Raw genomic sequence first — 144179 nt, 5'->3', positions numbered from 1 at the left:
CTATTTGACTTGGTTAGCTGTTAGAACATGAAAAAGGGATTTATCTTCATATCCACTACTTTCTGGTTAAACCTGAACAGCCCCAAGCACAATGCACTAAATATATTGCCAGGACACCTTATTTTTAATTTAAGTTTTATTCTTTGTGTTCTGCACTTTATTTGGGGCTAGAAATTCCATTAGTAGTATTCTGTTATGGAATACCATCAAATCTAAACTAAAATGGAATATAGGTACGTTTACTTTCCCATTCCTTAGCTAGAGTCAGATAGTTCATCTCGTCAGGCACATTCCAGCCATGGTACAGTATCTGAAAATTACATTTTCCCACTTATGCCATTTTGCAAACCACCTAGATTGGCCATTCCTTTGACCACCCTGTGCATTTGAATATATTATCTGTGGTAATTCTCTGTTCATTTTCTTGTATATCACGGAGCAGTGAAAAAACCTAGTGTATTTGTTGAGCCACATTTTCACTCTCCTTACTTGCCAGCAGATTTGACACAAGTTGCATAGACAGGCTTTAAAACATACCATTAATTAACCTTGAGTACTTACTGATACTTGAAAATCAATTTTTGTTCAGGTAATCATACCTACATAGTTAGCTCCTCATCTGAATTTTGCCCAGAGATATCCACAACCATGAGGGTACTGATCTTCTGTTATACAGTGTTGAAAACTATCACTAGCTTTTCAATAAAAAGCACCACACTGAAGTCCATTAAACCTGATACTCTCTCCCTCTCTACTAATTTAACTCTGCATCTCATCTCCACAGTGCTCCAATCCCTGCCCCATGCCTTCACTTTCTCTTTGCCCGTTACTCAGCACTAACTCATCACTCACAATTTTAACAATATACAAACTACGAAAACCTAAGGCTCCAGATTACCAAATGGGGTACTTTGGAAAAGAATATTTTAATGAAAACAGAATCTTATCTTGTGTGGACTGCCCCTGAGTCTAAACATTTCAATTTTAGTTAGTTACCCAGGGAAGAGATATGCAGACCACTCCTCTGAATCTTTTTCTAGAATGTGTCTTAAAGCAACAGGTTCTTGTAGTATTTATATCTTAGCATGCATGCCATGATGTGTATTCTTTCTGATCCGCCTTTCCCTGTGTAATTCTTGTGAAAGAATGCTAAGTAGACTCAAATCCTCTAAACTCAACCATCCACCATCTTTACTTGCTCAACCATCCACCATCTTTACTTACACCATCTTACTGCTTAGTAGCAGGACACTGTAGGAATTGGATTTTTGCCCTTATTCCTTTTCACCACTCTATCTGCCTGGCACTGGCAAATTATTAATACTCAGTGAATATTCTTGCCTCTCCCATGTGCTGATCATTTGGCACAAATAAAGAAGATGGAGAAGGTGAGTACCCATGTTAAAATGGGTCCTCTTCCACTAGATCTCTCAGAGAAAGTTCCTTACACCACTACGCCAATGAATTTTCTTAGAGCTGCCTCCATCATAAATACTCTGATTAAAATGTAAATTCAGCCAACCTATCAGCTTCCCATTAAGAGGACTCTTTAAAAACACCATTAATCAGCTGAGAGATATGTAGTGAAACACCACTTATCAATTGTAACTGCTTATGACAGTTAACAAAGCTTTATATTTGCCCCAAACATGCGCTGATCTATCAATTATGCCAGAGTTCACTCTCACGCTAATTGTACATTTTTTTCTCTAATGCATTTTTGCTGTTATCTCATAGGCTAACGAAAGCCGGGAAATCAATAAATATAAATTATACATGCAAAGAAGGACTGCTGTGAACATAAAGTTTCTAATTAATTGCACTTGATTAATTTATATCCTTTAATTATCTTGCTAAGCCACAAACAACATAAATATCTTTGCAATCTGGTTATTGCTATGTCAGTCATAAAAAAGCAGACACAGTAAATCTATGAAATCAGCAAACTGCATTGCCAGAAAACATAGTATGGCATAGTACATAAATATAACAAGACACCCTATGAATAATTTTAGTGTGACAAATTACCACTAAATATGCTGTATGGTTATTTGACTAAGGTTATAATGATGTTATAACTTTAAATGTAGCATATGGAGTAAGCAAAAATGTGGTGTTAACCAGTAGAATTATAGAGGCTGCTAGAGATATAAATGTATTTTAAAAATACTTCCATTTGTACTGCAAAGTTAACATTGCTATGATTAGGTGTGGCCAAGGAGCAAGTTATTTAACAGTATTCTAAATCAGAGTATCTGTTTTACTGTCTCTTTGCACTTACAGATACGATCTCAAAGCAATTTGTTTCTAGAATGATTTGAAAGTCAGAAATGAACACAATAATCAGAACATACTAATGATTCCCAACTTTCCACTGAGTTAAACCAGTGCTACGCTGTTGTCCTCAACTAAGAAGAAACTGGTTCGTCCTGACATTCTTCCATTGTGTTTTACATGTGAAGTGTTTTTTTATTCTTTCAAATTTTATCTGCCTTTGCTAAACCAACCATCTGTCACTGATCTGAAATCTAATCCGATCAGTCCACCAGGCTTGCTCTTTGTCCTAAACAGCATATTATTGAATATCTATATCTACAACTTTCATAAATGTGTAAAAAGAAACTATCCGTCTATGGAGAGACTCAGACAGAGACCATCTGTCAGTGACTAAAGCTATTCTTTAAAAAAGAAAACATTCATCTGGGATTTGCCCTTTACAGAGTAAACCCACTTAACCTCCCAATAAGATTAACTGTTATTTGTTTCCATTAAATAAAAATGACCATGCTAATATGCATTTAATAGTTCTAACAATGAAAGAAATGTGAACTATTACCGTTTAAAATTCTTTGCAAAATCATACTTTTTTAATTTAATGGCAGGTGTTTTTATTATTGATGAGGTAAGATATATTTTTCTCTTGCAGATCTTATTTCCTTAAAGCTGAGACTACAAGGTTGAAGATTTCATCAGGGTAAATATTGAAAAGTAAAAGACAGCAGGCTCTTGAGTCTGGCATGCAGAGAGCAGAGGAATGACTATATAAACTAAGCCTGACTAATGCAATAAAAAAACAATACCTTAGCTGCATTCTGATGATATTCACCTGTGCCCTCAAACATCCATGCATTTATGCAAAGAGTTATTTACTAGGCTGATTAAACAAGGTTGCCTTCACGGCAATGCCTGTAGCAGAGTTAATGCAATGTAATGGAGATTGTGCTCCCCTCTGACGCAGACATTCAGAGAAGTACATCACTGACTCTCTCAGGCCTGACAAAACATACAGAACTACAGTGCATGATTACCTCTTCTGCCATGGAAGATCACATAAGGAGTGGGCTTGGAGCAAAGGAAAACCCCACAAGCGCCCCTCACTGTATTGACTGCAGGTCATTCCAACTGGATAGGCAAGGGGCAAAGTTTCTTGTGAAATCTCCCGCTCTTGGCCCTGCCTGGAACCTCCCTGCTCCCATATGCAGATTCCTGAACCTTCAGAGCACCCTGAAGGGGAACAGAGTGGATGAGACCATAGATGAAACATTCTCTCCTCCCTTTGTGCAGGCATGGGGAGATCCATGCACAGATGGTTACCCTCTGCAGGCAATAATCCAAAACCCACTGGAATCAGTAGGAATATTTTCACTGACTTCAATGAGTGAGACTACCTGTTCCATGGGCATTAAAACTTCTTCAAAGTATATCCAACTTCAATGCATGCATTTTGCCAACAGTTAGAGTTTCCGCTTCCCTTACTGCACCATTAAGCATATGAAAATCACTTCTGGATGAAAATAAATAAATAAATATATGGGGTTTGTTTTGTTTTAGATAAATAGTACTAGATTTGAATACACTATTCATATTTTTCCTTTTGCTCTACATATATACATGTGAGTAACAGTTATACAGACGGACTTATGAGAAATTATTAAAGATTTAATTTTAGACCTATAGTTCTGGACTCAAATTCCACCTGTCTTGGAGATAAGCGGTGTCTTTTTTTGAAATACGAACTGCTGTTATTCACTGGAATTCACCTCACTGTGCAGGAAATCCTGGTTGCATCAGATGGAAGTTTAAAGGCTCAGTGGGTCAGAATTTGAGCTGGTGTGAATTTCAATAACTCCAATGCCTTCAGTGGAATTATTTCCATTTATACCAGTTGAGAATCTCACTCCTGAAATATAACAGGATCCAGAAAATAGCAGCTTGACTGATAGAGAAACAGTTTTTCCTCAAACATGAGATTTAAGAAAGGTCAAAGAGAGAAGATACAAATATCTAAACCTTGTCCTCTTATTCTACAATTATGCTTCAGTTAAATGTATTATTTTGAAGATCAAGCAATGAAGGAGAAACAAATTTTCTCACAATTGTACATATATTATGCAGTAAGGAAGTAGTCATTACCTATTTGTTCAGAGTTATTCCTCAAACTCGACGAGACCCCATCATCTGTGAGCATTTATGCATGCTGTAACTCACCACAACCCTTCACAATTCAAAAAGCCTTTTCTTTCTATTAACCCTTATACAGCTGCCAGCATATAATTTTCCAGACACTGAAAGCAAGGAGTTGACAATATGTTTGTAAAGTGTTACATTCCCATTCTTCCTGTCCTCCAACCTCAGGAAACAGGCCCACAGACTGATGCTGCTCAGTCAAGTATCCCAGCATTGATGTGTTGCCTGTAGAGGCAAGGCTGGAGTTTGTATTTCATTCATTTTTACAATATAGTGTATGAGAAGCTGGAGAAATGGAGAGAAGCATGAATTGACATTGGTCAAGATGATGATTTACTAACGATGCAACTAGCTCCTCTCTCTCCTTATTTATGATACAAAATCACCAATGAACAGGAAGACAACTATGGCACATGATATTCATGGATCTATACCTTTTTTTTTCCCTGACTGGAAATTGGTAAGAAAACACTTTCATTCAGTTGAAAAAATACCTATTCATCCAACAAAAAGGAAGTATGTAACTTCCACTGGAGTTCACTGGATTTGTCACTTCAGATATAAAGCACCTAGATAGAAGCAGAGTAGCAAGGTTTGACTGCAATTACCTTATCTTTCCTATTTTTAGTGACAGGACCAGATTATTTTAAGTGCATTTTATAGAAAACCCTTCTTTACTGAAATATAAAGACTGTAATAAAGACAATACAATGTTTTGAAACTGTTTTAAATCCTTCACTCAGCTTTGCCTCTACAGATTTAACATGTAGGGGTTCTAATCTTACTGCTACTAATTAGAGCTTTAGTGTAATTGTGCCAACAGGGTGCTTGGCATAATAATTACTATTGAGAGATTCTAGGGGAGCTGTAACATGCCCACATAATACAGATATGTCTAGTATTACAGAGCAGTCACCTTTGTATGTTGACTCTTAAGTTGGATTTTAACCAAGTAAGGGATTATTTTGCGTTTATTATAAAGCTCAAAAGGCATAAAGATATGTATGATTTAGGTATTCATTTTTTTCCTCTGATTCTTTTGAATATTAATTAGCAGGAAGACTAGAAGACAATGAATACAGCACTTTTTACTACACATTTCATAATTTGGTCTAGCCTAGTATGGGGATAATGCACATAAATGCTTAATTTGACAGGTCACATTATATACTTTTCTCACTATAATGTTCTCAGTCACAAAATTTACCATAATATATAATAAACAGGACTAAAAAGTAGGGATGGATACTTTAAATAGTTGCATTGGAAAGTGCCTGTGTTGCATTTCCATTACTGTGTTACTGGTGTCCAAATATATCCTTACACATCTATTTGAATAGACACATTTAAGGTAAATGCAGAGATCTGAAGTCAAATATAAAAAATTACTTTTACTTAAAAATGCTCAGAGGTTGTTGAAAAGAGACATTTTGCTTCCCTGATCATTCAATAGGTTTTCCTTAGATTATTGGCTCAGTCCCAAAATACAATGATTTCCAGATTTAACCCTTTATAATTGTGAAAACCCAACATTTGCCTACAGCAATTTTTTTCAACTCTATAAACCTCAGATTTGGCTCTATAATCATAACTAACCAAAAGTGTTTCTTAATTATGAGGATTCAATTAAGGTGGTACTTCAAAAGCAAGTCACTTTTTTTTTTTATTCAAGGTACAACCTGCTTATTTTGGTATCCAAGAGCCCGGTTTAGGGAGTAACATGTAAGAGGGTGTAATAAACTATTTTAGGCACGCTGGAGCGATTTTTTTTCAATCGTTATACACACTTTCAAAAAAAGTAGCATGTAAATGGCATGTAGCCTGAACCAGAACTCCATTTAGAAGAGACAGGCTTGTTTTTACTGCCCCTTAGTGCTCCAATTTTAAAGTGACAGGAAACCAATTTCTGATTACAAATCAATGGGTTAGAAGTCACCTTCAGACAGCAGTAAATTTAGTTGTTGATATTAGATCGTAAAGGAGGATATTAGAAAAGCTCTGGTGTTACCATTTTTATATATCTACTTTGCAAAAGTAAAGCAAAATAAGATGAAATAATGTTGCTGCAAAGTCTCTGGGTTTCCTCTCTGTGCAGTCATTCACCTTTTCCAGGACCATTTCTCTTAATGCAACTAAAGTGTGAACTGCATCATTCGTTTGTACATCATCAGAATAATAAAAATGCCATTTATAGCCATAATTATATACATATGGTGTGCGAGTTAAATGTCCCAGGCAAGTATTCAGTAAAAACTTCCTGAGCTAAGTGTTTTTCTCCTTATCTATACAGTGCATTTCTTTGGTAACATAATGGAAACAAAAACTATGTATGTTCCTGTCATGTAAGATACCTTTTGATGAAGCCTCTTTTTTCTTTAAGCTTTTAAGATAATCTTAGAGAAATCATCAAACTATAAAAAGAAATCAATAAAACAGAAAAGGTTCCCATCATCCCTAAAAAATCCATAACTTTTGCATTTTAATAGAGACACTACAAGACTATACCAGTCATTTTCTTTCTGATGTGTTCCTTTGATTTCACTCTTATCTCACAGGACTCTTGACTTTCCTGAGAAAGGGATTATTGAATTGTATGTCTCTCTCAGATGCTCTTGATCATTCAAGTAGTCTGTACTTAAGAATGCTACAGAGTCTGCTCAGCTGCTGGCTCCTTAGGAACTCATCAGGGACTGTCATCTTAATATTAATTGGGTTTTGTACAGGAATCTGAGTCTCACAATGAGAGGGTTTCAAGAGAGAAGATTATGCCCAAAGCCAGATATAAAGACAAACATATTTAGCACAACAATTATGATAATTGCAGAAACACTCTGTTGAGAAATAAGTAAATCTGATTACGGGCACTTCTACATGATCAAATATTAATCTGATGTCTTCACTCTAACCTGGTTTGAACATAAGAGGCTTCTTATGGTTTTATGTATTAACAGATTTGTAGAAGCTGAACTCATAGTACCTAATAATATAGTACATCCAAGTCACTACAGTAAAAGGCTCTTTAAATAATGTAATCCACTTAAATTAAAAATAGACACAGATTGAATCATAAAGTTTAAATTAAAATTAAAACAGTCAATCAATACAACTTTTTATATAAAGCCCAGAATGAACGATTTTAGTACTTTTTTCATTCACAGCACAATAATTTGATATATTTCTTCCTGCTTAATAAAGGCTTAATCTTTTCGAAACAAATCATCATAACTAATATTATCCAGACAGTGACTTAAAACTTTCCAGACATACTTAATACCCACACAAATAGATTAGGGAGTGAAATATGTAAACTTTAGGCTAAGTATGAGAATTAATGTTTAAAAATATGTACAGTAGTCACTTCTATATTTAAATCATTTAATTAAACCTGGTCTTTACCATCACTACAACTCAGATTTTTCCATTATTGAATTCACAGGCCAACCTTGTGTAATTGAGTCATGTTACTGAAGTGTAACCTCAGCATGTGCTAAGAAAGCTGAAATACAGATAGGATATTAAAACATCAGCAACAGCAATTGTTCTATTGGTAAAATATATAACTATCAGAAAATACTAATCTTATTATCCAAGATGATCTTGTTGTAATATAGTTTATTAAACAGGTTTTTAGACTACTTTTAAAATTCTGGCACAGCATATACTTCACGAAGTAAAATATTATGCATATATCAGACCTATATACAACAAATATCTGCATCTATGCATACATTTTTGCTGATATTCTGTAAGTATATTTGGGCCTGCATGTTCAGTCTGAAAGTATGCCTATTGTAATTCTTATATAACCATTTGGAAACACATAACAGAAACATATCTATATGTGGCCAAAGTCTATGATAATGAAGTCAAAGATAATGAAAGCTCATTATCAGACACCTGCAATTTATTTTAGTAATGTACTAATTTATATACATATACACACACACACGTATACATACACACACAAACCAGATTTTTTGTAATGCTCAAATCAAAGAGAATTTTCTAACCTTCCATCAGCATTTTCTTTATGTATCTTTATTTATTCAGAAGAATTAACCACATATAGACCTTGTGGAAGGTAAATCTTGCCAGCATGGCTTATCTCCCATAGTAATTAGGCTTGTGTTTCTGCTTTATTAACTCTGATACAACAGTGCCCTGCCCTCTGTCACCAGGGGTACTAATAGATGATAATCACTACGATTTGGAAACCATACAAATTAAATGATGAAGTGAGAGGAAGTGAAGTAAAGCAATGAGTTCTAGGACAAGTAGGTTAGTCATTTAAATACTCATTTTCAGAATGTTAAATAGGAACTTTACATTTAAATGTAAAAAATCATTTATTACAAGGTTAATAATTTCCAAGAAGATAAATATACACATTAATGTAATATTAACTGTGTAAAGATGTGAGACAATATTTTGTTTGATTATTTTACAGTATTTTACAAGATAAACTTTGTCCTAAAAGAGAAGTTTAAGAAGTAATTTTTTTTCAAAATTTGAATACAGTGCAATACAGCTTAATTCTCTTTAAATACAATTTTACATTTTATTTTTGGAAACATCAAGTGTATTTTTCCTTCTATGGTAAATATTTCAACAGGACTGATGATAACCTCCAGAATTTCTCAACACCTAAATATATTTTTTGATTTGCATTCATACAAACATTATCTGAAGATATAATTTCTATTTCTTAGATAACACTTTTCATCCACTGATCTCATCGATCGACTTTACATAACTCCCCCTTTTTAAAATGTAAGTGTTTTAATTATCAGAAAAATGAACTGAGACTATGGAAGGAAAACAAAGTTACGTGCTTTACTGAAAAACTGCTACCATTATTTTCCCCCATTTGATAATATTCATCAGTAGTTGCAGCTGCTAAAACATCCTTGTGGCAAAGTGATTTCACATGTAGCTTTAAGTTTTGAATGGTTTGATTAAGAAGTGATAAAGCTGCACAGAGATATGCTGACATGTCCAAATAATTGTCTTCCCCATAAGAAGTGAATTAAGGCAGGTACAAAAACTCAAAAGGATAACACTGAAAACTGACACGACATTAAACAATCTTTGCAAATCAATATTTCTATTTTGTATTATTAATACAACACATGTATGAACTCTAATGTAACATCCCACTGTATCATTTTAGTTTGATTCCCACATGGGAATTGAAGATCTCGGAGATCTAAATTACAGAGAGCCATTTTTCTAGCAGATAAGGAAAATGTATTCATACATTGTCCAGAACAGTTGTTTTTAAATCTTCATTTCCTGTTAAGCTAAAGCTTCATGTCAACCCCAGCTTTATCATAAGTAAGGTAGGTGAGTGCTGCTGTGTAAGTAAAATACCTAATTATACCATTCAATATAATTGTTTAGATGAACTAGGTTTGTTCTTCAAAAGTGGACTAAAGATTTATCTCAATGTAAACTTTATTATTCCAAATGTAGAGTTACTTTCTCAAGAATATATTCTGCTATATTATTTCATCCCAATATTTGCAATTTGGAGTTCTCCTAGTTAACTTGGCTACAAAGCATCATGATTATTAACACTTCTAGCTTTGCAAGGGCCTATTTCATGCATTATGAGAATATAAATATCCACAGTGATAATTTATTTTTGAAAGGAAGTACAAGGACCAATGCATTTTTACATTAATACATCTGTTCTAATGTACACATGCACAATGTTATACCACACAATGCATGCTATATCTAATAAAATAGGTTTCATGTTAAAATTAAAATGTAATATGATTTCAAAAATAGATTTCATATCTGAATACTGAAACAAAATTTCAATGGTACAACATTTTTTTTTGCAGAGAAATGGCCATTATTTTGCAAGATGTGCTTCAATGCAGTGCTGCAAAACCTCCTGTACAATTTAAAATTACATCTTACGTTAAAAGCTACATCCACGTTAGTGAATTAGAAAAAGCCTCCTAAAAATGATCATTTCCACCTTTGGAGAGGAAAAGATTTACAAACAAAACACAAATATTGATACTTAGCTAATAATCATCATCCAGCTAGCCTCTCTGTGTTCTGAAGAATTGTATTCCATAGTTAGCATGTTTACATTCATTCAATTCTAGCTGCAGATTATGGCAATTAGATATTTATCCTCCATGGGTCTATTTAATGTACACTGTTTTTATTTATGTTGAACTTGAATCCATTATCAGAAACAAAGCTGCATACATATAACCCTAACCAGTTGCTAGAGATGCATACAGACTACTGCTTGTTTACTTTGGGAAGACTAATCTTATTGCATGCATTAAAAATGTTGTACTTGTCACTGACTAACACAGCAAATTGAAATCTTGGAACAATCTTATTTACAATTCAAGGGCTCCACATTTAATTCTTGCATCGGAATTTTTGCTTAACCCTTTTGTTAAAAAAACTGAGGCACAGGACAATATACAAAAATACCACAAACTAACCTTGAATGCAAAGTCATTTCATTTCTCTAACACAATATTTCACTTAAAGATGTATCTAGATGTTATCAGATTAGTCAATTTACTGTCTTTACCCCTTGGTTAATATACAACTGGATATTTTAACTGTTTTGTGCTATTCTCACAGCTAGGGATGTTAACAGAAAAATTACTCCCTCCTTTGTATTTCTTAAGTATAAGCTTAGCTGCTGTTTTTACTTACAGTTCTCAGCATTTCTTTGTCTTCTAAACCATTTTAGCTCTTAATATGAAAGTTTTATGAGTTATTCTATCAGAAAATTCAAACCTTTACTAAGTGACATGAACAGTTACAGTTGGTTTAAGTGTAGTTGGGTACCCCTTATTCCAAAAGAAAAAGCGATATATGGCATATGTTAACATCTAAAGACTGAAAACATAGCCAGTAAAATAGTCTCCCAGACTCAAGGAAATCACTACTTAATTCAACAAACATTTGTTTCAGCTCAGGCATTGCACTAGAAACTTTTAGCAGCTTTCTGGTTCAATAATACTCTGTTTGATATGTAGACTCATAACATGCGGCACAGCACCATCTGCTGGCTTGAACAATGGCTTTGGAGACTACATAGTCAGGAAACAAAAATCAGTGATTCTCAAATCTATCCAAAATACAAAAGGAAGGCATTCTACTCACCTCAGTTCACCAAGGTTTCTAAGACTCTGCACAGATTCACTATGTAAAAAGAGAGAGAGAGAATTGCAAGGTGTGTGTGAAATGACATTTGAAAAACATGTAATCTCAGATGTAATCTCAGCACAAAGGCCTGATTCCAAGAAATAAAGACAAGTTTCCTTCTTTATGGTCCACAGAAGATCTGCTTTTAAACTCTCTCTCAAACATTACATTCTTGTTCTAGTCTGCATGTACCTTTATGGGTGTGATGGGTTTTTTGGCTCAACCGAGGGTTCAATCAGTAACCAAATATAACAAGTAGTTGTGTCTTAACTTAATCGTCACTGAAAGTAGCATTTCTCAAGTAAAAGGGCAAAGTTATTTTATGTTTCTACTTGTTTCACATAGGCGTAAAAAGAAAAATATATAAAAATTAAACAAAAATGATAAAGAATTCATTTTCATTTTGTCAAGACTTCATACACACAAATGGAGCAAGTAAGCAAGCAATATTTTCAGTAGTACCATTAGAGGGCCATAGTAGCTAAGACAGCCTCAAAAACACCTTCAGAGATGTCTGAATGATTGGTTTTCAGTAGCTGTTTAAATAGAAATCTTAATTCTCTTTATTAGTGCTATTTCAGGAGACGCTGATATCCACTTCCACTTTTAGGTGTTAAAAAGTGTATTGTGTTTGCCGATTCATAACAAAAACCAAATATTTAAAAGGAAAAACTATGCAATTTCTATACCCACACCAACCAAAAAAAAAAAAAAAAAAAAGCACTTTTCTAGTCCCCAAATAGCTGAGCTTTATATATCTGTGTGTGTATGCAGGCAGCAGAAGCAGATTTGTGGTAAAAATTACAGGCCAAATTCTGCAACATCAGTAGGATTGCTTGCATGAATAAGTGCTACTCAATATGACTAAAGCTGCAGAATTGGGTCCTAAGTCTTTGTTCAGTCTTACAGCTGAGTGAACCCGCTCATAGTAGCCGAACTCTATAGACTGGAAACACAAATTCTAGTTACACTTGTCTCTGTAAATTATTTTGTTGACTCAATGCCTGTTTCATGAGGTATGTAGAGGCCTTTCCTGATGCAAGTTCACACTGAAAATGTCACACATTTATTACCCACGGTGGGGTTTTGATTACGATTCCCTTTGTGCCAGCTTGGAGATGCGAAGCAACTGAGGAAGAGTGCAAGGCATTCTGGGAAATATTAGCAAGGTACAGTTGACCAACATTAGCAGAGTTACCTCTTGGGCATAACTGGCAGACTTCTTCCTTAAAATCCTATTGCTGATCTTCCCAGAAAAGCACGTGACTAGGACCTGATCCAGAGCCCACAGAAATAAAGAGAAAACCTCCCACTGACTACAAAAGGAACTGAGCACAGCATTAAGAGGCAGGAGACCTGAGCTGTGCAGTCTCGTACAAATCATTTAGGGCAAACTTTTACTCTCATTTGCGCGCTCACACACACACACACACACACCCCACCACCTCTGAAGTGGCTCCAATGAAATGAATGGTATTACTCCATTTTTATATGGGTATAACTACAAAGAACATAATCTGGCCATTAGCCTCTGTCTCTCTGTTTCCCTATTTGTAAAATTGTGGATCAATCCTTCTTTCCTATCTACCTACCTCACTATGAGGTTTAGCTACCGTCTGTAAAGCTCTACATACCAGAAGCATTACGCATTATCTAGCGTGTACCATATACATATTTATGTAATGAGATGGAGTGATCTTGATTACTGCATGTGTGAATAGGAAAAGAACAAAGCAGGTAGTAAGAAAAATGTCACATAAAGGCATCGATCCTGCACCTCTAATGGGAGTTTTGCCATTGGTGGCAAGATCGTGCCCCAAGATATGCAATAACAAGGAAGGACTTGAGTTTAATATCATCTCTGCTATGTCAATATTTCTACAAAGTTTAATTCGGTGAGATTTAATTCTATTTCAAATTATAGTATATAACTGTCTCTTTCCTTTTAACTTTAGTGACTCTCGGTGGTTGGTACTTATTAAGTATAATTTTATTTGTCACTGTGGTGACATGTAGTTTCCTCAGACAGTATGATGTGGCAAGAAAGTTTGTACGCTACGGTGCATCAGTATGCAGTCAACAGAACTCACTGTTTTACAGAAGAAACAAAAGGTAACCAGAAGTGCTATCTCATGGTAAGGCATATCATTCACAGACACCTCACTGCAATACAGGAGGGGAAATGTGCATTGTCACAGTATCTGTACAGGACCAACGCATGGTGCCACTACAAATGGTTTATTATTTTAACCCCTCTCAAAGATTCTAGAGGGATAACACACAAATTGAAGGAATGATTGAGATTTAATATAGAACAGAACATTGACAGATGTCGTGACAACAACAAGAAGAAATGTCTGACAGTCTATTCCTAACCCCAGGGCCCAGTACTACAAGTTCTGTGCATGCTGAACTCTGATTCTGGAAATTTTTGTTCTGACGTTTTTGCTACAGTATTAGACCAACTCAGTTGTTAAAAATAGACAGAGTTAAAAATTATCAATTTACTGTAAAATACATTTGTCCTGTAAAAACAATGGACTAAATCTTGCAACCTGCCAATTGAAATCAATGGCAGTTGTGGGTGCCCAGCACATCTCAGGGTTAGGCACATTTTCTCCTGTTGGCAGAGATACAATATTAGGGAAGTGACAGATATTACTTCTGGTCGCCTCTGGTCAGTTTTCCATACAACAGCATGTTACCCGAGAAGAGCAACAAGTCACCGTCACTGTTTCAAATAAAATCAGCTAACTGAAGGCAACAGGAGTTTGGCCCTGAGAGAGCTTGAAGGTTCAGACGCTTCAGGTAATTAGGGCTACTGCCTTTCCACTGACTTGCACTTTGGGTCAGACCTTTGCACTGTTAAGTTCTGTGGGGCAGGAACTATACATGTTTGTAAGGTACCATGAATGCTAACAGTGCTCTCTAAACACAAAATAAAACTAAACAAAAAACCAAAAAACAACCCTCTTGACAAGCTATATAGCAAGTTTTGAAAAAGCTTCACTTTCATTAAATACCATTACAGTCAAACCCATGAAGAAATCAGGATTATTTTAAAAAAAACAAAGAATTGTTGCAGGTCTGTATATAAGAAAGAAGATAAACCCATTTATTAGATACTGAACATCATTTGCCGGAAAGAATCAAAATACAAGTATAAGAATTAACTCCACACACTTTAAACCAACCATATATAGAAATGAGCTCTTATGCTTAAAGAAGACATCCTGTAATGAGTTACATCCATTCACAGTTCTTGCTGCAGGTGTCAATCAAGAAAACACACAAATAATTTTTACCTTTCTTAGGGATGAATTTTGAAAAAGCGATATCTGTAAATACAACCACTTATGTGCATAATTGTGGTGTTTGCCTACAACAACAGGTCCACATCATGCAAGTATGCTCTGCATGCAAATCAGATAAAGTTAAGGAGCCAGTACCTAGATTTGCATATAATGTTCAAACGCAGTAATTAATGCAGATTCCAAGGCTGCAGTTGATACCATTAAAAAAAGCACAGTCCAGTGTTACCGGATACAGACAAAGGAAAATATTCAATATATTCTGCTCTTTATGGTGAGCATCACAAAAACACGTCTGCCCTGCGAGAATGAGTAATTAAATAAAAACAAATTTCTCCAAACAATAAGTACAGTTAGTGGAAAAATAGGAAGAGATTTTTATGAAAATTTACCACTTTTTAAATCCAAATTTGAAATTTTGACTATATGTGCCAAAATTGTGAATACTGAAAACTTTCAACAAGCCCTAGTTAAAAATTAATCAGCAGGATGAAGCCTTCAAACCCTCTTTCACTGAGCTTTTTCCCTCTACTCCAAGTGAAAACAGTTACTTTAAGTCTAAGGATGAAGTAACTTCACCAGCCATAAATCCCAAGCAGGCCCATGATAGCTTAAACATCCCTTGGGATGGGATTTTCAAAAGCATTCAGCCTTGGCCTAATTCTGCCCCCACTATATGCAACCCATGTTTAACCATTGGTCCCACCAAAATCAATGGTAAAACTCCCACTGATGTCAGTGGGAAAAAAGCTAGGCCAAGACTGAGCACTCTTGAAATAACCTTACCTTAGACCTTAGTCCATCCTGTGCTTTGCTGCACATTGGGCTACCCACATTTGCCATCCTTCCCTGTCACCTGCCCTTCTCTCCAGATCTACCCATTTCATGTTGAGGTGCTTGATGTCATTCAGAACTGTCCGTTTCCATGTTAGTCACAGTCTTCCTCACTTTCTTCTTGCGTTTTCTGGCTTCCATTCAAGAGCGGTATTTGGTAAGCATTTTTTTCCATTCTCAGCACATATCCCAGCCACTGATGTCCTCTTTTGTAGATTATTTGTGAGATGGTGCCTTGCCCAGTAATTTTTCTGACTTCTTCATTCATCTTCCTATCTCTACATGTTATTTCCCAATATTCTGCTCAGACATTTGTGATGAAATGCATCCAGCTTTTGCGTATCTTTCTTGGTAAGTTGCCATGTCTCACCGATATATGTTGTGATGGCAACAATTGCTTTGTACACATTCAGTTTTGTCTTGAGGGAGATGTTTTTGAGTTGCCAGATGCATTTGCCTTCCTGATTCTTCTTATTTCCTCGGAACTAGTACCATGTTGGTTGATGGTACTTCCAAGATACGTAAAACTGTCCACTTTCTCCAGTTTCTCTTCTTCAATTTTGATTTCTGTCCCCATTAACATGACTTTACATTTCTTTGCATTGTATCTCAAACCTATCTTCTCCATTACTTCTTTTACTTGTTTGTGCATTTTTGTAGTCTGTTGGCATCTTCATTCATAAGAGCAATGTCGTCACCAAAGTCTAGATCAAATAACCTTAAGTTATTCCATTTTAGGCCATATGTATCACTGTTGCATTGTTTTAATCCATGGTTGATGACTAGCATAAACAAAACAAAAAAACCCAAACACTACTTGAAATAACACCCTGAGTTAAATAGGAAAGAGTTTATTAGTATGTGCTTCTTCCTGCCATAGAGCAATATTGGCCCAGAGCTACATTTGTACAGGAACATGATTTTCAGAAGGACAGTCACCCTGCTGCTGAATAGGTTGGCCTACCTCAGAGCCAAGCTCTATGATTTTCGCTATTTACACAGTTTTGTGGACTGCAGCAGGACAGCCAGGCATAATTAATTTAACAGGCTGTTTCCAATTTTGTAATCCCTTATTGTGATGTTTGTAGCTCTTCTGCACCCGTCCATTTCTGAGTAACCTGACAGTCTGTAAGAGTAGCTGCCATTTTGCACCATGGCCTTCATGCAGCCCATTACAGAGGAGACCCACACTATGTCCTCTTCCGGACACTTTACATTCTTTTTTCCCTTCATCATAAAGTAAAATTTTTCAGATTGAAAAAAATGGCTGCTTTTTATGCATGAAAAAATAAATATGCATGAAAATCTAGAGCAGTCATCTCAATTTGGCAGTTTTCTTGCAGAGCACAATACTATGGACCAAATTCTGTACTCTGTAATGCATGCCAATCCTATTGGGATTCACTCAGGTTGCACACTGACAGCAGAGCTTTGTTCAGAAACTTCTAATGCCTTAAATTCTTATTCTACTTTCACAAAATGTATCCAGTTGTTTGAGTGCCATACTTTCAGCATCCCATAATAGTTCAACTTTCCTCCACAAAGGTAACTATGGCTCCAACTCAGCAACTTTATATGAACACTTACCTAATTTTAAACTCGTTAGCAGGCACACTGAAATCAATGCAACTACTCATATGCTTACAGTGAGTTAAGTGCTTAAAAGTACCTTACTCAAACAGGGCCTAAATGAGACTTTTAGAATAGATGTATTACAAGATACAACCATTTGAAGTAGTAGTACCTCAAAGCATTCATTCTCTCCCTCTTTTAGCTTTACCCTAGCATAAGGTCATCTTTGTCAAAACTCTGAAGAAATCCTACACCATAAAAATAAGAGCCATAATGGTTCCATTCATATTACATTGAATCCAAATGATGATGTATGCCCATTGGTTTTCTGAAGGATCATAGGTTATGAAGAGTTTGTCTTTTAAAAACATTTTCCCCTAATATAAATGAGGATTCTGATAGCATATCCAGCAAGAGGCACCGTAGAGTGAGCATAGCATGGCTAGCTTTAAGGAAATTTTTTTAAAATATTCTTGCCTATTTTTAGATTAGCACACAAAATTACTGACTTATTGTGAATAGCTCTTGAATAAATAATGAGTATAATGACCTATGAAAGGCACAAATGTGCTACTGGTTGAGTCAACTTCAAAAGAACAATCTATGAATCTTGTGCTAAATTAATTATCTCATTAACCTTGACCACTTTCATGTGACCTTAATAAGAAGCTAAGAAATAAGACGATAGATATGCAGGTATGTGTTTGAAAGGATTTCCATCTGGGCATACACATTAGGAAACACTGCACACTTAGAGAAATTTGTAAATCTAGTAAGGGAGGAAATTAGGAGACTATGGGAATATAGTGAGTGTGAGAAAATTAGAGACTGCAGCCTCTGTGTTATGGCACAGTTCTAGGTGACAGTTGTAACCTTCACCTCTGTCAGTCTTGTCAAGGAGCATAACAGCAAGTGAAAACAAGGGGGAAGAGGGTTTGTTTTGTCACATACTCTATGGACATAACTACACTAGGAAACGTGTCAAAATCATAGTATAGACAAGGGCATGTTGTAGTCTGAACAAATGTTTCTGGCTCAGGTAAGCCATAGGCTCTCCCAGTTAGGGTTACCATTTAACACACTAACATACAAACTGCCCTGTATATATTAGGGTTTTAACTAACATACTAAACACCTTTTTTCCTAGTGAGGACAAGCAGGCCCAAATCCTCTAGCAAGCGCACTGTTCAAGTAAGAGAGATGTGAGCAGGGGAGGTGAACTGGGCTGCGGCATCACACTACTCCAGAGCCTCTATTGCAGCTGTTGCTGGTTCACGCACACACATGCATGAGGGATGGAGTCCAATGAATCTGCCTCTTTTTGGAAACGCCCCACAGGACAGCTCCCTACATCCTGACCATCATATGCAGAACCTACTGAATTCAGAGCCTTGCAGCATCTTTATTTTGTGCCAGAGGATTTGGCCTTTGGTAGGTAACAGATGAAAAAGGCGTTCAGGGGTTTGTTTTGCTAAAAGCTCCCAGTTCAGACACAGACACAAGTAAATGAGCCAAACCGATTCTACATATACAGAGAGTCTCCTAGATGATGTACAAGTGGCAGTGGAAAAACCTTAAGGGCATATATGGGTCAAATGGTATTATCACACGTCAGCTGCAAACCCCAAAACTCTGGGCATTCGGCTGAAGGGAGAGACAACACAGCAATTCCAATCACATGTATATGCCATCCCCACCCCATCCGCAGGGTTCCATGGTGTGTCACAATAACATTTTTTGCCTCCTGGCATCTCCACAGGGATTAGTTAGTAGGATGTACCATCCTCAGCGCTACGGTATGCTGAACACCACTAACCCAGGAAGGAAATGGGGCTGTTTATTTGCACAAGCTCCCACCACATTCTGTAGCTCAATGGGTCCTGATGCCAAGCTACTGTGGAGCTAATTCACTGCCCCTTCCATGCTACTCAAGACAGGATGTTGTCAAATTTGACATAAATGGGAGCAAGAGTTTTCTGTGCTCCTTACTCATGTATAAGTCAATGTCAGAATGGAGTCCTAATATCAGTGATGTGAAAGTAATTACATGTGGAACTGTCAATTCCTTTTCTGATAGTGAAGCATCCACAATCAGATCCTGACTCTCAAATTCATTCATTATTATTTCTTAAAAATGTATTTCTGCAAATAGTTCTTTGTAGCCTGTTTGCAAGAAATATATTGTATTTGACAGACGAAATTCAAGTTGCTTTGACTGGCTATATCACAGTGACATCGTATGCTTTCACTTCCTGGCTGAGTGTACACAATTGTTAGAATGGGATGAAGACTGGAGAATATATTCTTCTCTGTTTCTCATTTTATTTACTATATGCATTTGACAGCACTTTGTGCATATGCTGTTTTACTAGTTCTCCAAAACAGTCAGTCAGTTCCCCTATTGTTTATGGGGGGTTCTCCCCACAGTAATGGGGAGGAGAATCTTTTTACAAAAATTTGCAAATAATATTGCAAACTAACAGAGTTGACAAGGGGACCTAAGGTAAGGGTAGCCCTGAATTTCCCCTGCGCGTCCCATAATTTCTCCTTCAAAATTATAGTTGCTATTGGTAGATATCTCCTGATCTAGACTCTTATGGAACTAAACTAAATGGCCCATGACCTTCAATTCTCAAGTATGTTATCCTTCACATATAAGCCAGAATTAAAGGGCACCACCTAATTCTCAGTGTATGGAACTCACATTGTTTCAGGTAACTAATCATGAATCAGAAGTAGAACCTGCCATCTGAGGAGCAACCATAATGTATTTACATTCCTCTTTTGGGGGTGAACATTTTAAGGTTCTTTAAGACAGTTTCCAAAATAGTCTCCTTTGTTAATTTGTTTTTAAATTGGCTAGTCTACAAACTCTGAAAGTGGAATTACAAAACACCGATGAACAATTGGTGCTTTAACTTCAAATGTAACATAAATCCTAATTAACAGTAAACTTTCTAAATGAAAGATTGTGTATTTACAGCAGAAATATTCACGGTTTAGTTTAGAATATCCCATAAATTAGAATGCTAAAGGGAGCAAACATTGCTAGGTTTTTATCATCACAGTATCTGAGTACCTTAACAGCATCTATGAATATTTATCATGATACACTATGTATTTCAGGTGAAATTTACAATGACTACTGGAGGTGGATGTTTGGGTTCTGGTTAGATATCTGAATTATCCACACACCTGGAATCTGCATAACTCAGCTAGAAATCTCAAGAAAGGGGTCTTATGGTATTTCCAGTCTTGGCCAGAATATGAAAGTGAAATGATATGTGGAAATGGACACTAACTTTAAAAAAATCTGTTCAAATTTAATTGTAGAAATGGGTAAACATTCTCAAGGAAGTTGGGATTTTTCTTTTCCAAACTGGTCTACTCCCGAGATGACTGTAAGAAGGAAAAACAAAAAACCTCAAACCAACCTGTATGTTGCACAGCCATGTGCTTTTATTTGCTGAAGGCTTAATCGCAAGGCTCAGACAGTAACTATTTTTAAATCCCTCAGTAAATCCATTTTGATTAATGTGAACACTGTACAATACTCCATCTATAGTAGAATAATTACGGTGCATTGAAAACCCAATCACCACTGAGGCAAGTAGTGGGAAATTGTTGACCTCACACAGATCAGTCTAGTCTGCAATTCCGCACATTCATTACTGTGAAAAACAAAGTCATTAAAAGAGTTTAATTCCATGCCTTAAGAAACAAACTAAAAAACAAACAAACCCACCTTCCACTATCTTTTGTCTGTTAAACCTTATTCTTTCATCATTTAATATGTGAAACCCATTAAGTGAATGGACATATCAGTTCAATATAAGGCTTAGTTGAGATTGGCCTGCTGTTCACTATAAGGCTTATATTGAACTGATATGTCCATTCACTTAATGGGTTTCACATATTAAATGATGAAAGAATAAGGTTTAACAAGCAATTAAAGGAAGGTGATTTCCCCTTAAGATAGGGAAGGTTTCCTTAAAACAAAACAAAAAAACCTATGAAAAAACAATTTGCTCTAGGGACTTTGGTCTCAACTTGGGGGAGCTGCCTAGAAACATAAGTGAAGATTAAAAAATGATTTCTCCATGTTCACAAACCTTGTCAGGGTAAAAACTTCAGAGGCTTTTGGAAGTCAAGGTGCTGACAGAGCTATCTAACATCAGCCTTTTAGTCCAAGACTCAGGATGTAGCAAAAACTGCTTCGAAATTCTCAGGACCTTTGTTGGTGCCACCCTGAATGTTGGGTTACACTGCAATTAGACATTGGCAGCTGCCCGTGCCAGCTGATTCTGACTCCAGGGGCACAGGCTAAGAAGCTGTTTAATTTCAGTGTAGACATTTGGGCTCGGAGCCTTCCACCTTGTAGGATGATCCTAGAATCCTGGCCCCAACCCAAGCCTGAACATCTAAATGGTCCCTTCGGCCAGGCCTGAGTCAGCTGGCACAGGCCAGCTGCGGGTTTTTAATTGCAGTGTAGACCTACCCTAAGGGCTTAATCCTACAAGGTGCTGAGCCCTCTGGCCCCGATAACTTAAGCATATACATCACTACATATGTAACTTTAAGCACATTAGTAGTCCCACTGAGTTCAATGGGATGATTAACGTGCTGGAGGTTAAACACATACTTATTGCCTTGCTGGGTCCAGATTCTAATAAGTTTGCTTTCAGCTTGCTCAGATCCCTAATGTCTCTCCTTTCCACTAACATTTGAGACGTCAGGTTTTACTACTGTCACTTGTACCTGCTGAAAGTGAATTTCAAATTCACATTAACTAGTATAAGTGGAAATCAAATTTTCAATTCACACACTCATTTATATCTGCACTGTTTGCACACTCATCCAATCAAGCAAAGAAACAGTGCCTTGTGACAGCAGGCCAATCTCAACTAACCAAAACGGCTTGAATAGCAAATACTGAATATTCACACAGAAGTGTTTGTGTCTAAGCTGCAAAGGTAGAAAAATATGAAAAAGCTTTGAACAGTGAATACATTCGAAGAAATAGCCATCTGCACCAAGATTCTGCTTATGGAATATCTATAAGCAGAACTAGAATTCAAAAGAAAAGGCATCTGCAGTAATTGGCTCTGCTGTAATGTTTTGCTCTTAGATGTTTACATTATTTACCACTTGCATTCACTGTTGATAGTACTCTCATCCCTTGAAAAAAGAGTTATATTACCTCTCTTTCCCTCTCTTCTTTTTGCCTGGTGATACAAAATGCAGACTCAAAAGTATTAGTGCTCATGCTTATATGTTACACACACAGGTCCTCCTCAAGTCAACTCTTGATCTCTCTCTCTCTCACACTCACACAGAGTATGAGATCATGATTAAATGGTCTCATTTCAAAAGTCAAACTCTTCTTTCAGCATTGTTGCTTCCCACCCATGAAGTAGGCTACATTTCCCACTTGTTCAGAATTTTCATGTTTCATTTAGTGTAAAGTGCATTGGGTGTAGGAAAAAATGTTCTTCATAGTTATATTCTGAACTACTGACCACATTCGGGCAATAGTGAACTCACCAGCTCTGAGGGCCTTTTCACCAGAGTTTGGAACTCCACTGAACACTTTGCTAAAGCTCTAATTTTGACATGCTTTTCAAAGGCAGTCACAAGATGAGTATCAAAGAATAAGAGTAATCCACATTGGGAAACCTGTCAGAAAATTGTTGGGAAAATAAAGTGAATCAATAGCATGTCAAGAGACTCAAATGGAAAAATATTGAATATTCATTTTCTTGGTTTCAGAGGGGTAGGGATTTAGTAGAACTGGAGCAGCCTGTGGGATTTTCGGCTTTCTTGGAAACATTCAAATAATTTTTGTGTTGAGCATTGGATTCGTATTTAATTAGTTCCTTTAAACCTGTATTCTGCATCTTTATGCCACTTGTTCATGCATATGCAGCATAGTTAGAGGAGCTAATGTGCAGCATACAACAAGTGAAATAGGATACGTAGTATCATGTACTGGTTTCGGTATAAAGAAAAGGAGGACTTGTGGCACCTTAGAGACTAACCAATTTATTAGAGCATAAGCTTTCGTGAGCTACAGCTCACTTCATCAGATGCATATCGTGGAAACTGCAGCAGGCTTTATATATACACAGAGAATATGAAACAATACCTATTCCCACCCCACTGTCCTGCTGGTAATAGCTTATCTAAAGTGATTTCCAGCACAAATCCAGGTTTTCTCACCCTCCACCCCCCCACACAAATTCACTCTCCTGCTGGTGATAGCCCATCCAAAGTGACAACTCTTTACACAATGTGCATGACAATCAAGCTGGGCTATTTCCTGCATAAATCCAGGTTCTCACATCCCCCCCACCCCCATACACACACAAACTCACTCTCCTGCTGGTAATAGCTCATCCAAACTGACCACTCTTCAAGTTAAAATCCAAGTTAAACCAGAACATCTGGGGGGGGGGGTAGGAAAAAACAAGAGGAAACAGGCTACCTTGCATAATGACTTAGCCACTCCAAGTCTCTATTTAAGCCTAAATTAATAGTATCCAATTTGCAAATGAATTCCAATTCAGCAGTTTCTCGCTGGAGTCTGGATTTGAAGTTTTTTTGTTTTAAGATAGCGACCTTCATGTCTGTGATCGCGTGACCAGAGAGATTGAAGTGTTCTCCGACTGGTTTATGAATGTTATAATTCTTGACATCTGATTTGTGTCCATTTATTCTTTTACGTAGAGACTGTCCAGTTTGACCAATGTACATGGCAGAGGGGCATTGCTGGCACATGATGGCATATATCACATTGGTGGATGTGCAGGTGAACGAGCCTCTGATAGTGTGGCTGATGTTATTAGGCCCTGTGATGGTGTCCCCTGAATAGATATGTGGGCACAGTTGGCAACGGGCAATGCCATCCACAGCCTCAGAAACAACTCTGACATCATAATCAAAAAGGCTGACAAAGGAGGTGCTGTTGTCGTCATGAATAGGTCGGAATATGAACAAGAGGCTGCTCGGCAGCTCTCCAACACGAGTTTCTACAAGCCATTACCCTCTGATCCCACTGAGAGTTACCAAAAGCAACTACAGCATTTGCTCAAGATACTTCCTGAAAAAGCACAAGATCAAATCCGCACAGACACACCCCTGGAACCCCGACCTGGGATATTCTATCTACTACCCAAGATCCATAAACCTGGAAATCCTGGGCGCCCCATCATCTCAGGCATTGGCACCCTGACAGCAGGATTGTCTGGCTATGTAGACTCCCTCCTCAGGCCCTACGCTACCAGCACTCCCAGCTACCTTCGAGACACCACTGACTTCCTGAGGAAACTACAATCCATCGGTGATCTTCCTGATAACACCATCCTGGCCACTATGGATGTAGAAGCCCTCTACACCAACATTCCACACAAAGATGGACTACAAGCCGTCAAGAACACTATCCCCGATAATGTCACGGCTAACCTGGTGGCTGAACTTTGTGACTTTGTCCTTACCCATAACTACTTCACATTTGGGGACAATGTATACCTTCAGATCAGCGGCACTGCTATGGGTACCCGCATGGCCCCACAGTATGCCAACATTTTTATGGCTGATTTAGAACAACGCTTCCTCAGCTCTCGTCCCCTAAAGCCCCTACTCTACTTGCGCTATATTGATGACATCTTCATCATCTGGACCCATGGAAAAGAAGCCCTTGAGGAATTCCACCATGATTTCAACAATTTCCATCCCACCACCAACCTCAGCCTGGTCCAGTCCACACAAGAGATCCACTTCCTGGACACTACAGTGCTAATAAACAATGGTCACATAAACACCACCCTATACCGGAAACCTACTGACCGCTATTCCTACCTGCATGCCTCCAGCTTTCACCCTGACCACACCACACGATCCATCGTCTACAGCCAAGCTCTGCGATACAACCGCATTTGCTCCAACCCCTCAGACAGAGACAAACACCTACAAGATCTCTGTCAAGCATTCTTACAACTACAATACCCACCTGCAGAAGTAAAGAAACAGATTGATAGAGCCAGAAGAGTTCCCAGAAGTTACCTACTACAGGACAGGCCTAACAAAGAAAATAACAGAACGCCACTAGCCGTCACCTTCAGCCCCCAACTAAAACCCCTCCAACGCATTATTAAGGATCTACAACCTATCCTAAAGGATGACCCAACACTCTCACAAATCTTGGGAGACAGGCCAGTCCTTGCCTACAGACAGCCCCGCAACCTGAAGCAAATACTCACCAACAACCACATACCACACAACAGAACCACTAACCCAGGAACTTATCCTTGCAACAAAGCCCGTTGCCAACTGTGCCCACACATCTATTCAGGGGACACCATCACAGAGCCTAATAACATCAGCCACACTATCAGAGGCTCGTTCACCTGCACATCCACCAATGTGATATATGCCATCATGTGCCAGCAATGCCCCTCTGCCATGTACATTGGTCAAACTGGACAGTCTCTACGTAAAAGAATAAATGGACACAAATCAGATGTCAAGAATTATAACATTCATAAACCAGTCGGAGAACACTTCAATCTCTCTGGTCACGCGATCACAGACATGAAGGTCGCTATCTTAAAACAAAAAAACTTCAAATCCAGACTCCAGCGAGAAACTGCTGAATTGGAATTCATTTGCAAATTGGATACTATTAATTTAGGCTTAAATAGAGACTTGGAGTGGCTAAGTCATTATGCAAGGTAGCCTGTTTCCTCTTGTTTTTTCCTACCCCCCCCCCCCAGATGTTCTGGTTTAACTTGGATTTTAACTTGAAGAGTGGTCAGTTTGGATGAGCTATTACCAGCAGGAGAGTGAGTTTGTGTGTGTATGGGGGTGGGGGGGATGTGAGAACCTGGATTTATGCAGGAAATAGCCCAGCTTGATTGTCATGCACATTGTGTAAAGAGTTGTCACTTTGGATGGGCTATCACCAGCAGGAGAGTGAATTTGTGTGGGGGGGTGGAGGGTGAGAAAACCTGGATTTGTGCTGGAAATCACTTTAGATAAGCTATTACCAGCAGGACAGTGGGGTGGGAACAGGTATTGTTTCATATTCTCTGTGTATATATAAAGCCTGCTGCAGTTTCCACGATATGCATCTGAGGAAGTGAGCTGTAGCTCACGAAAGCTTATGCTCTAATAAATTGGTTAGTCTCTAAGGTGCCACAAGTCCTCCTTTTCTTTTTGCGAATACAGACTAACACGGCTGCTACTCTGAAACCTGGTTTCGGTATGTTACCTTGTTGACCAATCTGAAAACTAGCCATTTGTTTGGAAATGCTGCTAAGAAACAGTAAATATCAAGAATTACCTTAGTTAAATTTCAATAATTTCATCAGATTTACAGCAGGTAAGATTTATTTATTTTTTCTAACGTAAGTCACACTCCCAGAAATTTGATATGCTGACACAAGCGACTCCTAATGGAGAAGCACTATGTCTGTGCAGCTTGTGACACAGAAAAAATAAATTTGTAGCCTATTTGTCAAACTGTTTTAAGCATAATCCTACTCAGACCATACTTATGCAATTTAAGAATTTAAACAAACAGAAGCACATTTCTCTGTTCATTTATAGAAAAAAACAAATGTCAGGCCGCCTAGTGCCACAAACGCAATGCAATGCAGCGAAGAAGATATTTTGAAATAGCAGCCCCACAATGTGTCACTCATGAAGCAAGGAAAAAAGGAATCGATTGTCCCTATTGCTTATTTACTTTTGCCTATAACTATATAAATATATTCAGGCTGCCCCAGTAATCCATTCATACAGAGAGGTATGAAATTTCTAAACTGAATTCAAAGCTTTGCCATCCAACTGACCCTTGGACCACCTTCTCTTTACTTTTTTTTTTTCTCTCCAAAAGAATGCTTTAGGAAGTTCAGTGATTGCTTGAAAATGAAAAAAAAGCTCAGTGAACTAGGTTGTAAAAATTCACCCTTTTAGGCCCAAAGTGCAACTGATGGCAAAACAAAGGGAAATATGCACAACAATATTTGTAAACAATTAGAAAAACTTCAGAACATTAGAAATGTCCAATATATAGAGTAAGAATACTGTTACAGCATCATGTAACAGCATAGGCCAAGAATTTCAAAAGTGACGTGATTTTGAATGCCCAACATGAGATTCATTAAACAATATTGCCAAATCCAAGCATTCATATATCATGAGTCAGGCCTCAAAATGAGATTGAGTTAAAAACCATGAGCTTTTAAAAAAAATATATGGGGTTCTTTTTCTCTGTATCCCAAATGCTCAGAAACATTCAGGTCATGTTTTCCATATTTTCTCTGTGTTTATGCAGGTCGCTAATGTACTTTTTTTCAAAATGAAAGCTGAGATTCTCACCAAATCACTTGACTTCAGGAGCTGCGGCTTTAAGAAAAACACCCAATAATATCACGAGGCTTGTGATAAAAATTACAAGAGGAGACAAAACTGCTACATAGGGGGTGGATTCCAAAGTTTGGATGCTCAATCCTTTCCGAGTATCAGCCTCCAGGAAAGGAGTCTCAAGCGGCACACTCCAAAAACAGGGCAGTGAAAAATAACTACTGACTTGTGCAAATCGCAACCATAACCCATGCTGCGTACGCACCAGCATTTTAAGATTTTCTAGCTCTCCAATTAAAAGCTGTCTCTTCGCCTCTCCCTCACGCACAAACAATTATGGAACTATCATGTAACAATTTAAATAGATTAACTACTTTTGATAGCATGGGAAAAATACGACCTCTCTTACTGGGCAGCAAAACTCTCTCACCATTCTTAAGTAACAGCAGAAATAATACAATCTAAAAAAAAAAGTGCAATTTAATTTGGTTTTTAGAACTGTTCCTTCCCTTGCCTGAGAAGATTAGCTTTCAAAGAGATGGTGAAATCACTGATGTACTCTTTTTCAAGTCAAATGAAAGAGATCTGTAAATACCAAACATTTGCTCTTTGGAGCATGAAAAGAAAGAAAGAAAAGATGACCAGGTTCCTAAATGATATTAAGAACAAAGTATTGTCCAGGTAATAGCTTGTTAACACTAGATCCATTTATTTAAAAAAGTTTGTATCTATTACCAATAAATATGCTTCTTACAAATCATAGATTTTCTCCCAGCTCCAGCCCAGCCTCGCACTCGAAAGGTGACTGCATGTTATTAGCACGCTCCTTACAAATATTTTCTCCAGCTTATTATTGGAAAAATAATTTCACAGCCTTTTTGCTCACTTGCATTATTACTGCCCATTCTAATGATGTACCTCTATTTTGGCCAGAGTTCAAGACTGCACTCAAGCTTGAATTCATCGCTACTCAGGAGAGCGCTTAAGGACATGCTTAAATTGAAGCATGTGCTTAAGACGCACTAACTTCCTGAATCAGGGTCTTTATGGGATATGGAACCTCTCTCAAGACAAAGGAATATTTCAAAAGAGAAAAAGGGTCTTTCTTAAACTGTAAGATCATTGGGGAAAGGCCCATCTTTTTGTTCTGTGCTCTTTGAACAGCACCTAGCACAACAGAGTTCTGGTTTCTGATTGATGTTCCTAGGTACTATCACAATTCAAATGAATAACAACAGAACCCACTTCTGAATTGACATCTACTAATTTCTCCCTAAGTCATGCCTTTGGCAGAACCACAGGAAATGAGCTGCAAATATTTATATCTAATTGGAAAGAGCAACCTTTCAGTGAAGGGGTGCCCAGTTCCTGCTGCTTATTCGGAGCACTAGGCTACAAAGCAGGAATGTTTATTCAAACACAACTCATGTATTGCTACTTTGTTGTGACTTTGAATTCCACTATCTGAACAGAGAGTACCCCAGCCAGCTAAAAACACAGATCACAGAGCCAGAGTACAGCTTCTATAGCCAAGGTTACATCCAGATTGCCATTGGAAGACATGTTTTCTACCCTCCTCTAACTTCTGATTGGAAGAATCGTCGTGTGTGAACACATATGTGGTGAAAGAGAAGTTAGGAAAAGGATTTTGGCTGGGAATTTGCAAAACCAAAGATAAAAACACTTTTAAGATTAGCTGGTTTTAAATTTTACAGTATGATTCCTCAGGCAACCTTTTTTCAGTTCAGGAACTCAACATTTCACATAGCCCTCTACACCTCCATGGACAGGGCAGTTTTCACAGAAAGGGCATTGATCTTTGCCATTATGGGCTGGGTCTTCACCTATCACTTAGAGCTTGATTTGCTTCTCTCACTCATCTTAGGTGATTACGTGGAAATTACGTGGAAAGTGGTGCTGTTGACTTCTTTAGGATTTACCAGCAGTTTAAGGGACTAAACTTCAAGGATAAGGGTGGCAGAATCTGGCCTTCAGAGATTAAAATGTCAATCTCCTCACAATTAAAGATTTGATTTCTACGCAATTAGCACTTAAGGCTGACATTTTCAACAGCCAAATTCCAGGCCTGAGATCCAGAACTTCGGGGGGAACTGCGGAGAGCTATGATTGTTGGAAGGACCAGATAGAGGGGAATGCTCTGATCTCTGGCCTGCTAATCTCCGACAGAGGGCTTCTCTCCCGCAGACCTTCATGGAGAGAGAAGAGTGGAATAGGACACCACAGTATCTAGAGAAAGGGAGTGGCTGGGAAGCAGAAGCTCAGAAGCAGGCCTAGCCATGGACTGTTCCTGACTTGGGGGCTGGCATTGCAGACAGGAAAAAAGTACTCACTGGGGATTGGAGCTGAGTAACAAAAGCTGAGACTAATTGAGACACTGGGGATCTGGGCTGTCCAGAGAGCCAATAAAACAATTATATCCGTTTCGGGAAAACTTTGCAAGCCTATCAGAGAAAACCGTACCTGACACCAGTACCGCCAAGCCCAGGCATTCGGCAGCAGCTCCAAAATCAGCCAGTCAATCATGAATCGGCTTAAAAAACCTGAGATTTTAAAAAAATAATAATTGACTACTTTTTTCTGGTTTCTGAATCTTTATTGGGCACTTGGGTCATGTCTTCAAGATTTCCTCTGTAACCATGAAAGTCTATTACTTTCTTTTCTTTTAAAAAAAAAAAAATCCACAGGACTCCAAGAACTAAAGTGTTCAGAAAAACACCATACATCTTAAGATTTAAGACAAAAATCGGGAGAAGTGGCAAAGCTGTGACACTCAAGCCTTTGGAGTGCAGAGATTTTCCACAGAGAACAGCAGGAGTCTAGCATTATATGAAAACAGGGTGCACTGAAACAAAGGAAATTCCCAAACAAAATACTTTGTTTAGTTACAATGCAGTTTGCATCATGCAGCTCAAGAGAACACTTGTGTAAATACCTCAAACATTGAAATCCATAGAAATCACAAGCTCACGTTACACAAACAACTCTCACAACAGAAACATTCTTGATGACCATCAGCCAAACAACCTTAACTGTGCTTCTATAACCTAAAGCTCACAATAAGTACAAAGTGCAAACCCACCTTTTTCATTTGTCACATGGCTTTTTTTCAGAACCTTTGTAAATATGTAGTTATACGAAGGTTACAATAATGGAGCCCATAAAACCAAAGATACTTTAATAATTCAAACTAAGTATCACCTCGTCTCATCTGTCTCATGGTTCTTTATCACGGTGGTTTTCAACGCCTGGGGGTCCACAGGCTATGTCTAAGATTTCCAAAGGGGTCTGCACCTCCATTCGAAATTTTTTTTAAGGGTTCACAAATGAAAAATCATCCATCACTACAGTACAGAAATACATCACTAGCAATCTTTTCACACTCAGCAAAATAATTCCAAATTATCAGTCAAAGTTAGTCTTCACTCATACATAGTAACTTTACAACTGCTCACAAAAAATATACATGACATCGAAAAGGAATTGTTCAGGTCATAATGAATTTTCAGACTTGATAAGGCAGAAAAAAGAATATACCTACATACTCAATTATCCACACATATAAAGGTATAAGACTCAGAGGTCCATTCCACGCCGAGTAAAGTCAAAGGGAAGACTATCACTGACTTCAATGGAAGTGTGAATCAGTCCCTAAAATATTATCACAAGTGCAGGGGTAGACCTGGGTCAAAGAGAATATTTCTATTCAGTGGTCTGTTATGTGAACTGGGGCACAAAGGTCGGTGTCAGAATTGTTCACAGTTTGTGATTTCTAAAATTTTTAATGTTTGCAGGTGGTTGGGGTTTTGTTTGTTTGCATTTAATGGTACATCTCCACATGAACTACACTTACTAACATGAACTGTAATTTAAAGGTTTGTTGTTTTGGAGTTAGCAATAAATGCTGGCCATATAATATATTTTATCATGTTGATCTTTTATAATACTGTACTAAGCTCTTATGCAGTATTTTAAAATATCAAACGGCTGTGCAAGCATTAAATAATTACTCTTCCTAACAGCCCTATGAGGTAGGTAAGAATCATTGTCCCCATTTTCTAAACTATGTGTCCCTATAAAGTGTTTTTAAAAAGACACATCATCTATGGTAGTTTTAGTGTCTTACAGACGGGAAACTGAGGAATGGAGATTGCCTAAATCCAAACATCAAATTAGTCATAGAGACCTGAGATTAGAAATAGGAGTTCCCAATCATCAAATCAGCACAGCAGAGGATAGAACCCAAAGCTCCTTGACCCCCATCCCTATATACAATCCACTAGAGACAGTCTGGTCTCTCGCTGGTTATAAATAAAACCAATGCAGGTGGGATATTTGAAGTTCATTGGCTAATTTTGTTAGAAATGTAAGAAGTGTAGATATCTTCCTTTTTAAGGAGAATGGCAATGAGAACAGAGCAGAATTGGAAGCATTTGCAGTCACCACGCTTCTGAGAGTGCTTTGTGAGAGGCAGGCAGAAACTCTAGCACATTCTTAACATCTCTCAAGCATCTGATCCAACAGTAAAACGAGTGCAACCGCTACAGGATTAAAAAGTGAAGAGAACACAAAATGGGAGACCAGGAAAATCAGCAGACAATGACAACTAATGTTTTAGGAGCCCCCTTCTTACTTTAACTCCTCTCTAGGCTAAAAATCCCTTTTGAAGCAATACATGAAACCATGTGAAATTTACCTATTTTCAGGTTTGAACTCAGAAATGAAAGTAGCCAAGCTATGTGTGAAAAGATTTGGGTGTCAATGAACCCTTTGTCAAAACTCAGTCCAAAAGTTGAGACTGTCTGCCGTCTGACCCACATTTTTAATTTTGCTTTCATTTAAAGAGTTAAACCAACCTTGTAACAGTTTATCGCATGATATATCGTCATATCAGATGAATCCACCTGAATACATACAACATCTTCAGATCTTAACACGGCCTGTTCGTTCGGAGTTCTATCAAACATGCAATGTAAAGCAATCCTTACACCACAGCTACCAAGTTTTGCACGGCTGCCTGTGTGACATTTTATCCAACCGTTCAATTAGATCATTAGCATATTTAAAAATAATGTGCATAAAACCATAAACTTCACCTTAAAAAAGGGTATGTGGATTTAGTGTTGGCTAAGTCATCGACTTATTTGATAGCCCTCGTGAATGAGGCAGAGCAGCAGGGCAACCCACATATACAGCCCCTGCCTTCACACATTCCCACCTGAGTGCAAGGGCAGGGGATATCTAAGAGCAACAGGGCTAAGTCTTAGACAGTGGGCTCTGCGGGTAATTAAGGGTTTGGGGTCATTCCCCCTCCCCTTGCTGTCTCCTTTAGACCCTCCAACCCTCAGTCTCTGTCTCAGGTCCTTCCTTCATCTCTCTTCTTCCGATTCTCCTACTATTTGCAGCTGGGCCACAGGCTCTGCTGATGCACCATATGCAGCAGCAGCAGCCTCCAATGGCTAGCAAGAAGAACTAGAACTCTGTCATGACTCCAGCCCAGCTGCAGGAAGTGTGACGGAGCTGCCAAACACATGAGTGTCATGTGAGATACATGAACCCTGGCAGCCCTGTTATAGGGTACCACACATCATCAGCTGTAACTGGTGGAAAAGTTTGTAACCAAACTATCAGCTTTCACATAGCTCTATCCCGCTTCCAACGCTGAAGAATAAATAGGCATGTATTTAGAGACTGATCCCTGTACAGACTGAGCACTTGAGGCCATTATCCTGCAACCTTTAATCATACATAGTTCCACTGGAATCCAACGGACTACTTCAGCGAGTAAGGTGAGCTCCATTTGGACCACAATGTTATAATTTCCATTCATTTTACATGAAAGGTATCTTTCCAGAGAGGGCAATTGGAAGTTTACCCTCTATTAACTTATACTCTCAGAATATTGAGCCCACCTGCCCACTGACACCTGCTTTTCGCTTCCCATAAAGATCCAGTTTGTCTCCCACAACATATACATTAATATCCAAAGAAGAGAAATCCACAAGTCAATAGCATCTCTTTTGGTAGCATGTCCGCTTAACTAACTAAAGACCTCTCTGTTGCGTTCCTTTTTTGCTTTCTGTCATATTTCACACAAATTTCACACTTTGCTTTATTAAGCAATTTAAAAAGTATTAGCAACAGCAAGTTTTTTGTGCAGAACATGTCACTACAGAAAAATTCACTCCCTTAGCAACCGCAAGCGGGGAAAATATCTCTTAACAGCCTTTGTACAAGCTTGGTTTGTTTGTTTTGATCAATTTGCCAGCAGAAGTAAAATCATGATTATCTGTTTAGCAGCACAAATGAACATATTTGGTGCCAAATACTAGGGTCCTTACTTAGTTTTCACTCCGTCCTGAGTATGTATCTACTGAATACTGATTCTGCCACCTTTGCGAAGCAGTACCTTACCTCACAAAGAATTCTACTGAAAACAATGGGCATCAGTGAGTAAAATACTATTCAGTGTCAGCAAGGGTGGCATGGTCTGGCTCTGAGCATGGACTTCAGAAATTAAGTTCCTCCTTAAAAAACACCAGATTTGTTCTGTCACCTCTACATGTAATCATATATTTTTAGAGAAATAATCTCTCTAAAAGGGAGGGCAAGTCTAGCCGAAGGAGTAGGGGGAGAATGGAAAAAATGGACATTAGGACTACAGTCCTTCTGAACCAACTGGCCGGCTATCTTTATCTCACTCAGCTAAATCCCTAGGGCTCACGGCCCTCTTCTGGAAGTTCAGGGGAGATTTGCATAATTATGTCTCTGCTCTAATGTGGAGGAGGTAACCCAGTCACAAATAAGAGCTAAGTTACGCCTTTATGCTTGATTTTCAGAGGTGCTGATGTAACCCACACACCTTCTGGGTGTGGTGTTCTGTCCCATCTAGTGGCACCGAGACCACTTAGGGAGAGTCTGCTTTACAGCCTTAGCTAACAGCCAGTTGGCTTTTAGCTCTTGCTGTAGAGGCTCATGCACTAAGCTCCAGAGGTCCCCAGTTCCAGAAGAGGTGATAAATCTGCAACAGCCCTTTATAGATCGCAACATACTCTTCCCCCATCATGTCCATTCAGCTCTGCTGCCCTCTGTGTATGGCTCCACCCGTCCTTGCCAGACCCCCATCCACTCGCTTGTGGCTGCAAGCATCAGCAGCCACACAGTCCCCATTCTCTCCCTGCACCCAGAGACACGCTCCATGCAGGTCTAATGCAGCTGGGCAGGATAGGGCCTCACTCTCCTGTGTAGCCACATCAGATTCTGCCACAACCTAGCCTTAAAGACAACCGTTTCCCATTATAAAAGCCCTACCATTTGTCCCCTGCAACTTTAGCATGGAAAACTGGTTTGGCCTGAACACTGTCAGATATAAACAGATAGCAAAAGGGGAAGGAGTCTGCAGAGTATGACAGAAATTTAGCAAATGGTTGGTGAGTTACAAACAGAGCCGGTTCATATTTTTCAGGCAAAAGGTTTTCTAAAGTCAGAAATTTGCATGAATGTATTTGGGCATATACAGATCCAAGGTTTTGATCCAGGCCCAACTCTAACATACATTTGACTTGAAAGTAGAATGAGGATGACAAAAACTTTTTGTAATCTTCTAGAAAAATCGTAATTTTTAAAATGTATCTTAAACAGTAGTTATTCTAAGTTCTGACTGCACTCTGAACAATTAGAAAAGGCAAGTTATTTAAAAGTATGTATTTGCTTCTAATTTGATTCCCATTTAACATTACAATCAGGAATTTACTTTTTAATAAACACATACTTGAGCTGGTAACAGTAAAAGCATCATTCAAATATCATTTCCTGCTCTAAATTTTACCCATATTAATAGACTTAGCAAAGCATCAACCACAAACATGTTGGTGATAGAAATTTCCTAATGCAAGCAGTCTTTATAGATTTCTGCTATTTCAACGCAAGTCTCCAAGGACCATTTGAATCCATATTAATTTCCTTTCTGGCAGTTATGCGGCCGAGTATGAACTGCACTATTTCACTTTTAATCTGTCAGTAATTTAGTAATGTGTAAACTAATTATGCACAGATATTAATGTAATCAGTTTTGGGAGCTATAAAATCAATGTGTTTTTACAGACTGCATTAAGGAGAACTGCGTTATTATAATCATATGTCAATTGCTGATAATGTTATGGAATTAAAAAATGGATGTCACCCACATGTCAATACACATGTATTCACCCAGCCACTCAATGATGCATTCTTAGAACTTCCCAACAAGTACAGCCTGTATGTCTCACTAATATTAAAATTAATTCCTCCAAAAAGAACCAGTCGGCTTCTATTTAAGGCTAACATTTAACTGACACCTCACATTTGCTATATGCAACTAGAAACGAACTGGTTGGTAATAACTTATCTGCAAATCGCCCCCAATAGATAAGTGCATGGAAATACAGGAGTTTGACTGGACGCCACAACTCTTCAACAACAAATTACTCATGAAATGGATCACAGCATCTCACAAACAGCCTTTTAAACTATTCAACATTAGAGTTCCACCCTTTGCGGGAAGTAAATATTGCCATGGACAAAATCAGAGTGGATGAGGGGGTATGCTAACAAAGAAAGGGCCCAGTTTTGTCCTGAGACACCAACCTGCAGCTCACAGTGCAATCATTGGGAATTGCACCCATATAATAGAGGGCAGAACTCTCCCGTAAGTAGGAGCCTCCAAACATCTCTATAATCTCACCTAATTTACATTTCCAGTTATTAAAAATTGATACATTTCTCCTATTTTTTTCCTCCATAGACCCTTCCACAGTCCCAGAGACAAGTTCCCTATAAACCTGCGGCCCCACTGATTTAGCTGAAGCAGCCCTGAGGAACCCCAGGAAATACGCAAGATGACCCAAGACATGCAATTTTCATGGAGGATTTTTTTTTTTATTTTTTAAATAGGCTCTAAAAACGCTCTATTTTTTCAGAACAATATCATCTGGAAAAACAATTAAACCAGCATCATCTTTGCCAAAAAGAGAAGTTAGAACCCACTAAACTATAAGAAACACTGTAAGAGATCCTCTTAAAAGCTAATACATTGCACTGATATCAGAGAATCTAGGAATACCACACAAACCCTAAGTCAGACCACCATGGGTTGTTTATCATCAAGGTAAGCAGTCAGAACTGAATAAGCTGCTGCAGCAGAGGGGCCGCTTTCCCTTTGCATCTGTGCTGAATATAAGCCTGAACATGGTTTTAGAAAGTAGGGTGCTGATGGAAGTGCAGTATTTCGCACGAGATATAAAACCAAGGTCCTGACCACTTACAGTCACTGATGACCCCACAGCACTTTTTATATATTGTTGGGTGTCATGCCCAAATACTGGGTCAGGTAACTCCATCTGTCTAGCTAAACTCCCCCTGCAGAGTCAAATGGATGGGATATTCTTCTTCTTCTTCTTCACTTTTTACCGTACACTGTTAAGTATTACTATGCATTTCTGAACAGCTTCTATATTCCACAACAGATATGGCTGTATTTCAACTATCAGCAAAGCAATTCCCTTATATCCCTTACTTATTACAAAGGGATGTTGCTGTAAGACCTAATCAATTAATGCATGAAAATTAGCTTTAGGATTTTAGATGAAAAAGGTGCCATATATTAGTAATTGCCCGTTTTCATTAGCCTTACAACAGCCCTCTGAGATAAGGAATGAGGCACATAACAGCTGAGAATGGCAGAGCGGGCAATAGAACCCAAACGTCCTGGATGCCAGTCTTGGGCTCTAACCAATAGATCACACTCATTTCTCATATTATCTATGAAAGAATTAGAAATAATATGGGTTTGCAGAAATAACCAGTTTGGTTTATCTCTAGATACTTAAATATAGACTGGTATTTGCCAACACATGGGCTTTAGAGGCTTATAATCCCTCCACCCCATTATTCATTAGTAGTTCATACTTTAACTTATGACATTGCTTAATGGTCACTTTTAGAGAAACAGCATGCAGCAAATTAAACTAGCCTGGAGGCTGGATCTGTTCTTGCAATTAGACCCTGGTTTTGGCACTGTTTTAGGAGAGGAGTTTTAAAATGGACTCCGACCTTATGGAGTGCAACAAATCTGAACTTCGGACATTGACTAGAGCAGCAATAGAACAATGCATTGGCACTGATTTGGGGAGCAGCATTAGCACAGACTCCAAAAAGCCACTCACACATTTACCCACTTTCCCAGATAGGCACATTTGGAATGGGAAGGAAATGGTAGCATACATAACATAAAATTAAGACGAGATGTTTATATACAATGCACAAAGCAAAATCCACACAATTATAGTCTAGTACAGAAGTGGGCAAACTACAGCCTTCAGGACTGTCCTGCTTGGCCCTTGAGCTCCCAGCTGTCCCCTCTCCCCCGCAGCCGCACAGAGAGAGTGGCTGGCTCAGGCGGGGCGGCACAGCTGCCAGTCCTGCTGCTCTGAGCAGCATGGTAAAGGGGCAGAAAGCGGTGGGGGTGGGGGCTGGGTAAGGGGCAGGGAGCGGTTGGATGGGGTGGAGGTTCGGGGGGGGTCAGTCAGGGGATAGGGGGAGTTGTATAGGCATGGGAGTCCCGGGGGGCCTGTCAGGGGGTGCGGGTGTGGATAGGAGTCGGGGTAATCAGGGGACACAGAGGGTTGGATAGGGGGTGCGGTTCCAGGGGGGCAGTTAGGGGACACGGAGCAGGAGGGTTGGATGGGTCAGGAGTTCTGAGGGGGGCAGTCAGGGGCAGGAAGTGGGAGGGGGCGGGGGTCAGGGTGTTTGGGGAGGCACAGCCTCCCTACTTGACCCTCCATACACTTTCACAACCTCCATGTGGCCCTCAGGCCAAAAAGTTTGCCCACCCCAGTCTAGTACTTAGTAGTCCCCAAACTTTAACATTATAAACTCCTATTTTGAATTTAAGTTCAATAAAAATACCTTTCTCTGCGAACTGAACAGATTGAGTGAATTTCCTTGACATCAACAGAATGTCCTTTCTTTTGAGCAAATATACCATACTGCCCTCAGTCCACCTTCTCATCTCCTGCCATCAGCGAGAGTTTGCATGCGAAACAAGGGCAGCATAAGGCCTATAATACAAGAGTAGGAAAGGGAAACCTATAGTAGTCATTATCTTAGGCTCATTATCTTAATGCCTTCCCTTCTGTCCTGGTAGCCTGCTCTTCTACCAAAGATGCTCAAGCATCATAGTCAATACAGGCTGGTGTCTGTGTGTCACTGTGAAAAAAGAATGCTGGAGTACAGGAAGCGAGATGAAAAGAAGGCTACCAAACTCAGAGCTGTGTCCTGCACAATAATAGTAAGTTGTGTTCTGTAAAAAGCACTGTACTCCCTCATTAGCGAGAGCAGGCACAAAACACTGCCTTGCCCTGCACAGGGACACCATCCGACCCTGGGGAAGGCAGCAGGGAACCTCTCCCCTCCCCAAGCAACCCTAGGCAAGAGCCAGACCAAAGGTGAGCGAGAACCTTCATGCATGCTAGGAGGGGATCAAGCAAACTCGCACACCTGGGGCCATCTGATGCAGCTAGGCAGATGGTATGTGTGACCAAGCACGCCCCTCCCATGCGTGTTCACTGGCATGGAGAAGCAGCTGCTGGGGAAGGTTATGCTTCCCCTTTCCATCACAGCAGCCAGGCATCCACTCACGCACAGCCCTAATACATGCTTAGGAGAGGAGAAGCCAGGTGCAGGGCTCTTTCCCACCATTCTGCAGAAATAGACACCTAGGGCTTGTACCTTGCAGGACCGTTGCTCTTCTGCTCTAGACAAGCCAGCAGCACCAGCTTCCCCTTGGAAGACACCATTTTAGAATGGCAGTTCTGGGAGTGCCACTGATTTATAGCCTCGCCCAGCACCACCTACTGGCAGAACTGGACCACTGCAGCCTCCCATTAGGATGAATTTCAGGGCAGACTGCAAATGCTACTGTGTTTTTATTTTTGGTTTCCTCTCCCTTTTTGTCATGCTCACTGGGTGGTTTGTTTTGGCAACCATTGTTCCCTTCCTTAATGTTTGAAACAAAATAAGACAAACCAGCTGTAGAATAAACCATAATGGAGCTATGTAATTGGATCAAGCCAAAGAGCTGGCCTCATTAACATACCTATAAAACTGGTCCACCTCCCAGAGGTCAGGTACAGTAGGTAGAAGCCATGAAAATGTCAGTCAGCTTTTGCCATTAAAGCATTTATTTCCTGATGGGGGGGGGGCGACAATTTTAATCTTGGATACCATTGTGCATGGGTTACTGGTTAGCAAATGCTCACATTTTAATAGCTGCCACTGTGGCTCAGGCTGGGAGTCAGTCTGGGTCTGAGCTTTACAAGGGCCAGCATACCTCGGCATCAATGCAGGTCTTGGTAAGGGATGATTCAGTTCATTTTAAATGGAACTTTCAAATAAAAACATACATATGTTTATTATTAACAACATCCTAGCTGGACAGTCTCTCTTTCTCACACTGTTCTTAGCTTCAACAATCTATATGATTCCACAGTCCATGGTTCCAACTCTACAGCTTAAGTATGACCCTCGGGCAGGTAGAATGGCTTAGGAAACCTCTTCTTGGCCACTTCAGAACTCAGAGGGGAAAAAAGTGGAATTTACCCTTCAGGAAGAGCTGCATTCCACAGATCACCAAACACAGAAACTTTATTCCTCAGTAAAATAGGATTGGTCAACAAGACAACATGCACCGACATAACTGAAACCTAGACACTTCCCAAAAAGAGGAAAGTTGGCAGAACACATCTGCCAAAGGTCCACATAGAGAGGGATGTAACAAAGAAAGAAACTAACTGGAAGGTGCAAGCATGGGTAAATTGAAGATGACGACTCCCTACTTCATCTTAAACATGCCTACCCCTTCTTCTGGCTCCTTATGCCAGTTTAAGCTCCCTTATGCTTACACATCAGTAAATGGATGTAAGGGACCCAGTTTACACCACCTCACATATCACCAATGAGGCTGTCCACCATCTTGAAAGAAAAGAAGAGCTTTCGTATAAACCTCTTTGCGAGCAGTTTGTTTTCACACGTAGTGTTCATCTCCTTGGAAAATGCATAATTAAAAAACTGACATGCTTGAAAAATGCTACTCAGTAACTTATTCCAAGGCAAAAACCCTCTCCTCCACTCCTTGAAAAATCCTGGGATGAAATGAGTGCTGAGGTTAAAACAAACTTCTTTACACCACACTTGCAGTGCTATGCATGGGCAGACCAGCTAATTAGGCAAGGATTGTGTCCCTTTATTTTTATAATTCCACTTTTAGGAGCAGACCATTTGATTGACTATATAAAAGGCATTTTTATAGCCTCAAGTACTAGTGCTCTTTAGGACATAGGGAACATCAGAGCCCATTTAATTTACACAGGAGATGTTAGTACTATTTAATGGCATGTAAACATTTTAAAAGGTAAGCTCAAATAACGGGAGATTTTTTTAATATACTTCGGCAAGAAGGCTCACAAATGGATTTTCATTCTACTTTATTGGACCAATCTCTGTTATTGCATCAGAAGCAAATTGAGTTTTAAAAGGTGTTAAGAGTTTTCAGTATGTTTTGTGACACTGTGCAGAATCAGAAAGTATACATAAAACAACCAAATGTGTGAATTAATTCCAGAACAAGTGTAACAACTAGCCCCACAATCAGATGTAATTATCTGTATTTTGGGGCTATAACAACCATGGACAATATGCATTTCTTTCTTTTCTATGCCTTTTTGACACCATAATTCCATCCAAACATAACCAGAATCCACCCAAAGACACCATATCGGTATTATTATTTATTATTTACATTGTAACAGTTCCTAGAAACCCTGAATGAGATTGGAGCTCTGTTGGGCTAGGTACTAAACATAGGGTCCTACCAAATTCACAGCCATGAAAAATGCATCATGGACCATGAAATCTGTCCCCCCCTGCCCCCCCTTTTAAATCTGTATAGCATAGGGTAAAAGCATACAAAAGACCAGATTTAACAGGGGAGACCAGCTTTTCTCAAACTGGGGGGCCTGACCTAAAAGGGAGTTACAGGAGGGATTGCAAGGTTATTTTACGGGGCGGGGGAGGGCGTGGTATAGCAACCCTTACTTCTGCGCTGCCTGCAGGGCTCGGCTGCCGGAGAGCGGTGGCTGTTGGCAGGGTGCCTGGCTCTGAAGGCAGTGCCCCACCAGCAGCAGAGAAGTAAGGGTGGCGATAATATACCAAACGACCCTTACTTCCGCGCTGCTGCTGGTGGCTGCTCTGCCTTCAGAGCTGGGCTCCTGGCCAACAGCAGCCGCTCGCCAGCCTTCCAACTCCGATGGCAGTGCTGCCGCCAGCAGCCATGGAGAAGTAAGGGGAGCAGTACCGCAACCCCCCTCCCCCCGCAAAAAAAAAAAAAACCTCCTTTTCCGGTCAGGACCTCTACAATTACAACACTGTGAAATTTCAGATTTAAATATCTGAAATCATGAAATTTACTTTTTTAAAAACCCTATGACCCTGAAATTGACCAAAATGGACCGTGAATTTGATAGGGCCCTAACTATATGAACACAATCCCTGCCCTGGAGAGCTTACAAACTAGAAGAGGGAAGTATCGTTACCCCAGTTTTACAGAGGAGGAATTGATGCTTAGAAGATGAAGAGACTTGCCTCAGGTGACCCAAGGAGTCTGTGATACTTAACCTAGATCTCCTGAATCCTAGCCCAGTGCCTTAACTACAAGACTGTCCTTTCCCCTAGAAAGAGTATATGTTAAAGAAGAAATTAGGTGTGAATTTAGTGCATATGCATCTTGGCAGGTCCAGAAACTATATTTTCTCCCCTCCTGATTACGCACTATAGGAGGCAGAGGTCATTAGAGTTCTAGTCTAGTACCTATCCTACCCTAACCCCTCCAGAGAAGGAGAAAAATCTTCATGTCCCTTTGCCTCCACGGAGGGTGAGAAGATGATCCCTAGTTTTTTCAAGGAGGAGGAGAGAGAAGTCCTAGCCCCAGACTCTCCCTCCTACAGAATGGAGAAGATTGCTTGGTAGCCTTTGCAAAAAGTGAAAATTATGGTCATGGCAGCAACATGGCCCCCTTGGTATGTGTGGTGGGGAGCAGAGAGAGTTTCAATAGTTGCCCTATTGTATTGCATGATGAGTGGTCTAATTGACTGTGGGGAAGTATTAAAGAAAGAAAAATGTGACGATCTTGACGCTGACAAAAAGCAAAATAAAATGTTAACACTTATTTGGTTTAACCAACATGCCTAAAAACCTGCTTAAGTGAAAATGCTGTAACTGCAATTGTTGAATATTAAGTTTTTGAGGTGATTAATTGCACTGGAATGTAGTGAATTATCTAGTTTTAGTGATGCCTTGTACCATTTCAAATGAGAATTCTGAGCTAATCTCTATTTCCCTCTCAATGCATTCAGTGAGGATACAAGGTCCCATACATTTCCCAATATACAGTCAGTTTAGATTAACTTTCATCATAAAAATATGGATATTTACTCATCTGAAACATAATTTTAAAGAATAAATATTAGGACAACATTAGGACATTTCAGAATTGCAGGAGTAATCTATTTTTCTTCCTATCGTTTGTTATTAAACATTAATATTAATCTCTTTTGCCCTTGGATTTAATTTTCCACAACAATTCATGGATTGTCTGTTCATTTCCTGCCTCTTCCATTTTTTAAGATTTGCATGTCCTGACAAACTCTCTTTTCAGAGGTCTTAAGGTTGGCAGAGCAGAGCATTTAAAATATCTTTTACTCTGTATTTCCACTGAGCAATTATCACATATAAAACATTATTCAACCAGAAAGTGCTGCATAATTGAAAACTGAATTTCTACTATGTTCTCATAGTGATAAAAAATTGTACAAAGAGACTTAAAATGGCATCTGCTCTCGTCAGATGCACTGTTTGGGTCAATACACAGGTGGGTCTAAATATCTAAGGCAATATCATAGTGCTGAACTGTATTTTCACACAATAAGTGATTTTTTATTAGGAATGAGCAAGTGTTTTATTACTCATTTGCCCACACGTATCTCAATAATATTCTCAGGACCTGCTGTGATCTTTGCTGAAATAGTCTACTGCCATGAGTAATTTTTAAACATGGCCACTATACTGTATTTTATAAAGATAGTGTAAGTAATACCTACTGCTTATATAGCACTCTTCATCCACTGATCTCAAAGCACCTTATAAAGGAATTAAGCATCATTGGTCTGATTTTACAGACAGGAAAACTGAGGCACGGGAACAGTGAATTCCCCAGGGTTATACAGCAAGCCAGTGGCAGAAATGAGAATAGAATCCAGGTCTGCTTGGTTCTAGTCCAGTGCCCTAACTACTAGCCCACACTGCTTCCTGTGTAACATACATAATGTGTAAATATGCATGTTTACATATAGGATGTAAGCATGGGGGGAAAATCCCTTAAAATTACCAATATGCCACACTGCTAAGCATGCTGGTGCTCTTGTTTTGATAATGTCTGTACTGCACAGACACACTGCTAAAGACTTGTAGTGTAAAACACATTTCATTACCAGTAGCTATGAGTGCATATCAGTTTATGGGGATGATTGTGCAGGCTGTGGTGAGTGGTATAAATATTTATGAGAGTGGAAAGGAAAACTCCCTCCTGAAGGTGTTGGAAAGGGGTCTCTGTTTTAAAAAATGTTGAAATCCTTCCTCACCTTTTTTACCTGACTCTAAATCATTGAACAGACTTCCACTGTCTATATACCACATGGGATTTCTACCAGCAGCAAAAATTGAGCTTTTCAGTGTTCCCAAAGCATTCATTAAAAACTAGTTTATGCTAACCTAATGGAAAGAGTCTGATCACCTTTTTTAATATTTAATATTTCAATGATGAGTCATCACTGGCATGATGTGCAGGAAATGTTAACAACAGTTGTAGGTAATTTCATCAAAATTTTCTAATCAGATATCATGCAAAATGTCCATGTAATTTGCCAGAATACCATTCTGTACACTTCGTATCAGATGTGAAAGTAAAAATGAGGATTTCAGTGAAGAGTTTTTCTGCACATCATCTGTTGGCTTGTTCTATATTTTATATTTGTTACTAAGCCAGAAGGTTTGTAATAGTCATTCAACTCTGTCTTAACGCTCTGTGTTAAGTGTGTGTGTACGTATGTGTGTGTGTATGCACACACATATTAAGAAAGGAATTTGTATAATTAAAGGGTGAATCTCATGCAGGGCACCTGGCAGCAAACTCCAAATACAAAAGGCTACGTAGGGAGGAGGGGGTTGACGTATGACATCTCTTGCACTCATTATATAGCATCTGATGATACTCTGTATCCCACTAATAAAGGCAAAATGCCAACAGTATGGGACAAATTCAGAAGTGATACATACAGTGGTATAAATTAAACTCCTTAAACTCCCTGAGACCTACTCACATTGACTCTACCAATAAGTGAGTTGAGTTACAGCTCCTTTCTCTAGGGATGTGTAATTTGCCCTCGCTGAAATATGTATCGGATGAGATTTTCAAAAACAGGATTTAGAAGAACAAACTCTACCGACTTTCAGTAGGACTTGTGCTCCGAAATCAGAGTTTTGAAAATACCACCTTTAAAGTACTACTGCCACTCTTTTTGCAAGGGGTTTCTCTTGGGTGCAGAGCAGACTGGCCTATCTTTAACGCCATACACAGGTGATGTTCTAGCTCAGTATTTTTAAAGTAAACCAATCTTTAAAAACAAAAACAGGGTTTTTTTGAGGGCCAATCCCATGTTCTTGGTAGAAGCAAAACTTTTACTAGCCTTTGATAGTCTGCAAAAAGGGGTCATATCAGATCCTTTATTTGGTTCCATAATGTGCCTCAGATTCTGCAGCACCAGGATAAGAAAAGCATGTACCCAAAGTCAACATTCGTCAAGGTGGGATATTTGTAATTGTGGTTGATTATAACTCATTTACAGAACACAAATTCCTTTTCTTTATGAGTGTAAATACAATGAAGGGCACATAAAAGTTTAGTGAAATGGGCCCTATTAAAAGCAATAGTGACATTCACCATGAGAAATGAATAAAATCATAAAAACACATGGTTTCAGTAAAGCGGTGTGTGGTGGTTCTCTCCGGTGTCTCGGAAGACTTGGTATTGATCTAACTATGAAGCTGTGACAATATAACTGTACTCTATTGACTGCAGCTGCAAGGTCTCCAAATACTATTTATTGAGGCAAGCAGATCAGCGAAGCGAAAGCCCTGCCCCAGTAATAAGTGGTAATTGCTGGGAAGTGAGGCATTGCACTCCCTATTGACCCTCGCATCCTGAAATTTCGATGGATTATATTTAACTCTATTAGGATTGGCCTTATCAAATTACATAAACCACATTTATAGAACCACCAGCCTCCGCTGAGATCATTGATTTTTGATTACACTGATCGTCAGCACACTTCAGAAGCAGCTCTTGTTACTGGCGATATGATATTAGTGTTGATCGGTAGGGGAGAAGTGCAATTTCATAACGATCAGTTAATTAAATGGTACTTAAAATAAAATGTTACCAGTCCTCAAACATCTTGATACAAGAACTCCTATAAATGGCAATGTTTGTGGTTGTCAAATTATATGCCTTATAAATCTGAATGTCCAGAATGTTCTGCAGATAGCGTTCTGAAAGCCCTGAAATATCTCCACTTTAAACTTAGCAAGGCAGATCCTCAACTGGTGTAGATCAGTGAAGCCAATGGAGCTATGCTGATTTACAACAGGTGAGGTCCTGGCCCAGTACCTTTCATTTTTCTGATAAAATATTATAATTCCTGAAGTTTCTTCTGATTAAAATGAACAGATATTCAGTGAACGTGTAAAATAATGTCAGACAATTCTTAAACTGTAACATTAAATATATTAATAGTCACAGTATCCTAATGAACAGTTCTAAAACAAGATTGTGAAATAGAAACAGAGCAGTTTTATCTTCAGAGATGAGAATAGTTGCTCTTGACTATATTCTAATGCTACAAATAGACTAGCATTGGTGGTAACATCTATGGATCCAAGTGTGCTTTTAGGGCGTTAAAGACCATTTGATTTATTACAAAAAGAGTTCATTCCAGTTTATATGTCAGCCTCTGCTATAGAACTGTCCACTATGGAGGTCCAAAAGCCACATATATGTTCAACCAAACTTTACTGAAAGCATCACTGCCTACACATCATCAATAAGAAGTTGCATCAGGGTCACCTCTGTACATAAGGGAAAGGGTCTGAAAGACCAGCTAAAATATATAGGGCCATACTTTGGCTTCTTTTTGCAGCTCAGGGAGAAGCTCTCAGGCAGGGAGAACTAGCTCAAGTAGGAGCTAGCAAGAGACAGTTAAAATAGAAGAGTCCCCAAAATATAACACATGAATGCAAGCAACTGAATAGTATCAAAATGTACAAGTGATTGCATACAAATGATAAAAGTCTAAATGTTAAGATGGGTGAACTAGAGTGCCTGGCGTGAAATGAGGATATTGATATAATAGGCATCTCATACATTTGGTGGAATGAGGATAATCAATGGGACAGGATAATACCAGGGGACAAAATATATAGGAATGACAGAGTAGGTTGCACTGGTGGAGAAGTGGCACTATGTGGAAGAAAGCACAAAGTTAAATAAAGTAAAACTCTTCAAAGAATCAAACTGTACCAGAGAATTTCTATGGATAGAAATTCCAAGCTGAGTAATACGAGTATCGGAATGGGAACATACCAGCCACCAGCTGATCAGGATGGTGACAATGACTATAAAATGCTTAGGGAGATTAAAGAGTCTACAAAGGAAGAAAATGCAGTAGTAATGGGGGAGTTCAACTATTGACTGGGTCTTGTGTCACTTCAGGAAGGGAGGCAGAGATAAAATTTCTAGACATCATTAATGACTGCTTCTTGGAGCAGCTTGTCCAGTCCCCACAAAAGGAGAGGAAACTCTTGATTTAGGTATAAGTGGGCCACAGGATCTGGTCCAGGAAGTGAATACAGCTACTTGGTAATGGCCGCCATAATATAAATTAAATATATCATCATTGTAAGGGGAAAGGGGGGGAAATGTCAAAGAAATTTACCACAGTAGCATTTAAGTCAAGCGTAACAGTATAATGAGGCAGGCCTAGGAAGAATGTGAAGAGCAACTAGCTAAAGACACAAAAATGAACATTTTTTTTTGTTTTTAGTACATCAGTTGTTTTAAGTACATCAAAAGCAGGAAGACTGCCAAAAAATCAATAGGGTCACTGGACAATCAAGGTGCGAAAGGCGTACTCAAGGAAGAAAAGGTTGCCATGGAAAAGCTAAATTAATTCTTTGCACAGGTCTTCATACCTGCTTCAGTTTCCCTCCTTCTGAGTCCTCAGAAAAAGTCAATAAATGGTGCAAATGGTCCCTGTGGGGATCATTTATTGTAGAAGTCCTGGGCACACAAGTCATTACAGAGCATGTCCCATAGTCCAGAATTCTCCCAGCATACGCCAAACAATACATGCAACACTATGTCCCTCACTATGTCCCAGCTCCCCAGTGTAGCCCCCGTGTCAGTTCTATTCTGTCCCTCTGCCCCGCCTTTCCAGCTAGAGTGAAACACTGCTCTTCCCAACAGGAACCCCCAGATCCCCCTGCTGGGACATCACCTTTACCAAGGGAGCATCCCTCACTCCCCTGGCCCTCTCATTCTTCCCTTCGATTCAACTCACCAGCACAGAGACATCAGTGTGTAGGCCCCTGTGATATTCCTCTGGCCTGGGGAAGTCAGCCGGCAAAGCCCTCTTACTGCTCTCCCTGCCTTCAGACTTCTCCCAAGTCCCAAACATACAATCTCCTAGCCAATTCCTCCCTACTTCCAGGGCGTGCCTACAGAGAGCTTTCTGCAGCTTTCCCCAAAGACCTCTCCCAGGCTCCTGACTGACTCTCATCAAGATGGTCTCTGAATCTCCCTGGTCCTTTATAACTCCCAGTTGCTGCCTATTAACTGACCAAATGGGAGCACTGGTCCTGGCACAGGACACTGGATCGACTGCCTTCAGAGCGGCCAGCCACCCCATGATATCTCACATATAAAGGTTGTTTGGGAACCCGGATCACTTGGACTCTCCCAGTTTTGAGGGACAGCCCTGGTTTCCTGGCCAACTAAAGTCAGAGCTTTGATCCAGTTTTACTAACACTCGTGGAGAGGCATCTCGCAAATGGATCACCTATCCCTAGTTCTTCTCTGTGTTCCAGCTCCCATAGGTATAGCTAGGCTCTCTGACAGGGCAATATGCACTGACTTCCTCTGTAAAGCGGTTTCGTCAGGTAACTGAACCATTTACCATACTAAGGATTATGAGCACAGTCTAGGGTGGTTCACTATTCACCCTGTAATTGCAAGGCCAATTAGTAGAGGACGCAGCAAGCTGAGAGTGAAGTGGCACATTCAAATCTAGCTCAGGCATTTATAATAGCAAGTGGAACTTTCTGGGACATCACAGGAGTAGTAGCAAGAGAAATTTAGCCTGACCAAAGCCCTTACCAAAGAAAGGTGGTGAGGTCTTCCAAAGTACAGGGATAGGAAACAAGTAGGGAGCAGTGTGCTACAGGGGTAGCTGGCTGAGAAAGGTAAGCTACCTTCCATGCCCTGTACAGGGAATGTGGAAAAGGGGAGTCAGATTGGGAATCTGCACACATGGAAAAAAAAACACAAAAACCAAAGCCTAAGCATGTTTTAAATATTACCTGCCATCATTCACCATCAGCAGTTAAATCCCCACTGTCTAGGCTCCTCTCCAGAGCATCAGGCAGTGCACTAAAAAAAATATGGGCATCCTTGGTACATGTGTAACCCACCTACCAGTGTGCGTTATGTATCCCCTATGTGCCGGATTCACAGAGGATATGGGTCAGGTACAGCACCTACCTGTAGAATTGTGTGGCTTTGCTCTAGAGATGTCTGTTTCAGTCCCCAGCATGTAGGCCAGAACAGTGGCCATTGCATGTGTTTTATTTTTCTTAGAGTTTGGTCTTCAGTAAGTCAGTCCCTTTATTTCTCATGCTGAACTAGGCCTCCATTTCTCACCCTGTTCAGAAGATGATCGATTTGATTTGATTTTTAAACCTGTTCCTTGTTATGGCCACAGGAATAACCAATGAAAAGGCTGCACAAGGAAAAGTTAATGGAGGACTAAAAAGGTGGTGCTGAGAGAGGCTCACCACTTGTAAGAGTGGTGATTAAAAGTGCTCTCTCAAAAGCTCCTCCATTCATTTCCATTAGAGCTCAATGTGAGGATTAGTTTCCAATACTAATTATTCCAACTTGTAATCTTTCTTCCTTTTTTCTTGGCATCAAATTAATGTGTTTGCGAAAATTACCAACGTGTATTTTCCAGCACTCAGAAATACCCGGTGAGGTGGGTATTTTACTCCCAATTTACAGCTGCAGTTTATAGTTCAGCTGCCTAGTCAATGTTCTTCTTCCAAAATTAAAGATATGTAAGAATAAAGAGAATTAACACAGAAAGGGGCAACTATTCCGAGGTCATATTCAGAGCTCTCGGAAAGATCCTAAATACTCCAGACATTTGAGTGAAATATATTCTAAAAAACTGGGTAGACTTGAACGACACCGCAATAGGGAGAACTTCTCCAATGATCAATAAAGGGTAGGGTCATTGACATGGCAGAACATGGCCATGCTGTTAGAGGAGGGGGACAGGGACCCGACAGATAGGGTCCTGAGCAGGGCTGATTGAAAAATAGGAAACATTTCACAACAAATCATCATAATTTTACCAAAAAAACCCACCCGACAACATTTAGAAAAATTTTCACCAGCTCCATGTCTGAACTTACTGTTCATAAATCAGGCTCCCATGAGGTATTCAAAACTAGCCCATTAGAAATGGGGAAAGGCATTTTTTAAGCCATGCCATTTCTCAGTATGAACACGTCCAAGTGTCAACACCCCACCCTCTTCCAATATGAATGCTAATGGCATGACATGGGCTACGATAAGAAATGTATGTAGCAGGGATAAGCCTGTTTGTCTAATGCATTAAATTTTAATGATGAATTTAACAAACCATTTAGTGATTGTGGTTTCAAAATGTGCAGTGAACAGCTGAGCAAAATGTTCAGAAAGCCATAGCATATAGAATTTCTGTTTGGTGATAAATGCCCCCCATGTGTACCAAATGTAGCTAGCTGACTCTTTAATGCTGTAGTTAAAAAATAGGTTATAAGCAATCAGACTAATGACTACAGTGTTATAACAGTTATCTCTCCTCCTAGATGTAGCTAATAATTAACGCTGAATGTCATACAGCAATATGTCATAGTATGGCCTCTTGATTTTTGTTTCACTCACTCTTGGCATTTCAGAACTATGATGCTCTAGCTCTAAAATGAGGCTGTTAAATTGAGGATCACAAGAACATTCTATATTAGCAAGTGTGTGCATTTGTAATTTATAACCAGAAAGACATTTGATACTGAAAGAAAAGGAGTACTTGTGGCACCTTAGAGACTAACCAATTTATTAGAGCATAAGCTTTCGTAGCTGTAGCTCACGAAAGCTTATGCTCTAATAAATTGGTTAGTCTCTAAGGTGCCACAAGTACTCCTTTTCTTTTTGCGAATACAGACTAACACGGCTGTTACTCTGAAACCTGTCATTTGATACTGAATCTGTCTCTAGAAACCTTGGATACTTTTCAATTGCTATACCCTATCAATCAAAAACTGAAATTAATTATGTGACGAACAGTGACAAATGGAATTATGCAAGACCTGTGTGAACCAAATATTAAATACCATGGAACAAAAGGGATTAATTTTGTCATCAAGGCACTGGCACAAATTTCTGGCATTTGAAGTCTATTTTTTTTTAATAATCTCTCTCTCTGACAGAGAATGACTTCAACAAGAAGTCAAAACTGAGGAAGTGATGACAACTCTTTAGGAACAGAGTGTCTATATGTCATGATATGACATTTTAGTAAACCGTACCTGGTTTGGATTTATGTTGATTCTTGGTTTACAACAGCAGCAGCCCCTATAACCTATTTGCCTTTTCCATTTCAATACTTATTTGTCTGGGCTTTGTCATTTTAATATACATTAGGGTTGGTTGACATGTGGCATACAACTCTCTTACTCAATGCAAATATCTTTCTACAATTGACTGTAATATTCACATTTATTCTACTCACATTACATTGACAGCCCATGTCAATAATGTTTCCTTACTAATACTTGAGAAAGGATTGCCCAACGGTTAGGGTGTTAGCCTAGAACTTAGAGGACTGGGTTCAATTCCCAGGTCCCAGAATTGGCCTTAGGGCTGTTGATGGGCGGTCACCCTGGCTGCCAGCTTCTGGGGGCATCGCATTGCACAGACGTTTGGTTTTGCTCTGCTACTTGGGAGTGAGGTGGGAGCAGCCATGGTGCTGGTTTTCTGTCCAACGCGGCAGAACATCTAGGCTGGCCCTGCCTAACTTAGCAGTACTGACTGGAGTCAGGACCAGGAAAAGGGCTCTGCACAGGCCAACATGTCTCCTTTTTAAACCCAATTTTGGGTCCCTATCTCTGTTGACCTAATGTGCAATTCACATATCAGGGCATCTGGGCTATATATGACCTAGAAGGCTCCACATGACTGCTGGCTAGGGTCCTATGATTTCAGGGTCTCTCTCTGCTGGACCTTTATTGGAGCTTTTATGTCAAGAGCCAGAAAACAGAACACTCATTAAAAGATCAGCAGCTTCCTACTGCTCTTTCTGGGTGGTGAGACCAAGAATTTCCTCATCGAATGTCTCACTGCTAAGCTCGGAGTAGATCTGGGTGTTCTCAAAGACTCCTGCCTGTTGAGTGGGGCTAACCGGTACACTGTTATTCCAGCCTGATGTACAGAGTTTGGCCTCATCTTTCCTGTCTGTGTTTATCTTATGAGCTAGGTTTTGGGATGGTGGGGACCCAACAGAGATGTTATCTGGAGTTATCACATATAATCAGAGTACATGACAGCCCTCTATCAGCAAAGATAACAGAATCATTGCTGCTGTTAGTTTGGAAACAGAAAGCACAGATTATAGTGCCCTGCACAGAGCCGCAAGCGATGGCATCTTGTGCCAACATTGCCAATTCAACAGTGGCTGCTTGACATGCAGCGAGAGTGACTAGTGGGGAATGTGTCTCGAGGGAAAGAGAAGCGGGGGAGGAGGAGGAGAGGGGAAATTTTCTCTTTAAAGAGGCGTGGTTCATAAACAGGAAAAACTTACACTTTTACTTCTCCCCTACACAGCTGCTCTGCTGCTTGATCCTGCTCTGTTTCTTATGTAGATACTTTATCAGGCATAAAGGAAACTGGGGGAATGCTATGCAGTCCAGACTTCTCTGGGTGACAGGGGAACCTACACTATACCATACCATGCCATGCAACTGTTGGACTCAATGTGGATATGTAAGAAGCTACTGACATCATAGATAAGCATCAGCTGTCTCTAGATAAAGCAGCCTGCACAGGAAGAGGGGAATAGCAAATTTGAACATCTTGACTGAACCGACTGCTTAGTCTAATCGGGTGATTTTATTTATATCAGAAATGCTTCTATAGTAAAATATTCCTACCACTTAACAACTACACAAGAGAATGTCTATGTGCAGTAATGTTTTAAAACGCTGCATTTCTTTTTGTAGGATCCTGAATGATGGCATCGGCTATGAAATTCCATTCCAAAAACCAACAATGACAGCTGCAGAAAAGCACACAACATACTGTACGTGTCCTGAGTTGCAGTGGGAACCTCTTAATCTAAACTTATTTGCCCTATTCAAGTGATTCAGCATGTAATTAAAGTCTATCACATAATAAAAATTACCTACAGATCACCATTTGTTACAAGGGTGACTCATCAAGGCTAAGCCTGCTTGATATTCTAGTTGGCAGCAAATGTTCAAGGGCAGAATCCAGATCAATACGAGCACAATTTTTTTCCAGCTTCCCTGTGGTAGGGTATGGTACACTTCAGCACCTTGCTTGTGCCAAGTGCAATGAAAGAAATTGTCATTCAAAATAAGAGCATTTAAAAACTGATGTCTTTAAAAAATGCTGTTTTCTCAACTACCAAATATTCCTTGCTTTTTTCTTTTCTTTCTTTTTTTTTTTTTTTTGGTCCTCCATGTTCAGTAGACCACCGTGGCATGAATTGCCATTAATATGTCATTTCCCTTTCCTGTTATCACAATATAAAGGACCTTAGCTCTGACCTTTCTATCAAAACATCCTTTGTTTGGAATGAAAGCTATTCACTGTTAGACCCTTATCTATAGAGCTTAGCCAGCGGATCAAATCCAAAGAGCAGAATTCGTTTACTTTGTATTAAATGAGCTCAGTTAAGAAGTTTCAATTTTGGCAGAAAGGTGCATTAATCACAAGGAAAAGAACAGATCTCACTTTTCACAGCTTCTGGTTTACTTTCAATACAGTTACACAGTGAGGCTTTTGTTCCTTAAAAGTAGCACTGTATTTAAATACAGTAAATATAACAAAATTACCTTCTTAAAATTACACTACAGTTCCTACAGTACAGGATGTCCATAATGACCTCAGTGTTGCATGACTAACTTTACTGCTTCAAAAAGGTTCTAAATTAGTTTGGACAGATGGGTTTTATCCAGAGGAAATCAATGAGTTTTTGTGAGGCCTGACTTAATTTTTATGCAGCCAGCACTTTGAGATGAAATTAAAATATGTATGAAAAACATATTAAAGTTTCCCTTGGGTTCATAGTTGTTTGTACATTTACAAGGTGTTAAAGAGATGATTTAAAAACTAACTATATAAGGGATCAATGCAAGTAGACTATGATTTATGGCCCTTCATGACATTTTTGACACTTCTGGCTTCATGTCTTATGTGTTTTGAACCACTAATTATCTTTTAATTCATAAGGGTTTGGTGGTATTTTATAAGTGTAATATAATATATAGAGCTGTATCACATGGAAAGTCTTAGGGAAAAAAACACTTTACAAGTTGTGCTGAGTAGGTAACAGTTGTAAATAAAAGATATGCCGAATCAGTTAAAAAACCACTGGAGCACAGTACCCCCCAATGGGGTGTTAGCTGCCTGCCAACTGAGCTGTTGGCAGCTAACTAACTGTTCAATAGATTGGGTTAACATCTGTGCAGGTTTTGATCAGTGCAGTTTGAACGTGGGTTTTTTTTTTTTTTTCCTTTTTAAATAGTGAGCCAGGAAACAAAAAGTCTGGCTCTGCTGGATTAGTCCTGTTTCTCTGCAGTAGTGCAGCTAAATATATTTTTCCAACTTCAGGCTTTAGCTGCCTGCTTGGCTATGATGAACTGGCACTACTGGAAACAGTGTTTCCAGAAGAGGCCAGCAGGACACATCCAGGGAACTGGACACATCCTGGGAGCTGGGGAACAGAACAGCAGCTGTAGCCATGGCAGTTCTCATGCTTTGAGAGAAGAGGACTGTGGAAAAATTCTCAGCATTTGTGAAAACTCCAAAGTTCGCTCCTCAAATTCCCTTCCCCTCCTTCCTTTGTCACAAACACCTAGCAATAGTTCTCAAAGGAACAGTATGATAGCAAAATTGGAAAACATTTCTTCAACAGATCTGCTGACGATGTGTCGAACTTAATTTGGCACAGGTTCGCAGGAGGATTTTTAAAATCTTTTTTTGAAGACCACCGCTCTGGTCAGTGGCAGAAATTCAAACATTCTTCCTTGACCAAATTTGTGGAGAACTAATAATTTCACACTGCTCGGTCAGAGGACTACTGCAATCAGCTTTGTGTGAGTGCAAAGGTCCGTCTCCTCTGGTGCAATTTCATAATTGGGGCTAGAGGGTGGGATTTTCAAAAGTGCCTTCGGGATTGTCTACATAGCAAGTTAGCGCAGAGCAAGCCAGGGAGAGAATCTACAGTGCACTAGTTTGCCAGGCATTAACTTGTCACAAAGACAGCCCAAAGTGACTTTGGAATAGAAGACCCATTGAATTGCCATGGCAGTGGTGCTCCAATATCTATTAGGTGCTTTTAAAATCCGACTTGTAGACAGGAAGGCTCAGATCCTTGCAGATATTTAAGTGCCCATCTCCCTTTGAAATCAATGGGAGTTAGACACCTAAATACCTCTGAGGATGTGGGCTGACATGCTCATTCCTGGTACTGTAATTACCCGGCAGGCTGAAGGTTTGCATTGCTGGTATCTCTTCCAAAAATTGGTTTTGCTTTTAAATATTATCCTCAAGGCACCTAAAAGAGAGGCTGTGATAGGCATATTTTATAAAGTGAAAAATACATACGAACATGAAGTTAACTGAGTCCACAGAACAATACACCACCAGCAGCCTCAGTGCACATTTCCCTAGGTTGCAGCACGACTGTGCCCAGTGGCAGTGGTCCTGCAGGACCATGTCTTGGGATGTGAAGGTGGATCAGTACAGTTCTTTTCTGATTAAACTGGTAACAAGGATATAAATTAGTGCTAAATGAGTTTGTGCTCGTATCCTAGAACTACATGTCCACTAGGAACTGGCCCAGGAGCACCAAATCACTTCAGATAGCAACTTACATGGGTTTGATCTAGGACAAAGCAACCTGGAAATAAGACCCCATCATTATTCTCCAAAGCCAGCCAGGGTGCTCAGATATCACATAAGCCCCTGGTGAGAGATGAGCAGATAAATAGATTAAATCATGGGTTCTCAACCTGGGGGTCATGAACCCTCCTCCCTTTCTTTATGGCCAGATGGGGGCTCCTGAAACTTTTTTTGTTGTAACCTGAGGTCATCTCCCCAGGAAACGTCATCTTAGAGGGGATCAGACCTATGAACCTTCAGCTGAAAAAGGCTTGCTTATTATGACTCTGAGCTAGCCACTTTTTCCTTTTCTATTCCTTTCCAGTCTCCTCTGGGTTGTAATACTGTGGTCTTGTTTTGGTGGTTGGGTTTAGCATATGGTGGCTTGTGGTGTTTGTTGGTGGCATGTGATATCGAGAAGGTCAGCCTAGATGACATAGTGGTCCCTTCTGGCCTTAAAATCCATGAGGATTTTGAGATCATGAGAAGTGGTGATGATGATGATGATGGGGAGGGCTTCTCTGGTTGTGTTTATTACTAAGGTGAGCATAGTGTATCACACAACACAGCCAAGATACCACAGTATGCTCTATATTTTGTGTTCATGGGACTCAAATTTTGTTTGTCCTAGACCTCATAGTTGCTGTACGCTCCCTGCAAAATGTGTGATATCTACAGTAAAAATGAAAAGAAGAACGAAAAACAGGTGTACGTTAAAATTTTCAGAAGTATCTAAATGACTTAGGAGCATAGCTGGGAAAAACATTTTGGACAAAACTTTTGGGGGGGGCCAAAATATGCAGATTTGGGTCAACCAAAACATTTTGTATATTTGTGTCAGATTCACTGAGTTGTTTTAGTTGAAAACAGAAACACACAATTAAAATAATAGAAATGTTTGTTTTGACATTTACTAAATTAAACTCTTACATGACTCACCATCCCGGAGCACCCCATAGCAACAAGACCCAGTGCTGTGGCACTTCTGCCTCCATTTCCTACAACATCATCAGCGGACGCTTCTCAAGAGTCTGAAAACAACATCAAAATGAAAGTTTTCAACCCCAATGGGCTCAGCCTTCACCACCAACACCCAGCTCCTGGGCTCCAATCAGCCCAACCACAAGGTCACTCCTAGTGAGGGCTTCTGGCTGGCCATAGTCCTCAGCCAGTTCACAGCCTGGTTACTTGCTTCAACCCAAACCATCCCATCTATTTGCCTCTCCAGGCAGCCCTCAATTGCTGAGCTTTCCCTCTCTTAAATCCAACACTCAACAGCAGTGGAGGGCTGACTGGAGAGGCAAATAGATGGGATGGTTTGGGTTGAAGCAGGTAACCAGGCTGTGAACTGGCTGAGCAGGGTGGGGATAGAGCTGACTGTCCCTAGGCCTCCTGGCCCTTAATGGCGTGGCTGTCCTGTTACAGAAGCATCTTGATTTTTTAATTTAAAAAATTCATAAAAATATTTCCTTCCATTTTATAATAAAATTAAAAAGCACTTAAAACTTGCAAATGAAACAAATGTTTTATTCAATCTGAAATCCCCACCTCTCACACACCCATTTTCTGGAATGACCATCTAACCAAAAAAAAAAAAATCAGTTATTCATACTGCTCTACTTAGGAGCCTAAATCCTATTGGCTTTCAGTGAGACATTGGCTTCTAGGTGAAGTAAATGCTTTTAAAAATTTTGCCCCTATCTGAATTGTAATTTTGTGTGACAGTTCATTCCAGGTATATTGGTCACACCCGTCCTTTCTTCATTTTCTCACAAGCTGTTGATTCTTCCAGAAGTACTAGATGTAAATTCGTACAGAACACACACAAAAGACAAGAAACTAGAGAGCAGTAGACATTGCATCCCACTTTGAAACACTCAGTCTGATCCCTTCGGTACCCTGAAAAATGCAGGTGGGGTGCCCCTTCTGAAGATATGCACTGAACTTATGCAAAATGAAGTGTTCCCCTCTTCCTCCTGCCCCATAAGTCTCTCTCAGCATTCAGAGACTCGCAATCCAATGCTTTGAATGTGAGCTTTTTTTTATTATAGGAGTCCTGAATTTAAATGTCCCCTAAAATGAGTTTGCTAATCGCATTTTACTCCCATCTAATGGAATTGTGGTAGCTGGCAGCCTCTGGTCAGTGAAAGCCTAGAAGGCAACTTGATTTGATTAAGAAACTGTTGAAAAAAAAAATATGCTGAGGCACTTGTATGACCTCTGCCTTTATTGTCTAGCTGCTGATCTTCCATCCTCATTTTCTTATGCAATAAAGTTAAGATTCACCCCCGGGTAGGGGTGGGGGTAGGGATGGTTTAGGGCCTATACACCACCTATGTCTGATTTTGGACCTATTTTGAGGAAGTGGAAGTTTTGTGATGCACAGGCCTCGAGCAGGCCCTCTGCACAAGGTTGCATTTTATCCTTGATGCACCCAATTAAAAGAAAATGAAAGAATATAAAAATAGCAAGCCCATTGTGAAAGCTAGGATGTCTCCTCTCTGTAAGAGTGCTGTCTCATTTTGCTAATTTGGGGCCTAATTCTGCACCATCAAAGTCATTGGGAGTGGAAGCAGACCCATACAAGTGCTCCCTGGAACTCTGTAGTTTAACATGTATTTATATTTCACTCTCTTTACAGGTTCATGCTGGGTCCATAAGCTCAAGGCAGAGTGACAACAATGGGCAAGAGGAAAAAATGCTCCAATTCCCCAAAATGGAGCGTAGTGAAGACCCTGAGTAACAACCTGCCACAGACTGCCTGCACAGGAGTGAAAGCAATACCCCAATTCTCTCTGCCCGGGTGTGATAAAAATCCAGCCTGCTGGCTCCAGGGCGTGGGCACTGAAGAAGTAACTGAACACAGCGGAAATGAAGAGAACAGGAGTTCTAGTTTCCACAAGTGGCTAGCACAAAGATTCTTAAAAATCAAACAAACAACTTTAAATATCCTTCTCTTTGAGGGGAAAGCATGTCAAACCATTAGGTCAATGGAGTGATATGAATGGGTGAATCTCCATAGGCACTTTCTAATCCTCTTTATGAATAAACTCCTTCATGGAATCAGAGAGCGACTGAACCATCTGGACATGGATTGCACCACAATCTTCAGTTCAGTTTGGCCTCAGTTTACAGGACACGTTGTCAGGTGTTTTGTGGGTGGATGCTTGTTTGTTTTTATATAGTGTATTGGTAAACACTCTCCTGCATTCTCCCTCAATCCCTGCCCAATGCTAATGACTATAGATCTGTGCCAATATCCCCACCCCAACCACTGTCTAATTTATATCTAATATGAATACACACACACACACACACACTCTACATGGATACTAACTGGGAAAAGCCAAAAGTAAAATTACTATTATTTTTATATTCAAAATCTAACCTTCAACATACCATATGCAGCTACACTGGAAAAATCTTACCCCTACAGGGTTTTCTATTAAATAGATGAAATCTGTACAACGTATCAAGAAATCCATACACCCAACATCTTGGCAACAGTTATTTTTAGCAACATATACAGAGAGGAAAGTTCAATCTCTCTAAATGAATAACATACCTGCATGTGTAATTTGGTTACCTTCTAGTAAAATGAATCATACTACTGTTTACTGCCCCCCTCCCCCCGGGGCAAAATTTTTTTTTGAAAGAGTGGATTTGAATGTCTATGCACAATAAGTATAATGTAAGCAACATAAAATGTTAGAAAACATTGCAATTAGATGCTAAATTACTTTACAGTACTTAAATGTATTAATCAAGCTGAGAAATAATTTATGCCAAACTCATTAATCTAAGTCAAATATAAGACATTCCTTAGTTAATGCTCCCAATCCATGAAGCTTACATACAGAAGTCTTTCTTTCTTTCAGAATGTTTATATGCAGATCAAAGGAAAATAGCCACCACTTACTGCTGCCAGTATATTGGCAGTTCCAGTGAAAACATCCTGAAAACAAATTAATAATAAAAAGATTGATTATTAGTAGAGGTGGATGAACCAGTTCATATAGCAAAAACTGACTCAAATCTTTGCTTGGTACTAGAACTGGCTCAAAAAGAGAATCTTTCATAAGGTTCAAAATTGGTTGGTTTTGACAAGCTTTGATAAGTATTCAATCTATAGGATGCTTTTAAGCAGAACTGAGAACACGTAAAGTTTCGTACTAATAAGGGGTTATAAGAAAAAAAATGTGTTCAATACATCTGGTAAATTCCACTCAACCCAAGTTTAATTTGGAATTTTAGGTTTAAAAAGAAAATAAAAACTGAAAGTGAAATTGAGCTGAGATCCCCATATTTTGTACAGTTTTACATCAGAACCCTCAAAACTGAATTTTTCCTCCTTTCAGCATAAAACTATCAATCAACCCAGGTTTACTCAAACATTTAATTAATCTTAAGGTCAATTCCTCAAGGTTAAATGTTATGGTCAAGGGGGGGAAATGGGAATTTTGCCATTGACTTCCATGCAATCAAGCTTTAGTCCTTTGTGAATTATTTAAATGAAAATGGTTAATATAAGCTATTGGAATAATGGACAAATATATTTGTAAATAATTATCCAGTGGAAAAAATGCCAACATTCTCAGTCAGTAATATTTGTAATTAATTGTTCAAGCATCTCTTCGGTCAGAGTTTAAAAATGTTATAAAAAAATCAGGCAAGGTGTGGGATTTTGGCTGGGCATCTGACCAACTTTTTTTATATTCTACTCAGAAGTGGTGGGGTGAAACTCAAAAATTCCAGTGGGGATGATTATCTATATTCCTTTGGTATAGACACTGGGCTGAAATACTTGCATTATTTACAGTTCCTGGTTTTGGTTGGGCCAGACATTCAACAGCATATGGGGGTGGGGGGGTGGCGGCCACGGGCTATACTTTTAACTTTTGTTATTGTTTGTTTTTCACATTTGGGTCTTAATGGCCAGATTTTCTTAGGTATTTAGATACCTAAAGATGCAGATAGGCATGTAGATAGCAGATAGTAAAAGGGGGCATACTTTCAAAGGTATTTAAGTATTGTTGCACTGAGTGTTTCAATGCCTAACTGATTTAGGAGCCTATATCATGTCAAAAGGGTTTTAGGCACTTCGGAGCCTACATCCAGACGCCTCCTAAGTGTCTAAAACCCTTCTGAACATGATATATAGGCACCTAAATCAGTTAGGTGTTGCAAAACTGATCTCTTTTAAATATCTTTAAAAATCTGGCCTAAGTGCCTACTTGCATATTTAGACACCTAAATACCTTGGATAGTCTAACCCTTAATCCTTAGCAAAACCAAGAACTAACGAGGTAAATGAATACTTAAAAATCAACAACAAAATTTAACTAAACTTTTTCACTGGTTAATAAAGATTGCGAGAACATGTTGGTTCTGAGTACAATTGAAATCATTCAGTTGTTTTTTTATTCAATTCCAGATAGTTTGCCCGTCCATAATGCTTATCCAAACCAAATCACCAGACTTTTTTGGTGTTTGTCCTCAAATAGCATGTAATTACATTCACTGTTTGCAGATTCCTCCAATCCTTTGACATAAAGGGGCATATTGAATTTTATCACCAAGTGTAAGATAGTTTTTCAGCATACTTTATAAGTGCTGTATATTTATCTGAATGCCACTATTCTGATACAGGGATAGAGGGTGAAGTACAATAGTCATGAATGAGCAAAAGGGTGAAGGTGAGGGAATAGATGAAGAAAGCACTATCTTGAAGTAACCGAGCCAATAAGCAAATACACATATTTTGAAAAGACATTTCTTTGTCTAGAAAGGGACATGATTAAGATGCTGTCATAAATATAAAGGGAAGGGTAAACCCCTTTGAAATCCCTCCTGGCCAGGGGAAAGCTCCTCTCACCTGTAAAGGGTTAAGAAGCTAAAGGTAACCTCGCTGGCACCTGACCAAAATGACCAATGAGGAGACAAGATACTTTCAAAAGCTGGGAGGAGGGAGAGAAACAAAGGGTCTGTGTCTGTCTGTAGTCGTCTTGGCCAGGGACAGAACAGGAATGGAGTCTTAGAACTTTTAGTAAGTAATCTAGCTAGGTATGTGTTAGATTATGATTTCTTTAAATGGCTGAGAAAAGAATTGTGCTGAATAGAATAACTATTTCTGTCTGTGTATCTTTTTTGTAACTTAAGGTTTTGCCTAGAGGGGTTCTCTATGTTTTTGAATCTAATTACCCTGTAAGATATCTATCATCCTGATTTTACAGGGGGGATTTCTTTATTTCTATTTACTTCTATTTTTTATTAAAAGTCTTCTTGTAAAACACTGAATGCTTTTTCATTGCTCTCAGATCCAAGGGTTTGGGTCTGTGGTCACCTATGCAAATTGGTGAGGCTTTTTATCCAACATTTCCCAGGAAAGGGGGGGTGCAAGTGTTGGGAGGATTGTTCATTGTTCTTAAGATCCAAGGGTCTGGGTCTGTAGTCACCTAGGCAAATTGGTGAGGCTTTTTACAAAACCTTGCACAGTGTTGGGAGGATTGTTCATTGTTCTTAAGATCCAAGGGTCTGGGTCTGTAGTCACCTAGGCAAATTGGTGAGGCTTTTTACCAAACCTTGTCCAGGAAGTGGGGTGCAAGGTTTTGGGAAGTATTTTGGGGGGAAGGACGCGTCCAAACAGCTCTTCCCCAGTAACCAGTATTAGTTTGGTGGTGGTAGCGGCCAGTCCAAGGATAACAGGTGTAATATTTTGTACCTTGGGGAAGTTTTGACCTAAGCTGGTAAAGATAAGCTTAGGAGGTTTTTCATGCAGGTCCCCACATCTGTACCCTAGAGTTCAGAGTGGGGGAGGAACCTTGACAGATGCATATGATAGTTTTTGAGGATAAGCCTATAGTGGGTGTTCTACTTCGAGTAATATATTCTTTCAAATCTCCTTGGAAGAGATCATGGTTTGTTTGCAACCAAAAGACTTGGAAGTGATCAAGGACCCAGTCCAGCTCCTGTTGAAATTAACTGGAGTCTTTCCATTGATATCAATGGGAGCTTGCTTTTGAGCCCTAACTGATTAAATTTTTTGTGACAGTATTATCACATATTGCATTATATTTGTCACAATATACTCTAGGTCACTTATTTAAATATTAAAAGTCACAGTGTATATTTGGGACGGATATATTGCTTCTGGCCAGCGTCACCAACACCTACTCTCTTTGTTTACTCTTTTTTTGTGAGCGTATTCCTAGAAAGTCAGTGCTCATTAGACATTCGCACTATACCCCCATGCCTTAGGTCCTGCCCGAAATATCCCATTGCACAACTAACTGACAGTATATCTACACTAGAAACACTAGTATTGTACTGCTGTAGCACAGACACTACAGTGATGGAATGAGTGCTTCCAACACTGTAGTAAATCCACATCTCCAGGCGGTGGTAAGTAGGTCAACGGAAGAATTCTTCCATCGACCTAGCAGTGTCTACAACAGACTTAGCTCAGCTTAATTACGTTGCGTAGGGTGTGACATTTTTCACAGCCCTGGGCAGCGGGTACCATAGGCTGGGGGTGGCTGTGTCTCCCCAAACACCCAGGCATGGCTCTGCCCACGCTCTGCCCCTAGATCCCCTGCTTCCGCTTTGAGGCCTGGCTCCAGGGGCTGGGGACATGCCACCCTGCCTCCCGGTGATCCGGGGCTGCGGCCAAGCCACCCACCTTCCCGCCCTCCTGGCACGGCCGGCTGGAGGGGTTCTGGGCTCTGGTGGGGGTGCAGAAGGGGCAGGACATTGGACGGAAGAGGTGGGGCTGGGGCTAGCCTCCCCGAGCTGGCAGTTTACATGCCGCCCATGCCTGAGCAATGTAGTTAAGCCAACCTAACTTTGTAGTGTAGACAAGCCCTTAGGTGGAAATTGGCACATTATCAGTGAGATATTATGATGTGGCTTTTCCTTTCTGTATCTCCTGAAGCGAACAACTTCTGACATGGAGGCACCAATCCAATCTCTCTATACGGTCTGCATTTGGACCTATGTCATATGTTGTCACAACTCTCCCCAGAACTGAATTGTGAGGGTGTGGGAACATCCTTCCTGCCTTTTTTTTTTTGGGGGGGGGGTGCATCTCTTAATAGAGAAGGAAATCTGCTTAACTGTACAACAGTATCTGGAGAAGCTTATATTTGCATAGTACCTATCTTTTAAAGGGGGGGAAAAAAAGGATCTGAGGAATTTTACACCTATCAAGCTAACTTTGGTCCAGTATTTTTCCCAGGAACAAATTATTAAACAATCTGTTTGTAAGCACCTAGATGATGATAGCCTTGTGACAAATCCGTATTGGCTATTAGTTAAGAACAAATCATGTCAAACCAACCTAATTTCCTTCTTTAACGAGGTTACTGGCACAGTGGCTGGGGGAAGAGGAAGCAGTAGATGTGACATATCTTGATTTTAATAAGGGTACTGACAGTCCCACATAACATTCTCATAAACATATTAGGGAAATATGGTCTAGATGAAATTACTATAAAGAGGGTGCAAAAGTGGTTGAAAGACTGTACTCGAAGTGCAATTTTCAGTGGTTCACCATCAAACTGGAACAACATATCTAGTGGGGTGCTGCAGGGGTCAGTCCTAGGTCCAGTACTATTCAATATTGTCCAGTTATGCTGAAAGGAGGACAGGAGACACTGGATGTGTTTTAATTAGGCCACAACTTATTCTTAAATGTCTGGAAGTACTCCCTAGATAAAAGTGTACAGTACAGGTAATTCCAAAATGATTTCAGTGCATACCTGGGGGGGAGGGAGGGGCACTATTCTGTCAGCCCCCTTCCTTACCCCTCCTGGTCCCCAGCCAATCCATGACTGGGACCTCACCACCACCCCCATCTCAAATGAGGGTTAAAGTGTGTGTGGGGGGGAGGGGGGTTGGGTGAATATTTGCAGAATTAGGCCCTAAATACAAAAATGATCGATACAATCAATAGAGTAGCCTCTGTGTTATGTATTTTGTTAAGTAAATTCCTTTCCTGGGGAGGCAAGGGAAAAGGACATTACATGGGTGTATCTATGAAAATGGTCAGCAGGGAAATAGCAGTGTTGACTTTTAAACTGACCTCTTTCGGTATCATTTAGCACCTGATCGAGACGAATAGCTCCTTTCAGACTGGTTAGACTGTCACTGGACCAGAAAAATTGCACTGATTTTCACTGGCATGTTTTCAGTGTTATCTTTATATCCATTAGGCTAGGAAAATTAAAAAAAAGTTAAGCTGAGATTCTGGAGCACAATTCTGCAGTAAAGAGTGGATTTATACATGGGGTCTTAAATATAGTTCTGCCATTCAGTTCCACCTGAACACCCCTTTGTGCTACATAACTGAGTGATATATGTATTAGGATGTAAAACTTTTAAGACTTGAATACTGGTAAAATGACCCCTTTATTGGTCAGATTCTCCCAAGACCCAGGCCAAGAAATACCTTTATATTACACAAGTCTGTTAACTGTTTATAGACTATACTCAAAAAGAGGGTACCCAATTATCACCTCTCTGTCTCTTTAGAGATGGCCAGGTGACTTAGTTCCCCTTCCTGCCTATACTCTGAATACCTTAGGGCCTGAGGAAAAGCCCACTGAATCCAATAGGAACCTTTTAATTGACTAATTGGGCATCAAGACCCTGTCATTACACCCAGTCTCCAAATCCCATTAGAAGCATCTTCTGTGAACAGGTGGCTTTCTGCAGCGGTGGGAACAGAAAATCTTGCTGATCTTGTTGCCTTCACTGCTATTGTGACTTGTTAGGGTCAAGAAACCCCAGAGTACATTGGGATAAAAGAATAGGATAAAAGGAGAGACAGAGCTAAAGGAGTTCTGAATATACACTCCTAGCCCTGGTCTTCTGTTGACAACAGGATAATACTATGACTGTTACCAACAGATAAGAGTTCAGTGACCTGCATTTTCTTGAATTGCCCAAATAATGATATTCAGACTCTCCCCCCCACTTCAAACAACACTAATATTCAGCATTCATCTTCTAATTCTCTCATCCCTAGAATGAACTGCAGTTAGAAAGTGGCCAGCACCATTTTCAATGTTCATGATGAATTATGGCCACAGTTTTGAATAGAAATAGAATTTTAAGAAACATTTCTCTGAATTTAACCTTTACTGTTAACTTTTTATAAATGCCTGACCATACTTTACTATCATTCTTTGTGCAAACACCTTCTATGAGCAGGCATTTTACATGAACATTGAGAACAGAATATGTTCAGGGTTTTTTACAGTCCAACCTTACATGGGCCTCTATTTCTGTGCCTACGAATTGTATATGGAATCATTTTTTTTCAATTATTTCTGCTTAAGTAACTGAACTGCTAAGTATCTGATTTACAAGCACAATCAAGGATTTAGATGTCCTACTCATCTAATTTTTGGAAGCAAACTACTACACACAGAAATAGAAGCCATTTTCTGATATTTGGGAAAATCTAAGGCATGAGAATATTGGTTGGTCTTTCATGCACGCTTTCAGTATAAATCCACATAAATAAAATAGTTTAACTTGATTAATCAATTACCACTGAAATTCACTTTCTTTCAAGAACACTAAGGCATGGTTTTTTCAATACTATTGTAAAGCTACAGGCAAAAAGCTGTCTCGTGGGAGGGTAAATATCTTAGGACAAACTTATCCGATCCTGAACTCTTAATGGATCATAATTCAAAGCGATAGCTCTGATTTTTGGCATTATGGGATCTAGTTCAGATTATAAATGGTATACAAATCAATTAATACAGATGGTACCACAGTCCATAACTGCTAGATAAGGGTCATGATTTCTCATTAGCCAATAGACTCCTATGCAGACTACATTATTTCCTGGAACTCAGTACAAGCTATCTATCATAAATGTGATATTTTTACACCACTTAAAAGAAAGGTAAGTGAAAATACATCATTCCTGGCTAACACATCAACCCTTTCACCTTATAAATACATGAAAGGATCCAGCCTAGGATTCAGTGATTCCCTTGGCAGATTTTAAACTTGGATACAGAGCACCTTATATAGTGTAAAAAGAAAAGGAGTACCTGTGGCACCTTAGAGACCAACCAACTTATTTGAGCATAAGCTTTCATGAGCTACAGCTCACTTGCATCCGATGAAGTGAGCTGTAGTTCATGAAAGCTTATGCTCAAATAGATTAGTCTCAAATAGTCTCTAAGGTGCCACAGGTACTCCTTTTCTTTTTGCAAATACAGACTAACACGGCTGCTACTCTGAAACCTGTCATTATACAGTGTGTGTATCACATTTTGGGAGAGAGTAACATCCTCTTATTCACTTGGTAGCACATGAAAGAGTATTGGTGGCCTCTCCAGTTAGCAAAGCTTGAGTGGTTTGTCATATAGCCAGACCCTTTCATTGTAACAGCAGCCTTAGTCAGCTATTCTGTATCATTTCTCCTAGCCTCATCTCTAATCATTCTTCACCACCTCACTTCTCTATCTACTTTCCATGATCCTTTTGGTCTCCTAGGCTTGCACCTTGGAATGTGCAACCACTTTTGCCAGCCGTTCGGATTGTCATCCCATTATTTTCTCATTTTCCAATGTAACGATAAGGGCAGCTACTTTTTGGAACCTATTCTCTTTTTAAAAAAATAAGGGCCATGCACTGCCTTGAGTACTGGCAGTGTATATACAATACACTTAGGGCCACACGTATAGTACTACATTGAAGGGCAGGTTAATAAAAATGAACATTGAGTATGTCCCTAGTTATTCCACATTAAGTCTATGCAATTCCCCAATACTGCTTCTCTAAACTGAATTTTAAATTCACCCACTCTTCTTACTGCTGCATTTGGTTAATCTATGTTAAGACAAACCACTATAAAGGTTATTTGGTGAGAAACTGAAGGATACTAAAAGTTGTAATAATACGTAGGTTCTCCATAGCATGTTATAACTCCTGCACAAGAATGATGAAAAAAGGTTTAGATTCTGTTCTCCTTAACTAGAGGTTAAGCATCATTTACAAATGTTTTAAAGTTAACAATCTTATGAGAAGATTTCAAATACCCTACTTCTCTGGCTATTTTAATGTTCTGTTACAAACAATGACATGAAACATTTAAGGACAGTTGTGACTGTCAAGGGAACCACCATGGGATGCCAAAGGCAGAACGAAAAGAAGGGAAAAAGTGAAATAAAGGAAGGAGAAGGTAGAGCAGTAGAAAGGCGGCAAGGAGGCAGAACAATCACAGCAGACAGAGAGAGAGAGAGAGAGAGAGAGAGAGATACCACAGCAATACATACCCAAACATGTGAGGCTGCAATTCCATCACTGGATCCTGATAACATTAACAAAGCACTTGAACTTCACTCCTGGGGTTTATGCTGTCACCAGAATCCATTGATGGAAATACAGAATTCTGTGTATTATTTGACACAATCAATAAAAAAAAAAATAAGAGCGAGAAAGTGAATTCATTCCATAATACCCCAGGGGTCTATTCTGTCACTGATAAGTGTGCATAGCATCCATTAACAGTGATAGAAGTTACAAGTGTATATCGACAGTAAAAATAGACCTCCACTATGCTTATAGGTTCACAAACTCTATGGAAATATGAGAAAGATATTTTTCTTCCAGCTGAAAGCTCAATTTTATCAGGGTAGATTGCTCCCAAATGACCTTGGTACGGAGTTAAATATTGCTCACTGGTACTATTGAGAAAATATTTACAATGTTTAGTTGGAGGAATGTTTTCCTGTTTAGAAAAAAACATTAAAAATGAATGCTGCAGTGAACTGGTCAGAAGAGAGAGACTGCTGCTTCTATTTAGCTGCTATAGTGTGTTGCTTGCACCGAGGCAGTTAGTGAAATCAACACCAAATGGCAGATACAGAGAGCAGCTTGAAAGAAGCCCTGGGAAAGGATGGCTTTTTTACCTGTACTATTTCTTTAAATTGTGGCACAACAGGGCTCAAGCTAGGCAGGAAGATCATGGTTGTTGTTTTTTTATTTTATTTTATTTTAAATAGATCAGTTATTTTGATTCTGATGGATGTGCAGGTGTTTTGAGAAGTCAGAGGGAAAACTTTTCTTTAAAAAAAAAATGGTCCGTAAGTTGACTATTTGTCAACTAAATATAAGATAGATAATAGTGTGGGGTGATCATGAGGGACATAGTATCTCTGAAGATAGGATTCAGCTAGGAAGGACAATAATTTTAGAATGTCACTTTAAAATACACACTATGAGCATGTTTTAAAGTTATGGTAGGTCACACTTAGGTTTATGCTTTTGTTTGTTTAGTATTTAGTAAAGTAAAAGGAAAGCTTACCCACTAGATAGGTTCTTCCAATCCTGCACAGTTCTTGTTAAAATATTGATATAAATGTTTTGCTGCCCACTCTCCCTCCTCATGCACATGGTACGAACGTCAACATACAGAAGATGTGCAGAGTTATTTCAGCTGCTCTGCATTACCCTACATGCTCTGCTAAGGATATCAACAATTTGGCCAGTGAAGCTGTATAATCAAGAATGGGATGGGGAAAAAAACAAACAAACAAAAAATCAAGGATTTCTAAAGTTATTTTCTCTTAAGCTGTAAAACTCAAATGCCAAAGATAAACAAACTTATTTTGAGTGCATCAAATGGGTTCTTAAATGTGTTTAAAACTGTTCCAAGCTGCAGATGCTTTTCAGCCTGGATTCTGGTGCCCACTTTATAACATACACATTAAAAAGAAGGGTGAATTTAATTTAAAAGTAGGACAGCGTGTTTACATTGGGATTTTTTTTTGGGGGGAAAGAGGGTGACGGCACATGTCATTTGCTGATGTCTGTAGTCTTTTTTTGGACTTTGATTGGATTGATTCTCTTCAAGTTTAATAGGTTTGCCACGATAATCTTTAGCTGGACTGGATATGATTCCCTTCTATTTTTAATATAAATGTAATATTTTTAAATCCATCTCAAAACCAGATTTTGTCTTAAGCAGCTGTGCTTAAATTGTAAAATCTCACCCTTGGGTCTGGTTCCACATCTGGTAACACCCAGCTAGCATTTACAAGTTACTTAGAGTAATTAAAAGAGGTTTGAAATAACCCACAATATTATAGAGAGAATTCACGATTAAAGATCTATTTTGATTTCCAACCAAATTCAGTGAGAATTTTATAAGTAGCTGGGCACTTCAGTTATTTCTAAAGGTGTTGATCAAAATAAGTACATGTTGAGGAAAGTAAAGGAAGGCTTGTAAATGGGTGGAGATTGGGTAACATTAAGCCACCATAATTACTAGTCATCATTATGTCTCCACTTTGATGTCAACTATGTGCTTTCTTTTGTCTCTCAGAGAGAGGAAGAAACTTCAAAAGCTTTAATTTCAAGACAATAAAGGGCTCATATTAATGTATGTGCAGACTTTAACTGCAAATGGAAAAAAAGTTTTAGTCTGATGAGATATAAAGGGAGTTGGGTTAGTGCTAAATATGCTTTATGTGTATTATATATATTATACACATATGCAATATATATTATGTATATATATGTGTGTTATGAAATGATTAATTCTGTCATGTTTCAACATTTCAACTAATAAATATATATATAAAGTCTCTGTATAAAATTTGACACATTTGATACCAAATGGATTTCAAATGTGACAATATATTTAAAACATTTACTATATCAACAATTTTCTGGATGTCCAAAGTACAGAATGTCAAAGCTTATAACAGTATAGTGGGGACTGATTGGGCCATGTTATACAGTCATTGTAGCCATTATCCCTGTTGACTTAAATGTTTTGCACAGGTGTAGCAAAGGGAAGAATTTGGCCTGCTATGATTTATTTTTAATTTAAAAACACATTGGCATAGCAATTTGCTTTTGGAATGAAAGCCCTGTGGCGGAATATGAATATCAGTGCAGAGCTCCAAGCCCCAATCCAAATTGCGGAACTCCAAGGCCCCAATCCAAATCCCTTTGAAATTAATGGGAGTCCTTCCATGGATTTCAACAGCCTTTGGATTTGGCTCTAATGATACTTTAAAGTACAGATTAAAACTATATTGCATTGGTTCTTCGGTCTTTGATGCATACAGGTGCATCCAGAGAGGAAGGAATAGAAAAGGACACAACAAAGAATGCCAGTGAGGGAGATCCATATACCTAGATCCATGTACAGCCCTTGATTCACATCCACATGCAATTCCAGCAGACATCGAGCTGCTGGAGCTGTACACATGGATTAGAAGCAGTATATTGGGCCCTAGATACTGTTCTGACTGGCACACTATAAATAAGAGAGAATTATATGTTACCAACTCTTCAGGGCTGCTCCTGCAAAGTGCCGTGTCCCCACTCACAGAAGGCTGATTGACACCTCATCAGACAATTTGAAAATGTGATATTTAGGATCAAGTCTTTGTAGTATTTTCTCTACTACCATCTCTCTTTATTTTCCATCTTATATAAGAAAAGAAGATCTTTGAGTATTCCTGCTGTGCACCACCACCTGAAGAAACAATCTTTTGTTTGCAATATCAGCACCACTGGTTTCTATGGGGCAGATGAACTCTTAAATTCAGAGATCCTTGTTTCATGTAATTATCCATAATACTGTGAAAGAGGGAAAAGAAATCAAGAGGATGCATGAGAGTGCCAAACCATTTCTGAGCAGAACTCTCTTTCCAGGGTACCCATGTCTAATTCCCGTTCTCAGTGAAACAACATAAGAAGCACAAGATTGCAATTGTAATGTCAGACTTGTGTTGCTTTGTGCCAAAGGGGTTCCATGTGCTGCTCGTTTTGTGGCAAGTTAGTAATTTAGCCAACATTACTAGAAATAAGGAATAGCCTTAACATTAGAGAGATGCCATCTGATAGCAGTCATGAGAGGTCTAGGTACCCAACATGTCCCTACTTCTCCATTAACAGTGTCCGGAACAGCCGTATAACTCACTTTTGAGGAAAATCAGGATAGAACAGCGTACTGCACGCAGTAACAATGGGCAGCACAGTAAACATAGATCTTGGATATAGAGAATGGTAAAAATAAACCATTCAAACTATGCTCAAAAGCCAATAGTTTCAAACGTGAGTACCTAAAGTTAGGTATCCATAGCCACATTAAGGTATCAAGTCAATGGGAGCTGTAGGTTTAGTCAAGTTTTTCATTTAGATTTGTAAATATGGATTGAGGTGCCTAAGTTTGGACAGTTTGAACATTTTGGACTGAATATTCAATTTTTGCCAGTCTAAGAATGAGCTATAAGGAAGACTTTGGAGTGTTATATTACAGGTAGTTATGGGACAATGGAACTAACTTACGATACAAGATATCTGTGAAAATGTAGGGCTAAATCTTAATGTATCTTCTCAGGTGTGATATAGCACTCTGACTTCCAAATCCTCTCTCAGACAAAACACTTATTGAACCCCGTTGTCTGACTGAGGAATGTTGGATCAGGCTTTTTTTTTTTTTTTTTTTTTTTTTTTAAAAAAACTCAAGGGGAGTTCTACCTGAAGGAGGACTGATAGCACCTACAGAATTTGACTCTTAATAGCTGAAGTCTAGTATTCATATTTGGACTACAGATAGGTACCAGGAATTACTCTTTGCCAGTGTTGCAATAATTGTAAAAGATAAGCTATTTTATCATGGGAACAAAATAGATCACAACTTTTTAGAAGCTTTCTAATTGTGGCTTAGTTTGGTGCCAGCTGTTGTTTTAATACTATAAATGGGAGAAAACAACACTGGAATGGACGTTTAATTCTGTCTCTCCAACAGCAAACATTAACCACTGGCCTGCAATTGGACCACCTGCAATGTGTTAATCATTAGAAAGGTCACTGTTACTGAACATTTTAAACTGTGAATAGCTTCAGATTAAATTAGGTGTAAAGAAAGTCATTTCCTTTCAGTGATAAACTAAAACACCTGCACCACAGCTCAAGTTTACCATGAGAGATATAAACTCCCTCTCTGAAGCTATACTATTCATGAAGGCACAAGAGCACAGTTTTGTGAGATAAGATCTTTCTAATCTCAATTATTTTGGTTTTGCCAAGTTCTGTGATTATACACACAATTATTTAGACAGACTGCAGGTTATTTTATGCTTTGTTAGGCACAAATCACAACTTTCATTTGTGCGTGCATTAAATATATTTCTCTCAGGTCTTGTTAATTTTATTTTTTTCTTTTCTTAAGTAAGTTTGCTTACATTGCTTCAACTCCCCTCCATTGTAAGAAACCCAGCACCTTTTACCCAAAGGGATGGTGAGCATATTGCAGATGCTTCTACTACAGATATTTATTGGTCCACTATGAACTTAAAAACTTTTGGCATAACTTCATATTTACTTACTACTACTAGAAACACATTTTTAAGCAGAGACCTGAAATATAACCCATACAAATTCAATGTGTTGGTTCAACATAGTGAGTTATTTTTTAAACCTCCAAGTATTCATAGGCAAAAGGTAAAATGAGTCTCATGATATAACTCAGGGATAAGTGCCTAGTGTATGCATACTCATCTGGCATTTGTATTCAGGGATACCTCATGTGAATTTCATTAGAATAGAATATATATATATATATAACTTCATAATGTACAAATTATATATATGCAAATTATATATAGGACTTCATAACGTACGAACAATTGGAAAAAAATCAGGGTGGTGGTAAGGGGTATTTTAATGGAAGTGGTATTTTCACCTTATCTACAGTATTATGGAAACTACCACGACTGCTAAAATAAATGTAGTTGATGAAGAAAAATATACCAAAAGCTTTTAAAGACGGAATACTGCAAAGCTTGGTGCTAAATAGCAAAGATAAATCTATTCAGAAAATATTTGCCTTGAAGTTCTAGGACTGTGGACCCTAAGCCAGAGAGAGTGGAGCTTTGCCAGTTTACACCAGATGAGGACCTGACTCCTGGCGTTAATTTCTTGTACATTTTGTTTAAACCTGAAGTCAAGCTTGTTTGCGTTTCATACTCAAACCTGTTGTCATCAATCATTTCTCTAAAGACAAATCTCAAAGTCTGCCTCCCAAGTGACTTCTTTCAATAGACTAGAAAGCTGAGTATTGCTGTGCTAACAGAAATGGCTGCATTAATGTGGGAACCACCTAACCCTTTCCCCATGTCATATCACACAGTGTGTTGGGTGTTATGCACAGTTCTCTTTTGCTGAACCAAGCCCAGCATGTAGATAATAAATTGCTGAGACCTGACTTAGTAATACCATCCCTGTTTGTCTCTGGGCAGAGGCTGTCGACATGAATGGCCACACGTTTTCCAGATAATGGCCCAGGAAATATTGCATAGTGCAGCTGCTTTTGGGGAAGGCATGTTTGGAATATATTATACAGCCCAAGAATGAGTATATATGGTAACTGAATACTTTAAAAAAAGAGGAGATCTTGTGGCATCTTAGAGACTAAGACATTTATTTGGGCATAAGCTTTCGTGGGCTAGAACCCACTTCATCAGATGTATGAAATAAAAGATACAGGAGCAGGTATAAATACATGAAAGGATGTGGGTTGCTTTACCAAGTGTTAGGCAACCCACATCCTTTCATGTATTTATACCTGCTCCTGTATCTTTTACTTCATACATCTGATGAAGTGGGTTCTAGCCCACGAAAGCTTATGCCCAAATAAATGTCTTAGTCTCTAAGATGCCACAAGGACACATCTTTTTTTTTTTTTTTTGCTGATACAGACGAACACGGCGACCACTGAAACCTGAATACTTAATCTCATCATATATATTTGTATTTCTATTGTATACTTAACAATTATAAGAAAACTATTTCAATGACCTATTTTTAGAAGCAGACCTAATCTTACAGTCGAAGCAGTTTTGCCTAAGTAAGGACTCCAGAATCATCTGGCCCTTGTATTTTTTAATTAAGATTTGAAGTTACAAATGAAAACAAAATGCAATAGTTAAAACACAAACAAATATTTAGGTACAAGGGGAAAAACATTCCTAAAATGTGAGAACTCCATCAAAGTAAAGTTTGTTAATTAACTGAGTTAACCCACTATTAATAGAGATGAGCTCAAATTCTGAGTCTGACCATCCCCAAATATTGGGAAAATTTGGAACCATAATACAAATTATTTCCCATATATGAATAGTTATGGACATTATGCCGACATTCTAGTAAGCAAAGTAAAACGTGAAGTCACCATTACTCAATTAACACCTTGGAGCTAAAGCTGGATAGTAGTTAAACTAGGGAGAGTCATCGAAAATAAAGTCTGAGATTCACTTCTCAGACACCATTGTCACTCCTTGTTTCAGTAGTAAAACAGGCAACTCAATACATTTGGGAGAGCACGTCTAAAAAATGAACTAGGTTAAATGGGAACAACAACTCTTTGAGAAACATATTTAATGCCACCTACCCTGTTTATTCAGGAGTAAGTTACAATGGCTGTGGCTTCAGTACATTACAGATTCATATTCTTTCTCCCTACATTTATTCTATGATACATTGTTTAGGTTTTCCAGAGCCAAACTGACACACACTGTCTTCCGGGGAAGAAGTCTTCAACCACATGACGACTATTCTGACACACAGTGCATGCAAAGGATAGAATTCCAGAGGATACCTTAATATAGTGGGGTTTCAAATTATAATACATGAACCACCCATAGTTCACAGAATCCAGGGTGTTAAGGATTTTGAAAACCAAACAGTGGAGGGTTTGAAGATTGGGAGCAGGAAGTGAACTATGAAGGAATCTTATTTTGTGAAATAGTCCACAGAATTAAAAGGTTGGAGATCCATTGCTGTAATTGAATCTAGGCTGCCTGCAGAAAATCCACAATGGAGACAGAAAGAAAGATATGCAGAGGTATGCGGTAAACAAACAATTGGAAGTATTGAATACTACTTGGACAGAAACAGTGTCTATTTGGGTCTTGTGCAATGAATCACACTGTCAGTGCTTAATATACACTCAACACAGTAATAACCATGGGAAAGCTATGCTAATGGATGTGGTGGAGCCAACAGAAAAACAATTGAATAGAAGTTGTAGGAGACCTAGGCACAGTCATGTACAACAGAGCACAGCCACTGAGGAGAAAGCTACCAGGTTTCTAGGATCTCTACATAAATACATTTTAAAACAAAGAAAATATTGGGTGAGGAGTGGTTGGGCAAGGGCAGGAAATGAGACAGGGGTTGTATGCTGCACTAGGTATGCCAGTGCAGAGCATGGGGGAAACTGAGAAGTAAAGCGAGAGTCTGAGTCCTTGGTCTGCTTTGCAGAAAGCACAACTATGTACTGCCCCATTCATGGAGCTTGTCAGAAAGGCACAATTGACCACATATTGGCCAATAGCTGTGTATGTTAAAAGGGCAAAGACATACCAGCAGTACACAGGGGTGAACTAGCATCTCTCTTCAATTTAGTAGTTTGTATATTTTATGCTTTTGGAATTTCTCCTTTATCTGTTCAGTATTTCCCATCAGGAAAAAACCTACTAATCCTTTGCATGAAAATAAAACTTCTCTCCATTTAGTTCAGTGTTTTCTTTCTGTTTTGTGGTTCCCAAGTCACTTTTCCACAGTTACTTTAAATATAATTTACAAAATGTAATAATGCCTTCTGTCAATACCTTCTATCAAGATTTTTCCTGACCCTAATTTAGTGCCCCCTGGAGCCCTGTTAAATCTCTTGAATGAGACGAACTCTATACTCTCACATAATGCTTTATTCTGTTTGAAACCACGTTCCATTTTTTTTTATTTATTTATTTTTTTTTACTTATGAGTTCTCTCACTCTCTCCATATTCTGTGTCTGGATATTTTTTTTTCTGCTAAAGAGCTTTTCACGTTTTGGGGCTTTAACATGTAGCAGCCAATCCCAGGCATACACTAGACCACTTCAGCTGGTGTCTGATTTTCGAAAACCAAGCATGTACACAAAGAAAACTTACTTGCACTTACGTACAATAAGCACAACTGTGTAAATGTGTATTTCTAGATACATAACTGGTATATTCTCATGCAATCGGAATGATTGCACATGCAGAGTTTGTAAAATGAGGTCCTTACTGTTAATGTGAATTCAATTTTTTTGCATTGACAGTATGAAACCCAATCTTCATCGGTATTAATCAGTGTAGCTTCATTGACTCTAATGGAACTACAACCATTTATATCCATTATTTTTTGTGATTTCCTTGAGATTCTCTCTCCCGTGTCTCCTGTTATTCTGCTGAGTGAGCTAGGAAGAGCTCCTGGATCGGACAGCTTATAGAGAGTGCTCACCAATCCACTCAACTTTGCTTGAAGGGATGCTCATTCTGCACCTTTGTTTGGGTTAAGTAGTTCCTTACTCCGCATATATCCCCACTGGACTCATGCCATTCAGGGAAAGCCGAGCATTAGGGGCTATGCAGATCTGCAGCACCACAAAGCACTTACGGATGAATCTGCATCAAGGTACATTCCTCCTAGATCTCCCTGGAAGTCAGGGAAAACATGTCCGCTGTTAAAGCCTCGGAGGGGTGTTCCTCATTCCCCATTACTTTATCTCCTCCCTTCCATTCCTGGCCCAGAGGGAAATATGAAGAGTGAGCAGTTCTTGCATTGCCACCTACACACAAAAGACCCAGCTCTCCACCTAATGTAAGTCAACATTCTTCTATCAGCTTCAGTGGAGCTACACTGCTTAATATTAATCGAAAACTTAGTGCAGTCCCTGGGAGGTTGGGGAAGGTTCTCCATACCCTACTCTTCTGCAGGCATTCACTAAGCGTTAGTCACAATCTCACCCCTTCAGATCAACATGGCTACTCATGGAGTAAAGCATTACTTATTGTGAGTAAGCGTGACAGAAACAGGCCCATAGTTGGCAGTAATCAGTACAGAGTATTTTTTCTGGTAAACACCAGTGCCAAGGACTGCTTATCATGACTACACGCTCTTCAAACCATCACCTTAGGACAGTAGCAGAATTAAATATGTACATTTAAAAACCTACCCCCTGTCAATGTGTGTAACAGCTCAATATTTATCTTAATGCTCTATGACCTTTTTAAAAAAAAATATTGGTTGGATTAATCACTCACTAATTCCAGCATAAATCAAGAGCAACTAGAATTAAGACAATGGAGATGCATAAACCAGTTTGTGCACTGGTGAGGAAGCAGAACCACTCTCTCTCTTCTCCTAGAGTGCTAAATCACTGTAAGTATTGTGTGAGGAAGCTAGTTGAAAATATTTAGTAAATATATATTATATATTTAAATAAAAATGCTTGTTCAGAATTACGCTGAATAAAAACTGGCTGCTCAAATGATACTGGAAAATTTTTGTATCATTCAAAATATTCCTGAAATATTTCAAATTGGAAAAACATATTTCTATTTGAACTGTATAGATTATGCGTGAAAACTTTTTAGTTTAGGGGATTTTCATTTTTACCTTCCAATTTATCTCTGAGAAAACCTCCTAAAATTAGGAAACATTTTCATTTCAACAACACTTGAATAGAAAACATTTTGTGTCTGGAATTAATTCAAAATAAAAGTTTTTGCTTTGAATCATGTGTCAAATTCAGGGAATTCTGTGAAAAATTTCAAACAAAACCATTTCTCCTCCTCCCCATTGGAATTGTTTTGTGGGAAAGCGTTACCAGTTTTTAACCACCCTTAGTTGCGAGATCATCAGAGAAGCATGGTCAGGGGACACCAGTCTAATGATAATGGACATTAACATTTTTTCAGTGGCTGAACTCTGAATACACCACAGATCCTTAGTAATAGGATATTTATTTTTCTGGGCTATAAACAGGACACATGGAATGTGAACTACTAACATTGGAACTTCTGTTTAATTAAGACTTTAATGCTAGAGGTATTCAAAACAGATAAGAGACCTGTCACGTATGATTTGGTAATATCAGACCATGAGTTATGCCAACCATATGCCTCCTGAATATTTTCTTCAATATATACTTGGGAATAATAGTTTTAGGCTTCATCCTGCAGTCTCTACCCAAGACAAACATGATCCATTGATGCCAATAGAAATATTGTTTGCAAGATTAGGCCAAAAATCTAATTGAGGAGCAGCCTTAACTAAAAGTTATTTATGACACCAAAAGGACAACTCACCTATGTACAAGATAGCATAGATTAAATCAATAACTCAGAATAAGTTAGCACATGAGAAGTAATATTTTTTCTATATTTGAAAATATTTTATGGAATATTTATACTAAATCACTGCCAGTAGCCTCAATATCAAGGGGTAACTATTAGAAGAAATCACTCAAAGTAAAAGGGGAAAAACAAGCTGAATCCAGACTACAACCTATGGAGCAGACTATTTTTCTGCCATGGAGTAACTACTGTAATAGTAACCGGCCCATGAAGGCCTGGAGAACATTCAAGGCCAGCACCAATGTAAACTTATTTGGTTGTAAGCATGGCCCTTAATCCATCAAAGGAAGAATACAGAGTTCCAGCTTTATAGATTTCTGAAAAAAAAACCACAGTATTCATCACATCTTTGTAAAAATGCTTGTCTATTGCTGTGTTAACTTACGACCTCAAAAGGCAAAGCTCAGCTGCTTGGCAAGGGTAGGGGATGAAATGAGAAAAAAAAAAAAGTTCTTGTGATGGTTTAATTGCGCAACAAAAAACAGTTTTCTAATGGCTGAATTAACATTTGGAAACTGTTATTAATTTTATCTCCTTCAATATTTTTACAGCTGTAATAATTAAGAATTTTGCTTGTATTTTACATTGTAAAAACCCATCAACTCATATAGATCTAGTTCTCTAAAGCTGTAAAATATATGCAAATTAGTTTTAAGTGATTCCAAATGGGGGAGGAGGGGAACGACGACGACTCCTCTTATAGCTAAATCCATGAAATGTATATGCATGAAGTAGTAATGTATATATACAAGCAGAGAGCAAAAATTCTCAGCTTACATTACTGGGAGAGCTTTTTAACCAATAAATATCCAGCATGATTTATGTTATGGAGGAGACATCTTCAAATAGACTTGTTTCAAACTCCCAAATGTAAATAAAAATATATGGCCAGATTTGCCACTAAAAGTGATAGAAATGCAAAGTAATATTATTATTTAAATGAACGTGAATGTTTTGTATGCCCGGTGTCCTCCAACAGTATCCGCTCACAGCCCTTGTGCCTCATGTCAGTGGGACTCTCCATGGGCCCACGAACCATCCTAGTGGATCAGTGGGAATTAGGTGCCTAACCTAGGTAAGCACTTAATCCCTCTAAGCACCTATATGCAGTTTAGCTGCCTAAAGACATCTGTACATCTGGTCCTCTGGGCCTGCTCCTTCAATGGGAATTCCATCAGTCAGTAGGAGTTGATAAAATGGGAGTAAAACATTTTGCTTGGTGGAGACTGCAGCCTGGGGCCCATGATTGTGGCTAGGACGACACTGGGATGACCATAGGACTTCCAGACTTACATCTGACAAAAGACTGCAAGGGATGAGGACTATCAAATTATTGTTTGGTTACTGGTTTTAGTTAAGGTTTGTCAGTGCTCGAGTTGCATGTCTGTGTTGTCTTGTGCCTGGGTCTGGGAACACCCAGCAGGTGCCCGAGGGCATGGGAAAAGTTTTGGCTTCACCCCAAGGGTATTAGGCAGCAGAAAGGATCTGGCTCAGGGGCTGTAATTTGCTACTGGTATGGTCCAGTAACAAAATACAATATGCACTATGCAAGCCTTAACGTTGGTTGTACACTTCACGTAACATAGCAAACTTCTCCAAATACTGCAGGTCCTCAGCTCCTGACAAATAATACTTGTAATAATAATACAATATGTATAATAATACATAGTGCAAGTGCAGAAAGAAACTTAACATTAGACATCAGATTGCATTGCAGTAGGTAAGCAAAAAAAGGACCATGTAATTTTATGCTGCCTATTCAGAAGCACCACACTAGAGACAGTGAGAGGTCTCAATCAACATGCTCTGATACAACCATATCTGGAACTGGTGTGTCCAGATGGCCACTTCCTTATCGAAAGCTGGTGATAAATTGAAGGGTATTCAGAGAAGAGCAACAGGAGATTAAGGGCTCGAGGGAGATTTATGAGAAAAGGTTAAAAGAGCTAAATATAGACTGGGGAAACAATGACTGAGCAGGGGATATGGGGCATGTTAGCAATCTATAAATATCTCAAGCATATAAATACATAAATGGTGAAGAATTATCTAGTTCATGGGATACAACTAGGAGTTGGGGATGAGATTAAGAAAGGGGGGAAATGAATGTTGAATGTCAGTAAAAACCTCTTGACACTGAGATGCATTAAGTTGTCTCTGAGGGAGGTGGTCTCTAGAATAACTGTCCTATTGTTGAGCATGTTCTAAAAATAGATTAGACAAGACTAGTGAATGCATAATGAGAAAAATCCTGTATTTGCATGGAGTGACCTGGATGTTCAAAGAGACCTTTTCATTTTTACCATCTACAATTCCCTTAATATGATTAGAATAGTCCTAGAACTGCTGTACTGCTGATCCAAACCTACAAAGGAGAAAGACTGGAATATTTTATCCTCCTGTATAAAAAGTAGGGGTATATTAATTAATTTTTTGATGGTTGAGGAAACTCCTCTTAATTATCAATATCATGGAAAGCGGAGAATCTTTGGTGACAGATTTTGTGACTGAACAGGTAAATTTTCCAAGTTAATATAGAAAATTTTTGAATTGCAAATTGTGGAAGCTTTTAGAAAAATGTTTAGCCTTTTTAGTACATTCTGCTGAGTTAATCAAGTTGCATACAAGCCATGGAATTACTTCATCCTGCTCTCTAAAAAGATAAACTGATCGCAATTCTTACTCCTGTATTTTATTCATCAACACCATACTGCATTTTCATTTAGGATAACCTAGCCTTATAGAAAAATGTTGCTGTTTTGTAAAATAATGCCTTTTAAATGTTCTTTTTACAGGGGTAAACTATATGTTTTAGGCTTCTATCTCCCAATATTATTATATTTTAAATAAGTGGACTAAAATAACTTAGAAAGCTGTTAGCTTGGATAATTTCAGCCAAAATCCGTAACTTTCCCCTTATATTTTTATTACATAAAAGAATTTTTATCCATTTTTAAAAATACCATTGCCTATTAGGTAAAAGCTCATTCAAGCTGTCAAAACCTTCCACATTTCCCATAAGTTTCTAGCCCTAAAACCACACCCGGTCTGAATTAATAATCATGCAAAAACTTCTTGCATGTGAGTTTTTATTGACTCAAGTCACATAGGAGCACAATGGAAAATTTTCTTAAGTTTTGCATTTTTAATTCAAATGCTTTTGTGAACACAGTCATTTGGTGATAAAAATGAAAGACTATCACTGAAACACATTATCTGAAAGAATTGTGTGCTAACAGGAAATGAGTTAAGCATTATCCACATGTGAGGAGAGGAACTACATAATGAGCTACTCATTTCTTCAACTCCACCACACCAATATCATTATGAATGAAAGTAGTATTTTCCTAATCAAACCTAGGTTATTCAAAATCAATTTGATTGAGCAGTTTAGGACTGATTGTGATTTAGTGGCATGTGTAGTCACAAATTAGATATAGATATAAATAATAGGCAACTAGAACAGCCTGTAAAGAGAAATGACTGAAAATATTTGCCAAACTGTGCTTTTTTTGGGGCCCTATCCAACCCAAAAGAGCTGCTATGGCTGTTGGCCAAGTGAAGCTCTATAAACTTCCTGTGCTGTGAATTCCAAACAGGCATCCGCTTGCCAGCTGAAACCTGCTCTTATGTGGCACAGGCCTATCTGGATGATTCAGGTGCTTTCCTTGGGATATCCGAAGGGAATTCATTGTTGTGGCTACACAACAACAGCCACTTTTTGGAGAAAATGCTTGGAAAGTGGGAAAACAAGCATGAGCTAAAAAAAGTCACAATTTTCTTTAGAAGGCCATGTGTTTTATTTGTGGTTCATGCTGCACGTGGATGAATTTTTTTTTTGGAAAAAAAAAACAACCCAATGTGCATATTTACAGATTGCATTTAAAATGTCCCAGTCTGCCTGGGAAATGTAAGTGGTTGATTTTTATTACTGTATTCTTAAAAAGAGAAAAATCTCTCACAATGTAGGATTGGGAGAGGCTAAAATAGGGAAAGAACAATTTAAAAACTACTTGGACAAATTAGATCTCGTCAAGTCACCAGGGCCTGATGAAATGCATCCCAGAACACTCAAGAAGCTGACTGAGGAGATATCTGAGCCATTAGCGATTTTCGAAAAAAGTCATAGAAGACTGGAAAGATTCCAGAAGACTGGAAAAGGGCAAACATAGTGCCAATCTATAAAAAAGGGTAATAAGGACAACCAGGGAATTACAGACCAGTCATCTTAACTGCTGTATCTGGAAAGATAAGGGAGCAAATAATTAAGCAATCAAGTTGCAAACATCTAGAAGATAAGGTGATGATTTGTCAAAAACTAATCATGTCAAACCAACCTGAAAGCTTTCTTTGACAGGGTAACAAGATTTGTGGATGGGGAGGAAGCAGTAGATGTGGTATATCTTGACTTTAGTAAAGCTTTTAATACGGTCTCGCATGACCTTCTCATAAACAAACTAGGGAAATGCAACCTAGAAGGAGCTACTATGAAAGTGGGTGCAAAACTGGTTGGAAAACCATTCCCAGAGAGTAGTTATCAATGGTTCACAGTCATGATGGAAGGGCATAACAAGTGGGGTCTTGTAGGGATCAGTTCTGCAACTGGTTCTGTTCAATATCTGCATCAGTGATTTAGCTAATGGCATAGAGTGTACAGTTATAAAGTTCGCGGACGATACCAAGCTGGGGGGGGGGGAAGCAGGGCGGATTGCAAGTGCTTTGGAGGATAGCATTAAAATTCAAAATGATCTGGACAAACTGGAGAAATGGTCTGAAGTAACTAGGATTAAATTCAATAAGGACAAATGCAAAGTACTCCATTTAGGAAGGAACAATCAGTTGCACACATACAAAATAGGAAATGACTGCCTAAGAAGGAGTACTGCAGAAAGTGATCTGGGGACCATAGTGGACCACAGGCTAAATAGGAGTCAACGATGCAACACTGTTGCAAAAAAAGCAAACATCATTCTGGGATGTATTAGCAGGAGTGTTGTAAGACAGACATGAGAAGTAATTCTTCCACTCTACTTCACACTGATTAGGCCTCATCTGGATATTGTGTCCAGTTCTGGGCACCACATTTCAGGAAGGATGTGGACAAACTGGGGAGAGTCCAGAGAAGAACAAAAAAAATGATGAAAGGTCTAGAAAACATGATCTGTGAGGGAAGATTGAAAAAATTGGGTTTGTTTAGTCTGGAATAGAGAAGACTGAGAAGGGACATGATAACAGTTGTCAAGTATGTAAAAGGTTGTTACAAGGAAGAGGAAGAAATTTTGTTTTTCTTAACCTCTGAGGACAGTACAAGAAGCAATGGGCTTAAATTGCAGCCATGGAGGTTTAGGTTGGACATCAGGAAAAACTTCCTAACTGTCTGAGTGGTTAAGCCCTGGAATAAATTGCCTATGAAGGTTGTGGAGTCTCTATCATGGGAGATTTTTAAGAGCAGGTTGGATAAACACCTGTCAGGGATGGTCTAGATAATACTTAGTTCTACCATGAGTGCAGGGGACTGGATTAGATGACCTCTCAAGGTCCCTTCCAGTTCTATGAAAAGTAAAAAATAAATTTTAGAGAATGCATTAAAACAGAAACAGCCTGTATTTATTGACTTTAGTTGGTGTTTCCATACACCAATGTTTTTCCTGCTCAAATTCTTTAATGGCGTAACTCCACTGACTTCAGTGGAGTCACACAGCAGATTTATATTTTTTTTTTCCTGGACAAGAGTGTTTCCTGAAAACTTACGATTCTCCTACTATCCTTTTGAATTCAGTTGTTTGTGATCCTGCAAGTAATTTGAAATTAAAGTTAAAATATAGCACCATAAAATGTTCAATAAATACTTTACCACATATGTGCTAATGACTTTGGTTAGAATGTAGTTAATAATTTGTAATACCCTCTGGCCCAGATTTTATTTTCCCACATGGCCCTTGTTTATCTAATATAAGAGAAAGCCTGTAACCCTTCCTCAACCCCCTTAGCTCACTGACTCAATAGGACTGTTTGCATGAGAAAGGACTCCTCATATAAGTAGAGTTTTCAAAAATAATGTACAGTATACATACAATAATGTTGCAGCTGTATTATGGGCCTGATCCTTCACCATTGTGGTCAATGGGATATTTATAATGGACATAAAAAGGTGTCCAATCAGGGCCTATGTATCTGAGATTGAGAATGAGCCATATCAGAAGATAGTAAATATTGCCTATGATTTTTATTGTAAACTATAAGAACTAAATTTGAAATATTTTAAAGAGTTAAATATTGTTGAGGCAATTAATGTTTCCTTGCAAACATATACATCGTTGCTTAACTTCTAAAACTTTTTTTCTTTACGTTAGTTTTACTTTACTCAACTATTGGTATATTATAGTCTTTCAGTATCACAATTACTACAGCTCAATTATGCTCTTGCATATGTCAGGTACACTACAGTCTAATTTAATCTTCATTACACATTGCCATATTGCAATTATACATGCTATCAGAGTGTTAACACATATTTAAACCTGTTATTCCTTTGTCACTGATTTACAAAGAGGTACCTGAAAAGAAGCAGATGTCATAATTACATGCTTATTCAGCTCATTTTATACTAAATCTCAAAGCAAATTGCAAATGAGCTAGGCATGTCCTGAAATTAATGTAGTGATAGTACACTAATGCTGTGATTCATTATGGTTTGTCAATGTGCTGCACTTCTGGAATGTGTGATAAAACTATATTAATACTGCACAGTAATGAGATTAATGAATTTGTACACTGAGAAGAATAATGGTTCTCTTTGTTAGACTATTGAAAAAACAACAAAGGTAATTAAAAAGAATTACTCAAATCCCATTTATATTAAATTAATTTGTCTGGTTTCATTTCTAATAATTGATCACTCTTTGCAAATTATAAAGCACTTCCAGGCCATATGAACTACTACTGTAGGAGTAGCAATCCAGAGTATTATGAACTATCAAGGTGGTCCCTGTGGGTTCATATTAATTAAAGCTTAACTGTTTGGAAAATTGTAGCAATATTTTATGATTCATGTAATTAAACTCTAACGAAATGTTGCAATATGTTGCTAGTTATTTCTGTGCCTGTGATTAATATCTTACCCTTATTTCAAAGGAAGCATAAGAAATGAAATATTCTTAAAACACAGACAATCAAGGAGAAAATGTACTGGTTGTTTTTAGCATTCATAACTAATCACATTAGCATTTCACTGCCTCTACTCCAATCACTAATGGTCAGCATCAGATGATGCAAATCAGATTAATATTTGACACCATCTGGTTTTCAACCTAGGGTTTTTGCACCTGTGTAACTCCACTTATATGAGCTGAGTTCTTCCCGATTTGGACTATTAGATCAGAATCAGACCCTTACCTTCCAGCCTTATGAAATATACTTACAATAAAGGCTGTGCAAAGGCTAGTACAGTGTGTGCAAAGCCATGCTGCTCCTAAAGAAAGGATTCCTGCAACCCAAAATGATGAATGTTGAATTTAAGCATCTTACTGGGTCATATTAGAAGAATGCTTTTGGAAATGGTTTCTCTTGAGGAGGAAGAAACTGGAAGGGTTTTTAGAACACCGTCTCATTACATAATTAATGGAATGAAGGTTTTTTTCCCTTTGCTAGGATTCTTGAAGTGGTGTTGCTTGGTAGTTACCAGAAGTGGTTGGGATTTTTTTATTATTATTTATTTGTTTGTTTATTTTTTTCCAGAATTTTGCTGGAAAATGCCAAATCATCAAATCCGGAATGATTCATGGGAAAGGGCTGGTTTCAACAAACTTCTTATTTCTAAAAAGATTAATAAAAAGTTTTGAAATCATTAAAAACATCCTATTTTGACTTTTTCTAAATGAAAAAAATATAGTTTTTTGGGTCTAACTGGCATGTCATTACAAATTTAAATTAATTTACAATAAAGGCTGAAATCAAAAATTAGACATTTAAAAACACATTGAAACAAAACATTTTGATTTACTTGATCAGATTTATTTTCCGTTCTTCCAGATTTTTTTTTTTTTTTGGCAAACCAAAAAAGTGTGATTTTAACTTTTTATCCTGATTTGGGAGAAGAATATTTTAAAAATCTTGAAAATTCTCAAAGTTTCCCTCTGAGCTTTACTATTCATTAATTCAGACACACTGAGTGTTCTATAATCAGAGTATATTTTCAGTATAAATCTTAACGGATGGTTACCAACCACTAAGTTTTGCTGTATGCTTTTTATTTTGCTAATTATATTTAATAATATTTAGCAAGTATTATTTGTCAGGACCTGCAGGACCTTTGGAGAAGTTTGCTATGCTATGTGAAGTGTACAACCAACATTAAGGCTTGCATAGTGCATAAAGGAAAAAATGTAGGCATCAGATTGCAGAGTCAAATGAAAGCTGCCATCACCAATCAGGCAGTTAAGCATTTACATTCTATAATTTGTGTCCACAGTTAATTGTGTCTGAAAACTTAGATGCTAGTGTTCAGAATAAGGTCAAAGTGGGAACTACACAGGTAATCCTCGATTTTCCAAGCTACATTTCTGTTTCCATATGCAAAATCCATACAGAAACTAAAATTTGATTTTATATAACTCCAGTTTTACAAAACTCTAAGGATAAGGGCAACATTTGTGCCTTGGTCACCCTATATTGGCTCCCTTTTCACTGCCATTTGTGTCTATAGTTTCTCTGTATACAAAATGCATATGGGTTGCATTTACCTGTAACGTTTTTAATACGTGTTGGAGATGTGTTTCCTGTGTTTTTATAATAATACACAGCCTTTTTCTTTGGTGGAAAGGGGTGTGCCCAGTCAGTATCTCCTGTTCTCATACATCGATGTGCACCAGATAGATATATTGGTTTTGTCAAGTAAGTGCCAAATGCAGCAATTTAAGCGGATGATATAAAGCCCATTGAAGTCAGTTTTAATGGATTTCAATGGACTTTGAATCAGGCTCTGATTATGTGGCACAAACCAATCACTGCCAGTAAAGAAAAATTTTTTTGGACAAAAGAGGACAAGCCACCTTCATGTGGCATTCAGTCTATGCTCAAGCAAAAGTAGCACGACTACCCTAACATCTGTGGGTACAATATTAACTTAAAAGATGGACAATATTTTGGCCAGCACAGATATGACTTGCTCAAATGTGTTTGCCAACGCGTAAAATCAAAATGACTGCTTTTGGACTTGAATATTTCTATGTCTAAAGGGATAAGGCCATTCTTAGTCCACCTTTGAATGCTTTACATTAGAAATTAGCTTTTCTATCCATGGGCAGTAGTGCTATAAAAGTGAGTTAGGGGCACCTTTAACCAAGATTTATATTCCCAACAAAGAAAACTGAGGTTTTTGTACATGTATGAATACAAGTTGTGTGACAGGGCGGGGTTCCACTCCCGTCGTGTTCTCTGTCTACACAGACTATTCCGAGATCTTTAGTAGCTGAACACCAGCATGTCATTTACTTACACTGGATCTGTAAAGGTGGTGGAAGGAGCATACACCACAGCATTTACAATATCAGCTCCTCTCCTCAGCCCACTGAGAGATCGTTCTTGGTTCTGGCTGATAGCCTGACTCTGCCCCCAGCACTTCCTTCCTAGACCGCCTTCTAGTCTCTGTATTAGTGTGCTAAACAGTTCTTCAGTCCTCCCAAGACCATTCTAATCTGCTCATTAGACACACTCATCACTACCCCAGGGGGAATTAATTGGTGTTTGAGTGATCAGAGTGCTGGCTCAGCTGTTGGTTCCCAGCACTCTGTTACAGGCCCTGATTCAGAAAAACATTTAAGCACATACTTGTGTCTATTTATATTCAGGGAAGCAATTAAGCATTTGCTTTGTTGAATTGTGTCCATATTTTATACTTGCTAGTGTGTTTTCCCAACCGTGTTATGCTTTTATTCTTGACAGTGAAAGCTCATAGGTACAGTAAACAATTCTAACCTAATCTAGTTATGACAGATTTAATATTAATGGGACTAAGAAGAAAGTCAGTTTCCTGACAAATGATGATAAAGTGAAATCTTTAAGTAGTAATCAGAATCAACATGCCGTATCACACCATCAGTCATTCAAAAACGAGAATCAGAAAGAACCTGCTGAGACAACATCCAACCACAAGCATCATCACATTTATGATTTAATTCCCATTTTAGCCTCAGAGCAGATTAATAACTGCACTAAAAGAAAATGAAATCCTAAGTGTGTTTTCTCTTTAAAGCGTTATGATCTGAGAAGAAAATCCCAATTAAATCCTAAACCAGCTATATGTTTTATACATGTGACACCTGTAGCTTGCACAGCATTTTGAATTGGCCCCATAAGGATTTTCATCATAAAGAAGGACTGACTTCGAAGCAGCTGCCACAAGCTGGATTAACATAGACCTTTCTCTTCTTGCAAAAGTTCTAGTAATGAAGATTTTCCACTACTTTAGCGACTGTACAGCCGTTCTGTCTTTGTAAAATGTAATACTGTGCCAATTAGTTAACAGAGTGGAACCCTGAGACAAAGCTCCTGGCCAGTGTTTTTCCCACTGCCAACACTGCTACTGTGTTTGCTCCCCACTCCACCCCTGAAAAAGTATGCAGCTCATATCTTCCTTCATCTGCCCAAGTTGCCTATTTAAACAGTTGGGGCACTGCAGGAATATTCTGTTTAAGCAGTGTTTAAATTTGTAATGAAAGATACTGGGACTCAAGTAAGTAGATGTTGGGGCTCAAGCAATTTTTTTTAAAACTTTCATAACTGACACGGCAAGCCCAGAGGTGCCAGGACTATAAACTGCCACACCTAGAGGTGCCAGGGCTCAGCCCTGGCAAGCCCTGGCACAAATTAAGCACTTGTGTTTAAAGGATTTAGAAAAGTCACTTTGGAACAAATTCCTTCATCATCGTTCTCAATGCCAGTGTCTAGAGTATTTCAAGCACAGAAATTTTAGCAAAGTCATCCTTTGCTCTAGTTTATTATACCCTAATAAAGTAAACTTTAAAGCAAATATATTGCAACGGAAACTGACAATGGTTGGGAAAGTTAATTAAAGGAAGATTTAGTAATATTATGTTGTTTCAATTCTTCCCTCTTTATATTTCTCCTACAATTGGTTTGATCTTTTATTCCAATCCTATGCTACCTTTTGAGCAGTCTCATTATAAACAGTGTTCCATCATGTAACATTTACAATGGCAAATTCAGGACAACTGCTCCTCTGTCTGCTACATGTCTTAAATAAATGGCTGTTTTTCCTATTTAAATAAAGGGGGGAGGATTAGAATGTTAATTAGAATGTCTGTTTGGACTACTTACTATATTCTCCTTCCAGTTCATTTGGTTGGCCACAAGATTGGGAAAACATTGGCAGTGGATGGGTTAAATACATTATGTTAACGAATGGGTTTCTGTATCCCTGTTACAAGGTTCAACAAGGGAATACAGCTAGATCAAAATCTATGATCTTTTGAAAAAGTCAAATAAAGGTCAGTCACAATAAGCCACCATAATATGTGATAACATCCTAAAAACTCCTCTTTATAAATCACTGTCCTATTGATGACATTAAATTACTTTCTGCCTCTTTAAGCTTAACATGTTTTAGGATCTTATAACATGAAAGTCTTATTAAAGATTCTGCTGAATTATTCAGGGCTAAATCAAGATGTGAAGACACCTTTCTTGAGACAGAAAATTGGCAAAAACACTCCAAGATGCCTTACAGCAAAAAAAAAAAAAAAAAATTCTTGCTGCAGCAGTTGAATTTACCATGAAATTGATGCTATAAAAATTGTTACCTCACATGGTCACATGAGGTCCATGGCCTGCTGTGGCTGTACCATATTTCCTGGTATCAAACAGTTAATTTAATAGAATTATGGAAATGTAGGGCTGGAAGGGACCTTGAGAAGTTATCAAGTCCAGTCCCTTGAGCTGTGGCAGGACAGGTAAACCTCTGAGAGGTGTGTGTCCAACCTGTTTTTAAAAACTTCCAATGATGGGGATTCCATAACCTCCCTTGGAAGCCTATTCCTGTGCTTAATTGCTCTCAGGCTATGTCTACACTACCACGGTAAGTCAACCTACACTATGCAACTCCAGCTACATGAATAATGTAGCTGGAGTCAACGTACCTTAGGTCGAGTTACTAGGTCTACACCTCGGAGGGTTGACAGGAGAAACTCTCCCGTTGACTTACCTTATTCTTCTTTTGATGGTAGAGTACAGGGGTCGACTGGAGAGCAATCTGCTGTCAATTTGGCAGGTCTTCACTAGACCCGCTAAATCAACCGCTGGTGGATTGATCTCAGTGTCGATCCCGGCTGTAGTGTTGATGTAGCCTAATAGTTAGAAAGTTTTTAATATCTAATTTATGTTTCCCTTGCTGCAGATTAAGCCTATTACTTCTTGTCCTACCTTCAGTGGATACAGAAAATAATTGATCACTGTCCTCTTTATAGCAGCCCTTAACACATTTGAAGACTTATCAGGTCCGCGATCACTCTTCTTTCCTCAAGACTGAACATGCCCAATTTTTTTTAAACTTTCTTCATAGATCAAGTTTTCTAAACTTTACATAATTTTTGTTGCTTTCCTCTGGACTCTTTCCAGTTTGGGCACATCTCTACTAAAGTGGGGAGTCCAGAATTGGACACAATACTACATCTGAGGCCTCACCAGTGCCAACTAGAATGGGACAATTCCTCCCGTGTCTTACACAGGACACTCCTGTTAATACATCCCAGAATTATATTAGTCTTTTAAACAGCTGTATCACACTGTTGACTCATTGAATTTGTGATCCACTGTAACCCCCAGATCCTTTTCACCAGTATTAGCACCTAGCCAATTAGTCCTCATTTTGTAGTTGTGCATTTGATTTTTTCCTTCTTAAGTGGAGTACTTTATTGACTTTATCTTGTTGAATTCAGACCAATTTGTCAAGGATGTTATGAATTCTAATCCTCTTCTCCAAAGTGCTTGTAACTCCTCCCAGAGTGGTGTCATCTGCATATTTAATAAGCACACTCTCCACTCCATTATCCAAGTCATTAATGAAAATACTGAATAGCACTGGACCCAGGACTGACTGCTGCAGGACTCCGTTAAATATGTCCCCCCAGTTTAACAATAAACCACTGATAACTAATCTGAGTATAGTCTTTCAACCAGTTGTGCAACCACCTTATAGTAATTTCATCTAGACCACATTTTTCCAGTTTGCTTATGAGAATGTCATGTTCCACTTAGAAGTTTCCTGAAATGTTAAGGTCAGCTTCTAATGCACTTACTGACTTAGGATCAGATTGTGAGCTCCTTAGTGACATTGGTAGCAGTCACTCAACTCTTATAGTCTCATTGACTTCAGATGAATATTGGAATGAGTAACTGCTCACCAGTATGAGTAAATTAGTGTCAATCTAGCCTTTATTAACTTCACTGGGACTGTTCCTCAAACAAGGCACAACTCAACAGGAATAATGGTTTCTGACCACAATCATTCCACTGAATACATCTGATGAAGTGAGCTGTAGCTCACGAAAGCTTATGCTCAAATAAATTGGTTAGTCTCTAAGGTGCCACAAGTACTCCTTTTCTTTTTACGTTTAACATAGCTTTCTATCTGCCATTTATATATATTTTTACAGCGAGTAATAGTCTGAAATAATAATACATCCCTATGTCTGGCTGGGTTTCAGAAATACCACTTCATAAGTTTATTAAAGAGGCACACAACTGGGCAAAAATGATCAGTTGTTCACTGGAGATTTATTTATTTATTTTTGCAAGCATAGTGGGATATTATAGACAATTAAAGACTGTAGTCTTGACTATGGGATTGTTCACGAAGGAGTGAGAACTTAATTGATCCACAGTACTAACCAATTTCTGATACATTGGAGGAGGCTTAAAAAACCCACCACAACACAATGGGTTGTTTTCTACATCACAAAACATAGTGATCATGCCACTTAACAGCAGATTGCAGTGCACAAATATATATACACACACACACTCTAAATGTTTTAAATGAAATGAATTTTGTGCTTATGATATGTACCACACTGGCAGTCCAACAAACAAAAAATTTCTATTCACCTGCAGAGCTTTGTCAAGCTGATATGCCATTGAGTTTCAGCCCTATTCATGGTGGGATACCAATAACCCTGGATTGTTACGTAGACCAATAACCATCACCTAAGAACTTAATACAGGCCAGATGACTGCCACTTTCAGTCATTACCAGCCATATTCAAAATTTGTGAGCTAGGAGTGAAAGACAACACTTTTAGATTAAAATGAAGGCAATGGACTGGCAGAGAACATCAGCCAGGAGAAGAATGCTAGATTGACCACAAATGCCCAATTCTTTTTAACTTTATTCACTACTGCTTATTTTCAAACCCCTAGGTGAACATTGCTTGACAGGCCCTTACTGGTGTGGTACCATCCACTGCAGTAATGTTGTCCATAAACTGTCATCTGTGGAACCAAGCCAAACATAACATCTGCTTGGTACCTGCTGAAGATGTTTCTTTATAGCTATGGGGTGAAATCCTGACTCTATTGAAGTCAATAGGTATTTTGCCATGATTTGGCCAATATTTCACTCATAGGCTGTTGCCAGTAGGATTTATATGAATGTCAATGAGAGAAGATTTTGTACCTTGTCCTTGTAATGATCATCCTCTCTCTTATTGCAAAGAAAAAACTGTGATCCAAGCATCATGGCCAAATTCCCACCCCCCCCCCCCGAACTCTGCTTACGTCAGACTACAGTCATATGGGGAGCTTTGTAGCTGGCTAATAGTATTGGTGTGCAGGCAAAGGTGAAAGCCGGGGGAAAAGAATGCCATTGTTTTGGTGGCCCTATCAGCAAAGTAGCTCATGCTTCACATGCCTTTTCAAATTATTTTCTTTGTTTATAAGAGAAGGAAGCAGGATGCTCATTTATCACTTTGTCACTTTTGAGAGTCTGGCAAACATGCCCCATATTTCCCCAGTCTTGATATATGTAATTCAATCATCTAGCAAACTCATCTGCACTACGGTAGCTATCACAGGTCACCATAATTCACCGTTTGGAATCGCCTCATGAGATATTCTTTACCTGTTTCTGAAATTTCGATACAGACAGCATAGTAAACTGACTGCCCATAGGGTGCAGTTATAGAATAAGATTAGATAAAACCAGAACTAAATGAATAAACGGCACTTGCAGATCTGAAGACAAGCCTCCCAGTCCTTGTGTGGGGAATGGATTCTGCTTCCTAGTGAACAATCCAGAGTTGTTCTCCTGACCCGTGCTTCTCCTGAGACTACATGCTTCTCAGTCACTTTTCTGAAACCATTTTACTTGTGTCTAACTAATATTAATATTGAGACCATGGAGGTGTGAGGTGATGCATCAGTACAACAGCACCCCTTGTGGCCAAGTGTGGTTCAGCCCCTGGGCTCACATAGCCTATCAGGACTGACAGTCTATTCCTGATGCCCAGGAATTTGAAAACCCTTTCTTCACTCAAGTCCATCAAGTGGTTGGTAGGGGAACCGAGGGCCGCCCTCTTCACTGGGTTCCAGCTCAGGGCCTTCAAGCTAGATAAGAGCGACTCTGACAGTGCCTTGAGCTCCCTCCTACCTTCCCTGGGTCTTGGCAGGATCTCCAGCCTCTTGGTCAGTTCATCCCCTTCTGAGCTGTTGTCTCTGGGCTGCTCTTTAGTAGTTTGCTGGCAGGAGTTCCTTTCTCCAGCTTGCTCAAGGCTCTGATAGCCAACCCACCCTTCTGCTTTCCAGCCCTTTTATCCTCCCAGCTGTTGTGAGGCTGCCAATCAGCCATGTACATACACCACATGACAAGGTGTTTCATTACCATGCCTTCTCTAACTCCTTTCATAACTACCTTACGTTGCGGCCCTTTTGCTAGTCAGTTTGTTGTGTGTAAACCAATACATTTTGCTTACCTTTGCATTATTAAGTTATCTATCTTGGCCTTTGGTATGTTTAGATTTTTTTTTAAACTATCTAAATTTCAACTGTTTGTACAATAAAGTAAATAAAACAAAATAAACCAACAGAAAAAAAATAGAAAATATTCTTCAGTTATGTAATCAGCCCACAAAGAAGCTATTAGCAACCTCCTCTAGTCTTTCCCATCCCCCTTTATATAGTCATTTTCTTCTCTAAGCACACTGGCCTTATTTGGGAAAGACGACCGACTGCCATATGCTGTTAGAGCAACAGTATGCTTTATTCTAACAGCGTCTGTATGGTGATGCACCCATTCTATCTCACCCCTCTCACTTTGCTGTGCCACTTGGTCTCTCTCTGCTAGCTTACAAAAAGAATCCAAAGCACCAAAACGTTGTGCATGAGACACTCAACATCCGAACCACTGTTCGTTGCATGGCTGACACTGTGTCTGTCAGCCTTACAGCAGGCCAGAAGCTGAAGCTTCCCGGGTACTTGGAACTACAGAAGCATACACCTGCACACTACCTTTACCATACTGCTAAATAGGAGGGATTCCTGGCTAGATGAAAAGAGAAACTCAGAGGGGGCAATTATGGAAAAGGTTGAGCCCCACTAAACCAAAGCATACTTCATAAGGTTCTTCTTCTTCCCCTTGGCTTTCATTCAGCTGGCCAAAATTTTGTGGCTCATCCATTGTTTCATAGGGCACTCTTATTTCAGAATTGTGTGGGTGTAAAATCAGAATGCTATGGCGCAGATCCTCAGCTAGAGTAGAGAAGCATTGCTCTACTAAAGTCAGTGGAGCTATGCTGAATTATGCCAGCTAAGGTTCTGGTCCTATGAGGATAGGTGTTCTTATCTAACTTATATCGCACCACTGCAGGGCTTCAGCACTTGGCCTCAATTTTCATGGCTTTTAAAAATAAAGTATTAAGGCAAAGTTACAATAAAACATTAACATACTACATTGTACTTTGAATATTAACCTGATCACGAATAAGTAAAGAATCTGGCTAAAAATGGCCTCTTTTTTTCATGAGTAGACCCCTCGTTTGGACACTGACATCTCTTCTACATTCTACCCTGCAGCAAAAGAGGAAGGAAATGGGGCCTCTCTACTAAAGATGCGCCCTGAGGTCTCATAAGGAAAGGACTTATTCTTTTTACTAGGGTGACATTGATCTCCCCAGCTGTATACCCGTAGCCACAGTATTAGCTCGTTACAATAACCATTTGACAAAATGCCTTGGGGGAGATCTTGAAAGGCTCAACTGGCAGTTAGATGCCCAACCCCCATTGACTTTCAATATTTTCTCCTCCTGGCTCCAGAAATTATACTTGCAAAATGGACCATGAGCAGAGTGAAAGAATGTCATCCTCACCCGAATGACCCTGCTTTATAGACATGTGGAGACAGGACAAATTGACTGGAGAAAACTTTTAATCCAGCCTTTCATAAATAAATCTGAGAGAAAATTATTGCACTAAAATTTGGAAAATAATTCTTCTTTAAACACAAGCCTAATTACAAATGAACATTGGCTATAGGCTATCAGCTAATGCTGTTTATTACATTCAGTATAACAGGGAATCCCTGGGGTTAGTTTCTGAAATAAAGATTTAATTTGAGGGTAAAGCACAACAACAAAAATGTAGCTAATTGTAAACAATAGTATTCCAAGCCCAGCTGACTCCATCAATATAAAAACAGAAATTAACCTCATCCTTCCATTACTGTAAACATATTAAATGCTATTTATTGTGATTACTTGTGTGTGGCCTGTTACAGCCTAAATAGGAACATTTTCGTGACTAAAAGATATAAACATCAGATAACGCTAACATCATTATTCCAGTCTGAGAGATATAAAACCTAAATATTAATTTTAATAGAAAGGTTAGCAAATTAGGAAACCATACACACTAAAATCATTGCAATAACAACCAACGCTGGTAAAATGCACATATTCCAAGAAGATTAAAAAATACAGGTGGGATCAAGCAGTAGTTTATATGATATCCTGACACATGTCATAAACAGAGGTTTTATGCAGAAAAAGAATGCAGATTTTTAACCAAAAGCAGAACAAGGAAGAAGCAATGAAAATGAAGAAATAGGAGGAAAACAGTGTTTATAATGAAGGGGTGGGAACGGGAATGAAGGCTGTAAAATTGCGTCTGTGGGCATTATTCCCAAGGATACTGCATGGCACTGGGAGCAACCCAAGGGCAGCACACTGCTCTTCAGAAGAAATATTGTGAGTAACGGATCTTCGCAATGATGTTTTGATAGTGTCCAGAAATGGGGTAAAGGTAATGAGAGGGACAAGAGATAAAAAGGGAGGCAGTGAATGCAAAATCCTGGCTTTGTTTATACGTACACACTAGAAGTTGACCTCAAATAGCTGGACAAAAGAAAGGATAAGGGATCTGTAACTACTAGGGGCTAAGCAAAGATTGGTCTTAGCTCAGACAGTTGCGGGACTATGCCTTGGAGCCACAAATGGATTCCTACAGGCACCTATTTTACTTAGGTTTTAAACTGTTCAGGGCAGAGCTGTTTTTTTGTAATGTATTAGTAAAGTGCCAACACCGTAAGCCCCTGGTCTATGATTGGGGCACTGTGACAATAGCACCATACAAATAAAAATAGCCAGTTGCTCTTGACTCATCGATTTGTTACAAGTGGGAGAAGGGAGAACTCAGCAGGTAAACGAAAAAAGGAGAGAGAAACCTTCACAGCAGCCAGGGAACCCTGAGCATGGAGGTGTCCCTTGGGGATGTCCCATGGGACAACCACAGCAATGGCTGTCATGTGAGAAGTCGTCTACAGAAGGGAAATCACCAGGGAACCAGATTAACTGACTTTATGATTGATTTGCTGGATGGACTGACTTTTATCACAAGAGCCGGGCCCAGTTTCAGAGGATAATCACCAAGGGGACATTTGCTTTTTCATAGAGATAACTTTACTGTTTTGTAGTTCAATTTAAGGAAAAACCTTGATTTGCTAGACTGCTTTTCCCACCCAGCTCTGTATCCATACTGTGCCTAATTTCTGTCCTACTTTCATTTTAATTCCTCTCAGCGATGATTCTGAACATACAGTGATATTAAATGTCCAAGATCTGACACGATCGGTCACCTTCAAGGTGCAGTCCCCTTTCTTCTTCACGTGGTATTATTATACTGAGCATTGCTTTGAATAATCAGCTGGTGGCCTACAGAGACTGGGAAGAGAAAGGTCAGATATTTTAATGTGACATATGATTTGCACAGCCTGCAAAGGGAAATGAGTCATCGACACAATATAAACAATGATAACTTAGTTAAATATGACTGAGATGTTAAAGATAAGGTGTGTTTATAAATGAATAAACTTCCTGATCACAGTGATACATTACAGTAAAATGAGAAAAGGAATGTTAAATGGATTTTTACAGTCTGCAACAGCCATTCAATTAGGTATAATACCAGATCACTCTACAGATGTACCATTGCTCCTTTCCCAGTGGACATTTTTAAAATAGAAAAGCATCAGTGGCCTATGGCAAGCAACAGAACCCACTGCAAGCAGCTGAATTATTTTGCATGCAATATTTGAGTTGCACATATGTAAGGATAATTACATAACGACTGCAGTAAGAAGAGGATATTCCTTATGTAGGGAGGGTTACTAGAAAGGTATGTAATGTATGCTTAAAAATGGTTTCTCATGGTCACATCTGACTTTCATTTTGGAGCCAGGAAGGAATACAAATCTTTACTTATTATTCCTAGCTGCCCTCTCTCTATTTGTGTGAGAACAGATCTTGCAGGTAAAGAATTCTCCAGCCAAACCACATAAGAGAAATTGTGGAATCAAACCTACCCCTTTTCTCATTAAAAGCAGAAGACAAATCCCTGGTTTCCCTCTACTCCACCGCACAAAACCCATTTGGAAGAAGGGCTGATGGCAGACTAGTATAAGTAGATAGTGGTTCTTGTGGAGGCTGAGGACCCACGGGAACAGGAGGGTGAGTTCTCACAGATGAGAATCTCCAAATTGCCATAGCACTGGTAGTTTGCCAGTCTGCCCCATCATTGCCTGGCTCCCCTCCACCCATGCACTGCTCCATTGCTGCTGCTGAGTGCAGAACTCAAGACACAAAGAGCAGACTATTCTCTCTTTTGGCTAAGTATGTCCTGCAAGCTCTAGCAGAACCCACAACAGCACAGCTATTCTTGCAGAGGATCTTCAAAGGCTTGGGGGAAAACACATGAGCACTGTAACCGTCTCTCTTTCTTCCCGATTCCTTCGGTGATCCCATTGGTTCGTTTCCACATTGCACAACAGTGAAGAATATTTGATCTGTGGTTAGGACACCTCCCAGTGTTCCCTATGTGAAAGATTCAACTCGACGAGGTGATTAGGAATGTTGGACCCTGGTATGAAAGCACTACAGGATAATGAGCTCAGATAATAAATCAGAAATATTCAGAACACTCCAGCTCAGAGGACTGGAGTTGAAATTAAATATCAGACTCAGCGCAATGCAAATAATTCAAAACCAGCCAGAGAGTGTGTGTGTATCTATCTTGCATAGTAGTTTAACCATGTGTGGTCTTAATATTCAGGATAGGGAGTCAGATATGAACTGGATAAATCCACTGTAATTTGAACCAAAATCTTTGTTGTGCACCTACAACTTCATAATCTAGACAGCCAAAGGTTTCAGCTGCAGTCAATTGAATCTCAACAGCAAACATTTCAATTTACTTCACTAGTTATTTACAACTGACTGGTAATTATTTGTGTTATCACTGGAGCTGAAAAGTATTTTATCAGTAGTGCCATTTTGCAGCATTTTGTATGGTGCTTTTAACTGTCATAAACCAGTACAACAGTCTGCCAACATGGAATAATTAATAATTATTATGCGAATGATTGATTTACTTTGAAAAACATGAAAGGCCACTAAACCTGGAGTTTCCTGCCTCACATAATGTGCATAAAGAAAATGAGAATCAGTAATCACTGTCAACAATTCCTTGTAACTAAGAATTGAGTCATTTATCTGTCTGCATGTATAAATTATCATCATTTCCCATTTCACAGTAAGGCCTAATGACAATTTATGTTGGAAAAATGATAAGATATGGGGATTTCATAGAATTTACTACTTTATTTATGTTTTCGAGAATGATACCGGAGAACATATGCAGACCTTGACTGAGCAACGAACTTAAGCACGTGCAATACTTAAGCACATATCCAACTTTAAGTACCTGAGTAGTACCATTTACTTCAAAAGAACTACTCATATGCTTAAAATTAAGGTGAAGTTTAAGTACCTTGACAAACTGCAGCCCTAGATACAATGAACCATATTTGGCTTTTAGTTATACCCATGTGAATCCAGGTTCAAACTGCCATAAGAGAGAGCAGAATTTGACCCAATGCATTTGTTTCTTAATAAGAAGCTATCTCAGCTGCATATTTTTCATCCTATTCCTTCATTTTCTATCCACTGCCATCTTGTCCAACGTCAATAGTCGAGAGTTGTTTAGCCCCCAACCATTTTTGTATGTAGTGTTGGTATACCCGTGTCGGTGCCAGGATATGAGAGACACAAGCTGGATGAGGTAATATCTTTTATTGGACCAACTTCTCTCACCCACAGAGGTTGGTCCAATAAAAGATGTTACCTCACATACCTTGTCCCTCAACTTTTTTTGGTCACAAAAATGCCAAATTTGCCAAAATCAAACCGCTTGAACAAATTTTTCAGCTCAGTATTTTGGGGAAAATGATTTGGAAATTGTTGAAATGAAATGTTTCAACATTTTCTAAACAAAAATTCACTTTTCCAGTTCAAAACGACTTGTCTTTTAGAAATTTATGTTAATTAGAGTAAAAGAATACTAAAGAAAGAATGAAAAAAGGGTAAAAAATAAAACAAAATCTTTGGAAATTAACAAAAAAAAATTAAATTGACCCAGATGGATTTCCTTGCTCCTTCCCTGCACTTTTCAGTTTGCAAAATTGTGACTTTCCCTCGGGATAGGAAAACATTTTTGATCTCAAAAATTTTCATGGAATGGGGAAGCCATTTCCAGCCAGCTCTTGTTAATAGCAATTAGCTGCAAGTATTTGAAAATATTTCACTAAAGAAAGACCTATTTGTCAGATTCAAGGACACTTACGGTTTGTAGACACATAAAATGGTATCTTCAGCACCTGTGATCCTTAATTACATATGATCTACTTTCCACGTAATGTCCTAGTATTGCATTGTGACGGCTGTGCCAGGATCTTGTACCAGTGTGTGTCACGAGGCTGCAACTCCAAAGCAAATCAGGATGTTACAGCATTATTGTTTCATAGCTCTGTTTCACATTAGAGGGGCCCACCAGATGAACAAAGCTGAGTGCCTCTGACCTAAGAACACTATAAATAAGGCTAAAGAGTGAGATCAGCAGACAGGGAGCCAGCTTCCAGGACGCAGTCTTAGGCCAAGAGTGGAGAGGGAAGGGCCTGGAATAGATAGTCTTTATGGAAGAGTCCTTTAGAATTTTGATATTAAAATAAGAGTCCTATAGAAATTACTCTAAAAATCTATTAGCAAGACAAGGTGGGTGAGGTAATATCTTTTATTCAATCAACTTCTGTTCATGAGCGAGACAAGCTTTCAAGTTTATACGGAGCTCTTCATGCTTGAAGAAGCTTGCCTCTCTCACCAACGGAAGTTGGTCCAGTAAAAGATATTACCTCACTCTCCTTGTCTCTCTAATATTCTGGGACTGACATGGCTATAAACACCATATCTATGGACACCATACATCTAAAAATCTATAGGATTTAATACAGATTATGATCCTTTCTGTATTTAAGCCATCCTATTTTATTCTACAGTAGGGATTCCTTTCTCTATTAAATTGTGTTGGATAGCGTGTAAAGACATGCAAAATCATTATCTCCTTACTCCCCACTTGCACTGGCCAGCATATAAGGTAGTGGTTTGCCCCACTTCCTGCCTGCTCCCCACTTGCTTGTATAGTGGAAACTATCAGGGTGCAGCCCATATGTTCCCACTGATACCCAATATCTGAGCAAGGCTAACGTAGTCATGTAGGGGAGTGCAGTGGGGGAGAGGGGCTTTATCCCCCTTATTCCCTTATGCAGCTGCATAGGTACAGACACATTCTAGAAACTATTTGAATAGCTCCAAAGCTTTTACTCATTTCCAGCCTCTTGATTTCTCCAATCCCTTCACTTTGCTGAGTTTGGAATATATTTTTGTCAACCATTTTTAAAATACAATTTACAAGTGTTTAATCAAGAACAACTACTTAAAACTATTCCAAAGGATTGGGAGAATGGGGAAGAACACACATAGGCAGGCTTTGTCCCTGTTCACTGGAAATACATCCCATAGAATGTTGTTAATTATGTTAAAAAGCTAATTTAAGAAATCCAATTCTTTGAAAGGTCCCACAACCAGAAAAAGCTCTGATTTCACCATTAGAAGAGGGATGGGGGAAAGCTAATCTTAACCTATTTTTGTTCTCCTGAAAAGATGATTTATAGAAGTTACATTGAAAAAAAATCACAATTTCAAAGCAGACATTAGTGCAAAGCATGTTCTAAGTTATTAAACTGTTCTGATAATTCCGTCTTAAAAACTTGGCAGTATTACTGGGAAGGCTGGTTGTTTTTCCAACATGTCCATGGCAGAAAAACCTCTGTCCTAGGCTGGTATTGATTGTGAAACAATCTTACACATGATAAATGGGAGCACATTTAGGAGAGGATTCAGTCATAAGAGCTCACAAATCAATCAGCTTGTCAACAGGCAGGCTAAATTCAATTTTTATTTTTAGTAAACTCTTATTTGGTGGTAGACCATTGTTTCCTCTGAAATTGCTTTGCAAAGGGGAAAAACACAGCAAAAATAATCTTTCATAAACATGTTAGAAGATTTTGCACTATACTGAGTGCAATCAGATTTTCTTTATCTCAGTCCTATATGAAAAACCTCAGCTTCTATCTCCTAGTAGTTGATCAAAAGCATTAGGTCAGGTAGTGCTCTCTATTTGCAGTAGAACTCCTGTGGATATAAGTCTCTTAGGATGACTCATGACAATGCTAATTTGTAACAGAGCCTGGTCTAATTGGCACATCATATTCCAAAGCAGGCATGTGACATGTACAAGAGATGCTACAGTGTTCTCCTACACATTTCATATTTTTGATGAGCACGTTCCATTCTGTAGTGCTTGTTCACATGTTGAGTTGCAGTAAAAAGATGAAGTCAGAAAAAAGCTCACACATTTTAACCTAATTGGAGCTAGATTCACAAAGAAACTGGGATTCAGAAAGCCTGAGTTCAGCGCCGAGGCTCCCTGTAAAATGAATGGGGATAGGCGCCGCAGAATGGAATCCACAAAGGCTAGCATGCTAGGAAGCTCCTTGCCCAGGGTAGTCTATGGGAGATACCAAACCAACAGATGTGTGCTAAACCTTACCCATCTTTTGGAGATTGGTACCTAAATCTGTTCTGCAAGGAGGCCCCTCCCTGTGCTTGGGAGTCTCAGCTGAAAACCCTCTTTTGGCGTTAGACACCTATACTCTTTAAGTAAGAAGCTGAGGAGCAAGAGGTGGAAACGATGCTGGTGCCCAACTTATAACTTTTAGTACAGTGTTTTGAGCACTCACCTGCAAGACAGAAGATCCCTGTTCAACTCCCTTCTCCCTCACAGGTAGCAGGGGAATTTCCATTGGTGATCTCCCAGATCTCAGGTGGAGGGCTCTAACCACTGGGATAAAAGTTATAAGGTGGGAACCACCACCCCCTCAGGTTTTGTGTAAGCTTCTCTATTGGGGCCCAGTAGGCAAGGTCTGAGCCCTTTACCAGCAGGAGTTAGGGAGAGGAATACCTGTCTTCCCCCTATTTGTGCATTACATTGAGGCTCAGTTATCTAGATGCCTGGCACGAGGTGGTACTGCACATGCTCAGGGGCAGAAACAGGCACCCAGAAACAGGCACTGCAAAAATGTGGGTGCTGAGCAAATTTAGGAACCTACAGGTTTCAGGGGCTGCTGAGCGCGAGCTTTGTGTATCCCAGTGGGGCCTGATTGTGAGATTTAGGCACCTAAATTGGCAGTTAAGCACCTAAGGCCTTTTGTGGATCTAGCCCTTGGAATTCTGAAGTTTCAAGATAAAACCAAATTAGCGTAGGAGGTTTATAGCATATATATTTTAGTGACTAGTGCTGAGAGACTTCTTAATATTAGAAATGGCAGCATGTTGGTCCTGGGGAAATGGAGAGCTTTCCTTTAAATAACAAGCAGAACTAGTGTCAAGCCACCTGGTCTCTCTTCACTCATCAAGCTGCTACTGAATGATTGATTTTGGTGTGATGTAGACAGAGTTGGATATAGCCAGTGGCTGCATCCTTCATACCAGATTCTTCTTCTTAAGTGCCTGATCCCACTCTCTTTAAAGTCAATGGGAGTCTTTTCTTTGGAGTTGGATTGGCCTTTAGACATGGTGAGTAGCAGCTGTGATGAGGGAAAACATTCTGCCTCTGGTGAAGTAAGCTAATTCAAAGCCTAGATTATAGAAGGGGGCCCTTCCAGGATGAGTTGTAAGTGAGTGGGGATGCATGCCACACATCCTGCCTATGTCCCCTAACTATGCGCTTCAGTCAGGGGGAACTTGTGGAGCAAGAGCTTTCCATGTCCAGTAGCAAGATATCTTAGCTGTGCTTATCTCTGGGAGACAATTCTTCAATTTATAATGTGCGTGAACTGTCATGTGTTTCTCCCAAGCACTGCCTCCTATATGTTTAGATGTATGCGATAGCCTGAACTGTACCACATTTGGATAGTTCTGTCTTTCCTCCCATCATGTATTTTTCCTACCCCTACTAGTAAACTATTGCTAGCTCATGAGAGCCATTACTTTCCACATTCAGTGACAAGTGACACTCGGGGAAAATGGATTTTAGAGCAGATGTCCCTGTAAGCTGCAAGTGGAGTAAATGTCTCACATTAAGCCCTAAATCTCTGGCGTAGGGTAGGTAGGATCGATAGAAGGATTATTATTTGACTATGGTAGCAGAAGAGGGAGCAGGCAAACTAATGCTCCCAGAAGAAGAGGTGGATAATAGAAACAAATAATTAAAATTTATTATGATGGCTAACTTCACCTCACACAGTCTGTTTCTATGTCTACCCTCGTCCCACATTCTTTGTTTTGTCTATATAAACAGAGGCTAGGCCTCATTTTCTATGTCTGTACAGTACATGGCACTTTTTCAGTGATGCTGTAAAATAAATCAATTATAATCTGTGTAGGTTTTTATGATGGCCCCCCATCACCATACTATCTCAGTGCTGACCTAATCACAGAAGCCTGGTTTTCTGCACATATTCTGCACATTATCTGTGCCACCCTAAACAGGATGTGGCTATATTTAGCAGATAAAAATGCAGTGACCAGCCTGTTGTACGTCATTGTGTAAACTAATAACTCTACTTTAATAATTTGTATCAAAGTATAATTCACATATTGACTGAAGGAACAAAAATCTACCAGGTTATTTCCCAAACTCTCACGTTCCTGAATGGGAGATTTGTATCTGAATCTCTGATTTAGTTAACAGTTGTGTGATATCACTTGCATTGTAGATCACTTCTTGCTGACTATACCATTAAGGAAGCATTAAAATAAATAAATAAATAAAAAGGAGTCCCTTTGTGGGCCAGCCGTACTCTATGAGACAGATGTGGTCCAAATCAACATCAGGAGCGTGGGATCACTCGATGAAGGACCTCTTCTGCAGTGAAACTAGAATAAATAATCATTTCTCTTACGTATTGCACATCAGGAACAAGGATGATGTGCAATGATTTCGTTTTATTGTGAGGAGAGCTGGATTCAGAATGACAATATGAATCATCTTTGTCCTTGAATGTCCATCACAACTCTTCAGTTATTGTATTATGCTAGTCATGAGCCTAGACCAAAAACTCAGCTCTGAATATCCTCCTGGATATTCAGAATCTTAAACTGGATTTGGATTCAATGGCTGGATTTAGAGTTGTAATGGAATGTACCAGAACTCCAGCTCCAAAAATCCCTGATCTAAGGGTATTTGAAATTCTGATCTAATTTTACGCCTGGTCTACCTCAGCGTTATAAGGGATAGAGTTTGGGAGAGCACAGATAAGTTGGAACCCATTCTTTCACTTATCCCTTGTTTAGAAGAAATAGCAAGGAGCAAATGCTGTTTCTTTTATTGCAGGTCAGTTCTTTTCTGTTCTATCCTGCACCCATCACCATGGTGTCTGAGCTTCAGTTGTTCTGGAGACTTAAAAGTCATTCTCTCAGTCAGCCTGGGGAAATTTAACCTCTTGAAGACATCTCCACAGTAAACAAATAATGTCATTAAATGTCTTCCAGCCTGCCCAAACCCCTCCCTATTTCTCTTCTCTCTTAAAGCCAACTTACAGGAACCCCCCAACGAACAAAGCACTTGGGGGAAATATTGTGTTCTTTTACTTGTGCAGTATAGGAAGGAGACAGGAGTATCTCATTTCACTGTTGTGTTTTAATGAGAAAAACTACCCCTTTGGTTTTTATCCTTCAAACTCAGAGCACATGAGCAGCATATTGGAACCCAATAATACTTCACTGAATGGCCAGTAAAAACCTGCTAGTTCCATTTATTTTAAAATAATAAAAATTACCAGACCCATGTGTCAAGCTGAGCAATCTGCTAAGTGTCAACACTGGTAAATGACATTACTCGAACAATCATTAATTCTTATATGACTTGGAAATATATATTAAATTAATATCAATCAGTAAGTTATTTGTTGTATTTTATTGGATTTTAAACACAGGTCATTTGTTTTCATTTCCTTTTTTATCATATATATGATATATATAGAGCGAGCGCTTTCCCCTTTTTACTGTACAAGACTGAAGTATCATATTCTCTGTTGAAAGCACTATTAAATTACTTTTAGGAAACAAAGAATATTGTATGTTTCTACTGATCTTTTTTAACCAGAAAAAGCTACACATCTGGTATATTTTAGTTGTGGGATATGGAATATCTCTGTCCTTCCCAAACATTGTCTACTGTAAAGCAAACTGAACTATAAGAAGTAGTCTTTTCTCACTGAAACATGAGCCCTATGGAGAATGCGTGGCACATGTATTAAAATGGATGTGAAAAAAGTCATTACTGGAACAAAGGGATGTTTTTTTAGACAGCAGGAACTAGTGTTAGATTGAAAGTGCGATCCATCCACAACTTCATTGAGTACGATATTCAGTTTAGCATTATGATGGAAATCAGTACTGGACCCCAAATCAGGAGCGATATGCAACAAAGTTTAGATAACACATTAGTAAGTGGTAATGAATCAGTAAGTGGATGTAAGTGCTTCTAATGGATCCTAAATGCAGTATAAGGGAATCCAATTTACAAGTTTAAATGATACATTTCAGATTATAATGAAGGCTTAGGATCTACCTCTATAGACTTTCTACATTGAAAACAACATAGCCTTCTTGGTGACAAATACAAAGTCAGACAAAGGGCAACATTATTTTCATAACCAGTGTTAAAACAAAACCAAACCAGACTTACTGTACAGGCAAGCAGGCATTGCCAAATTGTAGCCTTTGGCTATAGCATTACTTACAGAGCATCTAAGCCATGTCTGCAGGCGGTGCCCTGGATTCCATTATTGAGTCAGACTTAAGGTTTTGGATCTCATCTTCAAAGCCCTCCTTGGATTGGCCCGATTTACCAAAGGGATTGCCCATTCTCAACAATCATGATGTATTTATCTCTCTCTGTGTTTTATACTGGCATCCATCAGGTAGTATCTGTTCACTTGCCACATAAAATCAGTAGCAATAGCAAAGTCCCTCCCTCAACAGCTATGTTCCATTTTAATGGAGCATTCAGTCAAGTTTTGTGTCCTGCACACCTGGATAAGTTGTTTGCCTGGGCAATAGGAAACAGCCTAGCCAACTGTGCAGTTGTGCACTTCACATACAGCCCTCACTGATTCAAGGAGAGTCCAGTTATTTCATCTCAAAGACAAAAACTCAGACTTCTTATTATAGTTAACAAAACACAGCCTGCCCAACTGAAACAGAAAGCTGTGACAAATAAAATACAACCAGGAAATTGTACAATAAATACAACAACAGAAACGATACTAGGTGTTAACAATCAACAATGCCATACAATACAGAAGGAAACTTAAAGAATACCACAAGATAAGCCAAAGCCCTAACCTATTCCCTATGGCCTGGAAGTGGGTGAATGAGTGAGGAGGAAAGGCTAAGGTTTGAATAGGGGGAGGAAAAGAGCTTTGAGTTGTATCATGGGCCCTCTTAAACCATCACCAGAGTGATGGATGACAAGCATAGACCCCTTTTATGTAGGGCAAGACTATGATTGGCCCAGCATATGAACAAAGTGAAAAAATGTATTAGAGAACTGGAGCAAGAAAACAAATCTTCTGTTTCTATTGGACACTTTGTACCCTTCCTCCCCACTCAGTTTATGATGCATGCCTCCAATTGCAAAGTACTATAAAAAGCTTCCTGAAATTCTTGGCACTGCCACAAATTTGATTCCACAGTGGCTTCCAATGATTAACAAAATGCAAGGGAGTGCAAGACAAACAAAGGTGAACAGGGAAAAGAAACTGGAGTATCGTAAAAAAGTGCACATAAACTACATTCCATTTACCAATGGAGCTAAATGCTCATTAAAAAGAAAAAAGAGCATACTGTTTGAAAATGACTCCATCCAGTTGTGTGCAAAAACCAGATGAACCTGTGTGGATTGTTTTGAGATAGTACTTTCTGTTTATGAATAAATTTCAACTGCACTGTTATATCCTAAGTTGCAGAGAGAGAAACACAAAATTTGAAATCCAAGTGGTTCACTTACATTTCACTCCATTTCTGGTTGGCCAACAGGAAACTTGATCTTCTGCAGATAGTATTGTAATAATGTAACTAAAAGGCTGAACATTACGTAACTTGACTACATTATAATTTTTGTTCCTCCAAGCAATTCCTTAAAATGTATATTTAACTAATTTATCCTACACTTTGTGCCCCTGGAAGATGCAGCAACATCACTCATAAGAAAAAGGAACGTTAACTGTTTATCAAGGCATCCATGAAACAGAAAAGCAATAAAAGCGTTACTGCATACACTCAATTATTATTGAAACGTATATCACAAAAATTATTCAGTGTCAAAAAATCTAATTTTGTATGATATTTCTATATATTTTGGCTGTTAATTTTTTTCAGTCTTAGTGAATTAATATTCTTTGAATAGCCCTCTAGCTACCGCGGAAAAATGGAGCAACACACTTATTTAGTGCTGCTACCGAAAGCCACTAGACAAATTTCCTTTACAGCAAACCATTGATGAATGAAATGTCCCATGCTAATGTAAGAATAATCAATTTAGAATGCTTATGACAATTAACAAAGCTGGAGATAAGCCTTGAAAGCACCATGCTTTGTCAGCCTTGATTTGGATTAAACTTGCACTAATGGGATCATTTTTCTTCCAAAAGGTATTCTTTTTAGGCAGATCTATCAATTAATATGAATTATGCATGGATAAAAGGACTAATGTCATTAATTAGACAAATTAATTTTTATGATGCAGTGAATAGACTAAACACTAGATTGTATGAGATACCATCCACACAGTTCACATGTATTTGAAATAAATGAATAGTTTACATTTGCATGGTTATTACAGATTCAATCATTATTAATCAGTGACACCATGTTGGACAGCTTCATATAATCTGTTTAAGTTTCTTATGGTTACCAGGTATATCCAGTTCACACTTTTGGGAGCAAAAGTTTTAGACTGTCATAATACTATAAATGCTGGAAAGTGCAAGGAGAAGGTTCTATATCCTTTGTAGTTCAGTGCTTTAGGAATGAGGATAAAGGGGAAAAATAGTAACACTTATAGCTCTTGTTCTTTGCACATCAATTTCAGTTCAAGAACTGAATGCACACAGTAGCTTAGAGTTGACTTGTCTGAATACACCACCTGTAAACCATCTTCTACTGTCACTTTCTCCTCTGCCCTTAAAACCAAACACATATGTTTCAGAAGGTACTGAAAACCTTGACAAGTTACAAATTTAAAGTCCTTTGAGTGTCTCAGAATCTCCCAAAGTACACTCAATTTTGAACATTTTAAGTGTTTATATGGCAAACACAGTACCTCAGCTATTATTTAAAACCACTTAAACATTTAAAATCTTGCTTAATGGTATCTTATACATGGTAGAAATAATAATTAATAATATTACAGCCATAATAATACAGCCATTTCCCCTGAAATGTGTTAAGGATTATTAACCACTTTTTAAAGCTATTTTAAAACTTTTCTTGCTTTACTTTTAATTGAATGAGCCAACAATTTAAAGAAAATATACTTTTTAGGCACATTCAGTTCTTGAAAATTGCTTTTTGCCACATAACTTCTTTAACCCACAATTTAAATGTTAGCTGTAGCCCAAGAGGGGAAAATAAAATGTTCCCTATCACCGTATTTGGCTTTCAGAGAAACAGAATATCAACCCACAAAGATGATTTTCAAACAACCAATCCACTGATAAGGTGCCAATCTTGAAAGAACATGTCCTCTTCATGAGCTACAAGGAAATTCAAAACAAAAGCACACAATCTGGGAGCCTAGCTCAAAAGACTAAACATTAATATTAAAGGCATCTTCTTAGGCCTAACAGCCGGTAAAGGGCATGTTGCATTCTTTCTAAGAAGTTTAAAGCCACAGTGTGCACAGCTGATAGGGATTTTGCTCACTACAACTTCCTGTAGTGGTTCTATAAAGTTCTATGTACACATTATACAAATGCATCAGAATATTTTAAACATCACACCTTTGGATTGATCCAAAGCACTCTGAAGTCAATAGACTTTGGATCAGATCCTTTAACATTCAGTCCAGGACCACAGCTGATGAACACTGACATTGCCAAATTGAATCAATACAGCTCTCTTTCCCTCTCTTTGGGTGCATATTGACAAATGTCATTTATTACAAATCGGAAGAATGTGTACATATGCGTATGGTAATCCTAAATGTATTGAGAAACACAAGCAGTCATTTGAAGTGAATACCTGATGACGCAATAAACCATCCATTCAAAGCAAGGATGTATAAGGTTTTCTAGTGTCTGCCAAAAAAATGCTATTTTCCTCAGTATGCAGGGTTCTGTCCACCAGTACTCTTGTGGTCATATTTTTTATTTATCTGACAAACAGCAAAACCTACCAAATGTCCACATTTTAGAGTCTGCTTTGATTTACTTGCATAGAAGGGGACAAATCTTTCTCACCTGACTCATGTGTGTACTGGCATATTAATTTAGATAGACTATATGGACTAAAAGGTGTTAACATAACCCAGTCACTGTGCAACATTAAACAGTGATATACAAGGTCCAGAGTTTGGTATACAGAAACCTCAGCCTGATTAGTATCCTGGGAAACACATCATTAAATATATGTTTAACCTTTTATGAAAGATAAAGAAGAAGAAAAAATAGTTAAAACATTTGAAATATAAAGTATTAAATAAGGCTTTCATTTTGACAAACATCCCTTGTTCCCTTTTGCTGGACAGTGTTTTTAGAAGAAAACTCCCTTCTTCTGGCCATATCTTAGATTGTATCAAGGATGGTAATAACTGCCCTTTTATGGAGAAGAGAAAAAGTAAAGTTTAGATGAACTGGAGCTGTTGGTGTTGCTGCTGCTGTTACAGCCTGATCCCATTTCATCCCAAGTGTTGTTCACCTGTAGCCAGTAGAGGTGGCTGTTATCTGAGTCCCTCTCTCTGGCCCAGCACATCTCTCAGGATTAGAATGACGAAGGCCTGGAGTCCCATGACATAATGGGGATGGCAGCCATGATGGTGAAGCTCATTTCAGTAGCCTCTGTCCTTATCTTCCGCTCAAAAGACTCTTTCTTTAATGATCCAAAAAGGGAGTGGTGGGTGGAATAGCCCATCCCATCATTATTTTGTCCTCCAGTTAGGCCTAATATTGGCACACTAATTTTGGTTCATTAATCTCCAGACCCATATTTTCTTGTTTACCAACCGTCATCTCAACACCGTTTTTCAGTTATATCAGTAGGCTTTTGTGTTTGAACTAATTCAGTTTTTCCATCTGGTTGTCTTGCACCTGTTAGTGTGACATCTTATGAACTGAACTTCAACTGTAAAAAGTGAGTCACCTCACAATTAGGATACACTTGTAGGCCCAATTATCACAATAGTACTCCCATTGACTTCAGGAGAACTGCATATCTGAGTAAGAGGAGCAGGATTTGCACAGTATGCTGTTTTACCAAAACTCCAAGTCTCAGCAATTCTGTACCCCTACATTCAGTAGTGATTATGTACTAGGAAATGTTAATTTAGATAACTGCTCCACAGGGGATTGCCTGGGAGAAAGTAGGCCTCATGCCAGTCATTCTTAAGCTTTGCTATACTGTGCCCCACATTACAACAGAAAAATTTTGAGTCCCATAGTTTTGGGACATGCCCCCTATCTAATCATAGAAAGAGAAGATGGGGTGGGCACAATCTTCCTAGGCCTGGGCATTTCTCCATCTGGGAGGGCTCACATTTTACTCCAAACAACAGCAATAGTTTTGGTTAAGAATCACTACAGGGGGCTCAGAAAATAATTCTTGGAATGAAATATTCCACATATTTCTTTGTTCAGTCACTTCAGCCCAGATTTTTTAAAGGTATTTAGGCATTGCTGTGCTCAGTATTGCAACGCCAAACTGATTTAGGAGCCAAAATCTCCTACTTTGGAGTTTAAATCCCATCAACTGTCAATGAGATTTTGGCTCCGAAATCAGTTAGGTGTTGCAATACTAAGCACAGCTTTGCCTAAATACCTTTAAAAATCTGGGCTGTGGTGACTGAACAAAGAAATATACTGGTAACGGCCTACATTACTTTAAAAATCTGGGCTGCAGTGAATCTGCCAAAACCCAAATGTGGGACTAAGACCCAGAATGAGGGACACAAAAGAGTTATGCAGCTTGGAAACTTCAGTATTCTGGGATTGAGTCCTTTTGTATGATTAACATCCATTTAATCATGCCTTATTTCTTACATAAACAGTTTTCAACAGCAAGAGTTAAGGAAAAACCAATTTGCACAGAAAGTAACTAAGTTTGGGACTAAACCGAGTGACACCCGTCATTTGAGGGACAGCAAGAGCACACATACTGCCACATACTCATACTCTTCTAAAAATCTGATTCTTGATAATAGCAGAACCTATCAATACCTATTTGGACTTTGCTTTGTACAAGTACTAAGGGTTGGACTTACATTTTGATTTGCTTTTTTGAACTAAGGAACGATACAGATAATTTCTACATGCTTTTTACAGAAATGTGTGCCCTCAGTCACAATATACTGTACCTCATGATTTCTAATTTAAGTTGTTTTATTATGTATTTATATTACAGTTGCACAAAGAGGTCCAAAACTAAATTGGGGTACCCTTAGTGCTTGGCCCTATACACAAAAGAGACAGTCCCTTCCCTGAAGATCTTATCTTCAAAATTATGTTATTGTAAAATATATCTAGCAACATACCATTAAATACGCCCTGGCCAAAAAATAAATATATATATAAAATTGCAAGGCTAGAATACAAGCATGTTAAATCTCCAGCAAGTGAAGACATACTGCAAAGGTTTATATACTGTAACTCAGGGGTTCTCAAACTTTCTTTCTGAGGGCAGCCCCCCCCCCCACCATGCTAGAAGAGGTCCACGGCCCACCTGTGCCACAATATTTTTTGCATATAAAGCCAGGGCCTCCATTAGGGGGTGACAAGTAGGTCAACTCCCTGGGGCCCCACATACAGGGGGCACCACGAAGCTAAGTTGCTCAGGTCTCACCTTCAGCCCCGGGTGGTGGAGCTCGGGACCCCATGTTGCAGTTCCACGGGGCAGGGCTTTAGCTTTCGGCCCTGGGCCCTAGCGAGTCTAATGCCAGCCATGTTTGGTGGACCCCGAGTTCTGCTTCTGGCTCCCGCAGGGGCCCCTGGACCCCTGGTTGAGAACCGCTGCTATAACTACGCACGCACACACACATACACAGACTGAAAATGTTCTGGAATTGTAGTCTACCTTTGAACTCTAATTCTAATATTTATTGTCCCAGTTAATATTTGTTGAAGTTAGTACAATATTTGTTTGTACAAAACTATTGTTTTCACATCAGACCCTAAGAAATCTTATATGTATACACAGACACATAAAAAAGTCTATATTAATTAGCAACTACAGAATGTAATTTTCTCTCTACAAAACAGACAATAAGTACATTATAATAACTTACTTATTAGGTGAACCCTCAAACATACAAAATGCTCCAGTGTATGATTAATTATAATTAATATATGGGACGTATGGACAGGTCTGAACAGATGTTGAAAACAAATGAGGATACACAGAACACCACAGCATGGCATAAAAATCTAAGTTTATATGGTACAGCTGGCTATACATAATACCTTTTTAATTTATAAAGCTATAGCATCTGGTCCTCTACTCTCATGCTTTGAGTTTTCAGAGAGCCATGATTTTAATTTTTTTAGTTATAAAGAAGCTGCCATGTTCACAGATATTTTTGCAGAAAACTCCTAATGGGAAATAATCTGGTAAAAAATGAAGAAAGTGCTCAAAAATGTTAAATTAAAACACTGAAGGGCGTCACTGTTGCTTTTTTCCCCCTCAGCCAGTGCTGGCTGCACAAAGTTATTTGAAAGAATGTTTAGAGTAAAATTCCTCGGATCTTGATCTTTTATGGCAAAGGTCATAAAATAAGTTAAGTTACACTTGGAGTAGCAAGGGGTATAAAGAAACCAACTGTTAGTAGGGATAGAAAGTGATTAGTAATTTGACCTTGTTTCTTAATATCTGTTCCCTTTGTCATTCAGAATCCATAATCACCAAAATACTGCATTTTAAAATTGTTAGCATCATTTGAAAATTACAGGGTGATCACTTAGTGCAACTGATCCGAAATACGCAGGGTTTTCGATACCACGATGTTGAATACCCATAAAAGAATATTTAGATGCATTTCAAGGATGGACTGAGGATGATCATCCTTCTGGAAGTGCTATTCCAACTCTGAAACTTTTAACAGTTATGCACGGGAAGAGATGGGGTCCACCTAACCAAGAATGGGAAAAGCATCTTCAAACACCACATAGAGAGGAGGGCTTTAAGTTAGGTTCAAAGAGGGCAGGTCACAAAAAAGGGGTAGGTATAAAATACGCAGACATTAAAAAAGGACTTCATGTTGGTTAGGAGGGTTGGATAATTATAATAGGATCATAGCAGCTACATAAGGGATAACAGTGGGGGAATCTGCTCAGCATCTTAAATGTCTCTGCACAAATGCAAAGAGTATAGGGAATAAACAGGAAGAACCAGAAGTATTAGTATATAAGTTAAATTATTACTTCATTCACATCACAGAGACTTTGTGGGATAAATTTCATGATTGGAATACTGGTACAGAGGGGTGCAGCTTGTCCAGGAAGGGCAGGGAGGGGAGGAGGCATTGCTCTATACATCAAAAACAAATGTACTTGTTATAAGGTCCAGAAGAAGGTGAGAGGCAGACCAATTGAAGGTGGGGGGGGCCAGGGGCAATGTCATGGTAGGGGTCTACTACAGACCACCAAATCAGGAGGTGGTGGTGGATATGGCAGTCCTAGGAGAAATAGCAGAAATATCAAAAACACCAGGCTTGATACTAATGGGGGACTTTAACAGCTCAGACATCTGTTGGAAAAGTAATACTATTCTTGGAATGTACTGGGGACAACTTTTTGTTTCAGAAGGTGGCGAAAGTAAGCAGGTTGGCAGCCATTTTAGGCTTTACTGACCAAAAGGGAGAAATTGGTTGTGAATCTGTAGGTGGAAGGCAATGTGGGTGATAGATTTCTTGATTCTAGAGAAAGGAAGGTGTGAGAGCGGCAAAATAAGGACAGTGGACTTCAAAAAAGCAGACTTGAACAAACTCAGAGAACTGGTAACTAAGGTCCCAGAGGAAAAAAATAAGGGATATAGGAGTTCAGGAGAGCTGGCAGCTTGTGAAAGAGACAATATTAAATGTGCAATGGCAAACGATCCAGATGCAAAGAAAAGACTGGGAAAAAATTAATAGACCAATATAGCTGCATCAGATCTTTAATGACCTGAAAATCAAAAAGAAATCCTATAAAAAGTGGAAACATGGGTAAAACATGAAGTATAAAAGAATAGCACAAGCATGTACAGAAAAAATCAGAAAGGCTAAAAGCACAAAGTGAGTTACACTGAGCAAGGGACATAAAAGGCACTAAAAGAGATTGTATAAATATATTAGGAGCAAAGGAAAGTGTAGCTCCTCTACTTAGCAGGAAAAGAGAGCTAATTACTCATGATACGAAGCAGCTGAGGTATTTAATGCCTATTTTATGTCAGTCTTCACAAAAAGGTTGATTGTAAGAAGATATTTAACACAATAAATATTAACAAGGCAGACGGAACAGAAGGTAAAATAGGAAAAGAACAAGTTAAAGAATATTTAGATAAAGATAGATTTATTCAAATCAGCAGGGCCTGGTGACATTCATCCTTGGGTACTTAAGGAACTAGCTGAGGCAATCTCGGAACCATTAGCAATTACCTTTGAGAACTTGTGGAGGATGGATGAGATCCCAGAGGACAGGAGAAGCACATATCTTTTAAAAAGGGAACAAAGAGGACCTGGGAAATTATAGTTCAGCCTAACTTTGATACCTGGAAAGATACTGGAATAAAATTATTAAGCAATCAATCTGTAAGCACCTAAACAATTATAGGGTTGTAAGTAATAGCCAGCATGGATTTGTCAGAAACAAGTAAGGCCAAACGAACCTAATTTTCTTCTTTGAACACAGCTACTGATCTAGTAGATGGGGAAAAGTTGTAGACATGATATGCCTTAAATTTATTTAGGCTTTTGACACAGTGACATTCTCATAAGCAAACTAGGGAAATGTGGTATTTGTTGCAAAACCGGAAGAAAGACCGTACTCAAAGAATAGTTATCAATGGTTCACTGTTAAACAGGGGGACTTATTCAGTAGAATCCTGTCCTGGGTCCACTACCATTCAATATTTTCATTAACGACTTGGATAATGGAGTGCAGAGTATGCTTGTAACATTTTGCAGATGACACCAAGGTGGAAGGGATTGCTAGCATTTGGAGGACAGGATTAGCATTCAGACAACCTTTACATATTGGAGAATTGTCCTAAATTCAACAAGATTAAATTCAGTAAAGGTAAGTGCTACACAGAAGGGAAAAAAAATCAAATACACAAATACAAAATAGGAAATAATTGGCTAGGCAGTAGCACTACTGAAAAGATCTGGAAGTTATAACAGATCATAACGAGTCAACAACGGGATGCAATTGCTGAAGAGGCTAATATCATTCTGGGGTGTATTAACAGGAGTGTCATATGTAAGTTATAGAAGGTTATTGTTCTGCTCTATTGGGCAGTGAGAGACCTCAGCTGGAGTATAGCGTTCAATTCTGGGTGCCACCACACTAAGAAAGATATGGACAAACTGGAACAAATCCAGAGGAGAGCAACAAAAATGATGAAAGATTCAGAAAACCTGACCTATGAAGAAAGGTTAAAAAAAACTGGGCATGTTTAGTCTTGAAAAAAAGACAACTGAGTGGGGGACCTGATAATCTTCAGATATGTTAAGGGCTACTATAAAAAGGACTGTGATCAATTGTCCTACCTTCAACATGGTGAACAAGTAGTAATGGGCTTTATCTGCAGCAAAGGAATTTTAGGTTAGATATTATCACAAAATTCTAACTATAAGGATAGTTAGCACTGGAATAAGCTTCCAAGGGTAGTTGTAAAATCTCCATAATTTGGAGTGTTTTAACAACAAGTTAAACCAACACCCAGGGATGATCTAGGTATACTTAGTCCTGCCTCTCAAGGTCCTTTCCAGTCCTACCTTTCTATAATTCTATGATATAGCAATTGTGTTTCATATCCACCTTCCACAACCATTCATGCTGCACAAATCAAATGAATGAATATTTAGAATGCAAACACAAAAGGCATATTTTGGGGTGTTTTTTTTTTTAAGTTTCCTCCCCCCCCCCCGAAGAGTCAGGATAAATACAGGCACTTATAGCAATGAACAGAATCTAAAGAAAGTTGTGCGGTGGCACAGATGTTGCCAGGTCCCAGCTGACAAGCTACCCCTTGCCTAATTTGGGGCTAACTTAGCACATGGGGCGTGCAAACAATCATATTGAGCAAGGCAGATAACCATTTTTCACCATATATCAATCTTTCAAAAATGCACATATACCTGCTGTGCAATCACAGAATGGTATAAAATACATATGTTCAATAACACACACGACCTTCTTGTCCTTTGTAGTACCACACAGGAAGCCACAGTACGAAATAGCCAATATTAACAGCATAAGAAATAAAATGGATGTTACATAGCTACTACCCACCCCCATAAATGTAAAGCTGCTAGACATATTGACGCAAAAGGAAAAGGACAAAGCTTCCCAATGTTTGGGTGGGCAAACGGATAACGGCAGCCGAGACAGTGGGAGTCTGACCATGTCAATAAGCAAAAGGGACATCCTATTCATGTACACACATGGGTCCTATGAATATAGCTGCATGTGGGTTTCTGTGCTGAACACTCTCCACTGGAATTACGGGGCTGTTTTCTTTAAAAGCCCTGGTTATTTGTACATTTTGGCACCATCTTTCTGCTCTGTAACAACTGCACTTCACAAATCTTACTGGCCAATTTTGGTATAATATGTTTGAAATCACATTGAAACCAAAATCCTGGTCCCTTTGGGGTCTTTCCATTAACTTCAATCAGTGATGGATCAAGCCCTTAAATAGAAGAAATCCCATTAACGTCAGAGGACCGTTAAAGATTAACGTTAAAGATTCTGTTTTTCTACAAGGACCAAATAAAGCACTAGCATTTTGTCTCACCACTCCCAATCCAACAGGAACATATTCCATTATACACATAAGACACAGTGAATCTCTACTTCCGCTGATCAGGAAAATAGCGTCATACAAATACTTGACTGATTCAGCATGAACAGTCCAGATAATCTGACAGATGAACAGGTTGTGCTTGTTTAATATCTACTGCTCTACAGCTATGATTTGGACAAAAAAAGACTGAAGTGAAAGACAGCAAATTCATGTGGCATTGTGTGCCACATTTTTTCATGCATTTCAGATAATGCCTTTTTAAAAGTACTTTTTGAAGCTAAGAATGTTTGCTAAATGGTAGTCTTTGTGCAGTGGATTTTAAAAGCATTCCCTGTTCAGAGACGTGGTTCAAAGGCTGAACATTATCTAAGATTTGGTGGGTCAGATAAAAATTGAACCTGGAGTTAACCCTGACCATGTCATTTACCTTCTCATTAATTCATGAATCATGTTATTTAAATTCTCATGATTTCATTTTTTAAATAAAATACCCAATATACAAACAAAATTCCTGAAGTTTTAGGAAAAGTTTGGGATGAAATCCTGGTCCTATTGAAGTCAATGGGAGTTTTGTCACGGACTCCAATGAGGCCAGGGATTCCTGGATGGTGTCAAAATCTGGGCTCGAAGTCATGCATGTTCATTTGAGAACAGAGCTTCTCCCCTAGTTTTAATGTTGGGAACACTAGCATTATTAAATCTATATCTACTATTGTTTTAAAAAAATGTAGCCTGAATATAGTGGGATTAAAAATGGGAAATTCACTCAATTATGATTGGCATGTTAGGATAAAATCTACTGTATCCACAAAGACTTTATCCCTCTCTGCTCCAAGGACAATTCCAATGATACTGAGCAATTATAAAGGTATGTTTTCAATACAATCAAATGCCATATGCAATCTGACAGTCCAGTCCTGCACCATAGATCAGGCAAACTCAAGCTTAAAAACAGTACTAACTACTCCTAATATTACACCTGCTTCCCCTCATTGGGTTTATGTTCTCTGGACAGGGATTCTGCTTTTAATGAATTATGAAGTATGATTTGAGAATGGAATGTTATTAATTTCTAACCAAACGCCATGGTATATTATTGCATCTCTTTTGTAAAGTTGAGAAGTATAGAATGTTTATATATGTATAATTTTTATATGCTAACTCATAACTTCTAAGAATCTATTTTCCAACCAAATTAAAATATCAGGTGACTTTCAGTGTGCTAAAGAATATTTACAGTTTTTTTCAGTTTATTGTACTGCTCTATTACAGAAAATGTCACACTATTCAACAAAATAAGCCTACATACTCGTTTTAAACTTCCTTGGGTTTTATTCTACTTGTTCAGTCAAATATTTCACTTTTTACTGAGCAACTAACACCACACAATCTGCTGTGACATTTTATCATCCCTTTATTTTTTTGAATAGTTCTATCAGAAGCAAATAAGCAAAATTCAGCAAATGAAGTATACAATATTTTAGTATAATTTGATATGATTGACAGGGAACCTTTAATCAAAAATTGTATTTAACAATGAGTTACAAAGGGTAATATATTCAGAAACAACCTAGAGTGTAATGTATATAGGCCTTATAAATAATGTATAAAGTCTTCACACGACAATACATAAACTACTTAAACTATCATTGAACATGCATTTACTTTATTTTAAGGGTTATCCGTTTCATTAATCATAGTTGCTGTGGCATATAAAATAAAACAGTAATCCTTTTAGAATGAAATAAGTAACCTTAAAAACAAGAAAAACATTTGTGGTAAGTTTTGATCAAGAATGACTGCACATTTATATATTATAGCTATTTAATATGGTATATAACCCATAACAAGGGACAGGGCTGCTTCAGCCTACCCACCAGGACTCAGAGCTGAGTCCTAGCACCCTTCCATTGGTAGTGATCAATGGCTCCATGTCTAGTTGGCAGCCGGTATCAAGTGGAGTGCCCCAAGGGTCGGTCCTGGGGCCGGTTTTATTCAATATCTTCATAAATGATCTGGAGGATGGTGTGGATTGCACTCTCAGCAAATTTGCGGATGATACTAAACTGGGAGGAGTGGTAGATACGCTGGAGGGGAGGGATAGGATACAGAAGGACCTAGACCAATTGGAAGATTGGGCCAAAAGGAATCTGATGAGGTTCAATAAGGATAAGTGCAGGGTCCTGCACTTAGGACGGAAGAACCCAATGCACAGCTACAGACTAGGGACCGAATGGCTAGGCAGCAGTTCTGCAGAAAAGGACCTAGGGGTGACAGTGGACGAGAAGCTGGATATGAGTCAGCAGTGTGCCCTTGTTGCCAAGAAGGCCAATGGCATTTTGGGATGTATAAGTAGGGGCATAGCGAGCAGATCGAGGGACGTGATCGTTCCCCTCTATTCGACATTGGTGAGGCCTCATCTGGAGTACTGTGTCCAGTTTTGGGCCCCACACTTCAAGAAGGATGTGGATAAATTGGAGAGAGTCCAGCGAAGGGCAACAAAAATGATTAGGGGACTGGAACACATGACTTATGAGGAGAGGCTGAGGGAGCTGGGATTGTTTAGCCTGCAGAAGAGAAGAATGAGGGGGGATTTGATAGCTGCTTTCAACTACCTGAAAGGGGGTTCCAAAGAGGATGGCTCTAGACTGTTCTCAATGGTAGCAGATGACAGAACGAGGAGTAATGGTCTCAAGTTGCAGTGGGGGAGGTTTAGATTGGATATTAGGAAAAACTTTTTCACTAAGAGGGTGGTGAAACACTGGAATGCGTTACCTAGGGAGGTGGTAGAATCTCCTTCCTTAGAGGTTTTTAAGGTCAGGCTTGACAAAGCCCTGGCTGGGATGATTTAACTGGGAATTGGTCCTGCTTTGAGCAGGGGGTTGGACTAGATGACCTTCTGGGGTCCCTTCCAACCCTGATATTCTATGATTCTATGATTCCCACACAAGGGGGATAGAGGATCTCAGCAGGGTGAGGACCTCAGCCCATGAAGGCCACAAGCAGGGTAAGGACCTCAGCCTGTGAGGGCCACAAGGTCTCACCCTATCAGAAAAGCCTAAGGACCAACACCAAAATCCCAGGTCTTTTACCTCTGGGAACCATTCATTTTATTCTCTTAACTGCACTGGAACCTGACTGCAATTTGCAACGAATAAACAACTTCACCCCAGTACCTCAGTAAGGTCCTAAACCTTAGTGTTCCTACTTAGCCCACTGTGGCTAGAAAGTGCATTGAGAAAAACTCCCTGGTCCTCTGCCAGTTGGCCCACGAGAGAAAAAATTCATTCCTGATCCCCTAAATAGGTGATTGACTAGACCTGGAGCATTTGTCAGGCTGGGTTCCCATTCTTAGTTCAGGTGGGTAGCTGGAGCAGAGCCAAAAGAGGTGCTAGCTTGTGCTGGGCTAAATCTTGGGAGTGAGGAATGCTGGCCAATCAGCTCCCCTCTCCTCCAGCTGGCCTATGGGTGCCAGAGACTCCCGGGGAGGAGCTACCTATTGTCCTTTGGAGAGTGTCCCCCTTTCACTGCTGGCTCCATCAAGTTCTCCGAGTGTGTGGCATTTCTATATTATAAGCAGGGTCCTGTGTAATCTGTAGCACCATGGACCCAAATTCTGCAGCAATGTTAGTTAGGGCTTCATCCTATGAAGCGCTTAGCACCCCTCCACTTCCCTACAGTTCAGTGGGAGTTGAAGGAATCAGTTCCTTAGTAAGCAAACATCTACCATAAACAGAAGACAAAACAAGCCATTTAGATACTACTCATAACCTGACTACAGAGTACTTCACCAAGTTACCATTTATAAGAAATCCAAACCAAACCCCAAAGCTACATTACAAACTTGGAGAAATGTCAGATCCAAATCAAACATTTATGGCTTGTTCCTGTCTCTAAGAACCCAAAGGTTCAAGGTTCTCAGCATGCTGGAATTCAGTGAGAGTTCAGCTTCTCACAGGAGATGCTCAGCATTTTGGAGAATTGGGTCTTAAGGACTTGAATCTGCACCACGGAAGTCAATGGAAACTTTGCCATTGAAATGGGTGAAGAATCAGGCAGGAATGAAGAATGCACCCTGAAGCTCCAAACACACATGCAATGCGCCTGATTACTTCCAGTGATATCAATGGAACTCCTCAGGTATATAACATTAAAATATGTGTGTGTGTCTGTGCGTATAAAGTCTTTGCAGGATCACAACAAAGCAGATGGGGCAGATTTGTGGGAGGGGTTTTACTGTGGGGATTCGGATCCCCTTGAGGGATATTAGGCATAAGGTAACGTTATAAAAAAAAATTAAGTCAGGGCAGGGTTGGGCTACATTGTAAAAAGACAATGATTTCACAGGAAGGAGTTAATGGCAGGGTAGCCAAGCCATTCAATTGCCTGTGGAGAACTTGTGGGTTTTTCCCCCCTGAGGCTTGGCCCTCATGAAGGCTCCTGGAGAATATGGATTACTTCAACACCCCTGGGGCTCATAATGACACAGACACCTTGTTGCCACTCATTCTGAAGCGGGGGCGGGCAGCAGCACAGATAGCGAAGGCTGCAGAGGCAATTCAGGCAATCGGGCATTGGCAGGCATGCAGAGCGTAGGTGAGACCCTAAGAGGCAAGTCAACATTAATCTGTTGTAATCTCATTTCAGATGTGGGAAGACCAGCCATGCAGATGATGGTGTGGATCTGCAGTCAGAGTATTGGTTTTTGGGCATATAGGCAGGCACCCAAGGTGGCTGAAGGCTTGCAGCTGGGGTTCGGCGATGAGGCAATCTTGAGTTGGCATGGAAATGGAGGCATACCAGGAGACCAGCTGATGCCATTGCTGGTTGCCTGTCAGCAGTCACCAGGTATTATTGTGGGACACCTTGAGGAAAACGATTGGGGAAATGTGTAAAGGGGTGGAACTAACGCTCAGAGTGGAAGAGAGACTTCAGGCTGATCCTCAAACTTTTTCTAGGAGTAAAAATTGTGGGGTTGGACATGCTTCAACACAGGGTCTGGTGGGAAGCTGTGAAATCCCCCCAGGCGGACAAGGCAAGGCAATATGTAAACAGGGAGGTAGCCACATTCCTTATAGTCAGAGGAGGGGGGGTAATTTCACAGCCTGGCATAGCATATGGAGCACCAGAATTATTTCAGGAGCATAGGGTTCACCTAACGGACTTGGGTGTCAACATGTTTTTGGATGCTATAAAAAGGGCATTGGGAGATGTTTCAGAACCCGACGGTGTTTGTGCGTGGGAGTGGGTTGTGGGGGGGAAGATAGCTAAGCTAATTGCTGACTTCTCTTTATGGTTGATGTACAGTGCAGGTAATCCATAGGGAAGGCATCCAGCAACCAGATAAATGACTTGGTAAAGGACTTAAAAAGGAGGTGTTCGTTAAAGAACAGAATAGGGTGAGGTTTGGGGCTCCCATGAGTGGTACGGCACCCTAACCCTACAAGAGGGGTGGAGGATGGTGAGGTCCCAGCCATGGGTTGGGTGGGGGACCTGGAGGAAAAATGAAGGGAAGCTAGCAGAAGCTATTGCATGAACATGGAGTTGCCTGCACTATACATTTTCACCTGCCAAGTAGTCCCAGACATCTAATAATAATATTGCAGCCTGATTAAATCCTACCAAGCGTCGACTTCTTTCAGTGGAACTGGACAAGAGTTTTTGGAAAACAAAACAATCATGCTATATTTAGTTAACTGTGAAGTTTAAAGAAACAGATTAAGATTTTAAAAACTTGTGGCATAAATGATCAGTTCGTCAAATACTGTACTAGTATTATGAAATAACTTACGTTCCCCTCTCCCTCATTTTCTTTTTAATGAAAGTGAAAGTACTGAGCACGACGAGTAATATTCTCTCAGTCGATGGGTAGCCTTATCCATATTTTTATATATGAACAATAGATTTTCTTCTCTGTTTATGGGATAATGATTATTCAGATACGTATTACAAGTGTCTACAGTTCTGGAAGCTGCATATATCCTTAGTTCTTCTGTCACAGTTCTGCAGAGATAAACACACATATCTACCTACTACAATGGCAAGTTATCTTCTTAGATTCCACTTGTAACCTGGAGAGATTGGGGTGGTATGGTTTGCACTTTTCAGTGCAATTTCAAAATTTCACTGTGTATGTGCCGGGGGGGGGGGGGGAAGATGTATGTGCACCTCTGAATGCCTAGCATCCTACAGAACACACCCACACTTTTATAGGAAACAGCCAACTCTGCTAAGCCTTTACCCAGGCCCTCGTAAACATAGTAGATTAAGATTTAGAGAGCATCATAAATATAATCCAATATAACACAGAAATACTGGAAAGTTAATTTACTGGAAAATGTGAATAGTAGATGAAAGTATGCAGTGAAACTTAATACAATCAGTTACATAAAAAAAACTAATGCACAGCCCTGACAGAAGTTTATAATTTATTGTTGGTCCGCTTCTATCAATGTACAATTGCTTTAAAACACTGATATTTCTCCACTGTCCCCTTCTTCTGCATGTACTGCTGTTAGAGTCTATTTACTATTAGAGGATGCTTTTCCCCCCTTCACAATTTAAGTGGGATTTCCACACTTGTATTGTACAGCATGGTTTTCAGCCAAGTTGTTTATTTTAGTAAAAATGCCATTCTCTTGCTTTATTCCCTCAGCAGTGAGAAAGACTTCTTACAGTGTTGCTGTGCACTGTTTTAGGAAATTAAGAATTTGTTACACCATGAATCAGACCAGTAAGACAGCACAAAAAGAGCACTGTTTCTCAATAAAAATAAGTTTGTTTCAGGTCAATATTTCTTCAGTTGCAGATTTACAGTATGTTACCTGCTGGTATTTATATAATATACAGTAATTGCTGAGAGGCATGTGGAAAATATACTATTAGTATTATTTACTTCTAGGAATCCAACTTGAGAAACCAAAATATATCATGAATTTTCCATATTCTTCATAAAACAATGACCTTATTACTTCAGTTTCAATATGGGAAAGAGTAGGGCATTGAGCTGAAATGGTTCTAGCATGCAGTAAAAAAAAAAAAAAAAAAAAAAAAACTTAATCCAACGGTCTTTGCACACGTAAGAGTCCCACTGACATATTAAAGTCAGCATGTTTCGTACAGCAGGGCTACAAGTTCAGGTACTAATTAGGCCTCTGGACAAAACCTAGGAAACACTAGTCGATGAATATTGTGCAATCTAAACATTTTAGCTAGAATAGCAGCAAAGCTAAATGACACCAAACCTAAGCACCCAGTCTTGTACTTTTTCCACAGAAGTAGTTCCACTGCCATTTTCTTTATTATATGAGTAAGAAACATGATGATTGAGGGTTAGTAGGGTAGGACATGATTTTGAGTTAACATAGGTTAGACTTCTGAATTTGGTGCCCATATAGGCATTGAATTCTCTCTCTCATCGGACAGATCCCTCATTAATTATTTGTAAGTGTCTAAAATAATTTCTTGGCAATTTCCATTTGAATTAATGTTGGTGCTGATGTATTAATCTGTCATCACACACACAAATTGTTCTGCAGTCTTTGGCGTTTTCCCTATTTCCTTTTCATATTGTGTATTTTAATTCTATGTGCAGCACTTTGGCAAGATGAGAATTTTTTCTTTAAAAAACAAAACGAATAGCGTGCCTGCCAGATGCACCTTCACTTTTTCCTTCCTCCTTATTTAGGGCCCAAAGCTGCAGCTTTTAGTTAAGTCTCAAAACAAAAGAGTACCATCTCCCAGTTTCTCAGTGACTAGCCCAAATCAGTGCCGAGATCATCATCATGTTCCCATTACGCCTCTGGCATTTAGGGCAGCAATGAAGCTCCTCCACTGCTGTCTGCTTCTGGCAAGTCTTTCAGTGGCTCTCCAGCTGTGCCCCAGGTTTTTCAGCTCATCCTCCACAGCTCTTCACCTTGTTGTTTCCCGGCAGCCTCGTTTTCGCTTGCCTTCAGGTGTCTATCTTATTACTACTCTGGTAATGGAATCAGTTTCCATCTGAAGCACTTGGCCAATCCATCTCCACCACCTCCTGGCAATGGTGGTGCTCATAATCTATTGACACAGTGCAGCCAAGAGGATATGTGCTCAAACCAATATTAAAGCTGAACCCAGCCAAGACTGCAATAACACTCGAAGGAAGAGCACTTCCAAAGAACTCCATGATGTTCTCTGCTATTAAGGTCTACGTGGTGTGGCAACATGTACTATGGAAGTTAGTTCTTACACTGATGTGTTCATATTTAATTGGTCCATGTAGACCCTGATGATGCACACTAAAGATTCCCAACTGTGTTTTAATGTTAAATCTAGATAGATAATGAAGTTTTTTGTGAGGCACCAAACAAAAACACGGATCCTTTTAATTATACCGTTTCGAAGTTACAGTAATGAAGGTTATTAGCATGCCTAATTTTGAGCCAATGTTTGTTATCCTACTTAACACTGGATGATGAATTTAAGTGTTCAGAGCACACTGAAAAAAAGTTAGTTTAAGTATTCCCGAAAAGAAAATCAATTAAGGATGACATGCTTCATGCTGTGCATTTTGTAATTTTAAGTTACTTAGTGCAATTATTTCTGTTTTCCTTTTTATATAGAAGTGTCTCAGCCCTCATGTTTACAAAAGATCATATCAGCTTATGGGTATTTAAGTCTGTTTTTCCAGGAGACTTGAGCTTAATTGTTCCAGACACACTCACAAGGAAGAAAACTAAAAAGTTGAAGATGCTATATTTAAACTTACAAGAAAAATGTTACTTTGTGATATAAAGGGTGAATTTTTCAAAGGGGACTTCTGAAACATGCCTGCAATATTTACAGGTATACCTGTTTCTGCAAACAAAACTGAAAACTAGGACCAGAAAATGTTTTTGCATGACTAATGCAGGGTTTTAGGGTGGGGAACAGGCTTACATTTTTAGAACGTAGGTGAAGACTCTGCCATTAATTTTTAATTCACCCCTGTTATTTCAGTGCCAGAGACATGGCAGAAGAGAATCCTGTGCAGATGTTTTACAGTAGTAGAAGAGGACATGACTTCAGTATCTGTTAATGCTTGTGGACATGCGATTCTTACAATGGCTTTGGGAAGTGGTTCTCCACCATACCCAGTACCATGGTCAAGAGAATGCAAGGTCCCAATCTAGCTCACATTTTGTTGGCCTTTTAGTCAACATATTCATAACTGAATTATGTGTGGCCTAAATCTCACTGCAGGCCATTGCTGTCTACAAGAAAACCCTTGCTTTCCAATAGCAGCAGGATTGAGAAGTGGCAAATTCTGCCCTATTTAATCAATCCACATGGCAAGCACTAGATGGTGCAGCCAAATTGCATCACCCACTTGAAACTAGAGAGGCTAGCCAGGAAAAAAAAAAACAAAAAAACCCCATACACACATCGCACCCAGATTTAAACACTGCTTTTCAGGTTGAATGTGCATCTGAGTAGATAAGTCTCAGGACTGCCATATTCGGAAATTAGGTTTTAGTCCCAAAAGTTGAATGACTGTGAAACTGCTCGGCTTGTGTGTGGTGTGGAGGGGAGGGGTTTATATGTTATTACCTTCTAAGGCTGGGGTATGGGACCGTGATAAAAATGAAGTCAGCCAGGCAGCACAAGTGGTATTGGGACTCACACCCACATTTAGAAATTCATGGAAGCCTGAAAGGCAGCAGAGAATATGGACCACTCACTGGGTATGGGTCATTGTGCACAGAATAATCCTTTGGGGTCCACTGCCGGGGGAAGATAATCAGTTAAGGGAGAACCAGTGGTTGTTGTGTTCCTCTTGTCTAGAAAGCTTCAGCATGGTGCCAAAGGAGGCACTTAAGTGAAATTGAGGAAAGGGGATGACACATTTTGGGGAGCTCCCTGACCAGGAAAGGGTTCTGTCACTACTTTCACTGTAACCTTGGGTGCCTTTCTGCTGTGCAGCTATGGCTCAGAACCCTGACATCAACACAAGGTCCTAGCAGCCTCGTTACTCCTCGCAGGGGGACACCAACAGCTCTTCCAGCCCCAGGTCTCCCCGCATCAGTTCTTCAGATTTTTTAGCCACCAGGCACTTGGACCATTGCTCTCTGCTTCATCAACCCTGAAGGCATGAATTAGCCCCCTCCACCTCCAGCCTACTTTGGCACACACCCACCACACACAGTTTTTACCCCAAGCAGCTCTCTGTTGTGCTAACAAACAAGAGGTTTATTTATCGAAAAAAACCCCAAAAAGATTCAGAGATGAAATTGTAAGGGAGAGTAAACATGTACAAGTTATACAGTAAATGAACAAAGATGCATCCTCAGGCTTTACACTTCTATATTAGATAAAAATCTCTTTTCTAATACAAGTTACCTGTTGCCTTTCAACAGTTTTCAAGCACACACTGTAGGTTAGAGGCATCCAGTGTCAGACAGCTTCCTGCATAGAGGCTGGCCTTCAGTTTCTGGATTAAGGAGCCTCCGACAGAAGCCTACTTTTAAAGTGCTTTTCCCTCCCCACTTATTCAAAGTGCAGAAATCCCCTCTTCGCTTGAGAGCTGGAATCTCCCAGTCTCTTTCCATTAACTCTAGTGGTCTGCCACGCGCTCCTCCTAGCTGGCAGATGGGTTGTTACTTGGAGCTGGTTTTGTGTAGATCCTTGGCTTAGGAGATGCCCCTCCTTCCTGTGAGGTGTAGTTGAAATAGTACAAATTTCTGAGCAAAGTTTTCTATATACAGATTATAGTTCTGAATCTGTGCATCTCATAGTGACCACCCAGTTCACAACATTACAAGTTTTCCTAAAAGACCATACCAGATGCACTTTTATAGTACAATACAGTGTGCAATCAGTTGAAGCAACTGCTCATTGTGGGGCATTAAACCTTCTGTTCTCTACTGGGGTGGTGATGGTGCCTGGACCCGATTGTCACAGAGGGTTTAGAGTCTGCTACACGAGTGCTGGCAGAGTTGGAGCCTCAACAGCATGCCACACGGAGAGGGAAAATTTGTGGGTGTCATAACTGGAGCTCATTGCATGCTGACTGGGAGGGATGTAGATATGTTTACAGTCTTGCCAAGTGGCTCCAGTTTCCTTAGAAGCCAGTACTAGAGCAGTAGCTGCAGCAAGTCTACTCTTTGAAGTGAAAGAATCAGCAGCCATTCACAAGCAGGGATGCTAAGTCCAGGAGCAGCAGAATAAGCAGCAGTGTTGCCACTGTGACTAGACATCTCTGTAGCCATTTTTATTACATGAGGGTGCCGTGCCAAACATTAATGACAGTATTTCTGCAAGTTCTCTCTACCCCCGCAGGCCAGGAGCAACCACAGCATGAGCAAATGGTCCCTTTGTCCTCGTCCTGCCTACCTGGTCTAATCCTGCCTGGCTACCGAGTGCGTCCAAATTCTCCGAGATATTTGAATTAAACACGCGTGTTTTCTTGCACGTGTTAAAGATGATTAGCCACAGCCATGCAGTGTTTATTAATAAGAGCTTAAAACGTGGTTAACACATTTCCCTCTCTTGGTATCCAATGTTAACTGAACATATTGGAGGTTAACGAGGTGTTAAAAAAAAAAAAAAAGCTATGTTCCGTCAGCATTCTGTAGACATACTGTATAATATGAATTTCTACACCTCTGAAGAAGTATTCAGTGCAAGAAAGTTGAAGGGTGGCAACATTTTCATCATATGTTGCAAATATTCAGCCTAGAATGACCCTACTGTGTGAATAGTTAAGTGATTTACAAGACTTTGTTAGATTAAGTTGTGTTCTTATCATACAGTTCACTTCAACATATATGGCAATTGCACCAGAACGCTATTAAATCTAATGGTGCAGACAAGAGCAAGGGAGAATTACATGAATAGTTTCAAATAATGGGGCTGTGACCCTTTTAGGTGTGTCACACTGACTCATAGTAGCAACCTACTGCAATATTCAGGGCATTGCATTGGTCAAGATTTTCCATTTTTTCCCCCTCTGCATCACAATGCTGTGGCTCTACAACCTTGCTTTAGAGGAAAAGTTATATTTGTTCCTTAGTGTGAACAACAAATTGAAGTATTTCAATCATTAGCACTGGCATCTTTGTATAACCATGGTAAAGAGCAAGGGAAGGTATACAGTGGAGTGAGTGAACGACAGGAATACTCTGATTCCATATATGAAAAAGATATTTCAGTTTACAAATGGAAATGCCAACAAATTTCATCCTTCCCTTAAAAACACCAGCTTCCAGATGATACAGTACCTCATCTTATTATCAGTGTCAATAATTCCATTTGGCAGTAGACAGCTAATTCTTTTCATGTGCTAATGATTAATCAGACAAGCCTATTTACTAATGTATCAGAATGCATTAGAAACATATGCTAATAGGGGACAGAACATCAATTCAAATATAAATGAACTACACTTACATTGGTTACCTATTGACTCATGTCAGAATGAAGTAGAGAATGTAATATACTTGTAAGCCATTACAATGAATGAAAATAGAATTTCACACTGTTAATTTTATTGACTTCTCTGTAAGCCTAGAGCCATGGTATATTATAACATCTGTATTATAAAAGTCTAAGATGCCCATCATAATACCCATAGGACTTATATTTACTGTGTTAAACTCCTGTAATAATGTTTGGTTGAAACTATTTTGTAATGGAAAGAGGTAACATTATCAAATGCCCATAAAAACATATTTGTTTGTATTGCAGGATTCTAGGTCCCAATCCTGCAAAGCCCTTAAGTATGCGCTTATTTAACAATTTAAACACATGAGTAAACAGAACTTTAAGTGCATTGTTGGATTGGGGCCACTGGTCACTGACATTCATAGGATTGTAGCCATAAGACAGTACTTCAAGAATCACTCAAAGGCTGAAAAGCTGGTTTGCTGGTACTTTACCACCATCTAGACATAGTATTCATGGAATGGATATCAGCTTCCAAAGTATTAGATTAGTAAGGTACTGTTTTGGGAGTATAGTTAAATGCAAACAAGTGATTCAAAGAAGAAATGTGAAAAGGTATCACACTTGTCATGACTCTAGCCTGAAATGCTAGTTTATTTAGGGCAAAAATATTAGGGCTGTCAATCACGGTTAACTCACACAATTAACTCAAAAAATTACTTGTGATTAATCACAGTTTTAATTGCAATGTTAAATAGAATACCAAATGAAATTAAATATTTTCAAAAATCAGAATACAGAATACAAAGTGTATATTATTTTGGATTACAAATGTTTGCACTATAAAAATGATAAACCAAATACTATTTTTCAGATCACTTCATACAAGCATTGTAGTGCCATCTTTGTCACAAAACTGCAATTTACAAAATGTAGATTTGTTTTGTTACATTACTGCACTCAAAAACAAAATGTAAGACTTCAGAGCCTGCAGTCCACTAAGTCCTACTTCTTGTTCAGCCGCTCTCTCAAACAAACAAGTTTGTTTACATTTGCAGGAGATAATCCTGTTCTCACTTTCAGGTGAGATTGTAAACAAGAAGCGTGCAGCCATTTGCAAGGCACTTTTGTAGCCGGCATTGAAGGTATTTACGGTCAGATATGCTAAACATTTGTATGCCCCTTCATGCTTCAGCTACCATTCCAGAGGACATGCTTCCATGCTGATGATGCTTGTTAAAAAATAATGCGTTAATTAAACTTGTGACTGCATTCCTTGGGGGAAAATTGTATGTCCCCTACTCTGTTTTACCCGCATTCTGCCATATATTTCACGTTATAGCAGTCTCTGATGATGACCCAGCACATGTTCATTTTAAGAACACTTTCACAGCAGATTTGACAAATCACAAAGAAGGTACTAATGTAAGATTCTAAAGATAGCTATGGCACTCGACCCAAGGTTTAAGAATCTTAAGTGCTATCCAAAATCTGAGAGAGATGAGGCGTGGAGCATGCTTTCAGAAGTCTTAAAAGAGCAACACACTGATGTGGAAACTACAGAATCTAAACCACCAAAAAAGAAAATCAACCTTCTACTGGTGGCATTTGACTCAGATGATGAAAATGAACCATGCATTGATCCACACTGCTTTGGAAGGTCATCAAGCAGAACTCATCACCAGCATGGATGCATGTCTCCTGGAATGGTGGTTGAAGCATGAAGGGACATATAAATCTTTAGTGCATCTGGCACAAAGATATCTTGTAACGTCGGCTTCAACAGTGCCATGAGAACACCTGTTCTCACTTTCAGGTGAGATTATAAACAAGAAGCAGTCAGCATTATCTCCTGCAAATGTAAATAAACTTGTTTGTCCGAGCGATTGGCTGAACAAGAAGTAGTACTGAGTGGGCTTGCAGGCTCTGAAGTTTTATATAGTTTTGTTTTTGAGTGCAGGTTTTTTGTACATAATTCTACATTTTAAGTTCAACTTTCATGATAAAGAGATTGCATTACAGTACTCGTATTAGGTGAATTGAAAAATACTATTTTTTACAGTACAAATACTTGTAATCAAAAATATAAAATGAACACTGTACACTTAGTATTCTGTACTGTAACTGAAATCAATATATCTGAAAATGTAGAACACACCCAAAAATATTTAAACAAATGGTATTCTATTATTATTGTTAAACAGTGCGATCACTTGCCAGCCCGACATAATAAATATTTGTTCTGACTATTCTGTAGTCATATTACAATATACAAAAATAAATTGCACTTTAAGATGCAAACACTCCCATGTTATGTCAACCTACTACATCACAATGAAAGACACAGTAAACCGATACTTATTTCATGACCGACACAGTAACACTTCTCCTGCAGTTAGTAGCCTTTACTACTACTACATTCTTGTGCTCTGCTATGTTGTATATATATCACTATTGAAGTTTCTATGTGAGAATGGAAAGAAGTAGGAAAGTTAGGACTTTGGCTTGGGACTACTTGGGAAAAAAAAAAATCAAAAAGCTCGAAGTGGAGTCCTGGGACCATCTAAACAGCTTCAGGATTTTAAGATACAATGTCAGGACAAGCCTCTCTGTATAGTACATTAACTAAAATTCACATGTAAAAATCCAAGAGCTACACGTAAAAGTCCTCTACTATTACATGTTTAGCATCATGACTAGACATGATGAATAGTCTAGTCTATATGATGTCTACATGTATAGACATCAACATCCATGTGTGCGCACACAGACTGATCCTTTCCACAGTTACCCCAATTTACACATACAATCGTAAGTGGGCTTTTGCAGACTTTGTATGGGGACCTAAGCTACTGTTTTAAGATGAAGGGACTCTTCTGAAAGGCAGTTACTGAAATGTTCCATTGTTACCCTGTGTGTTGATATCATCTTATCAACCCATACATTGTCATCTTGATATGTTTTAGCCAGTCAAATATGACAGCTGAAATATCAATAGTAGCAGTAATGGGTTGCAGGCTTGGGGCACATAAAACCTGCTTTGGAAGGTAGAAACACTGAAAATACTACTTCAACAAGAATGGAAGAGCAAAAAATGAACGCCACATAATATAAAGCAAAAACACAATAAAAGGGGACCCCGGGGCGGGGGGGGGGGTCACTCAAAGGAAGTACAAGTTTGAAATGCTGAATGAACATTGTCTGAATTTCCAGTTTGTAAATAAGATAGGGAGAAAGACTATTTTTTTCTGGTTTGTTTCATTACATACTGTTTGCACAGGTTTAGTCAGAACAATTATATGAGCAGATTTAGACAGCAAAATACAAAAAAAGACTTTTCTCCCTCATTATGTAAACCACTGACTCTGAATGTTAGCCATCTGGAACTTGCTTCCCAGGGCCATCCAGTAAAAGGTTTCCAAGGTTGGCATATCAAGATCAGAAGTATGACTTTTACAGGGCAGTAAATCTGTGCAACACAGACATTTTGCTATCCAAGAAGTAGGTAGATTGTAGCAGCAGTAATAAAATGGCCTTTTCAGTCAGAGTCAGGGCTAGTCTACACTTTAAAGATAAAATTCAGATTAAAGGAGAGTGTAAATGTAAAGCACAATAGCTATTCTTAAATAATTAAGATGTGCAGACACTTATTCAAAATTGATTAATCTAAACAGGAAAGAAGCACCCTACAGAAGAGTGAACTCACCGCTGGAGTAGCAGGCTCCTTCTTCTCAAGCACTTCTGCCAAAATGCACTCTTGTCGCACAGTGGTCTCTTCTCACAGCTCAGCCCTCCAGCCTGATCATGCTTTAGCCCCCTCCTTCTGCGGTAACAGAGTCCAACAAGAAAAGGAGTACTTGTGGCACCTTAGAGACTAACCAATTTATGTCACAAGTACTCCTTTTCTTTTTGCAAATACAGACTAACACAGCTGCTACTCTGAAAAGAGTCCAACAAATAGGTCTTCAGCACTGACTTGGGCCTTGAAGCCCTGAACCAAGAGGGTTCAAGGACCATGAAGTATCCTCACCCCCTTATGTCAGGGGGTTTCACATCACCTGCTCCAGGGGCTGGTAGGGAAACACAGGCCCTCTCAATCCTGTAGGTTCCAGCCCACAATCTTGAAGGGAGCAGGCAAGGTCTCTTGGCTTTTTCTACTTTGGCCTTTTCCCCACAAACCTCTCTAGGCTTACCCTTCTCTCAGAACAGGACTCACAGGGCTGGCCCATGAAATCCCCCAATAAATCCCAAGCCCCACACACACACTTAAAACCTCCTTCTGCCTTCCTGGGACTTGAAGTTTTTCCCCTCTTAATTGAATGCCTCTCTGGAAGCCCAGTCTTGCCTTATTATCAGGGCTTACCAGTGGAGCCTACATCTCCACACTAGCTGCTCCCTATCTCTCATCCCCTCTTACCAGACACTTTTCTACTGAGGAAAGGATTCCTTGGGTTTCCTCCTTGACTCTGCATGCTCTAATCCCACCTTGTGATTGCAGAATAACTCCCTACAGGTTCTTTCCAAACTGTGCTTCCCCTCTGTGTAGTCACCACCCAGGTCCTTCCCCCCACCTGGGCTTCATGACTAATTAAGCCTGGAGTACCCTCAGGTGCAGCAAGATGCATTAATTGGCCTCAGGCCCACATAACCTATTCCTTGCCTGTGTGGGATATACACCCCATCACATGCCCTAATTCTAGTATAAGGGTATCCATACATGGACTTATTTAGGAAAACTATTCCAAAATAACATTACAGGTATTTTTAGTTTTATTTTGGTTGGGGGAGACTCATGAGGAATTTTGTTGAGCAAAATTATGAAGCGTGCCCACTATTGTTAAATACAGGCATAACACTCAGAAATTTTCCTCTTCAACTTCTATGAAAACTGAACTTGTATGCACATAAACACACCAATACACATACATATATACACACAGAGGGATATTGGATGTACCAGAACACTTCTAATCCAATCTGACTCCTTCTCAGACACTTTCATTATATTTCCAGATGCCCTCAAATTCTGTTTAATTTATGTGGACCGAATCCATAAACCCAAAAACCCCTTGGGCTCTCCATTTCCCACCCGCCTTTATATACTTGAAAGAGTATTTGCAATGATAGGATGGCAATTAGAAAAAGAGAGAATTAAAATCTGCTTTATTCATGGGCACAGATAAACATAGAAACTACTCCACTTTATTCCCCATACATAATCTGTTGGATACTGTTAAAAAGATACATGGAGGATAAGCTGACTTTTGTTAATAATGTAACAATTCCTAAAGTGCAGTTTTAATCATGGGTAAAAATTTCAGAATTTGACAACCTTTTCCAGTCCCACTGGTAAAGGCTCTTCTTCAAGAATGTCTAATGCTGTTGCTTAGTTAGTGTTCAATAAAAAACAGTCTATAATGCAATGCACTCTCTTTATGTGATGTTTAGATATGAGATTGATCTCAGAGGACACCCTGGAGTTCTGAAAGTAGGATTATTGGATTTTGTGGCTTTCTCAGATGTCAAAGATCTTTAAACAGTGTCTTGCAAAGTTGCTACATCCCACCTGTCTGTGAACTGCTTATGAACTCATCAGAGAGGGTAGTCTCCATGTTAATTAGGCTTTAAGGGGGAGATACAGCTTCCTACACCATCAAGTTAAATGCAAGAACTGAATTCACTGTCATAAGGTGCAAAATTATTCGGTTTTTGATCAGTAGGCTTTTAAAAAAGAAACTGTTAACATGAGATAGATTCAGAGCACCACAATTAAGGTTGTTAGCACAGATTTTGAAACTGTACATTTCTACCTGTTCCTTGGAATTGCTTTGGACACTTGTTGAGTTAAAGACAACAACAACAGATTGGTACTTGTACATTTAAGATGGATACACAAGTTTGATGCAAGTAGCATGCAGATAAGGATATACGGTGTCCCACATATCTACCCTGCACTTTCATGTAAATTACTAGAAAAGCACAACCATTCTAAGTGTGAAATTTTGATCTTATGGAAGAAGTCAGATCCTTAGGAGTGGAGACTGAGACACTCTATTTAACCACATGAGTCCTCGAGCTGGGCAGAGAATGGCAATTCCATTTCATGGAGGATTTCAAGATTTCAAAATCTGGTTTAGTTCCTATTTGGAATGAAAACCAACAGTTCAAAATTCTGAATAAAACAGAATTAACTATTCTCTGCTCAGCTCTAATGCGAGCCCTACGTCTGTGTCAGTCCACATGATGGGCTATACCCTGGAGGCCCTGGGAGCCCGATTGGCCAAGAAGTCATGGAGCCTGGAATTCAAGACTGCCAGGACTTCCAGGCTCTCAGCTCCCTGTCAGCCTGCCAGGTGGGCTGCTGAGGAGCTGGGCAGGTTAGCTGGCAGCAGACCTACCTAATTTCTGGAGGAACTTTATCAGAATTGACATGTTCCCTCAGAACATGTGAACTACTGCCTGTGGGGGATTCTTCCAGTTGGACTAGTATCCTTTAACTCACTCTTCATCATACCCTTCCATTAGTGTCCCAGCATCTGGGCTGTGTTTCTTTTCTCCCTCATATTCTATCTTTCATTCCCCACCCCACTTACATCCTGCCATAAGGATTTAAATGGCATGGAGTGGCCTTGTAGGGGACTATCTTCATTGTGACAAATTTCATTATAAAAGCCTTAATCTGATCTACTTTCACAATGGGGAGTGTATTCCTTTGTTTCCCTTTGGTTTGTCTGTGTCACAATTCCACAGGTACAGACTGTCCATAGTATTCATCTGAGCTTGCATGCTGGGTATGTATTAGATATATAGTACTAGCTTCTAGACAAACTTTGCTTAACTCCATATTTTACCACATATTTTGCCCATATTTTACTACTTAAGTGAAGGCACCTGTCGTCACATGACATGGTCAGTGGGCGTAGCCAAGTGCCTGATCCCAAGCCCTTTGAAGCCAGTGCGGGTCTTTTCACTTAACTCAGTGAGCTTTGGTTCAAGTTCCAAATTCATAACTGACATTGCATTTTGTTATGAAGCCTACAAATATGCACAGGAATGTATTGCCCTTCCCTCTGAAAAACCCACACAATAGCTACAGGGATAATTATCAAAATACAAATGCTGCTGCTGAAAAGTGAAGTGTAATACACGTAACCTGTAATTATTTTACCATAATTAATGTAAATTCTCTTCCAAAACAATTACAACAATTTCATAGAAATAAGTACCCACTGGGCTAATAACACTAGTTTTACTGACCATGTATATAAACGAGACTAATACTTTTCATTCATTTATTGATACATCAAAGTAAAGTTTGTAAATCTAAAAAAGGATTATAAACTATTTAATGAAGGAAAGATTTTTATTTTATTTTAAAATGTTGACTGAAGAAACAAGGTTATATCATGATTTTATAGCATACATTTTGTTGGTAGTTACATGGAAAATGTATAATTTTCTTACTTTAGCTACTTTAGACCTTTTCATTAGTTTTCCCTCCCTTTATAGGTTGTCTCATCCCCTCTGTACAGCACTGGGAAAGTCTGCAAGATGGCATGAAGCCAATTTTCCATAAGAAAGCTGAAGTACGATTTGGGCTTTGTGAATATGAGAATTTGGTCATTCAAGCCCTTGTTTGGGTCCGGCTGTAACATGCATAAGTGCTGGTAGTAGTGGGCCCTAAAGAGACACCCTGCAACTTTTCTTCAGAGGAAGGGGAATAACTATTGAGACAGGCCCCCTGCTTGTGTAAATCAGTGTAGTAGCACTGATATCAATGAACCCAGTTGAGGAAGACTGGTCCCATGGTTAGGGAGCTATCCTGTGACTCAGGTGGCTAATGTTCAAGTCACTGCTCCTTCATAGGCTTCCTGTGTGACTTTGGGTTTGTCACTTAGGGCAACATTTTAAAAGTGCCTAAAGGAGCATATCCCCATCTTTAGATGCCTGGATATCTTTACAAATCTGAAAAGATTTGGGGGGAGGGATAGCTCAGTGGTTTGAGCATTGGCCTGCTAAACCCAGGGTTGTGAGTTCAATCCTTGATGGGGCCATTTAGGGATCTAGGGCAAAAACTGGGGATTGGTCCTGCTTTGAGCAGGGGGTTGGACTCGCTGACCTCCTGAGGTCCCTTCCAACTCTGATATTCTAGGACTCTAAGTGCCTATGGACCAGATTTTCAAGGTATGTAGGCATTGTGCTGCTCAACATTGCAACAGCTAGCTAACCTAGGAGCCTAATTCTCATTTTCAAAAGAAACTTGGGAGCCTAAGTCCCATTGACTTCCAAAGAGGCCTAGTCTCTTAAGTCAGTTAGGTGTTGCAATGCTGAATAACGCAATGCCTAAATACCTTTAAAAATCTGGGCTTTAGGCCTTTATTTTCATTTGTTTTAAATGTGCCTCCATTTCCCATTTGTAAAATGGGGTCTATAATTCTTATCATGGCGATGTTGTGTGAGGATAAATAAATGAAAGCTTATGAGGTACTGAGACATTTTACTAATGGGGACCACCTTAAATAGATAGATGTGGTCCAGTGAGAGTTTGCCATTGACTTCAATGGGAGCAGATCTGGCCCTTTAATTTGCATATTATACCCAATATATTACCTCTCATTCCCTCTGTTATTATGGGACATGTGATAATTTAGCATCCAGCATTATCCCCCATTGTATAGCCTAAACATCAAAACCGTGCTTTATTTGCTCATGTTGTACCATGTAACCATTAGTCAATATTCTAACATAGTGAATAAAGTATTGATCAGACAGCATTATCAAAAGGATATATCTCATAGATATCAGATAATATCTAAATAAGTCAAATTATTATTACTTTGTGCCATTTGCTAAATGATTTGCTCTCTTATTAGCGTTAAGGATATTGAAAATGTAGAAGACAGAATACTGTTAGAAACTATGAGCAAGGTACAACAGGCAACATTTGGAGTTCTATATGTCTAAGAACATCCCATATTGGGTAATGAACTGATACAACTGATGAATGTGCTAGGCTTCCAGTTAGAGTCAGGGTGAAAAGGAAAGTTGTTATGTAGTGTTCGTACGTCAGCGTTAATGGTCAGAATACCATACCACAAAACCAAATTGCAGTTCAGCACGACTGGCAACCATCCATCAAACAGGTCGAAAATTGAATGAATTTGCAACAAAATTATTCCCTGGTCAAAAGAGGGTAGCATTCCTATGGGTTGTGGTAAGACACTTCAGCAGAGTGCCTGCTTGCAGTATACCAGAGCTGTGGCCTTCAGTTCCTGCTTCAACCACTCCCTGAGCTTTCATAAACACTTAACATTTCATAAAAGTTACAGTTTTACACATGATTTTGAAGCTGTCAAAAATGTACAGGGTGCATCGCCCCTCCTGTTCTAACATGTTTTATAAACATAACAAGCAGTAACAGCCAGCCCAGATGTTTTCACAACTTATTTTTTCTCATAATTTAAATCTGTTCAACCTGATGTTTTGTGCTCCATGCAAGTTTCAGCTGTAAAAAAAGGAAACTGAAATATTATGCATGTGGTGCTATACTGTTACACCTAATTTCTTCTCAAGTTCACACTAAACTGAAATGTCTCTTGGAAGCTTAAAAAAAAGGCAGCAGAGAAAGTGAGGAAAAATGTCAAGACTTGTAAATAAACAGCTGGCTTGCAACATATGTATTTTCTCTATATTTTTCAGGTGCCACAATCTATAATCCATATCTGCCAGCCCTGTAGCATACAGCATAATTTAACTGTAATTGATAATGTAAGGGCAGATGGAGAGAAGTGTCAGCTTCTGCACACATCCTCTGGGGATGCTGCAGAAATCAAAGCAGATGGTCCAATTGCTTCTTATTTATGTGTTGCTGCTAGCTCCTCTGCTTGCAGGATAATGGATCATTATTGCCTGCTGTGCACAAACACCAATATGCTTTTAAATCTGGTTCTCAACGCTTATGAAAAAGCACTATATTTCATATTCATTTGTGAAGCTGCACTTAACAAGGACCACATTTTAATTTATGGTTTGCAGAAGAAAAAGGGTCACCCATGGATTCTTTTTTCATAAAATAAGCAACAGTCAGCTGAGATTTGTAGCAAAACTGATTAGAGAATATCCAGCAGTCAATTATATTGTATCTTTCAAATAATAATGTGGTTTTATTTATTGACTGGTGTTTATTAGGCCCATCAATGGAAGCAAATCTCATCTAAACTCATAACTTAAATATCCATAAAATAAGCTGTATTGAGGTCCAGGAAGCAACTGTGATTTGTCTGCACTAAAACCACTTATTAAGCTTATTATAGAGCAGGGACTGTATGCTATTGATGACAAAGGTTAGGACAACATCTCCTGCTGTCATACTCTGCCTTGAACTGAGACGTCCCATTCTAGCTATAAATTCCTCAAATCTTCAAGAATTAAAAAAAACATACTTTAAATTTGGAAATAGATACAGAGTATGGAAGTCAGTGTGACTCTCTTATGGAACGTTTAAGTGGATACAAACCATCATGCTTCAGGGTACGACCAGTAACCAGCATATGAGTGTTACTAAGAAACTTCCCCTGTGGGCAATTATTCCATAATTGTCCATTTTAGAGTTTCTCACACCTTGTTCTAAAGCACATGGTATTGGCCACTTAGCGAGAGAAGATTTTGGAACGGACTGTTGTTCTTTTCGAGTCTGACAATTCCTATGTTCCTTGTTTGAGCAGTTCTAGTATACATAACGTTAATTGCTAAAAAATGTATTTAGAAGGTTTTCTTTACTTTAGTGCTCAAACAAAAAGATTGCCTTTTGTGATGTTCTTTAGAGGTGTGTGTCCTGTGCTACCCTCTCCAACCAAGGAGAACCAGTGAAATTCCACTTCTTGTGGCTGGGAATTCACACTGTATACGTGCATTGTGTTTACCACAGATTCCAAGTTCATTGGGGGTTCCCTAAGTGATGTCAGCCTGGGTCTTAGAAATGGTCATGAATAGAGAAGTGTTATTTACCCTTTCCCAGGATAAAAAAAACAAGGGTCACCCAATGAAATTAATAGGCAGGAGGTTTAACACAAACAAGAGGAAGTACTTTTTCACACAATTAACCTATGGAACTCATTGCAATGGGATATTGTGAGGGCCAAAATTATAACTGTGTTCAAAAAAAGAACTAGATAAGTTCATGGGGGATAGGAACACCACTGGCTATTAGCCAAGATGGTCAGGGATGCTCAGGGCAACACTGAATCTCTGACTGCCAGAAGCCAGGAGGGGAAGACAGGGGTGGGTCTCTCCAGCTGCTGTGTTCTCTGCACTCCCCTGGAGCTCTGGCACTGGCCACTGTCAGAGACAGGATTCTATGCTAGATGGACCATTGGTCTGACCCCGTATGGCAGTTTTTATGTTCTTATGGTCAAATGGAGGAGCATGAACAGAGACAGTGGTTCTGCTGTTATGAAAATGTATCAGCAATTTTCCTTCCACATGCAGGAGCTGCAGAAGAAACCACAGAACAGCTTTACTGCCACAGAGTGGCCCTGGAGGAGATTTCCTTCCCATTGCCTCAGCAGAACCCTCAATGCACAACCCAGCTATCAGGCTGGACATTTGATTCAAGGGTTAGGGCTTGAGTCCAAGATTTTCAGATAGAAACCTAAAACTTGACTCTTAAATCCATGAGATCCATTTGCTCAGCTCTTTTTTAAAATCAGAGAGGTGCCTAGGAATGGATTTAGGATGCTAACTTTAGAATCTTAATTTAAAAAGGTTGGCCTAAAAATGTCATTTTAAAATGCCATCATTCTTTAAACATTGTCAAGTGCTGTGGCTACTGTGTTTTATTAACATCTTTCTGAATTTCTGGGTTTGATTTGTCATGCTTGTTGACACTCTTGCATTACACTAAACAGCACAGTGCAAAAAAAAGGACACCATAGATGTGGCTGACATTGGCAGATTTGATTTATCACCTTACAGGAAATTCAAAATGCCATGGTTTGTTAG

This window comes from Lepidochelys olivacea (assembly GCF_965140295.1).
Source record: "Lepidochelys olivacea isolate rLepOli2 genome assembly, chromosome: 12".
Classification (NCBI taxonomy): Eukaryota; Metazoa; Chordata; order Testudines; family Cheloniidae; genus Lepidochelys; species Lepidochelys olivacea.
This window is presented reverse-complemented; position numbering follows the sequence as displayed.